Source organism: Notolepis coatsorum, assembly GCF_963971535.1.
Source record: "Notolepis coatsorum genome assembly, chromosome: 15".
Lineage (NCBI taxonomy): Eukaryota > Metazoa > Chordata > Actinopteri > Aulopiformes > Paralepididae > Notolepis > Notolepis coatsorum.
The window spans coordinates 16,602,013-16,746,191 of record NC_140179.1 but is presented as its reverse complement, the minus strand read 5'-3'; the positions used below and the strand labels follow the sequence as shown (position 1 = coordinate 16,746,191).

The window sequence follows — 144,179 nt, the reverse complement described above, 5'->3', positions numbered from 1 at the left end:
TTTTGTCTCAAGTGCCATGCTTTCTCCAAAAATCCTGCAAAACTGAAAATCTCCTCCACAAAAAACCAACTCAACATACAACTCTCAGACTGCCAGAACAAATCCGGATTTACAAATAGAATTTTCTCAAATAAAGCCCTCCTCAAATCGGTGTACAAAGGGCAGTGATAAACAAAATGATATTCATCCTCCACCACTCCCAGATCACATAGAACACACAACCGCTCCTCCTCAGGTTTACCTTGGAATCTACCCACTTCCACAGCCAGTGGCAGGGTGCCAGACCTCAACTGGGCACACAGAGACCTCCGTCCTCTCTTTAAGTTTAACATTACATAATGTTCAGTAAAATATTCATCTTTAATTTCAACATATTTTCTAAGTTTAGGTTTTTTCCATATCTCCACCTTCCACTTACCCTGATGGATTGTTGATCATTTTGTTTTAATTATGTGAACTTTACACTGCAGATTGTTCATAAAAATCAAATCTTCTAGTCCAAAACATGGCTCTCAACTGTGCTCCTTCTAGTTAAGTCAAGTAATTTTTTTATAAAGCATGTTTAAGAACGCAAGAGCCAACCAAAGTGCTGTACAGTCAAAGCATAAAATGTCATAATATAAAATACAAAAATGCACAGCAGGACAAGACAGTACATTCAGAGACAGTAGGCCAACACGCAGATAGGGAAGCACAAGGTACAGTATAGCACACAGCCTAGGGGACAGAGGAGCACAAGAGATACAAGGCGGGGGGCAGGGTAAAATTGCCTGGGAGTGTGAATTAGGGTGTGGGAGAATCAGGGTTTATTGAAGGCTAGGGAGTAAAAGTGGGTTTTTAGACGGGCCTTAAATGTCTCCAGCGAGGGAGCAATTTAGGTTTGCGCACATCCCGGTTTCAGTGGGTGCATGTGGGAATAGCCATAGATATATATCTATGGGCATAGCAAGAATGCAATAACAGATGAGGTACTCAAAAAACTGAGTGCCCTCCAACCTAACAAGGCCACTGGCCATGACAACATCCCCTCCAAATTCCTCAGAGACTCAGCAGCCGCCATCACCCCAGTCATCACACACATAATAAACCTCTCCATAAAACAGGGACACGTCCCCAAGGACTTCAAAATTGCGAAGAGTAACACCCCTGCACAAAAAAGGCAGTAAATTAGACCCTGGCAACTACCGCCCTGTTTCTATCCTTACCTCCATCTCGAAAGCCATGGAAACATTTGTATACGAACAGGTCGAAAAATACCTCGCGGAAAAAAATCTAATCTACGAATTCCAATCTGGCTTCAGAACATCCCACTCCACTGACACATGCCTTCTCTATTTAAACGACCACATCAAACAAGAGGTGGACGCGGGCAAATACTGCGGCATGGTCATGCTGGACCTACAAAAGGCCTTCGACACTGTCAATCACACCATTCTGATTGACAAGCTAAAAGCAATTGGTTTTGATAGTCTATCAGTGAGCTGGATGCAATCCTACCTGGAGGGGAGAGCAGATGGTGGAGGTAAACGGTACCCTATCCCCCCCCCCTCACAATGAGCTGTGGTGTTCCACAAAGCATACTAGGTCCGCTACTGTTCCTAATTTATGCAAATGACATGTCGTCAGCTTGTGACTGCAACTTGTTCCTGTTTGTGGACAACTCAGCCCTGCTGGTCTCTGACAAGAACAAGTTACAGGTTTAAAAAACCCTCAGCTCACAACTAGGAAAAATCTGCATATGGCTCGCCTCGCTGATAACAAACTATCATTACACATGGGCAAAACAGAGTCCATTCTCTTCGGTTCAAATAACAAACTCAGCAAGACCGACAGCTTCTCAGTTACAGTGGGTGACAATATTGTCACAAGGAAAGAAGATATTACCTAACTGGGTTCCATCCTCACTGGTAAACAAGAATACCCTGAAGACTCTGGCAGGAGCACTCATTCAAGGGTACTACGACTATGCTTTCACCTCATGGTACCAAAGCACCTGGCAGGAGCACTCATTCAGGGGTACTACGACTATGCTTGCACCTCATGGTACCAAAGCACCTCAAAGGCGCTAAAAACAAAATTACAAACATCTCAAAACAAACTGGTCAGACTACTGCTTGACCTTACTCCTAGAACCCATCTCACCCCTGCCCACTTTGACAACCTAGGATGGCTTAGAGTAGACGACAGAGTACAGCAACTTGCAATGGGCCTGGTCTACAAGATACACTACATGACCAAGGTGCCCATGTACATGTCAAAATACTTCCCAAAGGTCAGTGAATACCACAATCACAACACCAGAGGGAGCTCCACAAATCATGTTAAACCCAGATTCGGCTCAAACAAGGGACTAAACACGTTTCGCAATTATGCCACATCAATGTGGAACGCCCAACCCAAAGCTGTAAAGGAATGTGAATCACTACCCACTTTCAAAAACACTCTAAAAAAACACCTACGGGAGACTGCAATTTGAAACTGGCCCCTGTAAATGTCCTAACACAACCCCCCCCCCCCCAAACTACAGTAAATGACCAAGTATGGTCTTGTCAATATTCCAATGTACAGTTTTGCTTGCACAGTTGTACAGTGTCCCCCACCCACCCCTCCTGAGTCCTACCCAACCTCCTCCCCAACCAACTCCAATGTAGAGTCCCCCCCACCTACCCAACCTCCTCCAATGTAGTTTCTACATCAAATGTGGACTCTTTTCGTATCACAAACAGTACCGTATTTGCAAATCTGGTATGTCATAAATGTATAGATGTAGCAGTACTGTCTATCTGTATGTCATATATGTTATGACGAATTGAAAATGGGGGACCCTGATGTAAACAAGACGAAAGTCTTTCTCTGGTCTGCATCCCCTTAACAATTATATGTATTGAGCTGTACTGTACTGTTTAATATGTTGTACCACTGTATTTTTATTGGATTCTATTATATGTTGTACCACTGTATTGCACATCGTCGCGGGAAAGACCAGCCGCATTTCATTGTATACCTGTATGCCGTGACAATTAAAACTCTTGACTTGACCCATTCTGCAATCTGTTAAAATAAACTAATCAATCAATCGAGGTTATTCCCAGCAGAACTGTCGCAATTATTTCCCATGTTTACGGCAGACTGTCGCAAACAATAGCACGTTAGCAACCGAGCGCGGGGTAGATTAGAACAGAGCCAGCTACACCAATGTTTACAGCAGAGCTGTCCCAAGTAGCGTTATATGAAAATGATTGTAACAAACTTTTGTTCGAAACGTATCGTCTGTGTTGAAGAGTGTTGTGGTCGACTGATGTCTGTTGTCGCTCAGAGTAAACATGTAGCTGCAGCTAAACTAAACTCATGTGTTGTCAAGTTGTTATAAGGAACCCAGTCCAGTCTGCATCCCCTTAACAATTGTTTGTATTGAGCCGCATTGTATTGTACCCATTCTGCAATGTGTTAAATAACGTTTGCATCCATTCATTCTACTAGCATTAACGTTACCACATTATTACGTTAGCATGTAAGCTAACAAAATCGCCGATGCTAACTATACATAGCTACATGCTAATGTAGGCATTCTCCTACAACACCACGGCACTGTTTTCCTCTCTCCTACTCCCCTGGCCTGGGATAGCCTTTCCATCCACTTCTCGCTACAAAACCACCGACTCCGTTCTTCCACACTACCCTCGCTCGTCACATTTCCCAAATCCGACAAAAGTTGTTAGCTGAATTTATCCCAATCCACGTTATGAAAGTCAAACCCTCACCCATCCTCCATAAACCTCTACCAGACCGACTTAGGATGGGGAGATGATCGCTCCCCATGGTGCTACGGTCCATCAGATCCCATTCCCTACACCTGGCTCACTCAGCTGAAGTAAAGTCTAAGTTCGACAGACTCCCATTTCCAACCTGAAATCTCGTCGGTCATTCAGCGTCACAAGGAGAAATTGCATTGAAATATCATGTCCACGCCACTAGGGGGCGCGGCTGGCCGCTGTCCCACCCTCCTTCTTAATCTTCTCTGTGCAATGGGTGCCGATTGTCCCAATTCTTGTGTCATCTTCTCTGTGCCGATGGGTGCAGATTGTCCCAATTCTTGTGTCGAATGGAAACACAAGTCAGTCTACCTAAACCTAAAGATTACATTATAATCCACTGGTCCTAGTTTTAACCCTTTCACTGTGACAATACACAGAAGGTTAACCCTTTCACTGCCACACAACAGCAGGTTAACCCTTTCACTGCCACACTACAGGTAACTGTCGGTAGTGTGATAGTAAAGGGTTAACCTTCTGTAGTGTGGCAGTGAAAGGGTTAAGCATAAACACAACTCACTCTACCTAAAGATTACATTTCTAATCCACTGGTCCTGTAGTTTTAAACAGAAACACAAGTCAGACTACATAAGGAAATAGTCTACGAAGGAAGAAACATGTCTCTTTTTCTCTCTCTCTCTCTCTCTGTGTCTATATCTCGCTCTGTCTATCTCTGATTGAAAAGTTTATTAACAGATTGCAGAATGGGTACAGTACAGTACAGCTTGTTAAGGGGATGCAGACAAGAGAAAGACTCGTCTTGTTTACATCAGGGTCCCCCATTTTCAATTCATCAGGACATATATGACATACATGACATACAGATAGACAGTACTGCTACATCTATACATTTATGACATACCAGATTTGCAAATACAGTACTGTTTGTGATACAAAGTGTCCAGAAAAAGAGTGTATATACATTTGACGTAGAAACTGTACATTGGGGGAGGTTGGGTAGGTGGGGTGGGGGGGGGGCTGTACATTGGAGGTGGGGGGTTGAGTAGGGGGTGGGTGGGGGACACTGTACATTGGAATACTGACAAAGCCATGCTTGGTCATTTACTGTACAACTGGGTTAGGACATTTGTAGGGGCCAGTTTCGAATTGCAGTCTCCCGTAGGTGTTCTTTGAGAGTGTTTTTGAAAGTGGGTAGTGATTCACATTCCTTTATAGCTTTGGGTAGGGCGTTCCACATTGATGTGGCATAATTGCGAAACGTGTTTAGTCCCTTGTTTGAGCCGAATCTGGGTTTAACATGATTTGTGGAGCTCCCTCTGGTGTTGTGATCGTGGTGTTCACTGACCTTTGGGAAGTATTTTGACATACATGGGTACCTTGGTCGTGTAGTGTATCTTGTAGACCAGGCCCATTGCAAGTTGCTGTACTCTGTCATCTACTCTAAGTAAGTAAGTATTTATAAAGCACCTTTCATACATGTCATGTAGCTCAAAGTGCTGTCCTAGGTTGTCAAAGTGGGCAGGGGTGAGGTGGGTTCTAGGAGTCAGGTCAAGCAGTAGTCTGACTAGTTTGTTTTGAGATGTTTGTAATTAGGTTTTTAGTGCCTTTGAGGTGCTTTGGTACCATGAGGTGCAAGCATAGTCGTAGTACCCTTGAATGAGTGCTCCTGCCAGAGTCTATCTCTATATCTCTCTCTCCATCTCTATATCTCTCTCTCTGTCTATATCTGTCTATATCTCTCTCTTGCTTTAAGACCAGTGATATGATCTCGTCTAGCGGGGGAAGGGAAGTGACTCAGTGACCCTGCCGCCCTCCCAACGCGGTGGTGTAGAATGCAGCAGGGGAGGGGCTGTAAACTGAGGGGGGAGGGGGCGCAAGGATGACACGCAAATTCGTGAAGCGTTCCTTATTGTTACTGTATTTTATGAAATATTAATATGAACTCTGCCATGTTATTTGGTCATATGCGACTTACTACCCTCTAGTGGCGAGCTGTGGTAACTGCAGCGTCTCTGCTCTGGCTTCAGTGTTGAATATCTATCCGACACTACCCTCTAGTGGCGAGCTGTGGTAACTGCAGACTCTCTGCTCTGGCTTCAGTGTTGGACATCATCTATTCGACACTGCTTTTTTTGAATGAGTGAATTATAAATGTAATCTTTATGTAGACTGACTTGTTTCTGTTTAAAACTGTAGGACCAGTGAATTATAAATGTAATATTTAGGTAGACCGACTTGTGTTTCTGCTTGAAACTGTAGGACCAGTGAATTAGAAATGTAATCTTTAGGTAGACGGACTTGTTTCTGTTTAAAACTGTAGGATCAGTGAATTAGAAATGTAATCTTTAGGTAGACAGACTTGTTTCCGTTTAAAACTATAGGACCAGTGAATTAGAAATGTAATCTTTAGGTAGACGGACTTGTTTCCATTTAAAACTATTCTCCACTTGCACAAACGTGCGGGCGGCATATCCAGTTACTTCTACCATGCGTAGACTTCTTCCGGTCCCATCACAATACATAGACTTTAGCAACTTTCCTCCCATCAATTAAACAACTTTATCATCACTTTTCTTTTTTTATTACGTTTAAAAATTACATTTGTTTGCATTGTTAATCTGTTCACCATTCGTTTTTATCGTTAGTATCGTCAATGTGTTGACGTTTTACAAAAGGAAATGCATGTGGACTGTGGAGTTGTGGACAGGCTTCAGAGAGAGAGGTAATGAACCTTTTGTATTATTATTAGGGCTGTCAAAATGAATGGTTTAACTCTGGAGATTAATTTAAATGTATTAAAGCATTAAAATAAATTAATCTAGTAGATTAATCTATAAAGTGAAAAATCTTCAATTTTAGCGCCGCGGATATAAGAGAGGTCTAGCTGAGTCAATGTTGATGGTTTTGTTGAACATTTGTATTTCACAGGAGAGAAACTGTATTCAATGAAGACTATTAAAATAGTATTTTAATCTAAATATACTTTGTTGATTTTACATTAATTCCATGATTTTACTCAAGTAAATATCTGTTACAAGCTTCGGTCTTATGTAGAAAAATGCTATTTTTAATCTAGATTAATTACAGAAAATTGTGAGATTAATTAGTTATTTTCTTTTAATCTATTGACGGCACTATATTATAGAATGCAACAATCTATTTAATAAGCAAACGTGTGTTAGTACCGGTGGAGATAGATACCGGTGGTAATATCAGTGGAGATATAGATACCAGTGGTGATATCAGTGGTGATATAGATATCTGTGGTGATATCGGTACCAGCGGCGGCTCTCGAACTGGTTCCAATGATGATTCTGAAGCAGATTCTGGCTCCGGGTTCTAGACGTAGGGTTCTGGAAGGAGTCTGGGTTCTTCTGGTTGTAGTTCTGGTTCTTCAGGTTGTAGACGTAGGGTTCTGGAAGGAGTCTGGGTTCTTCTGGTTGTAGTTCTGGTTCTTCAGGTTGTAGACGTAGGGTTCTGGAAGGAGTCGGGGTTCTTCTGGTTGTAGTTCTGGTTCTTCAGGAGTCTCCTCCTCGACTGAAAGGAACAGCAGATTACAGATGAATGTGTGTTTGGGTCAAAAGGTAACGGAGGGACACGGCAACATTTCATCATCAGAAGGCTGTTCTTTAGTTGTTCTTGTTTCATTGAATCAGGATACATTAAGATGGGAGCCTCGTCGTTCCATTGTCACTGCACTGTGCAAACCTGTCCCACAGAGCATCCAGAACAGTCACATCAACAGAGAGGCAGGAGAATAAGGTCAAATCAACTAAAATAAAAACTGACCAGTCAATGGACTAGAAGGGGGCGGCCCCAGAGGAACATAGTAGCATCACTAACTGTACCCTTGATGAAGTCAATGGAGCGTAGAGCCCTCTCCTGGCTCTTGAAGTTAACCCTGTAGTGACTCATGTTCTCATAACCTGACGACGGGGTCGCCACCGGACAGGAGGTGGTCGCCTTCATCAACCTGGGGGGAGAGGAGGAGAGAGGAGTTAAGAGGGGCGAGGAAAAGGGAGAAGAGAAGAGGAGGAGGGTGAAGGGAGATGGAGGTGAAAACAAGAGGGGTGTTTTAACCTGACTGTTCCTGTGTAATATGGGTGTAACGGTACAGAAGTGATTCCCACTGCATGTTAATACTTTGGGGGACCCCCAAAGTATAATGGCTCCCCCCAAAGTATAATTTCTGTGTTGTTTTACTCAGTGAGCACTCATTTGCATTGGTGGAAATGAGTGCTCAGTGAGTAAAAAAAAAACATAAATTATACTTTGGGGGGAGGCACCCATAAATAACAAATTTGATATAGATCATGTTCTTTGTTGGTTTGTGGGGATGTTAATACACACTTGGTACGATGAGTGTATGAAAAAAGACTACAAAAAACGGCAGTGACTGCTCTCAGCTGTTTAACACGTAAAGACCTAGACACCATCACCAGTTGTAGGTTGTCTGAAGTGCAGTTTATTACTATGAAAATTCACTAGAATGCAGGATTTGAAAAAATGAAAGACATTTTTTTTCCATCCAAATCCTGCCTTCTAGTGAATTTTCATAGTAACACACTGCACTTCAGACAACCTACAACTGGTGATTTACGTGTTAAACAGCCGAGAGCAGTCACTGCCGTTTTCTGTGGTCTTCTTTCATACACACATCTTACCAAGTGTTAGCACCTAGGGGCTGAATTTAAAATTTCGTTGTACCATTCTTGTGACAATGACAATAAAGATCATTCATTCATCTGTACCATTGATAAATTTATGGCGTGGTATGAATCTCGGCCATCATGTACCAGGCCCGTCGGGCTTAAAAAGAAATCAGTGATTTGTTATTATGGTGACATTTATTTTGACAAAGTTGGGGGGGTGCACCGTTCCTGGAGGTACTGCAATACCAGGTCGATGCGTGGAGTGGACGGAGCAAGCCCCTTTTCCATCTCCCTGCTCCAAAAATCAATTTAATATATGGTCCCCGGGTAGGGGACGTATCAGATATTAAACTGATAAGAACAGATACTACACTTGATCTTAGCCAAAAGGCCGAGAAGCGATACCGACAAACTGTCGGGCAGAGCGGGGTCGTTCCCGGAAAGCTCACTCTGGGTCGTGGTTTATGCAGATACTATGTTTAATAATGTCTGTGTATAAAGTATGGTGCTCTCACTCAACATGCGTGTTGCGTCCGATAATATAATAACGGCATATTCACTTGCATAGAATGTAACGATGGATGGTAAGAACATTTGTAGTATTAGATTCTACTTCTCAACTCGCCCTCGTCACGTGGCAAGCCACCCTCCAATAGGATACGAGTAAACGCTCTAAACTAATTAATCTATAGAAGAAACATTGAACACGTTATTTTGATCACAATCATACAGGCTAAATGGAAATTAATAGCTATAACGGAATGGCCTTGCGACTGTCATTAATTTGTCTTTTTTTTTTAATCTATTTTCATGTATTGCTATGTTTTCGTCGAGCTCTGGTGGACAAACAAGCCAACTGACTGCCTTCTCTGTGCCAGTTTACTGCCCCCCCCCCCCCATGTTCATACTAGGAATCGGTTTAAGACGCTTATTTGTGTGTGACTTATTGGCCATTTCATGTACATAAAATAAACACTAACACGACAATGGGTTGTTGTATTTAACTATAAGTAACTGTTGAACACATTAAGTAAAGGCCATGCCCATGGAACTGTTCAGTAAACAGGAGTGCAGCAGAGCTCACTTGAAGAAGGTGTGAATGGCCGATGGCCGACTAGGCCTCTTCCTTTAAAAACATTCACCAGGACGTTCACCAGGACGTAACGGTGATGTTTCTACATGATCACAACTCGCCACTAGTACACTAAAGAAAACTGCATTATGTTAGATGAGTTATGAAATCCAAGTGTTTGTCAAAAGAGTTGTGACAACGAGCGTTTTAAGTGCTATAGCCAAATAACAGATAGAAGCAACAAGGTAAAAAAAAAGAAAATCCCATAATTAACTCTGAAGAACTCCGCGAAACGCTCGTTGTACAAGTATGAGGGCATTTTAATGGAATTTAACTTACCAAAACGGTGTCTTCGTGTTAACTAGCTAACCAAAACGTTTCTTCTTCGGGTTGTTGTTCGTCGTAAAAGTTATGATATTCCATCATTCCAATTATTACAGCAAAAGGAAACCAGTGTGCGACTTGAAAACACATGACGATACCGCTGAACTGTGTAGTGGATTAGTGTCCACTCCAGGTGACGAGACGAGAGGAGGCTCCATCAATTGAGTATGCAGATTGTAGTGAGCAGATGAACCAACCAGAGGCGTGGGGGGAGGAGAGGTGTTAACTGTTGTTTATCTGCACAGAGGAGATACAACTGGGAACGAGGTTAACCCTTTCACTGCCACACTTTTAAGAATCAAGAGGTTTATTTGTCACATACATACCAGGGGGCATACAGTGAAATGCGGGTGGTCATGCCCGCATTGCGTGTGCAAAAGACAATAATAAATCGTCCAGCTCGATATCATCTTGGTGCTTCCTAGACTCCGTTGTACGCTTAGGCACCTTTTCAACCTTCTTAAGTTTCGACATTTTGGTCGGTCGGTCGGTTCCTTCCTTCCGTTCCCTTTTCCTCTTGGAACACTAATGTGCGGGACTCCACACAGGAAAATTCCTTCGCAGTGTACCAGCCGTAAATCTACTTGCTGGCTTCTGGCTTCAGTTCATTGTTGAGTCCATCCTTTCGCAACTGACACAGAGAGAGAATCGTGGCTATATATAGAGACCCAAATGTTCTAGAAGGTTCGGTTATGACCATACAGTGCCATCACGAATGTTCCAGAACGTTCTATCATGTCATACGGTGGTTCTAGAATGTTCTATGTTCTAGAAAGTCTATTATTAGTATTTGCAAATCTGGTATGTCATAAATGTATAGATGTAGCAGTAGCCTACTGTCTATCTGTATGTCATATATGTTACGATGAATTTAAAATGGGGGACCCTGATGTAAACAAGACGAAAGTCTTTCTCTGGTCTGCATCCCCTTAACAATTGTATGTATTGAGCTGTACTGTACTGTACCCATTCTGCAATCTGTTAATAAAGTTTTCAATCAATCAACCAACATCACCACAAACGTTCCAGTGTTTTATGTTCCAGAAGTTCTATTATGACATCACCACACGCCGCTCTAGAAGGTTCTAGGTTCTAGAATGCCCTATTATGACAAATACGACGGTTCAATGACTTTATCTAAATCCAATCAATATTAAACATTCATGTAATACAATAACCAAAATATATATAGCTTTGGCTCTTACACAGATAAATCATAACATTCCCATACATCATATCCTTCTATTTGAAATAATAATAACCAAAACACTCATATGGCCTTTACAATAGGCATAGAATAAAATAAAATAGGTATGACAAGAGATATGCATGATAAAAAAAAAGACATGCTAAGTTCCTGAGAAACTGGTTCCTCCTATGTACACTACTATACAATATACAATTTACAATTTTAACTCTTAATGTGTCTAAACTATACTATACAGTACCTCCTTCCTTTAAAGTGACTTTGATTGAAACGTTTATTAACAGATTGCAGAATGGGTACAGTACGTACAGCTCAATACATACAATTGTTAAGGGGATGCAGACCAGAGAAAGACTTTCATCTTGTTTACATCAGGGTCCCCTATAATCTTTCCATTATTTAAAGTGACATTTTGTTTCAAGTGAATTGTTTTAGCCATTGCCGCATGAGTGTTGTGTGTGTGTGTGTGTGTGTGTGTGCTCATGTGTACTTGTGTTGTGAGTGGAGAATTCTATGGTGTAATTAGATCCCTTTTGCCATATTGCTAGAATGAGTCCACCTGTAGGAGTCAGTCTGGTGTATATGACCCTGGGTGCTTCTGGGTAGTGCAGAGAGCAGGCATGTCAGCGGTATCAAGACACCAAGTACTTTTACTCAAGTCCTGTACTTAAAATGTTGATGTATTTGTGCGTGCGTCTGTCCGTCTGTCTAACGTCAATGTTACTCACTGTGCCTTGTATCTCATTTTTTTTTTAAATATCTATTTTTACCTTATTTTTTTAGCACTCACTTGTATTTAAATTGTAAACAATCTTTGTTAAGTATTGTGTGAAGTAAGATTGTCATTGTATGGCAAACTGTCTGTTTACCTGTGCATATGACAATAAACAATCTTGAATCTTGAATCTGTAGCCCAAGGGCTACCCAACATTTTAATCCAGGGTTTATAGGCTGTTTTTCTGTGAAACCAGCCATACAGTACTGTACAAAGGTATTAGGGTGCCTGAAAAGATTTGGTTTAAAGCTGCAGTATTTACCTGGGCAGTAAATGTGTATTTGCTCAGAAAAACACTAGATAACATTAGAAGAATAAATACAAATCAACATTAATACAATAAAATGAAACATCCTGTATAATAATACAATAACAATGTTTTGTGAGAGGCTAGAAGAACACAGGTAGTCTGGTCATTTCATGTAGCCTACCGTTTCATTCCACATAGCCTACACATACAATTTTGCAGAGTACATTTGACTCAAACTGAGTAAATGTACTCTGCGAAATGTACTCTGTGTAGCTTCATTCGACGTAGCCTACTTTCATTGCCTACTTTCATTTCACATAGCCTACTTTCATTCCACATAGCATAGTTTCATTCCACATAGCCTACAGTTTCATTCCACATAGCCTACTTTCATTCCACATAGCATAGTTTCATTCCACATAGCCTACAGTTTCATTCCACATAGCCTAGTTTCATTCCATGTTCTGGACTGAGTGTAATAATAATAATAATACGACTATGCTTGCACCTCATGGTACCAAAGCACCTCAAAGGCGCTAAAAACAAAATTACAAACATCTCAAAACAAACTGGTCAGACTACTGCTTGACCTTACTCCTAGAACCCACCTCACCCCTGCCCACTTTGACAACCTAGGATGGCTTAGAGTAGACGACAGAGTACAGCAACTTGCAATGGGCCTGGTCTACAAGATACACTACACGACCAAGGTACCCATGTACATGTCAAAATACTTCCCAAAGGTCAGTGAATACCATGGTCACAACTAGAGTTGTTCCGATACCGATACTAGTAGGCCTGCCGCGATAAGCAATAAATCGATTAATTGCTGCGATAATTAAAATGAATGCAATGATTTTGACGGGCGCGATTAATTGCTATTTGCGCGTTTGTTTTAATGAGGCGGAACCAGTGCCGCTTGTCAGTCACTGTCCGTGTTGGGAGGCGGGTCGCTGACGTTACTAGAGTACAGCACGGGAGCCCCGTGGGGCAACGCCACAGCTTAACTACATTTCTCAATAGTGTGGCTCCGCCTCCTTTTAACCAAGTAGCATTATTTGTAGTGTAACGTTAGCTATTTTTAGACCCAAGTAGTTACTCGCTATTGCCCGGAGAAACTGGACTGCTAAATAAAGATGAAAGATAGAGCTTTGATTCTCATTCCATGCTAACAACATTAGCTAACAAACGAAATACAACGTATAGCATAGCTACAAGTACAACACAGAATAACGTTAATACAATTACATGCATCATTGTTTACAATGAACGGGTGGGGCTGGTCAAAGGACTGGACACGGGGACAAGTTAAACATGAATTAATTTATTATAACACTCCGGTAGTTTCGAGTCGTGCTGCAGTGCCTACGCACCACAGCTATTCTATTATATACTGCTTTGACGCTTCCTCCTCATCGTTGATTGCCTGTAGTAGCTGCTGCATCTAACGTTAGTAGCTAACGTTAAAACTAACCTAAAGTTAGTTGTTCACCAACAATCTCAACATTTGTTATTAGCTCAAAAACAACCGGACGAGACATGTTGTCGGCTCATATGTTCTGCTTAGGATAATCGCAACAATACTTCCGGTCCGGTCGGTGGGCTTCAAAATAAAAGTCTAAAACCGGAAAAGACGGAGCGGTGGGCTTCAAAATAAAAGTTTTGGGAAATAAATTTCTCAAAAAAAATTCTCTAACCGGTCGCAATAATATCGCTTATCGCGATATTTTCGGGGGCAATTAATCGCCCAGCTAAATGTGTTATCGTGGCAGGCCTAGATACTAGTATCGGAAATGCCGCCGATACTGCCTAAAATGCTAGTATCGGTATCGGCGAGTACACGTAAATTCTAGCCTCCGATCCCATGATGTAATTTATCTCCTGCCGAGTCCTGCGGAGAGTGAGGATTATAAAATGAACATGTTTTAAAGTGTGATGCTGTGTCATTTTAACAGCAGATACACTTTCTTAAATTCCATTGTCCCCGACAGTGCGGTGTGACGGGGAGCTCGGACGGGAATCGGGATGTGTTTGGCTGGTGTTATGATAGCATTAGCTGGAAAGATAGCTAGTTGGAACAACATCCGCTTTTAACGTTACATCAAATCAGATGATCGCCTGTCCTTTCTCCAGGACCTAACACTGTCCGTGACCGTCTATCAACAATAATGCACCCACGGTGAATTGTATTTAAGTTAAGTAGCTACGGACTAGCGTTAGTTGACTATTACTAACGTTATCTTAATGTCGATGCGGGAAGGCGAGCTAGGTCAGTTAGCTTAGCTTGATAACGTTACCGTGTCTAAAGTTGGTGCTATTCACATAATCCAGCAATAATGGCTGCAGACCTGCAAGCAAAGTACAGCAAGTGCCAAAGGATAAGAGTCTGAGGCGGAGTTTCAAAAGAGAATGTTGAATATTTATTTTGCATCAAAAACCACAACATGAACGTTCTATCTGCCACTAGTTTACAGACTGAATAGGGTATATCTGCAGAGCCACTGAGTAGCGAGTGCAACACCGTTTAATGTCCGTGTGGATCATTGGAGTAGGGTATATCTGCAGTGCTGCAGCCCATACTCATTGATTAATGATACTAATACAAATCTATACAATCACCTGTTGTTGAATAAATACCATACGTTCTAGTTATTACTAAAAAACAGTATAACAGTATCTGAAAAAAAAAAATATATATATATAATTTATATAATTTAAAAAATAAAAAATGTATGCACTGGTATCGGATAAATATCGGTATCGGCCGATACCCAAAGCTTAGGTATCGGAATCGGATCGGAAAGGGAAAAATGGTATCGGAACATCTCTAGTCACAACACCAGAGGGAGCTACACAAATCATGTTAAACCCAGATTCGGCTCAAACAAGGGACTACACACGTTTCGCAATTATGCCACATCAATGTGGAACGCCCTACCCAAAGCTGTAAAGAAATGTGAATCACTACCCACTTTCAAAAACACTCTCAAAGAACACCTACGGGAGACTGCAATTCAAAACTGGCCCCTGTAAATGTCCTAACACAACCCCCTCCAATGTACAGTAAATTACCAAGTATGGTCTTGTCAATATTCCAATGTACAGTTTTGCTTGTACAGTTGTATAGTGTCCCCCACCCACCCCTCCTACCCAACCCCCCCCCCCCCCCCCCCCCCACTGTACAGTCCCCGGCCCACCTACCCAACCTCCTCCAATGTACAGTTTCTACGTCAAATGTATATACTCTTTTTTTCTGGACTCTTTTCGTATCACAAACAGTACTGTATTTGCAAATCTGGTATGTCATAAATGTATAGATGTAGCAGTACTGTCTATCTGTATGTCATATGTTATGATGAATTGAAAATGGGGGACCCTGATGTAAACAAGACGAAAGTCTCTCTGGTCTGCATCCCCTTAACAATTGTATGTATTGAGCTGTACTGTACGCGTGTATCACTTCCGCAACGGATTTAGTCGGATTTCGGTTTCCGGGTTCGCCTGATTGGCCGCGACGGCCACGTGACACGCTGTGGCACGCCCCAGCGTTGGCGGACTTCACTGCCGCTTTCCCACTTGCGCCATCTTCTGAGTGCAGACGCGCTGCTGTTTAATCACTTTTCCCACTTCAATGACAGAGCTGCTGTTTAATGCTCACTTTTCCCACTTCAATGACAGAGCTGCTGTTTAATAATATTGTCGCGTTGTGGAAAGCAGGATGAGAGAGCGTAGATTTCTTCTTACCGTTACTGTTAGAGACTGTGCTAGACAAGATAAGTATGAAATAAATAGTATAGCATGTAAACATAGTATATTGTATGGTACAGTAACAGTCTCTGGAGCGCAACAGTAAGAAGCATTTGCACTGCAACTCGTACACCTTACTGTAAATTGTACCTCATCCCATTTCTGCTTTGCACTATAACGTATTGTATATTAGTACATTGCATAGTATATTGTATGGTAACTCAGTTACTTCTAGTCTGCATCGAACATTGTACATATGTCTATACTGAACAGCGTGACCTCTATTTTTACTTCTATTTTACATGCTATACTATTTTATTTCATTCTCGAAGTCAACTTCCTGTCTGTTGTTGCTACGCAACTGCAGCGTAGGGGGAAACTGCCCCGCCTGGTACATTGTGTACACTTCATTTAGTGGAGAAACGGATCTTAAAGCGGCAAATTAAAGACAATCAAGCAGAATTTTGTTCAGTCCTTCACAATGCCAAAGAGCTGCTGTGTTACGCGTTGTACTAATGACAAAAACAGAAATCCAAATCGCAAGTTTTATGGCATCACGGAGGAAAAAGTGGCTGGTGGCTAACGTTCGGCTAACTCGCTCTGGTGTTGTGGTCGTGGTAATCAGGGGGAGCTTCTTTGACCCATATCTCGCCTTAGAATCACCAGAAAGGCTTTCGAAATAGTGAAATGCCATGTTGGTCTCAATATTTTCAAAACAAATCGTATGAAAATGTTATGAAATGAACAAGAATGTGATAAAACATGTAATAAAAACAGAGCTCAACGCATGGATTTGATGGTAGGAATCCATATGGTCCCCCTATACCAAGATGGCGGTGGTCTCGTGACATCAGAGTGTCTTCGAGAATACTTATCTTGTCTAGCACAGTCTCTAACAGTAACAGTAAGAAGCATTTTGGATAAAAGTATTCTGTACTTCTGTATGACAACAATGTATGCCTTTCAAATGTTAAATGATAAATGATTAAATGATACACTGAAATCTACGCTCTCTCATGCTGCTTTCGCCAACGCGACAATATTATTAAACAGCAGCTCTGTCATTGAAGTGGGAAAAGTGAGCATTAAACAGCAGCTCTGTCATTGAAGTGGGAAAAGTGAGCATTAAACAGCAGCTCTGTCATTGAAGTGGGAAAAGTGATTAAACAGCAGCGCGTCTGCACTCAGAAGATGGCGCGACAATATTGCTCTGGCGCTGAAGTGGGAAAGCGGCAGTGAAGTCCGCCAACGCTGCCGCGTGGGGCGTGCCACGGCGTGTCACGGCCAATCAGGCGAACCCGGAAACCGAAATCCGACTAAATCCGTTGCGGAAGTGATACACGCGTACTGTACCCGAGCTGTGGTAACTGCAGACTCTCTGCTCTGGCTTCAGTGTTGGACAATCATCTATTCGACACTGCTTTTTTTGAATGAGTGAATTATAAATGTAATCTTTATGTAGACTGACTTGTTTCTGTTTAAAACTGTAGGACCAGTGAATTATAAATGTAATATTTAGGTAGACAGACTTGTGTTTCTGCTTGAAACTGTAGGACCAGTGAATTAGAAATGTAATCTTTAGGTAGACAGACTTGTTTCCGTTTAAAACTATAGGACCAGTGAATTAGAAATGTAATCTTTAGGTAGACGGACTTGTTTCCATTTAAAACTATTCTCCACTTGCACAAACGTGCGGGCGGCATATCCAGTTACTTCTACCATGCGTAGACTTCTTCCGGTCCCATCACAATACATAGACTTTAGCAACTTTCCTCCCGTCAATTAAACAACTTTATCGTCACTTTTCTTTTTTTATTACGTTTAAAAATTATATTTGTTTGTATTGTTAATCTGTTCACCATTCGTTTTTATCGTTAGTATCGTCAATGTGTTGACGTTTTACAAAAGGAAATGCATGTGGACTGTGGAGTTGTGGACAGGCTTCAGACAGAGAGGTAATGAAACTTTTGTATTATTATTAGGGCTGTCAAAATGAATGCTTTAACTCTGGAGATTAATTTAAATTTATTAAAGCATTAAAATAAATTAATCTAGTAGATTAATCTATAACGTGAAAAATCTTCAATCTTAGCGCCGCGGATATAAGAGAGGTCTAGCTGAGTCAATGTTGATGGTTTTGTTGAACATTTGTATTTCACAGGAGATAAACTGTATTCAAAGAAAGCTATTAAAATAGTATTTGAATCTAAATATACTTTGTTGATTTTACATTAATTCCATGATTTTACTCAAGTAAATATCAGTTACAAGCTTCGGTTTTATGTAGAAAAATGCTATTTTTAATCTAGATTAATTACAGAAAATTGTGAGATTAATTAGTTATTTTTTTTTAATCTATTGACGGCACTATATTATAGAATGCAACAATCTATTTAATAAGCAAACGTGTGTTAGTACCGGTGGAGATATAGATACCGGTGGTGATATCAGTGGTGATATAGATATCTGTGGTGATATAGATATCTGTGGTGATATAGATATCTGTGGTGATATCGGTGGAGATATAGATATCTGTGGTGATATCGGTACCAGCGGCGGCTCTCGAACTGGTTCCAATGATGATTCTGAAGCAGATTGTGGCTCTGGGTTCTAGACGTAGGGTTCTGGAAGGAGTCTGGGTTCTTCAGGTTGTAGACGTAGGGTTCTGGAGGGAGTCTGGGTTCTTCTGGTTGTAGTTCTGGTTCTTCAGGAGTCTCCTCATCGACTGAAAGGAACAGCAGATTACAGATGAATGTGTGTTTGGGTCAAAAGGTAACGGAGGGACACGGCAACATTTCATCTAACATTGTCATCAGAACGCTGTTCTTTAGTTGTTCTTGTTTCATTGAATCAGGATACATTAAGATGGGAGCCTCGTCGTTCCATTGTCACTGCACTGTGCAAACCTGTCCCACAGAGCATCGACAACAGTCACATCAACAGAGAGGCAGGAGAATAAGGTAAAATCAACTAAAATAAAAACTGACCAGTCAATGGACTAGAAGGGGGCGGCCCCAGAGGAACACAGCATCACTAACTGTACCCTTGATGAAGTCAATGGAGCGTAGAGCCCTCTCCTGGCTCTTGAAGTTAACCCTGTAGTGACTCATGTTCTCATAACCTGACGACGGGGTCGCAACCGGACAGGAGGTGGTCGCCTTCATCAACCTGGGGGGAGAGGAGGAGAGAGGAGTTAAGAGGGGCGAGGAAAAGGGAGAAAAAGAGAAGAGGAGGAGGGTGAAGGGAGATGGAGGTGAAAACAAGAGGGGTGTTTTAACCTGACTGTTCCTGTGTAATATGGGTGTAACGGTACAGAAGTGATTCCCACTGCATGTTAATACTTTGGGGGACCCCCAAAGTATAATTTCTGTGTTGTTTTACTCAGTGAGCACTCATTTGCATTGGTGGCAATGAGTGCTCAGTGAGTATAAAAAAAAAAAAAAAAAAAAAAAACATAAATTAAACTTTGGGGGGAGGCACCCATAAATAACAAATTTGATATAGATCATGTTCTTTGTTGGTTTGTGGGGATGTTAATACACACTTGGTACGATGTGTGTATGAAAGAAGACTACAAAAAACGGCAGCGACTGCTCTCGGCTGTTTAACACGTAAAGACCTAGACACCATCACCAGTTGTAGGTTGTCTGAAGTGCAGTTTATTACTATGAAAATTCACTAGAATGCAGGATTTGAAAAAATGAAAGAATTTTTTTTCCCGTCCAAATCCTGCCTTCTAGTGAATTTTCATAGTAACACACTGCACTTCAGACAACCTACAACTGGTGATGTCTAGGTATTTACGTGTTAAACAGCCGAGAGCAGTCACTGCCGTTTTCTGTAGTCTTCTTTCATACACACATCTTACCAAGTGTTAGCACCTAGGGGCTGAATTTAAAATTTCGTTGTACCATTCTTGTGACAATGACAATAAAGATCATTCATCTGTACTATTGATACATTTATGGCGTGGTATGAATCTCGGCCATCATGTACCAGGCCCGTCGGGCTTAAAAAGAAATCACAGTGATTTGTTATTATGGTGACATTTATTTTGACAAAGTTGGGGGGGTGCACCGTTCCTGGAGGTACTGCAATACCAGGTCGATGCGTGGAGTGGACGGAGCAAGCCCCTTTTCCATCTCCCTGCTCCAAAAATCAATTTAATATATGGTCCCCGGGTAGGGGACGTATCAGATATTAAACTGATAAGAACAGATACTACACTTGATCTTAGCCAAAAGGCCGAGAAGCGATACCGACAAACTGTCGGGCAGAGCGGGGTCGTTCCCGGAAAGCTCACTCTGGGTCGTGGTTTATGCAGAGACTATGTTTAATAATGTCTGTGTATAAAGTATGGTGCTCTCACTCAACATGCGTGTTGCGTCCGATAATATAATAATGGCATATTCACTTGCATAGAATGTAACGATGGATTGTAAGAACATTTGTATTAGATTCTACTCAACTCGCCCTCGTCACGTGGCAAGCCACCCTCCAATAGGATACGAGTAAACGCTCTAAACTAATTAATCTATACAAGAAACATTGAACACGTTATTTTGATCACAATCATACAGGCTAAATGGAAAATTAATAACTATAACGGAATGGCCTTGCGACTGTCATTAATTTGTCTTTTTTTAATCTATGTTCATTCCATTTTCATGTATTGCTATGTTTTCGTCGAGCTCTGGTGGACAAACAAGCCAACTGACTGCCTTCTCTGTGCCAGTTTACTGCCCCCCCCCCCCCATGTTCATACTAGGAATCGGTTTAAGACGCTTATGACTTATTGCCATTGGCCATTTCATGTACATAAAATAAACACTAACACGACAATGGGTTGTTGTATTAACTGTAAGTAACTGTTGAACACATTAAGTAAAGGCCATGCCCATGGAACTGTTCAGTAAACAGGAGTGCAGCAGAGCTCACTTGAAGAAGGTGTGAATGGCCGATGGCCGACTAGGCCTCTTCCTTTAAAAACATTCACCAGGACGTTCACCAGGACGTAACGGTGATGTTTCTACATGATCACAACTCGCCCCCAGTACACGAAAGAAAACTGCATTATGTTAGATGAGTTATGAAATCCAAGTGTTTGTCAAAAGAGTTGTGACAACGAGCGTTTTAAGTGCTATAGCCAAATAACAGATAGAAGCAACAAGGTAAAAAAATCCCATAATTAACTCTGAAGAACTGGTCCTCCGCGAAACGCTCGTTGTACAAGTATGAGGGCATTTTAATGGAATTTAACTTACCAAAACGGTGTCTTCGTGTTAACTAGCTAACCAAAACGTTTCTTCTTCGGGTTGTTGTTCGTCGTAAAAGTTATGATATTCCATAATTCCAATTATTACAGCAAAATGAAACCAGTGTGCGACTTGAAAACACATGACGATGCCGCTGAACTGTGTAGTGGGTTAGAGAGAGTGTGTCCAGGTGGAGACGAGAGGAGGCTCCATCAATTGAGTATGCAGATTGTAGTGAGCAGATGAACCAACCAGAGGCGTGGGGGGAGGAGAGGTGTTAACTGTTGTTTATCTGCACAGAGGAGATACAACTGGGAACGAGGTTAACCCTTTCACTGCCACACTTTTAAGAATCAAGAGGTTTATTTGTCACATACATACCAGGGGGCATACAGTGACATGCGGGTGGTCATGCCCGCATTGCGTGTGCAAAAGACAATAATAAATCGTCCAGCTCGATATCATCTTGGTGCTTCCTAGACTCCGTTGTACGCTTAGGCACCTTTTCAACCTTCTTAAGTTTCGACATTTTGGTCGGTCGGTCGGTTGCTTCCTTCCTTCCGTTCCCTTTTCCTCTTGGAACACTAATGTGCGGGACTCCACACAGGAAAATTCCTTCGTAGTGTACCAGCCGTAAATCTACTTGCTGGCTTCTGGCTTCAGTTCATTGTTGAGTCCATCCTTTCGCAACTGACACAGGGAGAGAATCGTGGCTATATATAGAGACCCAAATGTTCTAGAAGGTTCGGTTATGACATCATGCAGTGCCATCACGAATGTTCCAGAACGTTCTGTCATGTCATACGGTGGTTCTAGAATGTTCTATGTTCTAGAAAGTCTATTATTAGTATTTGCAAATCTGGTATGTCATAAATGTATAGATGTAGCAGTAGCCTACTGTCTATCTGTATGTCATGTATGTCATATTATGTTACGATGAATTGAAAATGGGGGACCCTGATGTAAACAAGACGAAAGTCTTTCTCTGGTCTGCATCCCCTTAACAATTGTATGTATTGAGCTGTACTGTACCCATTCTGCAATATGTTAATAAAGTTTTCAATCAATCAACCAACATCACCACAAACGTTCCAGTGTGTTTTATGTTCCAGAAGTTCTATTATGACATCACCACACGCCGCTCTAGAAGGTTCTAGGTTCCAGAATGCCCTATTATGACAAATACGACGGTTCAATGACTTTATCTAAATCCAATCAATATTAAACATTCATGTAATACAATAACCAAAATATATATAGCTTTGGCTCTTACACAGATAAATCATAACATTCCCATAAATCATATCCTTCTATTTGAAATAATAATAACCAAAACACTCATATGGCCTTTACAATAGGCATAGAATAAAATAAAATAGGTGTGACAAGATATGCATGATAAAAAAAAGACATGCTAAGTTCCTGAGAAACTGGTTCCTCCTATGTACACTACTATACAATATACAATTTTAACTCTTAATGTGTCTAAACTATACTATACAGTACCTCCTTCCTTTAAAGTGACTTTGATTGAAACGTTTATTAACAGATTGCAGAATGGGTACAGTACGTACAGCTCAATACATACAATTGTTAAGGGGATGCAGACCAGAGAAAGACTTTCGTCTTGTTTACATCAGGGTCCCCCATAATCTTTCCATTATTTAAAGTGACATTTTGTTTCAAGTGAATTGTTTTAGCCATTGCCGCATGAGTGGTGTGTGTGTGTGTGTGTGTGTGTGTGCGTGTGCTCATGTGTACTTGTGTTGTGAGTGGAGAATTCTATGGTGTAATTAGATCCCTTTTGCCATATTGCTAGAATGAGTCCACCTGTAGGAGTCAGTCTGGTGTATATGACCCTGGGTGCTTCTGGGTAGTGCAGAGAGCAGGCATGTCAGCGGTATCAAGACACCAAGTACTTTTACTCAAGTCCTGTACTTAAAATGTTGATGTATTTGTGCGTGCGTCTGTCCGTCTGTCTAACGTCAATGTTACTCACTGTGCCTTGTATCTCATACTTTTTTTTTTTTAAATATCTATTTTTACCTTATTTTTTTAGCACTCACTTGTATTTAAATTGTAAACAATCTTTGTTAAGTATTGTGTGATTTTGTGTGAAGTAAGATTGTCATTGTATGGCAAACTGTCTGTTTACCTGTGCATATGACAATAAACAATCTTGAATCTTGAATCTGTAGCCCAAGGGCTACCCAACATTTTAATCCAGGGTTTATAGGCTGTTTATCTGTGAAACCAGCCATACAGTACTGTACAAAGGTATTAGGGTGCCTGAAAATATTTGGTTTAAAGCTGCAGTATTTACCTGGGCAGTAAATGTGTATTTGCTCAGAAAAACACTAGAAGAATAAATACAAATCAACATTAATACAATAAAATGAAACATCCTGTATAATAATACAATAACAATGTTTTGTGAGAGGCTAGAAGAACACAGGTAGTCTGGTCATTTCATGTAGCCTACCGTTTCATTCCACATAGCTTAGTTTCATTCCACATAGCCTACACACATACAATTTTGCAGAGTACATTTGACTCAAACTGAGTAAATGTACTCTGCGAAATGTACTGTGTAGCTTCATTCGACATAGCCTACTTTCATTCCACATAGCCTACTTTCATTGCCTACTTTCATTTCACATAGCCTAGTTTCATTCCACATAGCCTACAGTTTCATTCCACATAGCCTACAGTTTCATTCCACATAGCCTACTCCACATAGCCTACTTTCATTCCACATAGCCTAGTTTCATTCCACATAGCCTACAGTTTCATTCCACATAGCCTAGTTTCATTCCATGTTCTGGACTCAGAGTGTAATAATAATAATAATAATAATAATAATAATAATACGACTATGCTTGCACCTCATGGTACCAAAGCACCTCAAAGGCACTAAAAAAAAATTACAAACATCTCAAAACAAACTGGTCAGACTACTGCTTGACCTTACTCCTAGAACCCACCTCACCCCTGCCCACGTTGACAACCTAGGATGGCTTAGAGTAGACGACAGAGTACAGCAACTTGCAATGGGCCTGGTCTACAAGATACACTACACGACCAAGGTACCCATGTACATGTCAAAATACTTCCCAAAGGTCAGTGAATACCATGGTCACAACACCAGAGGGAGCTCCACAAATCATGTTAAACCCAGATTCGGCTCAAACAAGGGACTAGACACGTTTCGCAATTATGCCACATCAATGTGGAACGCCCTACCCAAAGCTGTAAAGAAATGTGAATCACTACCCACTTTCAAAAACACTCTCAAAGAACACCTACGGGAGACTGCAATTCGAAACTGGCCCCTGTAAATGTCCTAACACAACCCCCTCCAATGTACAGTAAATTACCAAGTATGGTCTTGTCAATATTCCAATGTACAGTTTTGCTTGTACAGTTGTATAGTGTCCCCCACCCACCCCTCCTACCCAACCCCCCCCCCCCCCCCCCCACTCATACCCAACCCCCTCCAATGTACAGTTTCTACGTCAAATGTATATACTCTTTTTTTCTGGACTCTTTTCGTATCACAAACAGTACTGTATTTGCAAATCTGGTATGTCATAAATGTATAGATGTAGCAGTACTGTCTATCTGTATGTCATGTATGTCTGTTATGATGAATTGAAAATGGGGGACCCTGATGTAAACAAGACGAAAGTCTCTCTGGTCTGCATCCCCTTAACAATTGTATGTATTGAGTGTACTCATTCTGCAATCTGTTAATAAACTTTTCAATCAATCAATCAATTGGACACTTTATTTAACAGATTGCAGAATGGGTACAGTACAGCTCAATATACAAACAAACTTTCGTCTAGTTTACATCAGGGTCCCCCATTTTCAATTCATAGTGACGCCCGAATTCCCCCAAGATGGTCAATAAAGGTATATCTTACTTTAAAACTATGCAACGTTACTGCAGAGGCAGTGAGTTGAGCTTTTAAACGTCTGGCTGTTAGAAAATATACTTGAACCTCTTGCCTCAACTGTCTGCTGGTGAGACTGAGACGTTAATAATCGTCTCCGAAGAAGCTCCAGCTTTTCCATCCCTGCAGGCTGCATCTGATCAAAACACGACGACAGAACAGAACTTAGACTGAAGTGGACATGCATTTTATTTTACATTTAACGCTAGACTAGGGAACTAAAAACAAATGGTTTTGACCGAAAAAAATCCATGAAAACTAATAGTTGACAACAAGTAATAAAGAAAACAAATGCACATAAATACTTACTAGAGTTGCATGTCTTACGTTTTCAAAACATCCGCCAACGTATTTCCCCATGAAAACCGAACGTCCCAGACGGTTTGGTCCTCTAACGTTGGTTTATGTCTCTTTCCATGTCCAACTTGTATTCTTAATAATAAACAGCGCTGTGTAAAATACTCAAAAGGTACAGGTTATATTCCAGTATGCCATGGTGGTATTAATTTGTTCCTAACGCAGCCAGCAAGAGGATATTGTGCCGAATTGCACAAACAACAATTGACTATGGGGGAGGGGGGGGGGTTGTCCCAGGTGTCCTGATGCTGTGCAGTCCTGCGCATTGCAACACATGGAGGTGTTAAGTGGTGGACGTGGGGGGGGGAAGGCTTTAGCCAGGTCAAGACCAAGTTAGTTGGGTTGGTGTCCCACAGTCCCACTACATAACATGAGTCTTTCCTCTTAATCTTTGTATCTTCTCCGCCCTCCATATATGTGAATCTAAACCAGTCTTTCTAAAAGCAAATATCCTAATTACTAATTTACTTCCAATGGAATTTGTAATTATGGCCTACCGAGGGGGGGGGGAGGGGGCAGACAAACAGGCAGGTTTTTGATAATCTGAGTCTATATTACTACCTAGTACTACTATGCTAATATGTCTATACTTATGTCTATACTACTATGCACTCAAGTTCAACACTGTTTGATGAACAATCTTACTGACATTTAGCTGCCAGAGTTGTACCTTCCTGCTGACTTGTAATAATAATACCTTTTATTTGAAGGCGCCTTTCAGAGTGTAGCTCTCACCTCCATAGCCATGAAGTGCTTTGAGAAGCTAGTGAAGGGCTACATCTGTTCCTCCCTCCCCATCAACCTGGACCCCCTGCAATTTGCATACCGCCCCAACAGGTCCACGGAGGATGCCACGCCATAGCCCAATGATGTGCTGCACACAGCAGCATCACACCTGGACAAGAGGCAGGGGAACTATGTGAGAATGCTATTCATCGACTACAGCTCAGCATTCAATACCATAGTCTCCTCCAAACTCATAGCCAAGCTCAGGGACCTGGGCTTGAACTATGACCTCTGCCAGTGGGTCTTGGACTTCCTGACGGGCAGACCCCAGGTGGTGAGAGCAGGCAACTGCACCTCCTCATCCATCACCCTCAACATAGGGGCCCCACAGGGCTGTGTTCTGAGTCCCCTCCTCTACTCCCTGTACACACATGACTGTGTGGCTCAGCGGAACAACAACACAATCATCAAATTTGCTGACGACACAGTAGTGGTGGGCCTGATCTCTGCAAACGACGAGAGGGCCTACTTGGAAGAGGTCAAGGTCCTGGCGGGATGGTGCCAGGAGAACAGACTCTCCCTGAACATCAGCAAAACAAAGGAGATGATTGTGGACTTTAGGAGGTCGGGGGTCAGGGACTACAGCCCCCTCAGCATCGACGGGGCACCGGTTGAGAGAGTGAACAGTTTTAAGTACCTCGGAGTCCACATTTCCGAGGACTTGACATGGACCACACACATTGACAGTGTTGTGAAGAAGGCACGACAACGCCTCTACTTCCTCAGGCGCCTAAGGAAGTTCCAAGTCAGTCAGAAGACCCTTAAGAACTTCTACTCATGTACAATAGAGAGCATCTTGACTGGCAATATCACCTCCTGGTTTGGGAATAGCACCGCACAAGACCGTAGCAGACTACAGAGAGTGGCACATTCAGCCGAACGCACAATTGGAGGGGGGCTTCCCACCCTCCAGAACATTTACAACAAGCGGTGCAGGGGTAAGGCTAAGAGAATCATCAAGGACTCCAGCCTCTTTGAACTGCTGCGGTCAGGCAAGCGATACCGGAGTCTCATGGCGAGCACAGAAAGACTCAGAAGAAGCTTCTATCCCCAGGCCATCAGGCTGCTCAACAAACAATAAACACTATGCAACAACCATCAAATGCACACAGCACACACGCGCACACTCACTTTAAACAAACAACACACTGCAGCACCCACTCTCCACACTTTAGATCACCTAAACACACTTTATATTTATTGGTAAAGGATTTGCACTACAACTCGTACACCTTACTGTAAATTGTACCTAAATTGTACCTCATCCCATTTCTGCTTTGCACTATATAGTATTGTATATTAGTACATTGCATAGTATATTGTATGGTAACTCAGTTACTTCTATTCTGCATCGAACATTGTACATATGTCTATACTGAACACTGTGACTTCTATTTTTACTTCTATTACATGCTATACTATTTTATTTTATTTCATACTTATCTTGTCTAGCACAGTCTCTGGAGCGTAACAGTAAGAAGCATTTTGTATAAAAGTATTCTGTACTTCTGTATGACAACTATTAAAGAAACTTGAAACTTGAGAACACCCAAGGTCACCTAAAGGGCATAAAAACAAAACAAGACAGTCAAAGTTAAAAACAGTGATCTTGGCAAGTGAAGTTAAAAACAAAACAAACCGGAAGTATAAAACAGTGACACACAGGGTACAGTATGCTAGCCTGTTTTTTAACAATAATTTGTGATGCCATCACAAACACTGGCATTTAAAGGGTACAAATTAAAAAATTCCTGCACCAGAATGCAGGAAATTAAGTCTTCGTAACAAAAGAAAATCCTGGTGGGGGACTCCCAGACCACCTGCTTAAAAAGTGGCCTGACTGGGGCTATATTTTGCACTATATTTCCTGGCCTGAATGATTTCCCCAGTCCGGCCCTGGTTAAAACATGGGTAACAGAGCCACCCTAGAGTATAGGCAACAGAGCTCAGAGTTGGTACAGTATGGGTAACAGAGCCTAGAGTATAGGCAACAGAGCTCAGAGTTGGTACAGTATTGTGAGGGCTGGTGGAACTCTGCACGCTTCCCAACGAGGGGACGTGCCGAACAATCAGTTTCAGGCACCTGAGGGTGGTTGGCAATCAGCTCGTCGGGAGAGCTTATTGCCGACTGCCTTCCACACGTTGCCAGGTCGTCTTGTTGCTACCACATACTGTCGCGTCTCCAGTGCAAGACGTTGAGTTGCTCCCTATGCTTCCACGGGAGGATTCCTTGTCGCGTCTCATTATTTACAATTATGTCTTCCTACTCCTTTTCGAACATGTAAATTGAGTTAAGTATGTTTTGTTTATATTTTTCCATTTAATTTCTAGAGAGCAATGATTTGTTTTGATTTTATATTGTTTGTATTTACATGTTCTAAATAAAGATTTCAAATCAAATCACTCCAGCCCAGTAGAAATTGAAATGGCTACCCCTCGACAACAAGAGTTGTTCCACGAGTTCAGTGTGACCCTGCTATCTTTATATGTATGTATGTATATATATATATGTTCTCCCCACCATATGTATATATTTGTCCCACCCACCCACCCCCTCCTAATGTAGTCTCCTCCCCATATATTTTCTGTTAGGATCTCTGGGTAACAGTACTGTATATTTGCATATCGTATGTAACAGTACTATATACCTGTATGTTGTTTATGTCATAAATGTCTGGATGAATTGAAAATGGTGGACCCTGATGTAAACAAGACGAACGGAACGTCTTTCTCTGGTCTGCATCCCCTTAACAATTGTGTGTATTGAGCCGTACTGTATTGTACCCATTCTGCAATCTGTTAAATCGTTTTCATTCATTCATTTGGACCTTTTGATTTGACCCCCGACAGGATGCAGGTCGTATGTTGATTTACCTGCCATGTGTTACAGAAAGAGCTCTATTCCTTCAGCCTGATCTGGGAGAAGCAGCCCTCGAGATGAAGCAGCAGCTGGAGTCTAAATGTGATGCGTCTCTGACACACGGCAGCACCTCAGTCCTAGAAGACCTCCACTGGCTTCCTGTCTCCCACCGGATCAACTACACAATCCTGGCTCCCACCTGCATCCCAACTGACCTGCTGCCCCACAGATCCACCTCAGCCTCCCCTCCCTCCACCTCAGCCTGCCTGCCCTCCTCCACCTCAGCCTGCCCTCCCTCCACCTCAGCCTGCCCTCCCTCCACCTCAGCCTCCCCTCCCTCCACCTCAGCCTGCCCTCCCTCCACCTCAGCCTCCCCTCCCTCCCTCCACCTCAGCCTCCCCTCCCTCCCTCCACCTCAGCCTGCCCTCCCTCCACCTCAGCCTCCCCTCCCTCCCTCAGCCTCCCCTCCCTCCCTCCACATCAGCCTCCCCTCCACCTCAGCCTCCCCTCCCTCCCTCAGCCTGCCTGCCCTCCACCTCAGCCTGCCTGCCCTCCACCTCAGCCTGCCTGCCCTCCCTCCACCCCAGGGACAGAGCTCTTCTCCAGGGCAGCTCCCAGGCTCTGGAACTCCCAATCCTGTCTCTTCTTAGTGTTAGCCCCTCCCACCCACCATGCACATCAGGAGCCGGTAGGAGTGAAGTAAAGAGGATGAACCAGGAACCTTCTGATTACCAGACAGTTGTACAGTGAGGAAATCAAGGGTTTTCAGAACTAGGTTTATATACACAGAAGAATAAAAACACCTTTTACAAACAAAACTCTTTACAACAGCTGGTTTTCTGCTTTTAAGACATCCTCTTAAGTTAATCAGAAACACCTTTTTGCAACGGTTGACAATAAATATTTCAAATAAGAATTTACATTATGTTACAAAGGCGCAGTGAATACTGAAGTCGTCATTTTGTACAAATACATAGTTCACAAGACGCACAGGTCGCATGCCCAGATAGAGGGCCAACCGGCGACACATCCACGTCTTAAAAACAATCTTCAACGCTTCATGTGGTCCGTGAATAAATGCTGAGCCTGTTCAGATGATGATCATCTCCTGCATGAAGTCACTTTACATCATGTAGTCGTTCAGGTGAGGATTCAACATCAGGATGAACCACAAAGTGCTGGAAGGAACCAGATCTTACTGCACGTAAAATCCTACTTTAAAGAAACAACGCATACAATTTCCCTTAATGGCGCAACTCGCAGAGCGCAAGATAACAAACATGATGCAGACAAGCTGCTGCTTATAATACTGCAGCTGCCACATGTTTTTAGAGCTGGTTAAATGAAACTCAAAGAAAATATACATCCTCAGGTCACTGCTTTACATCGTGTGTGTGTATGCATCAAGGATGTGCTGCTGGGCTGCGGTACATACTGTATTATTATATTAGTACATACTGTAGCAGAGTGGCTTCAGGTGAGAGATGCACTTGGTGTGTTTTAAAAGTTGTCCATTCTGCCTTTTTGATGCCAAACTCTAATCCCAGAAATAAGACAAGTGGAAGCAAATAATTTAATTAAATTAATTTAAAATGTTAGGTTTCCCTGCGATGCGACCATGTCTCCTAAAGAACCAGGTTAAATGAGTTGAGCTGCGGCCTTAGTGATAAACTCCATTAGCTGCGTCTCGATGAGTTTCAATGGAGTTCATTACTAAACACTTGATTTGCCTTCCTTCTCCTAACAGCCAACATGGTTAGATTCCTCATTGAACCCACGGGGCACCACTTCAGAGTTGACGGCATTATGGTAGTTTGGAATACAACATTTTAAAGTTATTATTCTTACTGCTATTTAGCCTACTCCTACTAATGTACAAACGGCACACAAAACGCTAGAAGATTCCACACAGCCACGGTGGTGTTAGGTCCACGGGAGGAGTCTGCATGGCTGCAGTAATGAAAACCATGGCGAGACAGAACTAGAACAGGACGTGGCGCTGGACACTGAAGACCAGGACATGTCCTCGTATGGCTTATTGACCTTTGACCTACACTGTCCTACACAACGCATCGAGCTAGAAGGATGTGAATTCTAAAAAGAAACATCAGAATCATTTAGATAAAAAAAAAAAAGCCTGTATAAGACTGATTTGAAGTTGTAAGGTAAGTGATGGTTCCATATCTCCTGACCTAAAAACATTTGATATAGTTAAAAAGGAGCATATCCCCCACAGTCCCAGCCTTCTGCCTCATTGACTTGCCAAAAAAGATTCGACAGCCTTTTGCACGTCATACATTTGGTTGTTCGTGCTGTTTTGATGCAAATTCCTTACGATCTAGTCCCAGTAGCAAGTATATAAAAACATGTTATCAGAAATCTCCATGACGCTCTAAGGCCATCTGCAGAATTATACTGCGCTGTAGTGATTTGACGTCACTGGACAAATGCAAACAATATTGCAACAAATTCAAACTCTTCAATAGGATTAATTTGAGCAAGCCTCTTGACTGTTTTGGGATATGAATGTGCGTATAATAAATCGGTTATATTCTTCTGTGAAATGCCCCTTTAAAGAAAGTACGTTTTGTACAAAAAAAACAGTCCAAATCATAAGGATGGTTGTTTCTATGAAGTCTGTTCATACTCTTGATTCACTCCATGGGATAAATGGAAAGTAAAAGGATTACTATTGCTCTGACTTATTTAATATTACTGAATTACAGTAACACAATTCATTTTAAGAACTGTTAAAAGCCTATACTTATACAGGCTTAAATAAGTGTTTACTCCAAACTTTTTACCTGAGTGTTTTATTTGTAGCCATTGGACTAGGGTTCAATAAGATCTGTCCTTTACATAATTCTGGACATGACCTTCCATACCAGATACTAGTTTTGTTGATATGATTTATAAAAAGGGACAATCTGCTGTGAAAGCAGCTGGTCTGGATGGTGTTTGATAAAGATCTAGTTCTGGTCTGGATGGTGTTTGATAAAGATCTAGTTCTGGTCTGGATGGTGTTTGATAAAGATCTAGTTCTGGTCTGGATGGTGTTTGATAAAGAATAGTTCTGGTCTGGATGGTGTTTGATAAAGAATAGTTCTGGTCTGGATGGTGTTTGATAAAGAATAGTTCTGGTCTGGATGGTGTTTGATAAAGATCTAGTTCTGGTCTGGATGGCGTCTCCAACCCAAATAGCTTTCTTCTAAGATATGCTGACGACATCATCCTCTTCCCTCCACCTAGCATCACGTCCAGCACACACTGATCGAGCTGGTAATGAGATGCGCGAGAGAGAGCAGATGAAGTGGTGGTTTGAGAATGGAACCGGTTTGACGGTGATGAGGATGAGTGTGTTCTAGATGTCAGTGGCCTGGAGTGTGTTCTCTTCTTATACAGAAACAAAAAAGGTCACAGGTCCGGAGGTGATATAACCACCAGAAACATGGCGGTTACGTTCCACCTCTGGGGAGACAGATTCACTGCTGTTCCTTCAATGGAAAAAGATTTTGCAACAGCGATGAGTTTAAGGGGTCTAAACTGCATTTCACATTTTTGGCAAATGTACAGGCATTTTGATGACATCTCAAGAAAGCAGAAGACAAACGGACAAAAAGACAACAGACGAGAGCAAGAAGACAAGAGATCCCAGACAACAACAAGAGATAATGTATCTTGTTCAGATATGGCATCGTTTTTCTTTCTGTACATGAGGTTGTTTTGTATACGGCATCCGTTTTCTTGAAGTGTTTTTTCTATTTTTAAAGGGCATTTCACTGAGAAAGGAGGAGTTGAGTGAAACCAGACTTGGATCCATCCTGCTTCCAATGATGTGATTCTAAAACAAGGGTCAAGGTTCACTGTAATTATTGCACTTTTCCAAACAGGTTTTGGGAGAGGGGGGTGAAGGGGGGATGGCTTAGGGGCGTGGTCTTAATCTCCACAACCTTGTTCTTTCCAAGGTAGCAACAGAAGGTGGCGGGCGTGTTCGCTGACGTAGCTACCGAGGCCCCCGGCCTGGCTCCGGATGGGAGGAGCCTCTCCGTCTGCATCAGGGATGTGGGAGGGAGGGTTCTGTGACAGCCAGCTGCTGTGCCAGGTCGTTGAAACGAGCGATGTAATCCACGCTGCTCTCGCTCATCATGCACGCCAACTGAGTATCCATCTGCAAACACAAGAGACAGACAGGTAGAACACTGAGACAGGCAGGTAGAACACGGAGACAGACAGGTAGAACACTGAGACAGGCAGGTAGACCACTGAGACCTGGGTGGTAACGGTCACAGCACTGAGACCTGGGCTGGTAACGGTCACAGCACTGAGCCCTGCGGTGGTAACGGTCACAGCACTGAGACCTGGGCTGGTAACGGTCACAGCACTGAGCCCTGCGGTGGTAACGGTCACAGCACTGAGACCTGCGGAGGTAACGGTCACAGCACTGAGACCTCAGCTGGTAACGGTCACAGCACTGAGACCTCAGCTGGTAACGGTCACAGCACTGAGACCTCAGCTGGTAACGGTCACAGCACTGAGACCTCAGCTGGTAACGGTAGACCAACAGCTGAACCACCAGGGCTGTCCTTTCTCCATTAATTGATATTGAACTATTTACACTCTCCATTAACTCAATCAGCGCCGGATCCGATGATAGTCGGGTTATCTCGCCATGCGTTGAGCGCCAGGACCCCCGAAAATCTGAGTATAGTCGGGTTTTCATCGTCATTTCTTTTATTCGATATTTCCATTCATTACAGGCACACGGACTCAGGGTTAACATGGGGAATCATCCTGAGAATGCCAAAGTGCAATACCGGCCGCATCCACCCAGGTGGCAGTATCGAGCACCCTTTGAAACATTATATCTTGGCCTGTGCGTCGATCAAAAGTCTCCGGTCAGACTTTTATTTGTCGCGCAAGTGGACCGGTTGTCTCGATCGGATTGAGAAGCGTGAAATGCTTCATGATGCATTATGTGCGTGAAACATAATACCGATAATGTAGATTTGATTTAGAAATACTAGCGTGTACAGGCGAGAAATGGCACGTTTTTAGTGAAATGCACGTATTGCTGCATAGCATAGTTTTCTGGGATTAGACAGGATTACTCTAAAACTATACTCATATTCACCACGGTATAAAACAGGAATGTATGGATGAAAAAATTATTTCTTTAACACATATTGAACGATAGATAGTCGATGTCAAATGGGCCATAGTATTGTATCCATAGCTATATTATAGAATAGTTATAGCCCTGCAAACACCGCCACTTATTCCTATCTCTTATCTCTTAGACCTTGGCGTGGTAAATACAGATGATGCTCAACTGCATGGCGCAGATTGAGGTAATTAATATTGAACTCTTTACTTTCTTCATTAATTAATATTTAACTATTTACACTCTCCATTAATTAATATTTAACTATTTACCCTCTCCATTAATTGATATTTAACTATTTACCTACGTAGACGTACTCAGGAGAGATGCGGGAACAGAAAGCACCAACAAGCTAGCCAGATGCATGGAGGATCGGGATGACTGGAAGCACCGATGGAGGGCCCGTCCGAGGACGACCTAGATAGATAACTATTTACACTCTCCATTAATTAATTTTCTATTTTTTTTATCCACTTTTTCTCCAATTTTTCTACATTTTTTCTCCCATCCCAATTTCGTATCATCCAATTCAACCCTCCCCTGTCACGAACGCTGTTTCTTGCCTCCCACAAGCCGGCTGCAATGTGGACTAAGTCATACATAGCACAAGTCCCCTCCGGTACTTGAGGTAACAGCAGTCGCATCTTTTCACCTGCGCAGCTCGATCTCTCAGTGGCGAGGAGTAACGCGTGGGAGGCTCACGCTGCCCCCGACACTTCCTGATTCTACTGCGCAGGCGCACCAACCGACCTGTAGGAGTCGCTGTCCACAACGCCCGATCCCCACCCATCAGTTTCCCACCCCCTAATACGGCCAATGTGTATTAGTATGAACGACCAGCTAAACTGAAAGCAATGTGGAGCGCTGGGCTCGAACAGGCGAGCCCAGCGTCTCTGCATTCGTGGCGAGCGCCTTGCCCACTACGCCACGTAGCCGCCCAATTAATTAATTTTTTTTATCCACTTTTTCTCCCATTTTCTATATTTTCTCCCATCCCAATTTCGTATCATCCAATTCAACCCTCCCCTGTCACGAACGCTGTTTCTTGCCTCCCACAAGCCGGCTGCAATGTGGACTAAGTCATACATAGCACAAGTCCCCTCCGGTACTTGAGGTAACAGCAGTCGCATCTTTTCACCTGCGCAGCTCGATCTCTCAGTGGCGAGGAGTAACGCGTGGGAGGCTCACGCTGCCCCCGACACTTCCTGATTTTACTGCGCAGGCGCACCAACCGACCTGTAGGAGTCGCTGTCCACAACGCCCGATCCCCACCCATCAGTTTCCCACCCCCTAATAAGGCTAATGTGTATTAGTATGGACGGCCAGCTAAACTGAAAGCAATGTGGAGCGCTGGGCTCGAACAGGCAAGCCCAGCGTCTCCGTCATTTGTGGCGAGCGCCTTGCCCACTACGCCACGTAGCCGCCCCTCCATTAATTAATATTAAACTATTTATACTCTCAATTAATTAATATTAAATTGTTTACACTCTCCATTCATTGATAAACTTTTTTACTTTCTCCATTAATTAATATTGAACGCTTTACTTTCTCCATTAATTAATATTGAACTCTTAACTCTCAAATGGATCATGTATAACTGCTAATCTCATCTATGAAATCATCTTCTGTGATTTTATGTTATTTAACACATTTCTCTCGGTCTCTCTCACCTCTGCCACATCAGGCAGGCCGCGGGACTGGAAGGAGTCGTGGGAGTTGCAGTCCAGGAGGCTGGGGCCGAGCAGGGCGGTTCCGCTGGAGCGAGCCAGGATGGTCCGCTTGCACTTATCAGGAGACACCAGGCTGGCTGAGAGGCACAGAGAGAGGAAGAGTTCAAGGAATGGTATCTTTAGGGACAGCCGACATCCCTAGTCTATAGTCCCGTTTGGTTTGGGAGCATGAGAAAGGAACTGACATAGGAGGCAGCCCAGGCTGGAGTCGGAGGAGTCGTTTGGGTACCACTGGGGGTCGTGGCTGGGGGACGGGATCCAGCCGCACGACGGGCTGACGGGAGGGGAGGAGGGCAGCAGCTTGGAGGCCTCAATGCTCAGCTTGGCCGGGGACCGAGACGTCTCCTCACCTGGAGGACGAGACAAATAAACACCCCGTTAGGCTACAGTTCCACCTTCCTGTCTCATGGAGCATTTTATCAGTGTGATGGTGTTTAGTAAAGTAAGATGATAGTGTGATGGTGTTTAGTAAAGTAAGATAATAGTGTGATGGTGTTTAGTAAAGTAAGGTGATAGCGTGATGGTGTTTAGTAAAGTAAGCTGATAGTGTGATGGTGTTTAGTAAAGTAAGATGATAGTGTGATGGTGTTTAGTAAAGTAAGGTGATAGTGTGATGGTGTTTAGTAAAGTAAGATGATAGTGTGATGGTGTTTAGTAAAGTAAGGTGATAGTGTGATGGTGTTTAGTAAAGTAAGGTGATAGTGTGATGGTGTTTAGTAAAGTAAGATGATAGTGTGATGGTGTTTAGTAAAGTAAGATGATAGTGTGATGGTGTTTAGTAAAGTAAGATGATAGTGTGATGGTGTTTAGTAAAGTAAGGTGATAGTGTGATGGTGTTTAGTAAAGTAAGATGATAGTGTGATGGTGTTTAGTAAAGTAAGATGATAGTGTGATGGTGTTTAGTAAAGTAAGATGATAGTGTGATGTGATGGTGTTTAGTAAAGTAAGATGATAGTGTGATTGTGTTTAGTAAAGTAAACTGATAGTGTGATGGTGTTTAGTAAAGTAAGGTGATAGTGTGATGGTGTTTAGTAAAGTAAGATGATAGCGTGATGGTGTTTAGTAAAGTAAGATGATAGTGTGATGGTGTTTAGTAAAGTAAGATGATAGTGTGATGGTGTTTAGTAAAGTAAGGTGATAGTGTGATGGTGTTTAGTAAAGTAAGATGATAGTGTGATGGTGTTTAGTAAAGTAAGATGATAGTGTGATGGTGTTTAGTAAAGTAAGATGATAGTGTGATGTGATGGTGTTTAGTAAAGTAAACTGATAGTGTGATGGTGTTTAGTAAAGTAAACTGATAGTGTGATGGTGTTTAGTAAAGTAAGATCAGCTAAAGTTACAAGTTACACTGGTATGATCCTCTTAAGACCTCAACGGGTCATTAGCTGGTATAGAAAATACTGTGTGTGTGCGTGCGTGTGTGTGTGTGTGTGTGTGAGTGCGCATGTAAATACCCGCAATGTTGCATCTCTAACACACACACACAACCAAACATGAAGACCAACAGACAAGCAGATATACCGTAATTGCCGGACTATAAGCTGCACCTTTTTTCCCATGTTTTGAACCCGGCGGCTTATACAACGATGCGGCTAATCTATGGATTTTTACAGCGAAAGGCCACCAGGGGCGCTCTCGCAGGTGTCTAGTGGACACCTGCGGCTTATAGTCAGGTGCGGCTTGTATTATGTACACATTTATTTTTCGTTCTATATCTAGCTGGTGCGGCTTATATTCAGGTGCGGCTTATAGTCCAGCATTTACGGTACATGAATGTACTCCTTTACAGACGTGGATGGTGTCTGCAGCGCTCTGCACTGGATGCCATGCTCACGTCACGCACCATAGTGGGCAGAGTTGATGGCCAGCTCGATGATGGAGTCGCTGATGTGCGTCTGGGTCTCTCCGGGGGCCAGGCTCTCCTCCGGGGGCCCCGGCAGAGAGATGTCCAGCAGGGAGGCCACGCTGGGCGGGGGGGGCAGCAGCGAGGTCCTGGGGGGTGCAGGCAGCCCGTTCTGGAAGGACAAGTGGCGCTTTTATTTATTGTTGTTAACAATTCATATATTTGTTTATTTGTTTTGCATTTCTGTTTATATATTAATTATATGCAGGTAATTCAATTAATCATTGAATCTATGTAGTGCAATTTGCTTAATCTAACACCACTGTGTAGTAGCCAACCTTGGGCTACTGGGCTCAATGACTACCATACACTGGCACACATCACACTACACACTGACTACCATACACTGGCACCAGGCACACATCACACTACACACTGACTACCATACACTGGCACCAGGCACACATCACACTACACACTGACTACCATACACTGGCACCAGACACACATCACACTACACACTGACTACCATACACTGGCACCAGGCACACATCACACTACACACTGACTACCATACACTGGCACCAGACACACATCACACTACACACTGACTACCATACACTGGCACCAGGCACACATCACACTACACACTGACTACCATACACTGGCACCAGGCACACATCACACTACACACTGACTACCATACACTGGCACCAGGCACACATCACACTACACACTGACTACCATACACTGGCACCAGACACACATCACACTACACACTGACTACCATACACTGGCACCAGGCACACATCACACTACACACTGACTACCATACACTGGCACCAGGCACACATCACACTACACACTGACTACCATACACTGGCACCAGGCACACATCACACTACACACTGACTACCATACACTGGCACCAGGCACACATCACACTACACACTGACTACCATACACTGGCACCAGACACACATCACACTACACACTGACTACCATACACTGGCACCAGACACACATCACACTACACACTGACTACCATACACTGGCACCAGGCACACATCACACTACACACTGACTACCATACACTGGCACCAGACACACATCACACTACACACTGACTACCATACACTGGCACCAGACACACATCACACTACACACTGACTACCATACACTGGCACCAGACACACATCACACTACACACTGACTACCATACACTGGCACCAGACACACATCACACTACACAATGGCTGAACGGCTCAGGAGACAAGGATTGATATCAGCCAATTAAGGGGGGGAGGGATGATTAGGTGACCTTGGTGTCAGAGACCTGATTGGGAAGCTAATGTTACTTGTAGCAGATCCCTTCACTCTAGTGTTTTTGCTAGTAGCTAACTGAACTTGTACTATAGTGTGTGTGTGTGTGTGTGTGTGTGTGTGTGTGTGTGTGTGTGTGTGTGTGTGTGTGTGTGCTGACCTCTGGAACATTGTGCTGGAGGAGATGGCTCTCTGGGGGATCCAGGTCAGTGCTGCTCTCCAGGCTGGGGCCCTCCAGGTCTGGACACGGAGGCAGGACGGTGCCGCTCTCCAGGCTGGGGGGCTCCAGGTCTCGACGGGGGCTTTCTGGGATGATGCCTGCAGTTTTGGCTGCCAGGTCAATGGCACCTGAAATATATACAAAAATAAACGTTTCCTAAAAATAAAATAAAAACGCGTCATGATATTTAGAACTCGTCTTCTGTTATTCCTGTTCCTGTTCCGAACACTCCACTCGCCTTGGAGAATAGAAATTCCTCTTAAGTCCTAGCCATATTTTCAGAAGATTCACCTAAATACCTAAGTAAATGGAAGATTTCTCCACTTCTTACAAGGTCCATTTGCATGCTCTTGGTATCTAGGGACATCTATGGACCCCAGGGAATGTGTTCCCAGTGTCAGATATATTGTGTCTGTTACTATGCTTGAGTAAATTGTAATGAACCAAAGGAGAATATAAACAATTCAAAAATGTTCTTTCCTTTGACGGTAAAGAACACCATGCTAACAATGACCAAAAGCAAAAAGATGCCACTGAGCTCATTTAGCACCTTCTTGAGATCACACATAGTAAAAAGGTAAGCAGATGAACAAAGGGCAGATCATTTACAGGTTTGTTTGTAGATACAGTACTTTACTCTTCAGGGTCTTTACTCTTGGCTACATTTGAAAAAGAAACACAACATCACTTAATACGGACTGTATTGATCTATTTGTGCAACGTTACATAAATCGTCTGGCTTAATATTAGACGTTTGTGCCCACAACTGTATCATATTAATGTTTTAGTTCTGTGACAGGTGGGTAATGACAGGTGTGACAGTATATAGACCCAGAGAGTTACGTACTGGACAGCTGGCTGGTGGGGGCGGGGCCTGCCGACGTGCTGGAGGACCCTTTGGAGAGGAGTGAGCGGGAGGAGGGGGACAGGCGTGTCTGGATTGGCCGGAAGGAGCCGGTTCCTAAGAGAGGAAACAGGAAGTGAGAGGAGTGGTCCTCGGAAGAGGGGGTGTAGGGCCCTAGTGGAAAATTACCATATATTTGTACATAATTGTAATTCATTGTAATTATTAACTGTTATGATATTTGTGTCCTTTGTTAACTCGTCATCACTGTAAATGAGGGAAACCTCAGTGCTTTCACGAGTATAAATAAAGGTTTGAAATGAAAACATACTGAAAGTATATTTTTAGTATATTAATTGTGTTATGTACTTTTATGAGAGTATACTTGCAATGTATTTTTCGTACTTCCTATTTGCTTTTATGTATTAATTCAATCTGTACCAAACTGAAGTTGTTCTTTAGTGAACATATGACGTGTAGTATTTTGGTAAGGTAACCAAAAATACATCAAAAGTATCATTTCTATATATTTAAGCACATCTTAAATGTAGAATCTGTAATGCTGTCAAACAGCGACCTCTAGGTAAAAGAGCTCTCTCTGCCTGGTACTTTGTTTACATGTTTTGGTCTGATGTGTGGGTTGGAGGATGGGTTGCTACTGCTGGTCACACCTCACTCTGCCAAGAGGTCTGGAGACATTCACAGTATAAAATAAAGTCTTCAGAGAACCAAGCGGGGCTCTTTTGCCTAGAGGTTGTCGTTAGCCGGCATTACAGATTCTACCTTTAAGATTAAGTACAACTTTTAATCCACTAATTAATTTTACACAACTTTAACCTCTCTTAACTTGCAGCGGCCCGAAATCGTGGTGGTGGTGGATGTAGTTGTGGTGGTTGTAGTGGTGGTGGTGTACCTGCTGTACCTGTTGCAGACGAGTTGGACAGGATGGAGAAGGAGCAGACATGGTGAGGAGTGTCTCCGGTGGTCCGTGGCAGAAGAGTTCGCTAGAGACAGAAGAAACAAACTGTACTGAGAATGAATGATCCAACAAACACAACCTCATCAGAGATGGAAGCCCAGCTAGAAACTACATGTAAATTGTTATATGATACAATTTGTACAGTTTATTGGACATGTCCATAGTTCTGTGTTAATACATATTCTCTTACAGCCTTGACTAGTTAATATGGGTCAACTAGTATAACAGCTGAAGACACTAGGCGACAGTCTGACAGTGTTCTTATAACAACGGCCAATGTTTAGGAGATATGACATGTGGCTTTTTCTCCAGTTCTTGTGTGAAGACACAACAAAACCCTAGACCCATCTTTTGTTTTCATTTTCTCACTAGGGCATTTTTGTTTACCTTTCTTGTCAGATTTGTTATTAACACTTTGATCGCCGGGGTTAAATTCATAATTTACCATCCCTCGCCAGCCCTATTTAACATGGAGAAGTTCCCCTTCTTTGCAGGGCTATAACTTTTTAAATTGTATTGCTAAATTGACATTACTATGGCCCATTCAACGTCCTATATATATTGTTCAGGGTGTAGCAACGTTATACTTTTTCATTCACATATTCATACTAAAATAGGGTCTAAAGTATAAGTATGTTTTTATCGTTTTCTGCAGCTTTCTCCAGAACGTGATTTATAGCCCTAAATGCATTATATTGATGATCAAATACAGTTTGGTAGGAATCTGTGCGAGATAAAAAATGTCAACTGGACGTGCTTCTAGGAGTTACTACGTATGATCTGATGTTGACCGGATGGGCGGGGGTTCGTTTATAATTCCGTGGGCAACGTTAGATGATTCATCTAGTGTGGGTGATATGATCATTAGAGCAGTTAGTATCGAAGACGTTACAAAATAACGCTGAAACTCACCGTATCTTCCTCGCGCTGTTGGGAGATGAGCGTGGAACAGATTTTTTTTCTATTATGGGATGTGGAAATATCCGATCCATTTCCAGGTTGTATAATAGTATATACGTCCAAATCATGTTGTTTATCGAGTTATTTGCAACCGATCGACATCCATTGTGTCAAGATGGAGTCCTGCTAATGATAGCGAGTGCCGGACGAAATATGGGTGAGCACCACTTCATCCGCATCACTTCCTGTTTGGGCGAGCGGCCGATCGGCCACCAGATGGCGCTCTTGAACCGTTGAAGAATTGAGAGGGGCTCACCAGTACATATAATGTCTCCGGGGGAGAAATATGATTTCGATCACAGATTTTTGAAATATTGATATCAAAGACGCTGTCCAGCGTCTTCGGCAGAATAAGCATGGCGGGGAAAGACGCTGCACAGCATCTTCGGCGATTAAAGTGTTAATTTGTCATCTTATGTACATCATGTCAATTATGTATATATTGTAAGTCTGACCAAAGCTCGCTGTCACTTTCTGGTCAGACGCTTGTGTCTCTCTGATGATAAACTGATCATTTTCTTTCTATGGCCATGGAAAGAGCTAATAAACTATGTTATATTTTTATACAATTTGACTACAATTTCAATTTCTACAGCTTCACTGTTTGGCTCATTTAAAATATTCCACAACAATACAAACACAACCTCATCAGAGATGGACCCCTCTCTCACCTGCACCACCAGGCCTCCACCAAGCGGCTTCCTCAGTTGTCTGCTTCTCTGCTTTCTCTGTTTGGAAAAGAAGAGATCTGACTGCAGTACAAATTAAACTAGTAAGATATTTATATAGATATATTTAATCTCAGGGGTGTAAAGTACTTGAGTAATTGTACTTCGTTACAATACTTAAGTACTGTTTTGGGGGATTTGTACTTTGTACTCGAGTATTATTAGGATTGTATACTTTTACTCAATTACATTTCAGAGAAAAAAAAACATACTTTTTACTCCTTACATTTAAAATGCAGACCTACAAAGTACAAAGTACAAATCTCGCAGGTCCAACTATTTTAATTAGTATATTTGTTTCTCTGGCCGAACTAACGTTAACGTTATTAATCCTGCGGCCGCACTTTAAAACTGGGTGACAAGCTGAGCGGCAAAGTGGCGCAGTGGGCAAGGCGCTCGCCACTAGTGCAGGAGATGCTGGGTTCGAGCCCAGCTCTCGGCATTGCTACCAGCTTGGCTGGTCGTTCATACTAACACAATTGGCAGTGTTAGGGGTGGGAAAGCTGGTGGGTGGGTCCTGGTTGCCTGTTATTTTTCTACAACGGAGTTAGGCGATTTGCAAATCTGATTGGCCAGTGTCATTTCTGGTCATGTGACATGTACGCCCAATCGTGGGACCGCAAGTTTCTACACTGGTTAGGCTTAGGCGCTCGTTCGAAGTCGGTTAAGGTTAGAGTTTGTCTTAGAGCATGGCGATAGAACGCCTGCCCTGATTCCGACGGTTAAGCTTAGGCACTCTTTCGAAGTTGGTTAAGGTTAGAGTTTGTCTTAGAGCATGGCGATAGAACGCCAGGTGCTTTGCAGGCTGTTCGACGCGGAAATGGGCAAAGACACAGCTCGTCACGCTATTGGGCGCACATGTCACATGACCAGAAACGTCAGTGGCCAATCAGATTTGCAAATCGCCGAACTCTGTTGTAGAAAATATAGACGCGTCCTGGTTGTTGTAACCAGCGACTCCTACAGTTCGGTCGGGGCGCCTGCTCAGCGAGGAAAAGGATCTAAGGGGGGTAGTGTGATCCTTCCACACGTTACACCCTCTCAGTGAGAGTCCGCGCTGCCAGGTGAAAAGAAGCGGTTGATTGGCTACACATGTGTCGGAGGAAGCATGTGATAGCCTCCACTCTCCCAAACCGACCGTAGGGGGTAGGTGCGCAGCGACCAGGAAGGGGATTGGGAATTGGCATAACGACTAACATTGGGATGGGAGAAAAACGGAGGAAAAAGGAGGGGGAAAAAGATATAAAAAAAACAACTGGGTGACAAGCTACAGAAGATGGCCACAAACGATAGTACGAGTGATAAAGAGGACGAAACGGAACATTTCATTGCCCGTGAATAAAAAAAGGTTTTAACTTTTTTAGTACTGAACTACATTTAAAAGTAGAAACTTTTTGACTTTTACTCAAGTGTGTTTTTAGCCAGATACTCTGACTTTTACTTGAGTAAGATTTTGAGACGGTACCCATACTTTCACTTAAGTATAATTTCTGGGTACTTTTTACACCCCTGTATCTACAAGTACAAATTAAACTAGTAAGATATTTATATAGATATACTTCATCTACAAGTACAAATTAAACTAGTAAGATATTTATATAGATATACTTCATCTACAAGTACAAATTAAACTAGTAAGATACTTCATCTACAAGTACAAAGCAAACTACTACTGATATTTCATCCTCGTTTCAGAAAACAAATTCAATTGATTCAATTCCTTGCTGCTTTTGTTCATGTTCACATCCAACCAAAAATAGTTTTCTATTGTTATTCTATAGTCTACAAGGGGAATACAGTCCCCATCTCATTAACCTCTGCTAAGTGTTCTCTCTCTCCCTCTCCTCTGTGCTCCAAACTAATCACATCCACCATTATGAGTGAAAGGATGTCCATCATTTTATCAATCGTCACGTCTTTCGCCAGAAATCAGTGCATTCCATAGCTGGTAAAACCAGGAGGATTCTGAAGGTGCCTCTTACACTGATGGAGTCCAGCTGCTGCCGGAAGGCCAGCTCGGCCTCCTTGTTGGGGGAGAACATGCGGGAGTGCCGGGAGCTGTTGGGGGGCAGGGTGGTGGGCACCGCGAACACACCCTCAGAGTCAGGGCCCGGAGCCAGCAGAGAGCGGGGCAGGTTACGACCTGAAGAAGAGGAGGAGGAGGAGGAGGAAGGTTACAGGGTGGTGGGCACCGCGAACACACCCTCAGAGTCAGGGCCCGGAGCCAGCAGAGAGCGGGGCAGGTTACGACCTGAAGAAGAGGAGGAGGAGGAAGGTTACAGGGTGGTAGGCACCGCGAACACACCCTCAGAGTCAGGGCCCGGAGCCAGCAGAGAGCGGGGCAGGTTACGACCTGAAGAAGAGGAGGAGGAGGAGGAGGAAGGTTACAGGGTGGTGGGCACCGCAAACACACCCTCAGAGTCAGGGCCCGGAGCCAGCAGAGAGCGGGGCAGGTTACGACCTGAAGAAGAGGAGGAGGAGGAGGAAGGTTACAGGGTGGTGGGCACCGCGAACACACCCTCAGAGTCAGGGCCCGGAGCCAGCAGAGAGCGGGGCAGGTTACGACCTGAAGAAGAGGAGGAGGAGGAAGGTTACAGGGTGGTGGGCACCGCGAACACACCCTCAGAGTCAGGGCCCGGAGCCAGCAGAGAGCAGGGCAGGTTACGACCTGAAGAGGAGGAGGAGGCAGGTTACGACCTGAAGAAGAGGAGGAGGAGGAGGAAGGTTACGACCTGAAGAGGAGGAAGGTTACGACCTGAGGAGGAGGAGGAGGAAGAGGAGGAAGAGCAGGAGGAGAAGGAAGGTTACAACCTGAGGAAGAGGAGGAAGACTGGTCGTTTAGCATTTCATTAGGATCACCACTAGCCGTTACCATGGTGAGTGACAGCTAGCCTTCCCTGGGGTCCTCGATTAGGAAAAACAAAACAATACAAGAGTGATTAACATTTAACAACACAGAGGATTCAAAGATGAGGAAGAAAACCAAAAGGCTAAAGCTACACTGTACAGTTTGTATTTATTTATCTAGACATGACGCTGTGAGTGAGGCTCATTGAACAGTGTATTTATTATCTAGACATGACGCTGTGAGGCTCATTGAACAGTGTATTTATTAACTAAACATGATGCTGTGAGGCTCATTGAACAGTGTATTTATTAACTAAACATGATGCTGTGAGGCTCATTGAACAGTGTATTTATTATCTAGACATGATGCTGTGAGTGAGGCTCATTGAACAGTGTATTTATTAACTAAACATGACGCTGTGAGGCTCATTGAACAGTGTATTTATTAACTAAACATGATGCTGTGAGGCTCATTGAACAGTGTATTTATTATCTAGACATGATGCTGTGAGCGAGGCTCATTGAACAGTGTATTTATTATCTAAACATGATGCTGTGAGGCTCATTGAACAGTGTATTTATTATCTAGACATGATGCTGTGAGGCTCATTGAACAGTGTATTTATTATCTAAACATGACGCTGTGAGGCTCATTGAACAGTGTATTTATTATCTAAACATGATGCTGTGAGGCTCATTGAACAGTGTATTTATTATCTAGACATGACGCTGTGAGGCTCATTGAACAGTGTATTTATTATCTAAACATGATGCTGTGAGGCTCATTGAACAGTGTATTTATTATCTAGACATGACGCTGTGAGCGAGGCTCATTGAACAGTGTATTTATTATCTAAACATGATGCTGTGAGGCTCATTGAACAGTGTATTTATTATCTAGACATGACGCTGTGAGCGAGGCTCATTGAACAGTGTATTTATTTATCTAGACATGGATACATTGAACAGTGTATTTATTTATCTAAACATGGATACATTGAACAGTGTATTTATTTATCTAAACATGGATACATTGAACAGTGTATTTATTTATCTAAACATGGATACATTGAACAGTGTATTTATTTATCTAAACATGGATACATTGAACAGTGTATTTATTTATCTAAACATGGATACATTGAACAGTGTAGCAGCAGAGATGTTCCAGTTGTTCACAGAGAGGCTCAGCCTTCTAAGCAGCCAGAGAAGCTCACAGGCAGGACATGTAGTGGTTAGTCTACATCACAAGTGTCAAACTCAAGGCCAGTGGGCAGAACCCGGCCCCCAAACAGATTTTCAATTCATTTTGGCTGCTGCCTCACCTAGACACAATTCAACTGGCCTGTGGTAGAAATCAAGCGCACCTCATGCATCTGCATTGTGTTTTTACTGAATAAAATGCATCGACTCTGCTTCCGTGACGGTGAAGATGATGACGACATGTAGGCCTGTTTTACCCTCTATCTTGCCGGTAAAAGACTACACGCAACAGGGACCCTTACGTCACGGCTCACGATTTATGTTCATTGGTTGTTCAACATCACCGAATTGTTATTTTACCGATGAGAGGTATACAATCTAATGCTTCCTTTAGTTGCCCGTGGCACGGGACTCATCCCGCTGTAGCTTCTGTTCTATTAGAAAATATTGAAATGACAAGTTCACAAGAGAGAAAAGCAAGATGGAGGGTAAACAGGCCTATATGTTGTCAACTTGTCATCATCTTCACCATCACGGAATTGATCGTGCATAATGGATATCTTTTGGATATGAATCGTGCCAGCGGAGTTATCTGACTTGTGTTTCGTTTTTAAAGATCCACGGATTTAGGGTTGAAGTAATAACTTTCATATATTTTCTTGATAGCACATGCTCACATAATCGTATTGCCTAATTTCAGAATAGCCACCGCAAGCCAGAAACACTTCGAGGAAGCTCGAAACGGGCAACAGCATTACACACAACACCATTAAGAGAGAGAGAAAACACTGCTTTAACACTTTGAGTGCCACGCCGGGTTTTCCTTTTTACCCCCTTGATGCCACCATCCACTTCAATGTTAACGCCTAATCTATGTTTTAAATTATGGCTATGTGTCTAATCTGCCTGACGCTTATCAAAGACTATTTTCCAGTCAGTGCTGTCAAGGCAGATTGGTTTTTTATCGCTTCATTTCTGTTTTAGAGCATTTAGAAAAGCACCCGTTTTGAGATAAAAAACTGTTCATTCTGGACCATTCTATGAAAATCGTCTTTTACTGGAATATTCCACAACGTTGATATTCGTCTGCCTATTTATGAATCGTTTTCAAATAAACGCTAGATGATCAATATTATACGTGCACGCAAGCACATTCGGGCCGCGCACGGATAATCGCCGCGTTGATTTCCTCTTGGACTTTTACAGTGAAACCGAAAGAGCCCATTTCACAAAACAGCTTATAACTTCATCAAAATTAGTCTGATTATCCTAACACTGATAACATAGATTCCTTACCTGACATCAGATGGTATACAACTGGTATATTCCAATTCCTGATCACCATTCGAAAAAATCGATGTACAGTGCAGTACATGATTCCGCGGGTCTCAGAGGCTCCAGAATGAACTGTGATAACCCCGGCTGGATCAGTGGACTGGAAAATGTGGAGTACCGGATTTTTTTCCCCATCCATTTTCATTGAGTCCATTCCAAAATCCCTTATGTCATCTGGGAGACGATAGGGGCGCTTTTTTCCACATATGATCGCCGGCGGTGCTCGGGTATACTCAGGTAGGCTCGCGTGATGCAATATGATTTCAGATCGCTAAAAAAAAAATAAAGAATTCAGAGAAATCTCGTGAGTGGCTTTCAACCACATATTAATAAACCCGAGATATCTCGTGTGTGGCAGTTCAAGTGTTAAGGAAAACAGCTTCTCCCAGACTTTCGACAGGATTTTAAAGCAAAGGCTACGTGTCTTTTTGTTCTCCACCGACAAGATACAGCATTTGTTTTCTTGAAAAGTATAGATATTACTACGCTAACATATAATCACGCTGCTGTTGTATAATCACGCTGCTGTTATACAGCAACTTGGACAGCAGTTGAATGAGAACCTGCGAGGCGGCAGCTACGCGATTGGCGCAGAGAGAAACGTCACTGGCCAATCAGATTGCGGAACCCGAACGCGGAACTGCAAGTGTGTTGGTAAAAGACTAAAGTGTTTTGTTTGTCTAAGATTTTAAAAGGTTTAAACTTTACAGCACTGACAAAGTTGAATAAAGTGCTGTACAAGTCCCACAACATAATTTTTTTTTTTTTTTAATTTAATTAAAAAAATTATTATTAACACTTTGAGCGCCACGCCTGGTTTTCCTTTTTACCGGCTGAATGCCACCATCGGCGCCAATGTTAACGTTAATATCGCCTAATCTATGTTTTAAATTATGGCTATGTGTCTAATCTGCCCATCGCATTATCAAAGACTATTTTCCAGTCAGTGCTGTCAAGGCAGATTGTTTTTTTATCGCGTCGTTTCCATTTCAGAGCAGTTAGAAAAGCCCCCGTTTTGATATAAAAAACAGCTCATTCTGGAGCATTCTATGAAAATCGTCTTTTAGTGGAATATTCCACAACGTTGATATTCGTCTGCCTTTTTATGAATCGTTTTCAAATAAACGCTAGATGATCAATATTATACGTGCACGCAAGCACATTACGGCCGCGCACGGATAATCGCCTCGTTGATTTCCTCTCGGACTTTTACAGTGAAACCGAAAGAAGACATTTCACAAAACAGCCTATATCTTCATCAAACTTACTCTGATTATCCTAACACTGATAACATAGAGTCCTTACCTGACATCAGATGGTATCCAACTGGTATATTCCAATTCCTGATCACCATTCGAAAAAATCGATACGTGTATGGATCCAACGCGATACTGTAGAACTCCATGATCAGCGGGGATCTGAGGTTCCAGAATGAACTGTGGTAACCCCGGCTGGATCAGTGGACTGGAAAATGTGGAGTACTGGATTTTTTCCCCCATTCATTTTCATTGAGTCCATTCCAAAATCACTTATGTCATCTGGGAGACGACAGGGGGTGCTTTTTTCCACAGTGATCGCCGGCGCCGCTCGGCTATACTCGGGTAGGCTCGGGTGATGCAATAATTTTTCAGATCGCTAAAAAAAAAAAAAAAAAAATCCGAGAAATCTCGTGAGTGGCTTTCAACCACCTATAAAAAAACACGAGAAATCTCGTGAGTGGCACGGAAAGAGTTAAAAAAATGATTTTAATTTTTTTTTTTAATCTCGAAGCGAATTAAAATCTCTGCCCCGAAGCTTCGAATTCCAAAAAATAAAATCGAAGGTCAGCCCTACTACCAACTGTATTAATTGTGGAATATTACTATAATGAGCTGTATGTGTATGAACCAAGCATCACACTGTAAGGGCCCGCGTCCACCTAGCGCATATTTAGGACCGCACGCGTCTGTTTTCAATGTATTACAATGGGGAGGGAGCGCATGCGGCCCCATGCGGCCGCCTCTAGGAAGTGCGCTGCCGTCGGCTTCTTTTTTCAGCGCCTTTATGCGGCCGCACAAGCCAGAGAGTTGAAACTGGCTGAACTTTTCTAGAGCGGTGCGCCGAGCGCATATTCAAACAACCAATCACAGCCAGTCATCTACCACTCTGCTTGTAACCTGACACCGGAGCTGCCTGCCTGTCTGGCTGTCTCCACACAGACCATTGAGATCCGCGACAAAACTAATAATAATAACTACACGAATACACTACTAAAAAGCTAATAAAAAGCAAAGGGCGAACTGTGGTGTCAGGCAATAACTATATATATAATTAATATACAATAAAGTTATTCAAATATGCTATAATATGTGCAAAACCGCGGCATGGCTGTAGATTTCTTTCTGTCATCTACAAGATGCGCGTCAAGCCAGCTCTGCCGGCGCACTCCCAGCATGTTTCACGGAGAAATATGCGCTAGGTGGACGCGGGCCCTAATGTACCTGTACTTTATATGTGACAATAAACTACTACCACTACTATTGGTGATAAATGCTCATCTATTGGTGATAAATGATCATCTATTCTAAATGAGGAGAGAGAGAGACAGAGTGAGAGATAGACAGACAGCGAGAGCGAGAGCGAGAGAGAGAGAGAGAGAGAGATTAGTTACCTGAGGTCCCGGCTGCTGGCAGCAGTAGCTTGGCCCCTCTCAGGGAGGCTTGCTGCCGGCCACAGCTGGGGCTCCGAACCCCTGTGGTCAGACCCTTCCCTGGGGGGGTGAGCATCTGCGCCTGGTCCTCTGTGGGGGTCTTCAGAGGAGACGTGGCTGTGGAGCACAGCTCTGGGGCCTGGAGACAGAAACAACCAGTTAACTAACTAACTCTAACCCTGGAGACAGAAACAACCAGGCAACTAACTAACTCTAACCCTGGAGACAGAAACAACCAGTTAACTAACTCTAACCCTGGAGACAGAAACAACCTGTTAACTAACTCTAACCCTGGAGACAGAAACAACCAGTTAACTAACTCTAACCCTGGAGACAGAAACAGCCAGTTAACTAACTCTAACCCTGGAGACAGAAACAGCCAGTTAACTAACTCTAACCCTGGAGACAGAAACAGCCAGTTAACTAGCTCTAACCCTGGAGACAGAAACAGCCAGTTAACTAACTCTAACCCTGGAGACAGAAACAACCAGTTAACTAACTCTAACCCTGGAGACAGAAACAGCCAGTTAAACTAACTCTAACCCTGGAGACAGAAACAACCAGTTAACTAACTCTAACCCTGGAGACAGAAATAGCCAGTTAACTAACTCTAACCCTGGAGACAGAAACAGCCAGTTAACTAACTCTAACCCTGGAGACAGAAAAAGCCAGTTAACTAACTCTAACCCTGGAGACAGAAACAGCCAGTTAACTAACTCTAACCCTGGAGACAGAAACAGCCAGTTAACTAACTCTAACCCTGGTCCTCTGGGGCCTGGAGACAGAAACAAACCCTGCAGTTACCCTACAATGAGTCCTGGACGACTAGCTCTTAATAGGAACCGCTCTACGTCTCCAAGTCTAATCCCCCTTTCACACCAAAGCACTGCCCCTGTCCGTCCACTGCTGGTGGAACTGGGTCCACCTTGCGTCGACTGACCCCTGACCCCGAGACAGACAACCACCACACTGGAGCGCAGAGTCTGCCGGGTCGGTCCTACCTGGGTGGGCTGCTGTGTGTAAAAAGAGGTTCAAAGAACATGCCAACATTATGCCAACACTTAGGTTTGGGGTAGCACCTGAGGAAGCAGAAGCGAAACGCGTTGTGCAAAAAGAAAAAGAAAAAGAAAAAACCAGTCCTGAGGAGTGTGCGGTCCCTTCTTTCTTTTGAAGGTATTCTTCTTTTAGCTTTATACATATATATATATATATATATATATATATATATATATATTATTATTATTTTTGTAAGTGAAGATTGGTGAAAGTTAGGTTTGCACTTCAAATTCACCTTGGTTTGATTTTTTTGTGTCAAATTAAAACAAAGGTTATTTGAATGATTTCCTTGGCGTTTCTAGTTGAGAAAAAAATCGATTCAAATCGTAAATCGGATTGAAAAAAATAATAATCTGAGATTTTATTTTTAGGCCATATCGCCCAGCCCTAGTTCAGACCAGTCCCTACCAGAGGTTTGGGGTGTTAAGTTCAGTCCCTACCAGAGGCTTGAGGTGTTAAGTTCAGTCCCTACCAGAGGCTTGAGGTGTTAAGTTCAGTCCCTACCAGAGGTTTGGGGTGTTAAGTTCAGTCCCTACCAGAGGTTTGGGGTGTTAAGTTCAGTCCCTACCAGAGGTTTGGGGGGTTAAGTTCAGTCCCTACCAGAGGTTTGGGGGGTTAAGTTCAGTCCCTACCAGAGGTTTGAGGTGTCAAGTTCAGTCCCTACCAGAGTTTTGGGGTGTTAAGTTCAGTCCCTACCAGAGGTTTGGGGTGTTAAGTTCAGTCCCTACCAGAGGTTTGGGGGGTTAAGTTCAGTCCCTACCAGAGGTTTGAGGTGTCAAGTTCAGTCCCTACCAGAGTTTTGGGGTGTTAAGTTCAGTCCCTACCAGAGGTTTGGGGTGTTAAGGTCAGTCCCTACCAGAGGTTTGGGGTGTTAAGTTCAGTCCCTACCAGAGGTTTGGGGGGTTAAGTTCAGTCCCTACCAGAGGTTTGGGGTGTTAAGTTCAGTCCCTACCAGAGGTTTGGGGTGTTAAGTTCAGTCCCTACCAGAGGTTTGGGGTGTTAAGTTCAGTCCCTACCAGAGGTTTGGGGTGTTAAGGTCAGTCCCTACCAGAGGTTTGGGGTGTTAAGGTCAGTCCCTACCAGAGGTTTGGGGTTGGCCTCGGTGGCCACCAGGCGGAGCAGACAGCGCAGGACATGGTGCGTACTGGAGGGTGTGGCGTGGGGCGGGGCTTGTCCGTTCTCCTGGGTGGGGGGTGGGGCTTGTCCGTTGTCCTGGGGCGGGGGCGTGGGCTGCCACTCGTACTCCAGCTGCAGCTTGGTGGGCTTCCCCAGCATCAGGTAGAGCTCAGCCAGGGTGACGTTCTCCGCCCCGCGGGCGCTCCAGCCCTCCTCCCTGATCCGCTCTGCCGCTCTGTCCTTGGCCTCCGGCGAGGGGGCGCTGGCCTCCTCCGCTCCCCTCGCTGGAAGGCTGGTCTCTGGGGAGGAGGCGACGCCGACCTGCTCCGACGGTTCCCCCGCACCTCCGCCTGCCTCCACCCCTCTGGCCTCCACCCCTCTGGCCTCCACCCCTCTGGCCTCCGCCCCAGCACACGCTAGTCCCTCCTCTGGCAGCCTGGCCTCTGTCCTGGACACCTGGGCCTGCTGGGAGGAGGGGGGAGGCGGGGGGACAGGTGGAGCCTTGTTCTCCTCCACTCTCTCTGCGCCGTCCGGCGGGGGGTCTGGAGTGGGAGGCTCCGTTCTGCGAGTGTCACCCGAGGCGCCGCCGCGTCCGGCTTTAGCGGCGCCGCGGGGGGTGGGGACGGCGTGCAGCCCCCGGATCTGGGCGGGCGGCTCCTTGGAGCCCGGGCGGGCCTTGCCGCTCTCCAGCCAGTGCACGGTGCAGCAGGCCTTGGAGTGGACGACGCGGGCCACGCCCGGCAGCGCAGTCACCGTGCTGCTCTCTGCCGGGTAGAGGAACAGCTCCTCCTGCTGGCCGCGCGGCTGGCTGCCCTCCAGGGCCTCTCTCTCCTGAAGACTCTTCAGCTGAGGGGCGCGCCGTCAAGGACTCAAACACAACCTTCTACAACCTCTAGTGTCAAGGCCTCAAACACACAACCTTCTACAACCTCTAGTGTCAAGGCCTCAAACACACAACCTTCTACAACCTCTAGTGTCAAGGACTCAAACACAACCTTCTACAACCTCTAGTGTCAAGGCCTCAAACACACAACCTTCTACAACCTTCTACAACCTCTAGTGTCAAGGCCTCAAACACACAACCTTCTACAACCTTCTACAACCTCTAGTGTCAAGGCCTCAAACACACAACCTTCTACAACCTCTAGTGTCAAGGCCTCAAACACACAACCTTCTACAACCTTCTACAACCTCTAGTGTCAAGGCCTCAAACACACAACCTTCTACAACCTTCTACAACCTCTAGTGTCAAGGCCTCAAACACACAACCTTCTACAACCTTCTACAACCTCTAGTGTCAAGGCCTCAAACACACAACCTTCTACAACCTCTAGTGTCAAGGCCTCAAACACACAACCTTCTACAACCTTCTACAACCTCTAGTGTCAAGGCCTCAAACACACAACCTTCTACAACCTCTAGTGTCAAGGACTCAAACACACAACCTTAAAATCATGGTTGAGAGATGGTCAGATGTGTGACCATTTTAACTGAGGGGGTGATGTATTGTAATTATAGGTGGGCATAGATTACTTTTTTTAATCTAGATTAATCTATCTGCAATCCTGGATTTAATCTAGATTAATCTAGATTAAAATGGCTCAAAAAAAAAGATCTGCCGAAGGCATTCAAAATATGTGTGTTCTACCCAAATAATGACCAGAAGTAAGTCCTTACTTTTTCTTTCCTAGTTATGTTTCTCAGGCCAGGTCTCCCAGTCCTGCCATTGATTAAAGTGGTGGCGCTCTGCCCTCTCACGCACTTAAGCGTGGCGGTCAATGAGTTAAAGGATACGATGCGCTGGTCGTGGAAGGCCCACTTCTGCTGCAGGTACTCCATCAGGCTGGACACCTTCCTGTGCAGCTCCACCATCATCCTGTGGAGACAGAGTACCAGAGTCAAGCAGGTCTGTATCTTTCCAGACTAAAAGATATAGTATATGATGCGTTATTAAAACTTAAAAGTATATTTCTATTGTGTTCTATCGTCTGAGAATATACTTGCAGTGTATTTGTGTGCGTGCGTACGTGTACTAATTCAAAGCACGGGTTTAGTATGATAAGTCATTCATATTTGAAAATGGGCAAATTGATCCCACTCACTACTTTTTTTTTTTTATCCACTTTTTCTCCTCCTGTTTTTCTGTGTGTTTTTTTTCTCCCATCCCAATTTAGTCGTTATGTCAATTCCCCCCCTCCCCTTCCTGGTCATTGCTCGCATGTGCCCCCCACTGGTCATCTAGGGAGCCCTGAAGTCTATCAGATGCTTCCTCCGAGACATAGGAGACAGCCAGCAGCATCTTTTCACCTGCCAGCGCGGACTCTCATTGGCAACGTGTAACGTGTGGGAGGCTCACACTACCCTCGCCATCTCCCTCCCTCGCTGTACAGCACCTTCTTGAGATCACATGTACAAAAAAAATCTAAGGGCGTCTTCTCATTAGGAACGGGTGCTCCGCTCCATCCTCGCGACCCCCCCCCCCTCTGGTTTGTGTACACACTACAATCTCGTGTTTCGTTCTCAAGCACAATTGAGGAGAGCAACTCTCTATAGTCTATATTTCTGAATTAACCAAAACAGTTACACGGGACATTTTCGCTGTACCTCGGGAAGTAATGTACCAGCTAAACCTACACGATGGGTTAGATACAGGCGGGATTTTGGATACTTTTCCTACACTAAAAACATTATGGCCATGCCGCGCGCTAACCACATAGATTACAGATAGACAAAACATAACGAACAACGTAAAAGATAATATGCATATATACTTGATCGCTATAGTCCCGCTGAACACAACTAGTCACATTGATAAGCCGCGCGCTAAAACACAATGGATCACAGACGGATCAGACACTAAAAGTCATGAGAATATAGATGCTAAAACTTTACTTACCGATTGGCAGGCTAGTTGATGGACTAACGTCAGGCTGCGTTACTGGAAGTAGTAATAGTGCGATGGGTTGTGATTGAACAACGTCGGGCTCCCTTGTTTTGGATGGGCTAACCGGCCACATTACTGTGGGTAGTGATTAAACAACGGAGGGATCATTGGTTGGTTTTTGGCCGATTATGCTGTCCACTGCATCAAACCACGGAAATGTGTCCTTATCATCAGATGAGCTGCCTGATTTGCACACTGCATCCCGTACTTTAAGATATTGAAGCCTCATCTTCTTCACTTTTAGCTCGACATTGTTGACTGATCTGTTGTACCCATGCACGCACATTTTCTAATAACAGCATTATTAGACATGCCAATCCAACGAAAGACGTGCTGGTCGCGCTAGAGAAAAGCCAAATAGGATGTTGCGTTTGTCTTTTACGTGTTATTTGTTATTCTGAGATGATAATTCATCTGTATCTGGATAACCAATGAACGGATTTTGTCGAAGCAGGTAGCGTTATTTCAGGGAAATTGATATCTATAGACTGGTGTATTTTTCGTCCACGAAAAATGTAAGCTCTAATTATTATTATTATTGCTAGAGACTCTGGAGCAATAATCTCTCGAGTTCAATTTGGATTTAGTATCACCAGGCGTGCAGCAAGAACCGTGAATGAAATCTACTGTAAATACAGTCAGTTTATTCTTTTCGAGACAGGTCTGCCATTTTGGATCGGATTGCAACACAGATTGTTGCAAAACGTTCACAGAAGGTAGACACACTAACTGCGCTCCAATCTATGCCAATAACGTTCAGTTTTGTGATAGATAATCCCGAGAAATAAAATAAAATAAATTCATATACAAGTAATTTGCTTGCAGGAAACTGCCATTCGAAATTTCGAAAAGAGCTCCGTTTGCCCTCTCCTCATATGATTACAAAACTCTTAGCGACGCAAATTCAAAATGCCGGATATTCGCTAAATTATAAACACATTCCATAAACTAAAATCTCACTAATAACACTTTACCCTATTGGTAAACAAAAGTATTGTTGAAAATACACACTATGACTGCTGTTTTGACAGGATTATAGTCTTTACTCTTGGCTACATTTGAAAAAACCTGAGGCGGGGGTTGTGGGGGCTCACCTGAGGCGGGGGTTGTGGGGGCTCACCTGAGGCGGGGGTTGTGGGGGCTCACCTGAGGCGGGGGTTGTGGGGGCTCACCTGAGGCGGGGGTTGTGGGGGCTCACCTGAGGCGGGGGTTGTGGGGGTTCACCTGAGGCGGGGGTTGTGGGGGCTCACCTGAGGCGGGGGTTGTGGGCCAGACTCTGGACACGCGCCCAGGACTGGTTGCTGCGCGGCTGGAGCTCAACAGCCACCTTCAGGGGGAGACGGACTGGCTTCTGGTCCTCCTCCTCACTGCCTGCTCCTGGGAGAGAGAGAGACACAGACACTAAGGCTGAGACGATATGCCATTTGGAAGAATCGATAAATCGGGTCAAAATTATCGATAAAGATATTTTTATTAGTTTATTAAAAATAAAATAAAAATCCCCATTCAAAACTACCACAGTGATCCTTCTCATGTTATAGTCGGTGGTCTCTGGATGTGATGGAGGAGTGCACTGCATATTGAATGCACAGTGCAGAGTTGCAATTCAACTGCATTTACATGAAATGGGCATGTTTTAACTAAAACATGCCACAAGACCTAGTAATTTAGTATAGTATAAAGTAATTTTTATTTTATTTTTACGTGCAAGAAAATCGATAAGTGATGCCACTTATCGATTTCACGCAGTTATCGATAATCATCGATAAATCGTTAAGTGGTCTCAGCCTTAACAGACAGACACGCACACACTGAGTGAATGGATCAACACTCTGGGCAACATGGAAGAACAGAAATATCACCATAATCACATGTCTCATGTTCAACTGCTCTTCATCAGACTGGACTGCATGGTGACAGAGAGTATTAGGGCCTTGTGTAAAAACCACAGTTCAGAGTTCTAATGCATCACTCCTGGGTTTACTGTGGAACCCTTTGCTGTAGTCTAATGCATCACTCTTGGGTTTACTGTGGAACTGTGGAACCCTTTGCTGTAGTCTAATGCATCACTCCTGGGTTTACTGTGGAACTGTGGAACCCGTTGCTGTAGTCTAATGCATCACTCCTGGGTTTACTGTGGAACTGTGGAACCCGTTGCTGTAGTCTAATGCATCACTCCTGGGTTTACTGTGGAACCCGTTGCTGTAGTCTAATGCATCACTCCTGGGTTTACTGTGGAACCCTTTGCTGTAGTCTAATGCATCACTCCTGGGTTTACTGTGGAACTGTGGAACCCTTTGCTGTAGTCTAATACATCACTCCTGGGTTTACTGTGGAACCCTTTGCTGTAGTCTAATACATCACTCCTGGGTTTACTGTGGAACTGTGGAACCCTTTGCTGTAGTCTAATACATCACTCCTGGGTTTACTGTGGAACCCTTTGCTGTAGTCTAATACATCACTCCTGGGTTTACTTTGCTACTGTGTCGAACCCTGTAGTCTAATATATCACTCCTGAGGTGTGTATAATGGAGTGCTTTTGTAACTGGCCTTTGACTATTTCCATTTACTCATTCATTTAACACTAAGAATAAGGAATAATAAGTTCAGTTAACATTTACTGTCATACAACACTAATAATAAGAAATACTAAATTAAAGTTAACATTAGTCATTCATATCCCAAAGTGAGTGGACCTTTCCTTTTTTTCCAGACGAGGACCTTTCAGTTTGTCCAGACGAGGACCTTTCAGTTTGTCAAGACGAGGACCTTTCAGGTCGCCGTCACATATAGTTCGGTGGACTCGTGCGATTCGGGGGGGGGGGTGAAGTTGCAACATTGTTGCATTCTTCATTTGGTTCGGTTTGCTCTCACACTGCAACTTGTCAAGTGCACCAAACTTTCTGAACACTGTCACTCGATCGAAGAGGGCGCTCGTCTATTGGACATAGAGAGTGGAAATCCCTCCCCTTCAGGAGTGAAATCCGCGAAACACAGGGACAAACACCGGCGGCGCGTCACAGACTTTAATTTATTGCTGACGCAGTTTTTTTACTTTGATGTGACATTGATCGATTGTTCGATTGAAGCTTATTGCCATCATTCTCTCGCTAAACAACTTTGTTTTTGTGAGTGGCCACAAGCAACTGTGTAATTTGCTCTTCAGACCATATTTTAATCAGGGCTTTTACCTCCTCATTCGCCCACGAGACATTTTTCACGCGTGCTTCCAATTATCAGTGCGCGCCGCTAGGGATGGGTATCGTTAGGATTTTATCGATACTACTACTCTTATCGATACTGCTTAACGGTTCGGTACTTTATTGATACTCTTATCGGTTCTTTTAGATTATTATTATTTACTAAAACATTTATACATTTATTATTTGAACGGCTTAAGGCCATATCTGTACTTGATGTTTGTTTGTTGTGTTGCATATTTGAAATAAACTTCAATCAAATCAAATCAAACCCCCCCTCTTACAAACAAAAACCTGTGTTTAACCTAGCCATCTATAAAACATCATGCTAAAACTGTGAAACAAATGTCCTACTCCCCTAAAGAAAGAAATACATAGCACACATGACTCAGTTATCCAATAGTGCTGCTGCTTTTTATTTAGTTAAAATATTTTTGTTAATACGACTAAAAGACTACAATATGACGGCTTCCTGTCCTTGCGCTTCTGGTTTCCGGTGCTATACACAAAGATTTTTAACGTTACATTTTCAACAACAGATTGCTGCTAATTAAACACTTCATGGAAACGGAGTAACGTTAACGTTATATGTCGAGTTCATACGTGTAGTGTAGTATGAACTCGACATAACATTAACGTTACTCCGTTTCCAGTGTTGCTGCCACCGTTGCGTCGCAGATGGATGGTACACTGTTAGCTCCGTAGCTAATCCGCTCCTAGACTACCGATAGCAGTACCGATAACGTCGGAGCTTATCAATACTCAGTTTTTTTCTAATTTAGTACTGGTTCCCGTTTAGAACCGGGTTTCGAGGGGCATCCCTATGCGCCGCGTGTTTGTTTTGTTTCCTTCTACCCAAGATGCACAGTTTATCGGGTCAATTCCTATATTTAGAATAGAATAGAATAGAAATACTTTTATTATCCAGAGAGAAATTTGACACTGCAAATCGCTCAACATTAAACATTTAGACAGAACAGGTCACGAATAAGAATAACAAAACAAATCAAATTGCCTAAGATAAGAATAGAATAAAATAGAATAAAAATGGAATAAAATATACAGTAAATAAATACAGTAAAATATATACTGAAGTCTACAGTAGGTGTAATATTGCACAGAGTCCAGGAAGATGGTAACTGTCACTCTGTGCTCAGTGATGCAGTGAGGCACAGTGATGCATTCAGTTTGTCCAGACGAGACCTTTCAGTTTGTCCAGACCAAGCGGACCCTTCAGTTTGTCCAGACGGGACCTTTCAGTTTGTCCAGACGGGACCTTTCAGTTTGTCCAGACCAAGCGGACCTTTCAGTTTGTCCAGACCAAGAGGACCTTTCAGTTTGTCCAGACGAGGACCTTTCAGTTTGTCCAGAGAAGGACCTTTCAGTTTGTCCAGATGAGGACCTTTCAGTTTGTCCAGACCAAGAGGACCTTTCAGTTTGTCCAGAGGAGGACCTTTCAGTTTGTCCAGAGGAGGACCTTTCAGTTTGTCCAGACGGGACCTTTCAGTTTGTCCAGACGAGGACCTTTCAGTTTGTCCAGACGGGACCTTTCAGTTTGTCCAGACGAGGACCTTTCAGTTTGTCCAGACGAGGACCTTTCAGTTTGTCCAGACGGGACCTTTCAGTTTGTCCAGACGGGACCTTTCAGTTTGTCCAGACGAGGACCTTTCAGTTTGTCCAGACGAGGACCTTTCAGTTTGTCCAGACGAGGACCTTTCAGTTTGTCCAGACGAGGACCTTTCAGTTTGTCCAGACGAGGAAGTTTCAGTTTGTCCAGACAAGCTGCATTACATCATATCCTCCAGCAGCGTTTAAATCTGCTGTTTGGACTCATGACAGATTTAGATCCAGGAAGACCTGGCTTTTCCCAGGACCAGAGGAACCCGCTCTGGTTGGAGAGAGAGCAGTAGGTCAATGACAGCGGGACAGAATGTTGTCTCACTTCTTCCTCCTCGTCACTCTGCTCCCACAGCGTTGCCATGGAAACACCTCCCCTGCAGCCCACATGCTGCCTATGTTGCTGCCAAAGCCACGCCCCCACAGACCCTGACCAAAGCCCCGCCCACACAGACCCTGACCAAAGCCCCGCCGCCAGACCCTGAAAAAAGCCCCGCCCCCACAGACCCTGACCAAAGCCCCGCCCCCACAGACCCTGACCAAAGCCCCGCCCCCACAGACCCTGACCAAAGCCCCGACCCCACAGACCCTGACCAAAGCCCCGCCCCCACAGACCCTGACCAAAGCCACGCCCCCACAGACCCTGACCAAAGCCCCGCCCCCACAGACCCTGACCAAAGCCCCGCCCCCACAGACCATGACCAAAGCCCCGCCCCCACAGACCCTGACCAAAGCCCCGCCCCCACAGACCCTGACCAAAGCCCCGACCCCACAGACCCTGACCAAAAAGGAGATAGAGTCGGGGTGCTTCCCCAGAACGAAGTTTCTCAGATGCTCTCTCAAGAGTTTTGGATTGTGGATCGGCGACGGTGACATGAAGGGGAGTGGGAAGAATAAGAAGTCTTCAGTGGAGAAAGAGTCAGAGTCAGTGAAGGGATTGATCGGCGACGGTGACATGAAGGGGAGTGACAACAAGTGGGGGGACAGCGATAGGGGTGAGAATAGCCAGGGCAAAGGGAAGGAGTCGGGTGGTGACAGAATGGAGTATAGTGGGGAGGAGAGTGAGAAAGAAGGGTGGGAAAAGGTGGGGAAGAGGAGGGTAAGTGAGGGAAAGGGGAGTAAGAGGAAGAAACAGGCGGGGAGGAACGACAGCGATGGGGGCGAGAATAGCCAGGGCAAGGGTAAGGGGTCGGGTGGTGACGATATGGAGTAGGGGGGAGGAGAGTGGGGGAGAAGGGTGGACGAAGGAGGAGAAGAAGAGGGAGGTAAGTGAGGGGAAGGGGAGTAAGAGGAAGAAAGTGAGGGACGATAGCTCAAGTGGGTCAGAAGGCGAGGGTGGAGGAAATGATGTTGCAGAAGTGATTCATATAGTGGTTAGGCTTGAGGGGGAGAGGGGAGTGAGGAAAGTAGGTAGGCTCGAGTTGCCCAAACTCATTGACGAGCAATTAGGTGAGGTAAAGTATGCGAGAGTTTTGTGGGATGGGAATCTGGCCGTAGGGTGTGGTAGTGAGGAGCAGGTGGAGAGGGCTAGGAAGATGAGGAGCATTGGTGGGGTGGGTATAAGTAAGGTAGCGAGAGTAGGGGAGAAGAGGGAGGGGGGATGTAAGGGGGTGATAGCTGGGGTACCGGTCGAGGTTAGCGTAGAGCAGCTGGTGGAAGAGTTAAAGGAGGACGGGCGTAATGGCATAGTTAAGAGTGCAGAAAGGATGAAGGGGGGAGCAGATAGGATAGTGACGGAGACGGTAGTGATTAAGTTTGAGGGTGGGGTTGTTCCTAGTGAGGTGTTTGTAGGGCGTAGGATGTATAGGGTTAGGGAATTTGTTCAGAGTCCTCTTAGGTGTTATAGGTGCCAGGAGTTTGGCCATATAGCTATTACGTGTAGGAAGGGGCAGAGGTGTGCCATGTGTGGCGGGGAACATGAATATGGGAAGTGTGGAGAGGGAGTGCAGCTGAAGTGTTGTAGTTGTGGGGAGCATAGTGTAGCATTTAGGGGGTGTGAGGTGATGAAGAGGGAGGTCGCGGTTCAGAGAGTGAGAAGGGAGGGTAAGTTATCGTATGCTGAGGCGGCTAGCAGGGTAGGACAGGGAAGTCAAGATAGGGTGCAGGGGGTTGGAGAAGGGCACTTGGCAGAGAGGGTAGAGCAGGAGGATAGAGAGAGGGTAAGGGAGGAGAAATTAGGTATTGTGGCCTTCGTGGCAGGGGTAGTTACTGGTATGGCAGAGGCTAAGGGTAGAACAGAGATGGTGAAGATGATTGTTAGGATAGCGGTTCAACATTTGGGAATGGAAGGTCTGAAATGGGAGGAGGTGGTCAGGGAATTGGATGAGGGGGCTGTGAGGGACCAAGCAGTCCAGAATAAGATCGCAGGGGGCAAGGAGTGTCTCGCAGAGGGGGGCTCAGACAGGAAGTAGCAGCATTAGCTGCACTCCAATGGACAATGTAGGGGATGACGGATTCCAGTAGACTGCGGGAAAAGAAGAAGAAGAAGAGCTCATCAAAAGAACTGCGGAGGGCAGTAATACGCCACGATGCGTCTACACTGCCGGAAATTCAAAAGACGACGACCAAAGCCCCGCCCCCACAGACCCTGACCAAAGCCACGCCCCCACAGACCCTGACCAAAGCCCCGCCCCCACAGACCCTGACCAAAGCCCCGCCCCCACAACCCTGACACTCTCTGCTGCTGGGAAGTATGTTTCACACTCTGGATTGTTTACCGTGTGTGTGTGTGTGTTTACTGTGCGTGTTTACTGTGCGTGCGTGTGTGCGTGTTTACTGTACATGTGTTTACTGTACATGTGTGTTTACTGTACATGTGTGTGTTTACTGTACATGTGTGTGTTTACTGTATGCGTGTCAGGGGTCGCGTTAGGCCGGCAATTCCCTATCTTATAAATGGCCTTTTCCAGTGGTTTGCATTGTTTTCTAGCAATGTGAGGTTGTACCAACACTGACTAGATGTGAAATCTCTAGCCAGTCCCGTTTCATCAGTTCAGCTCAGACAAGAACCTCCCCCACTGAACCGAGCCATTCAAAATGTACTCGCTCGCTGACGTGAATAGGCGCTGATCTGCCACCGCCCGCCCACAATCAACTGTGATACGTCGAAAACGGAGCGAGTGGAAATAATGCGGAAGCGGTTTCGACAGCAGAGACCTTCAGCTGTTCAGGACTTCCTCAAAAGTATTCGACAGCGACCCTCTCCTATCGCTCGGTACCGGGCGGAAAGGGCTCGTCTCAATTTTATATGATAAAATATTTTGGATGAACCCAACTTGCTTAGACTCCCTAAAAGCCAAATGGGACGAAGATCTGGGAATTATCATTACAGATGAACAATGGGATCATATATTAGACCTTGTACACACTTCCTCTATATGTGCAAGACACAGTTTGCTGCAGTGTAGGATCCTGCATAGGGTTCACTACACCAATGAGAGGTTAGCAAAGATATACCCGGATAGAACGGATGCGTGTAATAGATGTAAACAATCTCCAGCCGATTATTAGGGATGGGTACCGAATTCGGTACTTTTGAGGTACCGAACCGAAACACGTCGGTACTACCGAGTATCGAATCAAGTGAGAAACCGATTTCATGTCAACGTTCACACGTACAATATATGCTTACCTAGGATTTGACTTGATTCAACAACAAAGCAGTCGGAGCAATGACAAGCCGAAAACTGTCGAAATTGTAGTTATTTGAAGTTTGGATTTTTTTTTACGACTGAGGTAGGTAAATTAAATTTCTTGATACTAAAGTACCGAAAAAAGGTACCGTTGGGTACCGGTATCGATTCACAGGTACCGGTTCAAATGTGAAAGGTACCCATCCCTACCGATTATATGCACATGTTTTGGACGTGCCCCAAACTCAGAGTTTTGGACTGCAATATTTGATACACTAAGTAGGGTCTTGGGCGTGACATTAGACCCTGATCCACTCACTGCCTTTTTCGGTATCCCGAATACCCCTACGATCGCATCTAGGGCTGCAAAACGAGTTGTGGCGTTCACTACCCTCCTCGCTAGGAGACTTATTCTCTTTAAATGGATACACCCTTCCCCACCTACTCACAACAGATGGATATATGAGATACTACATTGCGTTAAGCTTGAGCGAATCAGATTCTCCCTAAAGGGCTCCCTTGAAACATTCCATGTGACCTGGCAACCATTTCTGCAACACATCGATACCCTGACTATCAATGAAGAGACTTAGAAAGGATAGAGCTTTACACCTCTAACTGCACTTCCTTATCTTTTATTATTATTTTATTACTATTTTGTTTCGCTGGGGACTATAAACAGATCTGGGCTGACCGGAACCGGAAACACATGTAGCCTGTACTTCCTTTTTTTTATATTATTTTTTAAACATAACATCAAATTAGACACACAATCATTAACAGTAAACATCCAATGAAATCACCATTTGAATCATTATAAATGTAGTTTACGAGATATATACCTAATACTTGCTATCTAATACCCTACATACATATGCTCTTGCTCGCTCACCCCCCCCGGACCCCCACTTGGATAATCCATCCATTTTCATTTGTTTCTAACCAGGCACTACAATTCATATGCTAGCTTTTATTCTCTCCACCACTTCTAACCAGATTGCAATGTTGGTTTCACTGACACCTAAAATTCTTGCTGTAGAAATGTCTAGATAAATCACATCGAGATAGGCAAGAACCCATACCTTCCGGCACATTTTTTCCGGTTGAAACCATCGTGATGCTATCAGCTTTTTAGCAGCTGTGAGACCGGATAAAACTAGTCTCTTTAGCTGTATAGGGGCTGCAAACTGAAAAACATCATTCAACAGCAATACAGAGGGGTGTACAGGTATGTTCAGAAATAAGAATTCTGATAATTGCTGGGACACTTCTTTCCAGAATATCTTAACCGGTGGGCAATCCCAATACATGTGCATAAATGTACCCTCATCCCCATTTGTACATAAGGAACATCTGGAGTCTTGTTTAAGTCCCATTCTGTTCAATCTTATAGGAGTCAAGTATGTCCTATGAATATAATTAAGATTAATTTGTTGATGGTCCGGGTTACGTGACGCAATTCGAATGTTTGCCCAGACTTCTTGCCAATCAAAATCTATTTCCAAGTCTGGTATATCCCTCCTCCAGACTGAGTCTAGGGGGAGGATTCCATACGAGGATGTTAGTAAGTGATGATAAAAATCAGATACGAAGCCTCTCGATGTCTCTCTTTCATAGAAGAATTTGTGATATCTGTGGTGCTCAATTGGTATCCTTAATGGGACTCCATGAGCCTTCAAACAATCCAATAACTGTGCGTAAAAATAATATGTGGAACTGGTGAGGTTACATTTTTTATGTATATCTTGATAACTACAAAAACCCTGTTTGTTGAAAACATCTCCCAATGTGTGTATGCCCTGCTTTTCCCATTTGGGGTATCATATAGGTCGTTTTCCAATAAGGAGTGCATTGTTATTGAATAGGGGAGTATGACTATGCCATTTATGTTGGTTAGAATATTTTTTTTGTGTTTCACGCCATATCCGGATCACATGTGTATGACCTATGGCGAACACTCAACCCTACGACCCGAAAGTACTCTTGTCGATCACACATTTTCCAGAATAGATTATGTTTTTGCATCCCCTAGACTATTTGATGACTATGACGTGGAAATGGTACCCAATGCACTATCAGATCACTGTTATTTACTCCTAAAAGGATCATTTGGTATACTGTCATCCCGAGATGGCGATTTAACTCGATATTGCTGAAAAACAAGGAATTCATTACACAATTCAAAGAAGCTCGTTGTATTCCTGCTGGAGAATGCGCAATGGGTACAGGACCCCAGAATATTATGGATGTCGGTAAAGGGATTTATCAAGGATTTTACCGGGGTCTTTACCTCCAAAATACACAAGAATCGTCTTTACAATACAACTACTCGGTTCGATTGGAATCTCAAATTATTGTGTTAAAAAAAGAGATTAATGCCATTTTAAAACAACAATCTGAAGTTCAAATACGTAGCACAAGACAACAGTATTACTTTCATGGTTCTAAACCAAGTCACCTACTAGCTATGCAGATACGAGCCAACGCAAAATTTGCAGATATCCCTACTATTAAGGCACAGCAAGGACTTGTTACAGACCCTAAAAAAATCAACGAGACATTCTAAAAGTTTTACTCCAACTTGTACAAATCAAAACAAAATGGACATATATCTTAATCAAATTAACCTTCCTAAACTATCAGAGGATGACGCTAAACAGTTAGAAACACCCATCACACTAGATGAACTTAGGGAGGCCATATCTGAAATGTAAAGTGGTAAGGCTCCTGGAAGGGACGGTATCCCACCAGAAATGTACCTCTCATGCTGGGATGTAATTGGACCCGATATTACTTGATTTTATACTCAATTAAGGAGGGGAATTTCCATAAGATCGACAATATTGCACTCATAACAGTCCTCCTTAAAAAAGACAAAGACCCCACCGATTGCGGTAGTTATAGACCCTTGAGCCTCCTCGGAACCGATATCAAGCTGTATTCCAAGGTATTAGCCATCAGACTTCAAAAGCATATGACGTCTTTAGTTCATCCTGATCAGACTGGCTTCATAAGAGGCCGCTTGATCACGGATAATATAAGACGGTTATTACATGTGCTAGATGCCAGCAAGGATGACACCCCACCTATAGCGATGTTGTCCCTGGATGCGATGAAAGCCTTTGATAGGTTGGAATGGTCTTATTTATGGGCAGTACTAGAAAGGATGGGATTAGGAAAAGGATTCATTGATATGATTAAAGTATTATACAAAGACCCATCGGCCATGATTACAACAGGTATAATCACCTCCGAAATCTTTCCGGTATCACGCTCTTCCAGACAGGGTTGCCCTCTTAGTCCCGGACTATTCGCTTTATCATTAGAGCCTTTAGCACAATATATAAGACAATCCCAATCCATAGAACCAATCGCAATTAAGGGCACACAACATCATATTAGTTTATATGCGGACAACGTAATATTGTTCATGCAAAACCCTAACACCTCAATGCCTCATCTTCTCAAGTTGATTGATGACTTTGGTAATCTATCGGGATTTAGGATAAATTGGCCAAAGTCGGCCTACCTTCCACTTAATGCCCCTGCAAAGAATATACTCCTTCCAGAAAAATACCAATGGTTAAACACTTCAGATGTTTAGGAGTTGAGGTATTCCCTACTATAAGCCAAACGGTGAAGTACAATTACATAAAATTCCAAGATAAGATCAAATACGACTTTGACAGGTGGTCCAAACTTAAAAACTCAGTACAGGCACGAGTATCAATAGTTAAGATGGATGTTTTACCTAGAATCAACTTCATTAGCTCAATGTTACCGTTACCCCCTCCTGATGGTTACTGGAAAAAATTACACTCCACCGCATATACATTTATTTGGAATAACAAACCTCCATGAATAAAAAGATCCACCACACAGAGAAACAAAGCAGACGGAGGTTTGGCATTTCCAGACTTTTACCACTATTTTAAAGCGTACTCTTTAAGACCACTGACAACCTGGTTTGATTCCCAAGCATCTGTATCCTGGAGAAACTTAGAAGAAAATATAGTAGCACCACATAGACTGCAGGACATAGTATACACCATATTATCAATTAAGCAATGCGAATAGAAATTTGGCCCCCTTATTACACATGTGAGCCTGTACTTCCTGTACTTCCATTTAGACACTTTAGGAGGCATATCTTGTCCAGCCTATACACACAGAGAAGACAGAATGGGTGGGAGGGATTCGGGGGGGGGGGGGGCTCTCTCTCTCTCCCCCTCTCCTGTATCTGCTAGTGCAGGTGGGTGACTGTCAATCAAAGCGCACTGCGAGTATGGGCGGAGCCCAGCCAAAAACAGCTTGGAGTCTGGAAGGGCAGAAAGTGGTGCACCAAAAGTACTTGAGTAAAAATACACAACAATGAATTTAATTGAAAAAAATACTTACAGATGTGTTCCATAGAGTCACAGGAATTGTGTAAAATTGCCCAAATAGTGAAAAATAAAGCAAAATATGGGACCTTTAACATATTTAGTCTCAATATCACAGCTTCAAATGGTCTGTCGCTCGGCCCTCAGCGGAGCTTGCAGTAACGCAGCGTCTAGACTAGCAGGTGTGAATATGCTGCACCTGCCGTGGAGCGCGTCACAGATCACTTCAAGGCCCTGCACTGATCAATAGCACAAACGCGACGCTATTCCAATGATGACAGCTCTCCGGGGCTACGGAGGGTTAACATTTCAAACAGCCGGTGAAGTTTTGATCCGAGAATTTTACGGACATTTATCCCGACTGGGCGAAGGTGGCCTGTGTCATTCCCGTTTCAACTGTGCCAGCAGAGCGGGGATTCTCGCTACAAAGCCGGATCAAAACCGCACTCGGAAGCCGCTATAATCAGCATTAATTTATAATCAGCATTTTCTTTTCTTCAATAGCCTACACTGTTCTGGTCCGATTTCCCCGAAAGCATTGTTCGTTAACGTTAGGTTCAATTGTCACTTGTCGTAAAGAAATGTTAAAATCGTTATACTGAAGAGCAATGTGTTATAATAAACTAATGATGACAGCTTCTTTTGTTGAGAAAACATTACGCATGCAGTCACGCTCACCAAATGCGCAATTTTAATGTAGCCTAATCCATCCGCTTGTGCAAGGCGAAGCTGTAGGCTAATAGGCCTTTTTTTTTTTTTTTTTTTTTTTACTTTGACCAGTCAGCTGGTTCTTTTTGCGTTTATCGCTTTTTCTCTGGTCAAGTATGACCGACAGAAACAGGTTGAATGGGGGTACAGATGGGGGGAAAGACACTCTGAGAAAGTACGGCTTGTCCGGGAGTCGAACTCGCTACCCCAGATCCGTGACGCGCACGGTTGTCCCCGACGCCGAAATAGCGTTCGAGGTACGCGGTGAGCTACTGGAGCTCCCCTGGCCCATTTATTTTTTATATTATTTCTATATATTATTTTCAAATCGTTTTCAGTCCAAAATAAAATACTACACTGTAACATATGTTAGGCTTCAGATTCAGATTCAGATTCCTTTATTGAGCCATTTGTGTAAAACACATTGGTAATTGTTGCAGCAATACAGTGTATGCATTTTCTTTTATTTTTTCACAGTAAACAACACCAACACAGACAAGAAACGAAACAGTGCAGTGGGGGATTAATCAATAAAATACATATATATAAAGTGAAAGTGCAGAGTTCCAGTACGGACTAGTGCAGTGCAGTCAGTGTCATTGTGCCAGTGTCACTTGGGGGCATTGATCAGCCTGGCGGCTGAGGGGAAGAAGCTCAGTCTGTGTCGAGCTTTCACAGCCTTTGGGATCCTCAGCCTTCTCCCAGAGGGGAGCAGGGTGAAGAGGCTGTGACCGGGGTGGGATGGGTCGGCCATGATCTTCCTCGCCCTCTTCAGCGCCCTGGAGTCGTGCAGGGACCTGAGGGAGGGCAGGGGACAGCCGATCACCCTCTCCGCGGAGCAAATCACCCGCTGCAGCTTGGCGAGATCTTTTGCCGCTGCAGCGGGGAACCAGGAGATGATGGAGTGGGTGAGGATGGACTCAATGATGGCCGTGTAGAATTGGGCCATCATGGTCCTCGGCAGTTTGTATTTCTTCAACTGCCTGAGGAAGAACATCCTCCCCTGGGCCTTCTTGAGCAGGCCCGTGATGTTGAGCTCCCATTTCAAGTCCCGGGAGATGGTCATGCCGAGGAATCGGCATGACTCCACGGAGGTCACCTGAGTGCCTCCCAGTATGATGGGAGGGGGCAGGGCTGCTTTCTTCCTGAAGTCCACTACCATCTCCACTGTCTTTTGAGCATTGAGCTCCAGGTTGTTGCAGCTGCACCAACTCTGCAGCCTCTCGATCTCCCTCCTATAGGCCGACTCATCCCCCCTGGAGATGAGACCCACCAGGGTGGTGTCGTCAGCGAATTTCAGGAGTTTGACCGAGGGGTGTAGAGAGGCACAGCTGTTGGTGTACAGGGAGAACAGTAGTGGGGATAGAACGCAGCCCTGCGGGGAACCGGTGCTGGTGGACCTAGAGCTGGAAATGCTCTTCCCCAGCCTCACCCGCTGAGACCTGTTGGACAGGAAGTCCGTAATCCATCTGCGAGTGGAGGCCGGCACTTGCAGCAGGGATAGCTGGTGCTCCAGGATGGGTGGAAGGATGGTGTTAAAGGCCGAGCTGAAGTCCACATACAATATCCTGACATAGTTGCCCGCGTAGTCCAGATGTTCCAGCGTGTAGTGCAGAGCCATGTTCACAGCATCCTCTGTGGATCGGTTGGCTCTGTATGCGAACTGCAGCGGGTCCAGCACAGGATCTGTAATGAGCTTCAGGTGGGCCAGGACAAAGCGCTCCAGGACCTTCATGACCACAGAGGTCAGGGCGACAGGTCTGTAGTCATTAAGGCCCGTGACCTTGGCCTTCTTGGGGACGGGGATGATGGTTGAGGCCTTGAAGCATGCTGGGACGTGACACAGCTCCAGCGATGCATTAAAAATGGTGGTAAACACCGGTGCGAGCTGGTCAGCACAGTGCTTCAGGGCAGAGGGGGAGACAGAGTCCGGGCCGGCCGCCTTCCGGGGATTCTGACTAGAAAACAGCCGTTTCACCTCTCTCACACTGACAGAGAGAGGGGGGGGGGTGTGGGGGGGCCAACTGGGGTGGGGGGATGGAGGTTGTGACCGAGTGGGTGAAGGAAGAGGGCGGGGGGAATCTCTTTCTTAAACCTACAGTAAAATGTGTTTAGCTCGTTTGCCAGGGGGAGGTTATCAGGCGCCTGCATCATTAAATGCACCTGCCTGTCGTTCAAGCATTGAAAATAGATATGATTTTTTTTTATAATATGTCCAACAAAACTGTAATAATTCCAGACATTCTGGCCGGCAGTTTAAAATCCTAGCGCGACCCCTGGTGTGTGTTTACTGTATGTGTGTGTGTGTTTACTGTATGTGTGTGTACTGTATGTATGTGTGTTTACTGTATGTGTGTGTACTGTATGTATGTGTGTTTACTGTATGTGTGTGTACTGTATGTATGTGTGTTTACTGTATGTGTGTGTGTTTACTGTATGTGTGCGTGTTTACTGTATGTGTGTGTACTGTATGTATGTGTGTTTCTGTATGTGTGTGTACTGTATGTATGTGTGTTTACTGTATGTGTGTGTGTGTGTTTACTGTATGTGTGCATGTTTACTGTATGTGTGTGTTTACTGTACGTGTGTGTACTGTATGTGTGTGTGTGTTTACTGTATGTGTGTGTGTTTACTGTATGTGTATGTGTTTACTGTATGTGTGTGTGTTTACTGTATGTGTGTGTACTGTATGTGTACTGTATGTGTGTGTGTTTACTGTATGTGTGTGTGTGTTTACTGTATGTGTGTGCGTGTGCGTGTACTGTATGTGTGTGTGTTTACTGTATGTGTGTGTGTGTGTGTGTTTACTGTATGTGTGTGTGTGTTTACTGTATGTGTGTGTGTGTGTGTGTGTTTACTGTATGTGTGTGTGTGTGTTTACTGTGTGTGTGTGTTTACTGTATGTGTGTGTTTACTGAATGTGTGTTTTCTGTATGTGTGTGTGTGTGTTTACTGTATGTGTGTTTTCTGTATGTGTGTGTACGTGTATGTGTGTGCGTGTGTATGTTTACTGTATGTGTGTGTGTTTACTGTATGTGTGTGTTTACTGTATGTATGTGTGTGTTTACTGTATGTGTGTGTGTGTGTTTACTGTATGTGTGTGTTTACTGTGTGTGTTTGTTTACTGTATGTGTATGTGTTTACTGTATGTATGTGTGTGTTTACTGTATGTGTGTGTATTTACTGTGTGTGTGTGTGTGTGTTTACTGTATGTATGTGTGTGTTTACTGTATGTGTGTGTATTTACTGTGTGTGTGTGTGTGTGTGTGTGTGTGTGTTTACTGTATGTATGTGTGTGTTTACTGCATGTGTGTGTGTGTGTGTGTGTGTGTGTGTGTGTGTGTGTGTGTTTTCTCACCATCTGGGTCACAGAGGTTCTTCAGTGCACGGCACATGGGGGCTTTGATGCGCAGGTTTCTTCCTTTGGAGCGCACAGTGGTGGCGCTGGTTAGAGAGAGACCAGACCAGAGGTTAGAGAGACCAGACCAGAGGTTAGAGAGACACCAGACCAGAGGTTAGAGAGAGACCAGACCAGAGGTTAGAGAGACACCAGACCAGAGGACTCGCACAACACAACTTACTCACCAATGATGTTGTTGGTCTATGTTTTATAATATATGATGTAGGGATGGGAATCGAGAACCGGTTCCTAATTGTCAGATTCCTTGGAATCGCATGCCTCCGTGACTATCGATTCCTCTTATCGGTGCCATGTTTTTCAGACAGTTGCACGTTGTAAAACAATGACTAAACGCCGTAGAGAACTCATGCTGTATGTTTCAGTTTGTTTGGGACCGGAGCCATGGCGGGCAGAAAGAAACGTTCAAAAGCGTGGCTGCATTTCACAAAAGTTGTAATATTTGCAAAATGTCAATTTCATCCAAGGGGGGAAATACTAGCAATATGCTGAAGCATTTGTCAACACAGCATGACCTTAAAGTGCAGGAATGTCATGATGTTCTACGGGGGAGTGCTGCATCTCCTCAAGCCTCCGTTACCGAAGGTAAAAATCCAATGTTATTATAATAAGTTAACGTTAGCGCCACGCATGCAGCCATAGCAGACGATTTGATTCCTTCACTAGGAAAACCTAAATGAAAAACTAATGCTTTCACTGTATAAATATTCTCCCATTTCATCCATTTTAGATGATGACAATCAGACTGAGGCTGCAGCTAGTGATAGTGATTCTCGCGCACCTCAGGAAAATCTTTTCACGCTAGCACAGCGGGGTAAAATTACCCAGGAAAAGGTGAACGAGTGTCACCGAGCAGTCACTAAATTTGTTTGGAGACTGAGGCGGTGTGTTGAGTGAGAACTCTTGAGCGTTTATTCAGCATGAGAAAACACAACAACACTCCATCACGTTAGTAGATAAAACTGTCTACCTGCCGACAGGAAGGCAACACTATAGCTGTGAATTTGTTTGTTTTGTTTTATTTTGTATTCGTATTTTTTGTTGTACATTTGTATTGTATTTGTTTTGTCCAGGACCCCAGGAAGACTAGAGGCTCTTTCATGTTTCTCTAATGGGGATCCTTTAATAAACATAAACACTCTATAACGTCCGTGTGGAACCAATATTCCCAACAACAGTTCCGTAGGTGGTCTAATCACCACAGGTGAAAGGTTTGCATTTCGGTAGGTGAATTGCTTTCCTGGATGTTACTTATGTGTCAGTTATGTTTTTACTTTTAACCTTTATTTATACAGGTAGGTTATTGATAACGAATTCTCTTTTGCAATAACCTGTTCAATGTAACTACAGTTCAATAGATTAAATTAGTTTAAGAGAATCTCAAATACATTATTTTATTTAAAGGGGAACTATTTAGCTATTTCTTTCACTATTTGGGCAATTTTACACTATTCCTGTGAGTCTATAGAACACATCTGTACGTTTTTTTTTCAATACAATTCATTGTTTTGTATTTTTAATCAAGTACTTCGGTGCACCACTTTCTCCCCTTCAAAAGGGCAAGCAGTTTTTGGCTGGGCTCCGCCCATACTCACAATGCGCTTTGAGTGACAGTCACCCACCTGCACTGGCAGATACCTTTGGGGAGAGAGATGGAGAGGGAGAGAGAGAGAGGTAGAGACAGATAGAGAGAGGGAGAGAGATAGAGAGACAGACAGAGAGACGAGAGCGCGACACGCGTGTGTATGTGTGCTCGAGTCGCGAGGAGAGATCGCTCCGAGAATCGCAGCGTATGAACCTCTCTCTCTCTCCCTCTCGCTCCCCTTTAGGGAAGTGCAAGTGTCTGACAGGGAAACCGCTTCCACATTATTTCCACTCGCTCCGTTTTGGTCATAACTTCAATGTTACACTAACTTCCTCGAATGGTTGATTGTGGGCGGTGGCTGCAACCACAGAGGGGGCTGAGATATGCAAATCAGCATTACTACGTAGGCTAGCGAGGAAATTCTGAATGGCTTAGTTCACTGGGGGAGGATCTGGTATCAACTGAACTGGAGGAATGGGACAGAATGAGAATTTCACATCTAGTCAGTGTTGGTACAACCCCACATTGCTAGAAAACAATGCTAACCACTGGAAAAGGCCATTTATAAGATAGTTCCCCTTTAAGTGTGTAATTTACATTTAGTCATTTAGCTGACGCTTTTATCCAAAGCGACTTACAAGTTCTGTACGACAAGTCATCAGGAAGGGCACAACTCTATCAGCTGAGTAACAATGTTCATAAAGTGTAGTAGTTAAAATCTTTTTACAGTTTTTGTATTTTTCTGACATGGGGGCTCAACAATAAATGACAATCAGAAATGTCAAGTTGCATGTTGTTATTCTAACCAGCTTAGTTCTGTTGCATTTTCAATTTAAATTATAAATTTAACAAGTTAGCAGGAATCAATAAGGGAATCGATAAAGAATTGGATCGATAAGCAGAATATATAATGGAATCGGTATTGATAAAATCGTATCAATTCCGACCCTTACTATCATGTGTGTCATTGAAAATGAAGGTCCCCATAATTTAGTTTTTATTTAATAGCAAACGTGATATAATCACTCAAACGAGCGAGCTAGCTGGCTGCTGTCATTGCTAACAGCTAACGCCAGCGGACCAGGGGAACACAAAGCATTCATTCCCAAAGTTTCATCACTGATACTTTATATGTGTGAACTTAGGGAAACAACATGGCAAACGTATAAAACGTCTCTTTCTTCATCCGTCTTTTCTGTTCTCCCAGCTACACTACAGTGTAGGTGCCGGTAAAAACAAGGGAAGGGACATTTATTTTTCTTCGAGACCAAACGATATTCACATAAAATCTTTTTATATATATTTTTTTAAAGATTTCTTTTTTAGCGTTTATCGCTTTTTTGCTACTGGGCAGTCCAGTAGAGAGAGAGGAGGAACGGGAGACAGAGTGGGGGGAAGACATTCGGCAAATAACGACGGGTCCGGGAATCCAACCCGGGTCGGCCGTGCCGCGACTCAGCGCGTTATGTGGTTCGCCACTTGGGTGCCATCTTTTTATAATTTAACGACAATATTCGAAAATCGATGCCCATCCCTACTGTGGTCTGAGGTGATGATGTCATAGTGATGCCATGGGGATGTCATGGTAGACTGCGGACCGAGATCTGAGATGATGATGATGTCATAATGATGTCATGGTAGACTGTGGACAGAGGTCTATGACTCACTCTTGTCTTCTTCCTCTTTACTTACCCCTGCTGGATGAGTTCGTTGAGCTTCGAGACATTCTTATCATCCATTACTGTCAGATGAGAGAGAGAGAGAGAGAGAGATAGGAAGAGAGAGAGAGAGGGAGAAAGTTTGTATAGGTTATAACTTGAAAACATCTGCTTTTGTATATTTATAACCTGAAAACATCTGCTTTTGTATATTTATAACCTGAAAACATCTGTATATTTATATTTATAACCTGAAGACATCTGCTTTTGTATATTTATAACCTGAAAATATCTGCTTTTGTATATTTATAACCTGAAAACATCTTTATATGTATATTTATAACCTGAAAAGATCTGCTTTTGTATATTTATAACCTGAAAACATCTGTATATGTATAACCTGAAAACATCTGCTTTTGTATATTTATAACCTGAAAACATCTGTATATGTATATTTATAACCTGAAAACATCTGTATATGTATAACCTAAAAACATCTGTATATGTATATATATAACCTGAAAACATCTGCTTTGGTATATTTATAACATGAAAACATCTGTATATGTATATTTATAACCTGAAAACATCTGTATATGTATATGTATAACCTGAAAACATCTGTATATGTATAACCTGAAAACATCTGTATATGTATAACCTGAAAAGATCTGTATATGTATATTTATAACCTGAAAACATCTGTATATTTATAACCTGAAAACATCTGTATATGTATATTTATACCCTGAAAACATCTGTATATTTATAACCTGAAAACATCTGTATATGTATAACCTGAAAACATCTGTATATTTATATGTATAACCTGAAAACATCTGTATATGTATATTTATAACTTGAAAATATCTGTATATGTATAACCTGAAAACATCTGTATATGTATATTTATAACCTGAAAACATCTGTATATGTATATTTATAACCTGAAAACATCTGTATATTTATAACCTGAAAACATCTGTATATGTATATTTATAACCTGAAAACATCTGTATATGTATATTTATAACCTGAAAACATCTGCTTTTGTATATTTATAACCTGAAAACATCTGTATATTTATAACGTGAAAACATCTGTATATGTATATTTATAACCTGAAAACATCTGTATAGGTATATTTATCACCTGAAAACATCTGTATATGTATAACCTGAAAACATCTATATTTATAACCTGAAAACATCTGTATATGTATATTTATAACCTGAAAACATCTGTATATTTATATAACCTACGTTAGAGGTTATGTATATGTATATTTATAACCTGAAAACATCTGCTTTTGTATATTTATAACATGAAAACATCTGTATATGTATATTTATAACCTGAAAACATCTGTATATGTATAACCTGAAAACATCTGTATATGTATATTTATAACCTGAAAACATCTGTATATGTATAACCTGAAAACATCTGTATATGTATAACCTTAAAACATCTGTATATGTATATTTATAACCTGAAAACATCTGCTTTTGTATATTTATAACCTGAAAACTTCTGTATATGTATATTTATAACCTGAAAACATCTGTATATGTATAACCTGAAAACATCTGTATATGTATATTTATAACCTGAAAACATCTGTATATGTATAACCTGTATATGTATATTTATAACCTGAAAACATCTGTATATGTATATGTATAACCTGAAAACATCTGTATATGTATATATATAACCTGAAAACATCTGTATATGTATAACCTGAAAACATCTGTATATGTATAACCTGAAAACATCTGTATATGTATATTTATAACCTGAAAACATCTGTATATGTATAACCTGAAAACATCTGTATATGTATATCGTGAAAACATCTGTATATGTATATTTATAACCTGAAAACATCTGTATATGTATATTTATAACCTGAAAACATCTGTATATGTATAACCTGAAAACATCTGTATATGTATATCCTGAAAACATCTGTATATGTATATTTATAACCTGAAAACATCTGTATATGTATATATATAACCTGAAAACATCTGTATATGTATATTTATAACCTGAAAACATCTGTATATGTATAACCTGAAAACATCTGTATATGTATATCCTGAAAACATCTGTATATGTATATTTATAACCTGAAAACATCTGTATATGTATATATATAACCTGAAAACATCTGTATATGTATATTTATAACCTGAAAACATCTGTATATGTATATAATATAACCTGAAAACATCTGTATATTTATATTTATAACCTGAGCTCTACTTACAGCCTCCCACTTTCTTCCGCAGCTCTGCGTAGCAGATGAGTCCATACAGCTCCTGGGACGACTTCTTCAGCACCCGGGAGAAAACTGAGGACCAGAGGAACATCATGAGAACACTGAGGACCAGAGGAACATGATGAGAACACTGAGGACCAGAGGAACATGATGAGAACACTGAGGACCAGAGGAACATAATGAGAACACTGAGGACCAGAGGAACATGATGAGAACACTGAGGACCAGAGGAACATGATGAGAACACTGAGGACCAGAGGAACATGATGAGAACACTGAGGACCAGAGGAACATGATGAGAACACTGAGGAACATCATGAGAACACTGAGGACCAGAGGAACATGATGAGAACACTGAGGACCAGAGGAACATGATGAGAACACTGAGGACCAGAGGAACATGATGAGAACACTGAGGACCAGAGGAACATGATGAGAACACTGAGGACCAGAGAAACATCATGAGAACACTGAGGACCAGAGGAACATCATGAGAACACTGAGGAACATCATGAGAACACTGAGGACCAGAGGAACATCATGAGAACACTGAGGAACATCATGAGAACACTGAGGACCAGAGGAACATCATGAGAACACTGAGGACCATCATGAGAACACTGAGGACCATCATGAGAACACTGAGGACCATCATGAGAACACTGAGGACCATCATGAGAACACTGAGGACCATCATGAGAACACTGAGGACCATTATGAGGGTTAGGGTAACATCATGGCCTCCTCTACACCCTCAGAGCGGCTCTTCTTCACAGCCGGGGACACAGTGAGGCCTCCTCTACACCCTCAGAGCGGCTCTTCTTCACAGCCGGGGACACAGTGAGGCCTCCTCTACACCCTCAGAGCGGCTCTTCTTCACAGCCGGGGACACAGTGAGGCCTCCTCTACACCCTCAGAGCGGCTCTTCTCCACAGCCGGGGACACAGTGAGGCCTCCTCTACACCCTCAGAGCGGCTCTTCTCCACAGCCGGGGACACAGTGAGGCCTCCTCTACACCCTCAGAGCGGCTCTTCTCCACAGCCGGGGACACAGTGAGGCCTCCTCTACACCCTCAGAGCGGCTCTTCTCCACAGCCGGGGACACAGTGAGGCCTCCTCTACACCCTCAGAGCGGCTCTTCTTCACAGCCGGGGACACAGTGAGGCCTCCTCTACACCCTCAGAGCGGCTCTTCTTCACAGCCGGGGACACAGTGAGGCCTCCTCTACACCCTCAGAGCGGCTCTTCTCCACAGCCGGGGACACAGTGAGGCCTCCTCTACACCCTCAGAGCGGCTCTTCTTCACAGCCGGGGACACAGTGAGGCCTCCTCTACACCCTCAGAGCGGCTCTTCTTCACAGCCGGGGACACAGTGAGGCCTCCTCTACACCCTCAGAGCGGCTCTTCTCCACAGCCGGGGACACAGTGAGTGTGGAGCGCGCTCGGCTCTTACCAGAGAGAGTGGACATGTCATTCTTTCTGAAAAATAACTGCTAGAATACTCAATCAGCAGCAGAGTAGTTTATTGCTGCTAGATTATTTTGTTTGTTTGTTTAATCAGTTGTAAAAATACTTTCATGTATTTGTTATTTAAATATATAGATGTGTATTTTTTTTTTATCAGCAGAATGGTTCATTGCTGCTAGTGTGGTTTGTTTACCCTTGTTTTATACTTGTTATTTTGTAAAATACAATACCTTTATTAATTTTTTTATTTAAATATATAGATGTGTACCTTTTTAGTTAATTTGTAAAACATATTTTTTTAAATAAACATAAAATGTATTTAAAGATATGCGTGTTGTGTTAACTAGTGTATATTTATATATGTTGTTCTAAATAAATAATAATAACTTTATTTGTATAGCACCTGGCTTTCATACACGGGACTGCAGTTCAAAGTGCTTTACATCAGTAAGATGTAAATAATAATAAAGTAATAATAATACATTATTTATTTATTAAATATTAAGTTTGGACACATCTTTTTACTACTGAGGTAGGTCGATTACATTTTTAGAGACTAAAGTACCGAAAAAAGGTACCGTTGGGTACCGGTTCAAATGTGAAAGGTACCCATCCCTACTGATGACGTCACAAGTTCGAGTCTTACTTCTCTGGTTTCTGGCCGGAGAGTAGCTCATGTTCACACACATTGATGGGACGTTCCGTGGAGAGTTGTTCATTGGGAGCTCACCGTTGGCGAAGTGGATGTGTTTGGAGATCTTGTGCCACGTCCGGTAGTAGAAGTGCCGCACCTGCTCCTTGTTCTTCACCATGTTGACCGGCTTGCCCCTCTTCTTGTACTTCATAGCAATGTTGTTCTGGATGGCCTCGAAGTCCTTCCCATGCTGCACACAGGAGAGACAGAGCGAGGAGAGACAGAGGATGAGACAGGAGAGACGGAGAGACAGAGAGACAGGAGAGACAGAGAGACAGGAGAGACAGGAGAGACAGAGAGACAGAGAGACAGGAGAGACAGAGGATGAGACAGGAGAGACGGAGAGACAGAGAGACAGGAGAGACAGAGAGACAGGAGAGACAGGAGAGACAGGAGAGACAGAGAGACAGAGAGACAGAGAGACAGGAGAGACAGAGGATTAGACAGGAGAGACAGAGAGACAGGAGAGACAGAGGATGAGACAGGAGAGACGGAGAGACAGAGAGACAGAGAGACAGGAGAGACAGAGGATGAGACAGGAGAGACAGAGAGACAGAGAGACAGGAGAGACAGAGAGACAGGAGAGACAGGAGAGACAGAGAGACAGAGAGACAGGAGAGACAGAGGATTAGACAGGAGAGACAGAGAGACAGGAGAGACAGAGAGACAGGAGAGACAGAGGATTAGACAGGAGAGACGGAGAGACAGGAGAGACAGAGAGACAGGAGAGACAGGAGAGACAGGAGAGACAGTAGATACAAGAGAGACAGAGACAGGAGAGACAGGAGAGACAGAAGAGACAGGAGAGACAGAGACAGGAGAGACAGGAGAGACAGGAGAGACAGAGACAGGAGAGAGAGACAGGAGAGACAGAGAGACAGAGAGACAGGAGAGACAGAGAGACAGGAGAGACAGAGGGTAAGACAGGGGAGACAGAGAGACAGGAGAGGTAGAGGATGAGACAGGGGAGACAGAGAGACAGGAGAGACAGAGAGACATGAGAGACAGAGACAGAGAGACAGGAGAGACAGAGGATGAGACAGGAGAGACAGAGACAGGAGAGACAGGAGAGGTAGAGGATGAGACAGGAGAGACAGAGAGACAGGAGAGAGAGAGACAGAGACAGGAGAGACAGAGGATGAGACAGGAGAGACAGGAGACAGAGGATGAGACAGGAGAGACAGGAGAGGTAGAGACAGGAGAGACAGGAGACAGGAGAGGTAGAGACAGGAGACAGAGGATGAGACAGGAGAGACCAAGACAGAGAGACAAGAGACAGAGAAACAGGAGAGACAGGAGACAGAGAGACAGAGGATGAGACAAGAGAGACAGAGAGACAGGAGAGACAGGAGAGGTAGAGAGACAGGGAGACAAGAGAGACAGGAGACAGAGAGACAGGATACAGAGAGACAGGAGAGACAGAGAGACAGGAGAGACAGAGGATGAGCCAGGAGAGACAGAGAGAGGAGAGACAGAGAGAGACAGAGACAGGAAAGACAGAGAGACAGGAGAGACAGAGAGAGGAGAGACAGAGAGAGACAGAGACAGGAAAGACAGAGAGACAGGAGAGACAGAGACAGAGAGACAGGAGAGACAGAGAGACAGAGAGACAGGAGAGACAGAGAGAGACAGCGAGACAGGAGAGACAGAGAGACAGGAGAGGTAGAGAGACAGAAGAGACAGGAGAGACAGGAGAGACAGAGACAGGAGAGACAGAGACAGGAGAGACAGAGAGACAGGAGAGACAGGAGACAGAGACAGGAGAGGTAGAGAGACAGGAGAGACAGAGAGACAGGAGACAGAGGATGAGACAAGAGAGACAGAGAGACAGGAGGGGTGGAGAGACAGGAAGACAGGAGACAGAGAGACAGGAGAGGTAGAGAGACAGGAGAGACAGAGAGACAGGAGACAGAGGATGAGACAGGAGAGACAGAGACAGGGAGACAGGAGAGACAGAGACAGGAGAGGTAGAGAGACAGGAGAGACAGAGGATGAGACAGGAGAGACAGGAGAGACAGAGGATGAGACAGGAGAGACAGAGACAGGAGAGAGAGAGACAGGAGAGGTAGAGAGACAGGAGAGAGGAGCAGCGAGAGGACATCACAAATTTGATTCAGGCCTACATGGCTCTGTTTGGTGATGTTCCCTCCTGTACTTCTGTATTGGCCCATGATATTAATGTTAACAATGCTGTGCCTATCAAGCAACATGCATACCGTGTTAACATCACCAAGAGGGCCATGATGCAACAGGAGGTTGACTATTTGTTAAAACATGGTTTAGCCAAGCCAAGTTGCAGTCCCTGGAGTTCACCTTGCTTGTTAGCTCCCAAATCGGATGGAACTCCTGGATTTTGTACTGATTTCCGAAAGGTAAATGCTGTCACCGTGCCTGATTCCTTCCCACTGCCCCGCATGGAAGATTGTATTGACAACCTTGGATCTGCCACCTATGTTAGCAAACTAGATTTGTTAAAGGGTTACTGGCAGGTCCCTTTGACCCCCCCTGCCTCGGAAATCTCGGCGTTTGTTACTCCTGTCGACTTGTTCTATTTTGCTGTCTACTCGGTCTATGTTGCTGTGGACTCGTTTTATGTTGCTGTCGACTCAGTCTCTCTTGCCGTCAACTCGTTCTGTCATTGTTGACCCGAGTGGTTGTTGTACCAACTGCTAGTTTTTTTTATAGCTCTTTGTTTTGAAGTACATGTTATCTCAGAGATGTTATCTCGTTGTTAAAAAAAAAACATGTTTAGTTGGTGTTAAGTGTCAAACATGTTTTTGTCTTATGTATGGGGGTGTTACATCCCAATGTATATATTCCCCAGTGTGTGTCTCCATGTGTGTGTTCTCCATTTTGTTTCCTCCCTCCAGCCATTGTTCCCTTCACCATTGGTCCCTGCCAGGCCTGCCCTTCCATTATAGCAACACAGCACCGATTGGTGGATGGTTTTCCAGACTCCAACACTCAATCAACACCACCCAATCATGGATCACCCCACACCTGTTAAAACATGGCTTCTCACTTCAGTCTTTCTCTCTCTCTGGCATGAGGCTAGGCCTAGTGTGATTTTGCAACCTGTAACTTTGACAATATTGCATTTCGTTTATTGGCCTTTGGTGCTTAGTGGAAATTTCCTTGTGTGTGTATGGCCACAGAGAGAGCATTGTTAGTTATAGTTTGTTTTTGTATATATTCTGCCTTTGTTTTATGTAATCATTAATGTGTTTTTCTCTCTTTCTCAGGAAGCACAGATGGGGTGAGCTGCCATTTCCTTTGGATATTGTTTTCTCCTGTTTTGGTTAGGTAAGAGTAGTTTAGGTAATGTAATTTCTTTTACCATAGATTAGATTGGGTTTATTTCGAGTATAGTGGTGTTTGTTTGTTGTTTTGGCCTGGGCTCACCCTTGAGCTACATGTGCTTCCTTTGCATCTTCCAATAAATATCATTGTTGTTTACAAACGTGGTCCATCTTTTCTGTCAACCAACTGTTATGTTACAGCCCTTTACCCTTAGACTCACAGGGGTCGTAACACAGAGGATGAGACAGGAGAGACAGAGGATGAGACAGGAGAGACAGGAGACAGGAGAGGTAGAGGATGGGACAGGAGAGTGTTTGTGCTGCCAGCTAACTATTCCGCTCTAGTGCTTAGACCTCTACACTACCCAGCCACACCTAGTGCTTAGACCTCTACACTACCCAGCCACACCTCGTGCTTAGACCTCTACACTACCCAGCCACACCTAGTGCTTAGACCTCTACACTACCCAGCCTCTCCTAGTGCTTAGACCTCTACACTACCCAGCCGCTCTAGTGCTTAGACCTCTACACTACCCAGCCACACCTAGGGCGGGATCCACAAAGAATGGATTGCACGATGCTAATTGCACCCTTAAAATGGGGGACCTTGATGTAAACAAGACGAAAGTCTTTCTCTGGTCTGCATCCCCTTAACATTTGTGTGTATTGAGCCGTACTGTATTGTACCCATTCTGCAATCTGTTAATAAAGTGTTCAATCAATCAATGACCTGCGCAATCAGTGTTGGCTAAACTGCTAAAGCATGCTGCTCCGGGCTCCAGTACCTCGTAGAGTCCCTCGAAGAAGCTGTTCTTGTCCTCTGCGCTCCACGACTCCCACTGGCGCCGGGCCCTCTTCTGGCTCCCCGCCTGCTCCTCACCGGAGCCCTGGCCCCTGGACGACTTGGAGACACCCCCGGAGGCCCCGGCCATGGAGCCAGACTGACCCGCAGGCCCCTGGGAGGAGCCATTCTCTGGCCCTGGGGACACAAGCAGAGAGAGGTTAGGGCTGGTGGTAGGATGTATTTTAATCAGACTAGAAGAGCCATTCTCTGGCCCTGGGGACACAAGCAGAGAGAGGTTAGGGCTGGTGGTAGGATGTATTTTAATCAGACTAGAACAGTGTTTCCCAACCGGGGGTATGCGATTGCGTACCCCTAGTGGTACGTGGGTGGTCCCCAGGGGGTACATGAAGGAAATTGTTATACCGCGCAACGTTCAGCTTCCTGCCGGACTGTCAGGTGTTACACCGAGCATCATCATTGTAGTGGCACGTGGGTTTTCTTGCTAGCTAGCAAAATACCAAGCCTCTTTCAAAATGTCTGTTAACATTATGGATCAATGGCTGAGTGGAGCTGGTTCATCCAGCAACAACAGCACAGGTGATGCTGCTGAATCAGGAGAACCCATTCAGAAGAAAAATAAAACGGAGAAGGTGAAGAATGGTAAGTTTGGTGAACATTATGTGCTCTCTGGATTTACTGTCACAACTACAGAGCCACCGCAGCCAATGTGTTTCCTCTGTGGCGACGTGCTTTCGAATAATAGCATGAAACTAGGGCTGACCTTCTAAGTTTTTTTTGGCAATCGAAGCTTCGGGGCCGAGCTTCGATTTTAATTAGAAGCTTCAAAAAAAGAATATATATATATATAGAATTATAATATTTTTTTTTAAATTATTATTATTTTTTATCTTATGTTGTGGGACTTGTACAGCACTTTGGTAAACGTTGTTGTTTTTAAATGTGCTCTATAAATAAAGTGGATTGGATTAATTAATTAAGTAGCCCCTTTCGACAAGGTTTCACTCGGCTGCACTGCCTGGGTGCAGTGGGGCTGCTCTCACAGCCAACGACATGACATTACATAATTATGTTGCAACCTTCGTCTATCAAGCAAACAATTATATTATATTTAATTTATAATTTATAATTATATCAGACAATGCACATACAAAAGCAGATGATTACAATTAAATTAGCCAACTTGGTAACACATTAGTCATAGCAGCATAGGCATAGCCTTATTAATGTTTTGTGTGGCGTCGCCGTCGTGTACAACGATACTTACGTTTTTTAGGTGATTTGACAAAGTTGTTGTAGAGTTATGATATGCCATTTTCTTCTGGTATATCTGGCACTCGGCTTTTTGGGCATTGTCTTTGCATATTTTAAAGTGTAACCACACGTCTGATGACTTCTTCGTCGACATGTCTGCTGCACATGTCCTTGTTGTTTTCAACACAGATAATCTCCACGTGCTTGTTGTAGAGAGGTGGAGTCGAGGCGCCGCTTACTTTCGTTTCATTGGAATGGAGGCGGGAAGGCGCCACTTACTTTTGTTTCATTGGAATGGAGGCGCAAGATTTGAGGCAATTTAATTTTTTTATGTTAAACTTCGATTTTTTTTTAATGTTCGAAGCTTGTGCCATCGAACGAAGCTTCGAAGTATTTAAGACAGCCCTACATGAAACCATCCCATTTACATATTTTTATATTCAGATCTAATTCTATTGCCTATATTTATGTCGTTCTGCTATTACCCTGCCCATACCTCCCCTCCCCCATGCTGCTATGACACCCACATTTACCCAAGGGGATCAATAAAGGCATATCTCATCCGATTGTATCATATCGCATCGTATCGCATCGTATCTCATCTTACCTTACCTTAGTTTTGTAGCAGTCTTCAGTGCTTTGTTAATTTAATGTTACAATGGGAATGAGGTGATGACCTCAGAACTAAAGCATTACTTCAATAAACTGCCAACCTGTGTGACCATGTGACTTTATCCAGGTCATCCACACACACACACATACACAACCGGTCTGCCACAATATATAGACTATTAATTATATATCCTGGGGATCACCACGATTGATTGTGTAGTAGGGGGTACTTTAGGTTGGCTTCAAATGCTTTGGGGGTACAGTACTCAAAAAAGTTGGGAACCACTGGACTAGAAGAGCCATTCTCTGGCTCTGGCAGAGGGAGCTTAGTGCTGGATTTGCGAGAGCATGCAGCTGCAGAGCCACAGAACCCACAGAGCTGTGCCCGCACAGTGCAATACTCCAATTCAGCCATTGGCAATTCAGCTGTTGGGTGGGGGGCGCTGCTGAGCGGTCCCCAGACCGGACCTAAAAACACTGCTGCTCTGCGGCTCTGCAGCTGCATGCTCTCGCAAATCCAGCATGAAGCTCCCGCTGACACATCGTTGTCATTATTAGACCTGCTTGGTGAAGCAACGATGAAACAAATGTAATGATTGTTTCATTCATCGCATAGGCTATTTCATTTTAGCCTATTTTAATACAATTCAAATAATCAAATTGTGCTTAGAGGGAATAATTTTCACCGGACATTATGACCAGCACCAAGTCGTTGGGAGGTGGAGATAGTAAGTAAGTAAGTAAGTATTTATAAAGCACCTTTCATACATGTCATGTAAATAGTCATCACGCAAACTAGGGCTGGGCGATAAAACGATAACGATAACTATTGCGATAAATTATTTCCTCGAAATAAACATGAAACGTGGTCGCAAAGTTTCGATATATCGATTTTCCAAGCTTGGATATGAGCACACGCACTAACAACCAATCAGTGAAGGAGATGGCTGAGAGCGAAAGAGACCCGCGCTGCACCTCTGGGTAGAGAGGTAGTAAACAAGGCTGGCTAGGATAATTAGCTTGCACGGCGCTATTTTATAGTTTATGTGCCGAGTTGGTGTGTGGCGTGAATTCTGATGCCACGGTTATAGTAGTGTGGGGTATACGGTGGACGTCGTTGCAATGTATTGGGGCGGAACAGAGTATTTTAGGGATATTTAGTACATTGGAAACATGGCTGGCTAGGATAATTAGCTTGCACGGCGCTATTTTATAGTTTGGCTGGCTAGGATAATTAGCGTGCACGGCGCTATTTTATAGTTTACGTGCCGAGTTGGTGTGTGGCGTGAATTCTTATGCCACGGTTATAGTAGTGTGTGGTATACGGTGGACGTCGTTGCAATGTATTGGGGCGGAACAGAGTATTTTAGGTATATTTAGTACATTGGAAACATGGCTGGCTAGGATAATTAGCTTGCACGGCGCTATTTTATAGTTTGGCTGGCTAGGATAATTAGCTTGCACAGCGCTATTTTATAGTTTACGTGCCGAGTTGGTGTGTGGCGTGAATTCTGATGCCACGGTTATAGTAGTGTGTGGTATACGGTGGACGTCGTTGCAATGTATTGGGGCGGAACAGAGTATTTTAGGGATATTTAGTACATTGTCATGGGATACACTGCTTGCTCTGGCTAACTGCTAACGTGCGCGGACTGATGACATCAACTCGAGACAATCGCAGCAGCAAAACAAGTCTATTAATAGCCCGTCCATCCGCGCCGGGCATAAGAAGTTAATTAAACTTGACAGACATTATATCGACGATAATTATCGATATCGAGTTATATGAAAATAATTTTATCGCAATAACGTTTTTGGCCATATCGCCCAGCCCTAACGCAAAACCACGATAATGTTGCCGTCTCTCTCTGCCAAATTTCTCAGTTCTTCGCTTGATATAATTAATACAAATGTTTAGGGATGCACCGAATATTCAGCCGCCGATAATTATCGGCCGAAAATGGTCAAAAAGGCTCTTTCGGCTTTCCACCGAAAGGGTTTTAGCACCGAAAATATATCACCGAATGTCAAAGAACAGGGACGTTCGTAACCTACCTAACGTGTTGTTGTGATGACGTAATCAAAACGTGGCTTCAGTCATTACATGCGCAACGTGAGCTCTTCAGTCCTGCGTTCTGCAGCCTGTGATAACTCCTCTTGGGACTCGGGAGTCGCGCTGTTTCTATGTAAACTCTGCACGCAACGTGTCCAATAAATGCGTCTTTAACATGCTTTATATCCTCACCATTACTATATGCCTGTCGCGGTTAAAAACCTTTTTAATTAACGTTAGCGTTAAGCTAGCTAACAAGGCTTCCGGTCCTCTTTCTCTCGTCTCTCTTAAAGCTACGTCATCCCCTGCTAATAGTCACGGGAGATGTAGTAAATACAACAGTCCTTCCATGTAGGCTAGAATGCCGTGAATTATGACAGTAGTTCAAGTTTCTTTATTAGTTGTCATACAAAAATATAGAGTACTTTTATATAAAATGCTTACTGTAGCCACTACAGTAACATCATTAAGTCTGCTATAAGCTATTCTCCCTCTCATGTGTGCAGATCTTTATGCAGTTTTAAAGCACATTGGCTTTGTTCTGAATGCACTTTGTTGTAGTTATCCTACAGAGAAAAGAAAATGCACTTGACTTTAATGCACATTTTGTTGTATGCAAAGAGAAAATGTTTAAATTGTACAATCTTTCAGCAGTCAGTCTGGAATTAATGTATGCATTCAAAAGTGCTGAATAAATGTTTTATGGACCCATAATAGTGATTATTAATATTATTTAAGTTAAGTTTTGCCATAATCATGTCTTTTGTCATAATCAGGTAGCTGAAAAAAATAATTATACATTATATATATATTTCTATTAATCATTTTCGGCCTTTCGGTTTTCGGCCAACTGTTTCCTATTTTCGGTATCGGTTTCGGCCAAGAATTTCCCATTCGGTGCATCCCTACAAATGTTCAATATAACGGAATTCGTTAGCTCATAAACATGTGATTATAACAGACTGCTGTTTATTAATGTCGGGCAGACTGCCTACCGACACCTCAAGTCGGCAGCAGCACGAAGTCTCGAGGGACTTATTTTATTTGGAATATATTAATGACTGTATATACGCAAAAGTAGCCTAGTTTTAAATTAAAATATTATAAATGCCTTGAGGATGTCATTATTTATATAGGCCTATCAATTGTTTCGTGACTGTGACGCAGCCAACACAGTGTGATTTAATTCAAGGTGGATCGCTGTTGTCGTTTGAACAACTTCAGATTTCATGGGAACTACCAATCCCCCAAATCAAGAATGTTTAAGATTAATGAAATAAGATTGATTATTTGAAATATGGCCTGTGTAGACTAAACTATGCACAGAATTATGTCAGTCTACAAGGTCCGGATTCTACATGGTCCGGCAATGTAGACCTTGTAGACTCCACTACAGACCAATTATCGGCCCCACCCAATGGCCCCATGCACACACACACACACACACCGAAGTAAAAAATAAAAATAAAAAAAAAATTGAAAAAAAAAATTGAAAAAAAAAATATATATATATATATATATATATATTTTTTTTTAAACTTCGATTTTTTTTTTTAATGTTCAAAGCTTGTGCCATCGAACGAAGCTTCGAAGCTTCGAAGTATTTAAGACAGCCCTAGCTGTCACAGTCATATATATATATTAGTAAAGATAAAGTTTGAATGACTTACTGAACTGGTGTTTTAATCTCACACCACACTGCTTGTTTGTTATTTCAGCACCAGGCGCTGTCCACCAACTTTTTTCATGTTGAGCAAGCGCTACATTGCACCTCACTGCTTACCCATTATTCACTCTCAACATGGATAAAACAAAGTATAATAAGCATTCTTTAGGTGGTGGTCGTTTCTCTATTTGGACATTATAGCTAACATATAGCCTAGCCTAGTTGGTCTGATATATAATTTAAAAAAAAAATTAAATTAAAAACTTTTTTTTATTATTATTTTTTTAATATTCTGAGGGGCCAGATATTATTGCTGGTGGGCCAATTTCAGCCCGCGGGCCGCCTATTGCCGACCTGTGGTCTACATGGTGAGTCTACATGGTGAGGTGAGTCTACATGGTGAGTCTACATGGTGAGTCTACATGGTGGTGAGTCTACATGGTAAGTCTACATGGTGGTGAGTCTACATGGTGGTGAGTCTACATGGTGAGGTGAGTCTACATGGTGGTGAGTCTACATGGTGGTGAGTCTACATGGTCTACACCTCAGCCTCTTTCTGTCCCTCTCTCTATGTTCAATGATTTAAAGTAGCAAAACGTTACACTATAAAAACAAACTGGATAGTTGATGATAAAACATTTAACTTCATTAGCTGAAATGTTCAAAAAACATTAAGTCTGCTATAAGCCATTCTCACTTTCTGTGAACTTAGTTTTTTTAAGTTTAAAGCTCAATATATCTAGACTAGAGCCATATGAAATCCGATTTTTTTCCAAATTCCATTTAATTTTTTTCCAAATTCCGTTTTTTCCGTTTTAATATTTCAGAATTCTGTATTTTGCTTTGTACGCTCATTTTACCATCAGAAATAGTGTCTAATAAGTGGGAATGAATAAATGTCCACAATTTAATAAGATATAACAGTCCATTTAATAGGGCCGTCTTAAATACTTTGAAGCTTCGTTCGATGGGCATGGGATTCGAATATGAAAATAAAATTTGATTATTTAAAAAAAAAAATATATATATATATATATTTTTGCAAAATCAACTGCCTCTCTTTGTTAACACTTTGACTGCCTAAAAACGATTTACAACGTCTTTGCTGGCGATGCTAAAGTTGCCGGGGGACGCTGTAAGTCGTCTTTATATCAATATTTCAAAAATCTGCGATCTGATCCATAATGTACCTCCGCTGGCCTGAGAACCACCAGCAGGACCCACTGAGCTCTCTGGCGGTTCAGGAGCGCCATCTGGTGGCCGATCGCGCAACCGCTTAACAGGAAGCACAGTGGAGGTTGTGATATATGTCCGTATTGCTTCCGGCCACTCGGGATAGGTTCCGGCACTCTAGCTCGTCACACTACATAACGATCGATTGCCAATAACTCGATAAACAACATGATTTGGACGTATATACCATTATACAAGCTGGAGATGGACCGGGTAATAATATATCCCATAATGATAAAATTTCTACTCGACGATGATCGCCCAACGGCGCGCGGACACTGGGGTGAGTTTCAGCGTGTAACGTTACCGTCTTCGATAATAACTGATATTATCAACATTTGACCCACATTAGATGATTGGTATAACGCTGCCCACGGAATTATAAACGCCCCCTCGCCCATCCGGTCAACATCAGATGACGTGTAGTAACTTCTAGAAGTACGTCTAGTTGGAATTTTTTATATCGCGCGGATTGCCATCAAACTGTATTTCATCATCAATATAATGCATTTGGGGCTATATATCACGTTCTGGAGAAAGCTGCAGAAAGAGATGAAAACATACTTATACATTAGACCATACTTTACTATGAATATGTGAATGAAAAAGTTTAACGTTGCTACACAATGAACAATACATATAGGACTTTGAATGGGCCCTAATAATGGCAATGTAGCAATAGAATTTAAAAAGTTATAGCCCTGCAAAGAAGGGGACTTTCTCCATAGACAAATAGCGCTGGCAATCTATGGTATATCATTAATTTAACCCATGGCAGCCAAAGTGTTAACTACAACAAGCAATGCTGTTTGTTATTTAAGATGAGGTCGGACTCGGCACTGACAGATTTGTGTTCATTGTGCTGCTTTTATAAAGCCTCAAATGACTGCTTACAATATTTCATGAAAGCAAAGTGTTTTGTTTGTCTAAGATTTTAAAAGGTTTAAACTTTACAGCACTGACAAAGTTGAACAAAGTGCTGTACAAGTCCCACAACATAAAAAAAAAAGTAAAAAAAAAAAAAAAAATCAATTTCGCGATTCCGTCCGCGATTCCGTGATCGCGGATTCCATATGGCTCTAAATATATCAAAATGTGGCACTTTACAGTGAACAGGAGGTATATTTGTATAATAAACACAATATTGTTTTTCATTGAAATGTCTAGAAGAGCTAAAAAAAATTCAAATGATATTTCCGTTGCCTTTTTTGAGTTGATCTAAATGTTACCGATTGTGTTAAATGGGCATATGATATCGTCTCATATCGATCGCAGGCACCTGAATCGTATCGTATCGTGGCAGACTTTGTGATATCAGCAAATATCGTATCGTTGTCCAAAGAATCTATATCATATCGTGATGAAACTGGTGATTCCCAACCCTAGTAGAGTCCATACATCCAACACCAAATCCCATAATTCCTTCTGGCTGTGTGACGTCAACTTGTCAGCATGAAAATGACAGCACCAGGATAGCTTGGCACAATAGCTTAACAGACATTGTCGCTTTCTTTTGGGATTTGGCACAAACCAATTTATTATTTACAAAAATATACAATAAGGACTATGGTCATACGATGCCTGGTCATACGGCATTATTCAATATACACAACTATATTAAAACAACTACTAGCCACATCGTTACTAGAGAAACTATTTTAACAAGTTGACAGTTTTGTTTTGTATTGAGCCATACTGTATTGTACCCATTCTGCATTCTGTTAATAAAGTTTTCAATCAATCAATCAATCAATTAAATCAAATTAAACCTGTAGCTACATCAGGTACAAACAATGGTAAATGGCTGCTTTTTTATATAGCACTTGCTATATATATATAGCAGATTGCCAGACGACTGCTCTACCTCCCAAGCCACTGTCGCCCCACTGGAGCACCACTTAGTGACCAAACATGGCACTGCAACTAAATAACACAAATACAATAGGCACATTTGTGACCATTACAAATATAACACGTTTTATACTTGTGCTACAAGATTTTGGCCTGTGCTACAAAACTTATCAACCTCTGTAGCACCACTGCTATGTGCAAAAAAGGTTTACGTACAGCCCTGGAGGTCTACATGGCACGACACCCACAGAAGCAGCTCTGTTCCCATGGTGAGGTCTACATGGCACAGAAGCAGCTCTGTTCCCATGGTGAGGTCTACATGGCACGACACCCACAGAAGCAGCTCTGTTCCCATGGTGAGGTCTACATGGCACGACACCCACAGAAGCAGCTCTGTTCCCATGGTGAGGTCTACATGGCACGACACCCACAGAAGCAGCTCTGTTCCCATGGTGAGGTCTACATGGCACGACACCCACAGAAGCAGCTCTGTTCCCATGGTGAGGTCTACATGGCACGACACCCACAGAAGCAGCTCTGTTCCCATGGTGAGGTCTACATGGCACAGAAGCAGCTCTGTTCCCATGGTGAGGTCTACATGGCACAGAAGCAGCTCTGTTCCCATGGTGAGGTCTACATGGCACGAAAGTGTGTCCCATCTTTTGGTTTCAATCACCTGAAAGTGAAAAGCTAGCACCGTTTATATAAAAACAATACGCTTGCCTCTCCTGTGTCCTGCTGTCTGTGTCCATTCAACATCCAGGACCTGTGTCTCTCTCTCTCTCTCCTCCCGGGATAAGTGAAGGACATGTGTCTCTCTCTCTCTCCTCCCGGGATAAGTGAAGGACCTGTGTCTCTCTCTCTCTCCTCCCGGGATAAGTGAAGGACCTGTGTCTCTCTCTCTCTCTCCTCCTGGGATAAGTGAAGGACCTGTGTGTCTCTCTCTCTCCTCCCGGGATAAGTGAAGGACCTGTGTGTCTCTCTCTCTCCTCCCGGGATAAGTGAAGGACCTGTGTCTCTCTCTCTCTCCTCCCGGGATAAGTGAAGGACCTGTGTCTCTCTCTCTCTCCTCCCGGGATAAGTGAAGGACCTGTGTCTCTCTCTCTCTCCTCCCGGGATAAGTGAAGGACCTGTGTGTCTCTCTCTCTCTCCTCCTGGGATAAGTGAAGGACCTGTGTGTCTCTCTCTCCTCCCGGGATAAGTGAAGGCCTGGCCTGTGTCTCTCTCTCTCTCTCTCCTCCCGGGATAAGTGAAGGACCTGTGACTCTCTCTCCTCCCGGGATAAGTGAAGGACCTGTGTCTCTCTCTCTCTCCTCCCGGGATAAGTGAAGGTCTCTCTCTCTCTCTCTCTCTCTCTTCCCAGGATAAGTGATGGCCTGGCCTGTGTGTGTGTGTGTCTCTCTCTCTCTCTCTCTCTCCTCCCGGGATAAGTGAAGGCCTGGCCTGTGTCTCTCTCTCTCTCTCTATCTCCTCCCGGGATAAGTGAAGGACGACAGGGTTGAAACTTAGACAAGAAGAAGTGTCCAGTAATCCACTCACTCAGCAGCACGCTGTGTGGCTTAGATGGGAAATATAGTGTACTTACAGTTTGCAAACATAACAACAAGCGCAAAAATGTGTTGTCACTTATATAGAGAGGATATAAATATATATATATATTCGTATTTATTGCGAGCTTGGGGAGAAACACACTCCACTTGTGCTGCCTACCTTTAGACTGTCCGTTGATGGCTGAGTCTCCTATGGAATCCTTCCGGATGCGTTTGCTCGGAGGTCGGACGCTGGAGCGGAGAAAGTGATGCTGGTCGCAGCTCGGAGGAGGAGGAGGAGCGGGGGTCTGGTCCTGGTCCTGGTCCTGGGAGGGGAGGGGGAGGAGGACTGTCTCTGGATGAAGAAGAGTCTCCTCCGCTCCTCCGTCTCTCTTTGTGCTCCGCTCCTCGTCCTCCTCCTCGGCGTCACAACAATTCTTCCGCCCGGCGTCGACACCGCCGCTCCCGTCACGGGAGTGGAGCGTCATCCTGCCGGCAGAAAGACACGGGGAGAGAGAGGTTCATCATAAACAATAACAATAATAACAACCAGAGCGCGCGGCTGAACAGCATCAACTTGTAGAAGACGACGCTCCAACAACATGGCCGCCGCTGTTTGTGTCAGAGCCCCGGCGATCCGCGTCCCTCCCGAGCCGAACATAGCGCTCTGTCGCCGGGTCTGTCTTCACGTTACAACCGGTCACACAGCCGACACACCGACCGGCGCGTCGAAACGGGTGTCGTTGAGTTACATTTCATTTTATTTCGGTTCAATTCAGAGGAATAAATAAATATTCAAAGTGCAGCGCGTCGGTTAGAGAGCCTCGACCTCTAAACTCAGTGTTAGTGTTCGGGGGGAGAATCATAGTAACAACGTTACCCGCTGCCGGGGTCCGGGGTCCTCTTCCTCTTCACCATGAGTCTATAATAATCAATAATCAATCCAATCGAGCATAATAATGATGATAAGAAGAAGAAGAAGCAGCAACGGTTAACTGCTCTCCCCGCGCGCTGCTGCCTCGACTGTGAAGCTCAACTCAGCGCGCAGTTCAGCTGATTCTGTTCGACCAACATATAATAACTATAACCCTCTCAACGAGACGTTATCATCAAAACTACTCAATATCATTATTCATGTCGTAAAAAAAACTATGTTATTACTACAACTCTGTCGCGGTGAACGCATTCGAATTAAACTGCCAAATCAGAGTTTCTGCATCATTACAGTCCTGCTGCTGCGTGTTGTGGACTTTGCTTCTCACTACGTCACCAGCATCACCGACTGCTGCAAGGAATATTGTTTTCATAAACAAGTTATTCTTCATTACAACCTGTACCATTTCAAGGCAGTGTAACATACTGTCTTGATGATGTCATGTATGTCATACATGTCACTATGAATTGAAAATGGGGGACCCTGATGTAAACAAGACGAAAGTTTTTCTATGGTCTGCATCTCCTTAACAATTGTGTGTATTGAGCTGTACTGTATTGTACCCATTCTGCAATCTGTTAAAACAAAGTGCAATCAATCATACATGATTGATAACCTGTAACAGCGATATTACTTAATATATCTTCGCTGAGGGGTTCATGAATAAAGAACAATGCCTGGAGTAAAGTGAATGTGTATCTCCTCATGTTCTGTTGCATTTAGTAAACCGTAAACACACGTTTAAATGCATCTATAATCAAATCAACACATATCGTAACACTTCATACAAGAGCCTATCATATGCAAACAAATGATAGATACAGGCATTCACGTAACTTATACAATACATGTCAACAAACAGACATATAGACAAGATTTAAATGATTTAATCAGAGACAAGAACTGCCCTTGGCTTCTGTTTCTCTCTCTCTCTCTCTCCCTCCCTGGTCACACACAGCCGACGAGACAATAATGTAATATGTTACATCCATCAACAACAGTTTGATGACATCTAGCTGCTAAACTTGCGTCTCCACCAACGGCCACTCATATAGCTAGATAACAGTCAATATGTGCATTATTAAAGCGTAATCTGAGAAATTATTCAAACATTCGTCTTTGATATATATATTATATATTATATTATATATATTTATTTAAACCCCAGTAATGGATTCAATCCCATCAATCAATGCTGCGAGTAAAAGCCAGCTCCACAGAGCCTTGCAGAACAGTCGAGAGCGGCTAGCTAACCGCTAGCTGGTAAACAATAAGCAAAGACACTGTGTATAAAGATAATCAACTTCTTGATGAACAGCATTCGGGGTTTGTGAGCGCAACGATTAAAGCGAAGTCCACACTACGTTACCTTGGGTGCAGATAGTAGTAATATTCCCCTCGTGAAACATACCAAACTTCACTAGCTAGCTTAGCTCTGGGCTGCCGACAGACAGGAGTCGGACGCTGTGCGGAAGTGACGCAGAGCACCTCTCCACGCCCCGCCCACTGCAACTTAAAAACAAACCTCACGATTGGTCAGAAATAAGTGGATCGACAGAAACTCAATCCAATCGTCGCTAAAGGTGGGATTAAAGAGGCAACCAATTGTGTGTCACCCTTTTGTGCTTTGTAAAATGTGTTATCCTCCGTTTGATTGATTGATTGATTGATTGAAATTTGTATTAACAGATTACAGAATGGGTACAAATAGGGCTGGACTGGGACCAAAAAATCGGCCCTCGCATTTTTGGCCCAGACTGGCCCACCATAATCGGTCGGACACCACCCACCAGTACACCATCCTTGGGGTCCCCTTAAATATGCGTACCTTTGATTGATTGATTGATTGATTGAAAACTTTATTAACAGATTGCAGAATGGGTACAATACAGTACAGCTCAATACACACAATTGTTAAGGGGATGGCCGGGATGCAGACCAGAGAAAGACTTTCGTCTTGTTTACATCAGGGTCCCCCATTTTCAATTCATCGTGACATTTATGACATACATGACATACAGATAGACAGTACTGCTACATCTATACATTTATGACATACCAGATTTACAAATACAGTACTGTTTGTGATACAAAAATAGTCTAAAAAAGAGAGTATATACATTTGACGAAGAAACTGTACATTGGAGGAGGTTGGTAGGTAGGAGGTTTGTATGTGGGGTGGGCGGGGGGAACTGTACATTGGAGGTGTATCCTTTATCTCACAGAGGAGATAAACCTGGGAACTGACGATGTCACTGCGATGTGCTGCTGTTGTGCTTTGATAATTATACACAAAACATCACATACGATTATCACAGAAGCCACAGAAAAATATCACTTCTGACAAGAACAAGTTACAGGTTGAAAAAGCCCTCAGCTCGGAACTCGGCAGAATCTGCACCTGGCTCACTGATAACAAACTATCATTATACATGGGTAAAACAGAGTCCATTCTCTTCGGTTCAAATAACAAACTCAGCAAGACCGACGGCTTCTCAGTTACAGTGGGTGACAATATTGTCACAAGGAAAGATGGAATTACCTACCTAGGTTCCATCCTAGAGGCAAATCTTTCCTGTGACAAAATGGCATCCAATGTAATAAATAAAAGTCAACCAACAAACTAGATTCTTGTACCGGATCTCCTCTCTGGTAAACAAGAATACCCTGAAGACTCTGGCAGGAGCATTCATTCAAGGGTACTACGACTATGCTTTCACCTCATTGTACCAAAGCACCTCAAAGGCGCTAAAAACAAGATTACAAACATCACAAAACAAACTGGTCAGACTACTACTTGACCTTACTCCTAGAACCCACCTCACCCCTGCCCACTTTGACTACCTAGGATGGCTTAGAGTAGATGACAGAGTACAGCAACTTGCAATGGGCCTGGTCTACAAGATACACACACCACTAGGGTACCCATGTACATGTCAAAATACTTCCCAAAGGTCAGTGAATACCACAACCACAACACCGGAGGGAGTTCCACAAATCATGTGCAACCCAGATTCGGCACAAACAAGGGACTAAACACATTTTGCAATTATGCCACAACAATGTGGAACGTCCTACCCACAGCCGTAAAAAGATGTGAATCCCTACCCACATTCAAAATCGCTCTTAAAGAGCATACGGGAGGCTGCAGTTCTAAACTGGCCACCGTAAATGTCCAAACCCAACCCCCTCCAATGTACAACCCCCCCCCACCCAACCACCTCCAATGTACAGTTTCTTCCCCCTCAAATGTATATACTCTCTTTTTAGAAAAATTGTTTTACTCATAAACAGTACTGTATTTGTAGATCTGGTATGTCATAAATGTCTAGATGTAGCAGTACTGTCTATCTGTATGTCATGTATGTCATTTATGTTATGATGAATTGAAAATGGGGGACCCTGATGTAAACAAGACAAAAGTCTTTCTCTGGTTTGCATCCCCTTAACAATTGTGTGTATTGAGCTGTACTGTATTGTACCCATTCTGCAATCTGTTAATAACATTTTCAATCAATCAATCAATCAATCAATCAATCAATCAACAATTTATGCACAATTGTTAACTTTCTTATTTTATTTGCATGATTTCATATCCAAAACACTACATCTCCTACTTCAACTCCATCTTTAAAGTTGTTTCTAATTGAAATTGAATGTTATTTTGAGTCTCTTAAATTTGTAACAAACAAATCATGTTTGTCTGAAGAAGTCTGTCACCAAAATGTTTTGTTTTGTTTCTTGTTATATGAACTAGTATGACTTTTACAATAACACATGCAGTGTTGTGTGTGAATGTTAGGGTTCCCACGCTTGCCTTGAAAACATTTTCCATGCTACCTCCTCATTTTCCAGGTACCATATTAAGTGATGATCTATAGGCCCCTGAAGCTTTCCGCCCCCCTCCGCACCCCCCTCCCCTCACACACACAACCCCCTAGGACACCTGACTACTTACTTGATTTAAAAGATGTGCCAGTCAAGTCTACATTGTAAATTCTTAGAGATTATGTCTTATTGATAATATCAATGCATGAAATAATGCAACAAGCTGTAGATCAGTGGTCCCCAAACTACGGCCCGCGGGCCTGATCCGGCCCGCCTCCACATTTGGCCCGGCCCCCTAGAGCCCCGGAGCTTTAAAAAAAAAAAATAAATAAAAAATAAAGATTTTTTTTGTTTAAGATGGCAGCATCCCCATTGTCGTGCTGAATGTTTGTTAGTGTTTGATATTTTTTGGGGGGTTTTAGTACTTTTAAACATCCATTTTTAGTAAGTAGTAGTTTTCATTTTATCCTATACATTTTTCATTCACCGATTTGTGGACTTTTTTTTAGTGTCCTGAAAGGCGCCTTATAAATAAAATGTATTATTATTATTATTATTATTATTATTATTATTATTATTATTATTATTATTATTATTATTATTATTATTATTATTATTATTATTATTATTATTATTATTATTATTATTATTATTATTATTATTATTATTATTATTATTATTATTATTATTATTATTATTATTATTATTATTATTATTATTATTATTATTATTATTATTATTATTATTATTATTATTATTATTATTATTATTATTATTATTATTATTATTATTATTATTATTATTATTATTATTATTATTATTATTATTATTATTATTATTATCATCATCCAGGAGGGAAAGACACTTTGGATAGTAGGGACTGCATCTCTGCCTGTCCTGGCCAGAAAACACTTTGCAACTGTGATCTCCTCTGGCAGTAGTTGGATATTGTAATGTGTGGCGAGGGGTTGCAGCAATTCCACTGAGAGAAACTGGTCTGAGGCTGGATAACATGCATGCCTGTATGCCTCTCATAAGTTGTTCTCCAACTCATGAGAACCTGCTCTCAAGCTCTTGCAGCATTCTGTCGAGGACTGGATAGAACAGTCTCTGTCTCAGCTGATCTCCTGAGCTGAGGTCTGAGCTTGTGCCACAAGATGACTCAACTACATACTCATCCATCCTTTTCTGCTTCCTCCTTTGGCTGGTAGTATGTTCCTCAATCCCAAGGCCATTACATATGGCCTTTGTCCTGTCATACATGTCCACTGCCATCTCTGAAGTGCGATAACCTTTGAGTGTGTCCTGCACTGTGCTTTTAAATAGTACAGAGCTAGAGCTAGGTGGTCTGTAGGTACTGTATATTATTTCATAAATAGTGTTATTTATTTCATTAATATTGTTATTATTTATTTCCTGACTCTTTTTTTTTTCTGTGAAGAAGATCCCGGAAAGGGTTATTAATATTTGGTTATGTGTGGCTTTCTGGAAAACAATAAATGTTTACGTTTAGGCACACCTGCAATCGTCACACTTTTTCTGTTACAAACTGACCCCGGCCCCCACCAGAGAAGGGAAAAGTTATGTGGCCCTCACAGGAAAAAGTTTGGGGACCCCTGCTGTAGATGAACAACAATTTATTGAACTGGAACTTTGAGACACATGAGCACTGGGATTGATATAATGTTCTCTCTTCCACTCCTCTCCTATCTCATCCTGTCCTCTTCTCTCCACACCTCCCCTCTCGTGTCTGCTCCTGTCTTCTCTTCCTACTCTTCTCAACTCCTCTCCACTCTTCTCCCTTTTCCTCCGTCGGCGTCCTCTACTCTCTTATCCTCCTCTTCTTCTCCTCTTTCATCTTCGCCCCTCTTCTCTTCCTCCTCCCTCTTTCCTTCTGTGCCTTCCTGGCTCCTCCCCCTCTCCACTCCTCTTCCTCCTCTCTACAGTCTGAAGATCTGAATGGTCATGATCAATGATTTTTCAAAAATGTCTCACCCCAAATGTTCCTATTATTAGTATCATTTATTTAACGGGAAAATAAATGAAAAATCACAAAATAGTTAAAAGTAGAACAAGACTAAACTGGCCATGTCAACTAGTATAGAAGTAATGTCACAGCCTAATGTGAAAATGTATTGGTAGTTAGCTAGCACCCCTAAATGTGGTGAATAACACCGTTTTAGGAAAAGTCAATGAGTGAAATAGTACATATGGGGATCAAACATAGTTCTAGTATTTTAAAAGCAAGGTCAAAATTACCTCAACAATTCTAGTGTAAGCTGCTAGCTAGCAATATTGCACTGCTTAAAGTCCATATCACCAGGTTGCCGGCTGCATCAATTCCAACATCAATATACCAGATATGATGCCAAGAGCATGCTCTACAACATGGGATCATCCATTTCTATCTACACTAAAAGCTGTTCACATGTAAAGGGTTTTTATAAACTCATCTTAATTATGTGCTCAATAGTTTCATTTGATTACTATTTTACACATCATCCAATAACATTTTCCAGGACAACTGTTTCAATTTCCATGTAAGTGTTCACTTTTGCTCAGTTTCCATGACTTTTCCATATCTGGAAAATGAAAAAATAAATTCCATGTTTTCCATGTTTTCCAGGTACCGTGGGAACCATGAGTTTATCCTGTTAATTTCGAGACATTCAATCACCTTTTTTGTATCTCTCCTCCACTATATTGTATATAGTATTAAAATTACCTATAGAATGTGCACTGTCTGTGTTGTTTGTGATGTGCTGTGTTTTTGTGAATGATTTTAATTAATTGTCGGGTGTTGTCAATAAAGTTGTATTATTCTATAATTATATGCAAGTAAAGTAAAACGACTGACTCATGTGTCAGACAGGGCGTGTCCGAGACTCCACCCATTACATGATTGACGCGTTGTCAAGAGCCAAATGAGACGAATTAACCAATGGGATCAGGGCATTACTTGACTGATTAGTTTTTAACCAGTCACGTTGCTCTGCGTCAGAATGAAGGCGGGCTCAGACGGTTGCCTGGCTGGACACGCGCAGCAGGTTCGAGCTGGAGTGTTGCTGTCTGTCTGCCCGACGCTACTTCTTATAACAAGTTGTTGACGGCGCCGAACAACACAACCATGACTTCCACTAACATGTTCCAAGGACTGGAGAGTAATTCAAAGCCAAGTTCAAGGTAAATAATATCTTGCGCGGGCAACTTAATCAGGTTATGAACACTGCTAACATTGCAATATGTTCAGTTTAGGAGCAGTCGCCCGGGCTCTCAGCTAATCATGTTTTAGCTAACGTTGGCTAACGTTACTAGCTTTTTAACGTTAGCTCTCTTGTTTTGATGCTACGTCTTCTGTTATATTCGGCAACACCACCGTTCCGCGTCCACTGCAACCGTTTAGCATACACTGTTCTGGCTTGTCTTCTTGTGTGTGACGTTAGTTTATCAACTTGTACTTGTCTCGTCTGAGCGAGGAAAGTTGATTTCAGCAGAGTCACAGCTCTGCTCGCCTCCTCACTGCGCCCCCCGCGGCCAGGGACGGCAGGTACAAGCTGCTAAACCGTTTCATAGTAAAGAAATTAACAGTTAAAATGGGTTGCTCACCAGTGACCTACCCCTCTTTTGTTCCACGAGTATTTAATGTTTGGCCATAGAAGAAAATGAAACTCTTTCAAAGGGCAACATACATGGGTAATACTTTTTTTTAAATATTTCCTGATAAAGATGCAGGTGCCAGGGGCAACACCTTGGGCACTGTTTCAGACTTAAAAATAAAAATAAAAAAGCAGAGGAAACATGACTGTGCATAAAATTTCCCTTCAAGCATCTCATGCAGTGCATTTCAACGATGTCATCTAATTGCATTCTCTTAACACTTTGGCTGCCATGAAACGTCATTGCCGGCCATGCTCAAGTTGCCGGAGGACGCTGTACAGCGTCCTTATATCAATATTTCAAAAATCTGCGATCGGATTCATATGTCCCCTCCGCTGGCCTGAGATCCACCAGCAGGACCCACTGAGCTCTCTGGCGGTTCAGGAGCGCCATCTGGTGGCCGATCGGCGCAATCGCTTAACAGGATGTGCCATAGAGGTTGTGCTAGACGTCCGTATTACTTCCGGGCACTCGCTATAGGTCCCGGGACTCTGGCTCGTCACGCTACACAGTGATCGATTGCCAATAACTCGATAAACAACATGATTTGGACGTATATACCATTATACAAGCTGGAGATGGACCGGGTAAATTTACATCCCATAATGATAGAATTTCTACTCTACGATGATCGCCCAACGGCGCGCGGACACTGGGGTGAGTTTTAGCGTGTAACGTTACCGTCTTCGATACTAACTGCTATTATCAACATTTGACCCACATTAGATGATTGGTATAACGCTGCCCACGGAATTATAAACGCCCCCTAGCCCATCCGGTCAACATCAGATGACGTGTAGTAACTTCTAGAAGTACGTCTAGTTGGAATTTTTTATATCGCGCTGATTGCCATAAAACTATTGCATCATCAATATAATGCATTTGGGGCTATAGATCACGTTCTGTAGAAAGCTGCAGAAAGAGATGAAAACATACTTATACATTAGACCATACTTTACTATGAATATGTGAATGAAAAAGTTTAACGTTGCTACACAATGAACAATACATATAGGACTTTGAATGGGCCCTAATAATGGCAATGGAGCAATAGAATTTAAAAAGTTATAGCCATGCAAAGAAGGGGTACTTCTCCATAGACAAATAGAGCCGGCAACCTATGGTATATCATGAATTTAACCCAAGGCAACCAAAGTGTTAACTTTGAGAGCTTGTTGTAACTCAGAACTAAAAGGGGTCACAGAGGGATGGAGGACGGAGGAAGTTCCGAACGGAAGCCTCGCTCCTCTGTAAACCTTTGGAATGGACCCGTGGTCTGGCTGGCGTGACGTTACTAGTATAATTTCATGTGTTCCTTTTTGTGTTGAGAAACTTTGCACTGTGCCACATCCTCAGGATTCTATACAGTCCAATGGGTCAAGTGTTTCAGCCTTCAATTACTATGATGCATGTTCCTTCTCCAAAACAGGACGCTTGCAGTATAATGATTATGTCTTCTTCATATGTTCTGAGGAAATGGTTGCAAACCGTACGGTACATATCAAACATTATAATTCGTTTTTCATATGCTTCATATGCTTTGTGACATCGAAGTTACCATGTTACATGTAGCAGCATACAACATCACAAAGACGCATCTGATTATGCTGTGAGTTACTATTTTGGACATGCATCATCATTTTTGGTTGCCTCATTGCATGGAGGGGAGAGGAGGGGAGAGGCAGCTGTGGGGATGTTTTGAATAACAATGATGAGGGAACAAAAACGGTTAACAGAAGGACTGCATCACTTCACTTGTGTCGCTTATCTTAAAATGTCTATATAAATGCTTCTGAAGGGGTAAAACACTGGTATGGCAGCTATTACTGTACTCTTGTATTACTAGGACATATTTCACATAGTACAGAGGTATTTTAAGAACATTTATTGTGCAAAACTGCAATAGAAAAATGCAAAACCTTTTCTCAAGTTACTTCCATCTCTAAAAAACACTTTTTTCATGAAATACAATCAAATCAAGCGGCACAAAGTGAAAATAAAAACCACTGCAGGACAGGAGGTTTCTTTCCTTCAAACAACTCAAACACAATAAAACTCCAACATGTAACTTTAGTGTACATGTTTGACAACGTAGAGCGTGATGTAATAGGTTTGAGGTTTGAGCGTCCTAAGTTGCAACACACAGAGTTGGAAACGAGAGCAGCCCGATGGATAGAGCGATATAAGAAAGAAACGAATAGCCAATAAATGTGAAGTTATCTTTGAACCTCTTGTCAATATAAGTTTGGCATCCAACCAGAGTGCAAATGTAACATTAATATACAATTAACAAGGTGGTTAAACTGGGTTCAAAATATACAAATTAGTACCACTGAGTGCTGATCAGATGACTGTACAGACAGTGGGGGTGACACTAGTGGCTCAGGACGTAGAGTGGTTTTCTGGTAGGTTCCCGGTTCGATTCCCACTCCTCCCGACAGCGTGTCGAAGTGTCCTTGAGCAAGACACTTAACCCTTCCTTAACTGCTCCCGATGAGCAGGTTGGCACCTTGCATGCCCACAGCCCGGGTGAATACTCTGTTCTGATTGGCCATCAGCTGGTGGCCTGGCTGGGTGAATACTCTGTTCCGATTGGCCGGCTGTGTGTGAATGGGTCAATGTGAGGCATAAGATGTAAAGCGCTTTGGATAAAAGATGTATCGATGCAGTCCATTTACATTCAAATCATGGCACAATGAAGTATGACGTATTATTAGTGATGCACCGATGTGAAAATTGTGGCAGATACCGATAACAGATATTAACCCTTTCTCTGCCACGCTTATATCCATCCTTATACCGTCCTCTGCCAGCTCTATTTGTCTATGGACATGTTCCCCTTCTTTGCAGGGCTATAACTTTTTAAATTGTATTGCTAAATTGACATTACTATGGCCTAACAAAATTAATAGTTGGTTTCAGGTTGGTTGTCAGTTTGGCCATGGGTAGGTAGGGAATTTATTTTATTTTTTATTTTATTCTTTCCCACGGCGACTATGGATAGGGAATTTCTTTATTTAATTAAAATGTTCACAACAACATGGATGCATGTACTCTGCCAGCATGTTTAATATCCATAATACTAAATGTTTGACTAAGATTTCTATGAAACTTTATTCTAAATTTTTATTTTTTTTTTTATTTTTTTTTTGTATATAATTCTTTTTTAAAAACTCATAAAATATATTGGGTCGCACCTAAATCGGCAGGGTCGGTCGGCAACCTGAAACCAACTATTAATTTTGTTAGGCCTATGGCCCATTCAACGTCAAGTATCTATCGTTTAGGATGTAGCAACGTTTTACTTTTTCATTCACATATTCATACTAAAATACGGTCTAAAGTATAAATATGTTATCGTTTTCTGCAGCATTCTGCAGAACGTGAGTTATAGCCCTAAATACATATATTAGATCATCAAATGTAGTTTGATACTGATTGACGTCAGATAAAAGATTTCAATTGTACAAGGTCCTACACGTCATGCCTCATCATCTGCTGGTGACCGGAGGGGGGGGGGGGGTTATAAGTCCGTGGCTGACGTTAAATAATTTATTTAGTATGGGTGATGTTGATCGGAGCAGTGTGTATGCATAATAATAATCAAACACGCTGAAACTCACCGCAGCTTCCTCGTAGCGTTGGGCGATCAGCGTGGAGCAGAAAGTTCGCTATTATGGGATGTTGATATATGCGATCCATTTCCAGGTTGTATAATACTATATACGTCCAAATCATGTTTTTTATCGAGTTATTGGCAACGGATCGCTATCCAGTGTATCAAGCTGGAGTCCCGCTAGCGCTAGCGAGTGGCCGGACGAAATATGGGTAAGCACCACTTCCGGCGCGTCACTTCCGGTTTTGGCAATTCGCCGATCGGCCACCAGATGGCGGTCTTGAACCGTTCGAGAGTTGAGAGGAGATCAACAGCAAGTCTCAAGTCTCCGTGGGTGAAATATGATTGCCATGACAGATTTTTGAAATATTGATCTCAAAGACGCTGTACGACGTCATTGGCAGATTACGCATGGCGAGGAATGACGTCTAAAGTCGTCCTTGCCGATTAAAGGGTTAATATTCAGGGTTCGTACGGGTGCTGGAAATCCTTGAAAATGCTTGTATTTCAATGTGCTGTTTTCAAGGTTTTAAATGTGCTTGAATTGTGTATAAAGTGCTGGAAAGTTATTGAAATTGTAATTGCATTTTATACTTTAATAATAAATCGCTATCTGACTGAATAGTTTGGTTTTTAGACAAAGAAATAAAATAAGTCGGAGCGACTCGCGAGCCTATTTTGCGTTCGCCTTTCATGCAAAATGAAATGTGGCTCGGCCCCACCCCGTAGTGTTTTTACCTGTGCCATGAGAACAGCGTGCATGTGTGTGTGGCCAAAATGCCGGGAGGCTGCCGTTTTAATGAGCTCTGGCTCGGAGATATCAAATATAATTCAGAGGAGAACATCCTCGAGTAGCCGTGTGCAAAATATGCAGAAAGGACTTGAAGGTTTTTACCATGGGGATTGGGGGAGTCTGCACGTTCGAGCCACGTTGAAAGGTGAGCCACTGAGCCATGGGTGTTATTAACGTGTCTCGGCCTGGCTCGCCAGGTAACTAAGTTCGAGACTACAAGTGCTCCACAGTCCACACCTGTCTCTAGGCCTGCCACGATAACACATTTTGCTGGGCGATTAATTGCCCCCGAAAATATCGCGATAAGCGATATTATTGCGACCGGTTAGAGAATTTTTTTTTTGAAATTTATTTCCCCAAACTTTTATTTTGAAGCCCACCGCTCCGTCTTTTCCGGTGTTTAGACTTTTATTTTGAAGCCCACCGACCGGACCGGAAGTATTTTGTGATTATCCTAAGCAGAAACTATGAGCCGACAACTTGGGCTAATGATATGATGTTTTTGAGCTAATGATAAAACAAATTGTTGGTGAACAACTAACTTTAGGTTAGTTTTAACGTTAGCTACTAACGTTAGATGCAGCTACTACAGGCAATCAACGATGAGGAGGAAGCGTCAAAGCAGTATATAATATAATAGCTGTGGTGCGTAAGCACTGCAGCACGACTCGAAACTACCGGAGTGTTATAATAAATGAATTCATGTTTAACTTGTCCCCGTGTCCAGTCCTTTGACTAGCCCCACCCGTTAATTGTAAACAATGATGCATGTAATTGTATTAACGTTATTCTGTGTTGTACTTGTAGCTATGCTATACGTTGTATTTCGTTTGTAGCTAATGTTGTTAGCATTGAATGAGCATCAACGAACGCTAGATCTTTAATCTTTATTTAGCAGTCCAGTTTCTCCGGGCAGTAGCGAGTAACTACTTGGGTCTAAAAATAGCTAACGTTACACTACAAATAATGCTACTTGGTTAAAAGGAGCAACACTATTGAGAAATGTCTATGTGGCGTTGCCCCACGGAGCTCCCGTGCTGTACTCTAGTAACGTCAGCGGCCCGCCTCCCAACACGGACAGTGACTGAGGGGCACTGGTTCCGCCTCATTAAAACAAACGCGCAAATAGCAATTAATCGCGCCCGTCAAAATCATTGCATTCATTTTAATTATCGCAGCAATTAATCGATTTATTGCTTATCGCGGCAGGCCTACCTGTCTCCGTAAATGTTTGTTATAAAAATACCACTTCAATAATCGAAATAGTCAAGTAACAGGCAAAATACACTAATGGAATTACAAACTCGTGTTTACCGGACTCTGTTTTTCACCGCAGTGTTGTAGCATGTAACGTTAGGCAAATCAACGTTAGCTAATTTCCTTTCATGTATTTCAAAACACGAAAACTTGTTGTGTATTGAAATGGTATTTTATTTTTATAACGGAACATTTACGGAGACTGGTGTGGAACTGGTGTGGAGCAGTTGTAGTCTGGAACGCAGTAACGTCTACCTGTATGTCGTGTATGTCATAAATGTTATGATGAATTGAAAATGGCGGACCCTGATGTAAACAAGACGAAAGTATTTCTCTGGTCTGCATCCCCTTAACAATTGTGTGTATTGAGCCATAGTGTATTGTACCCATTCTGCAATCTGTTAATAACGTTTTCAATCAAACGTGACGAGCCAGGCCAATTTTAGCATGTTTATTTATGGAATATGCAATCTAACAGCTAACGTGACCTTTACAGTTAATTACATGGATAATAATGTTAAGGTAGTTGGTTCATTCCAGGCCATCATTAGGCTCAGTCTAAAATTCATAGGCAGTAGCCTATAAATGAAAATGAAATATACATTTATAATATCATAATGATCCATTTAGATTAGATGTCAACATTAAACAATAAATACTCTTAAAGTTAAGTGCAACCAGTGAGATTAAATTAATAAAACACTTTGTTTTATTTATAACATGCTGCTCCTTTTTATTTAGGGAAGAAGCATCAAATTCTGATGAAAGCACGTCTAAATCCAGGTCCTGCATTAGTGGATTATTTCCAGCAGACAAGCAATGCAGCACAGCTACATCCACATCAACAACCAGCAGTGTAGTGAGAGCCAGAGCAGCCAGTGGAGGAGCTTGCAGTGGAGTTGCCCCTCTACCATCCCCAGGCTCATCCAAGAACCAGTCAACCAGCAACACCACAGGCACCATTAAATCATTTGTTACCTCTAATCCAACACTTCAAGCTGAAATATGCTGGGCAACAAAAGCTGTAACCAGCCACTATTCCTACCATTCATGTAATGACATGGGGGCCATGTTTCAAACAATGTTTCCTGACAGTGAGATAGCAAAGCAATTTACTTGTGGGGAGAATAAAGTGGCATACCTCACCACATTTGGGATAGCTCCTCATTTCTCTTCCCTGAAAACTTTATTAACAGATTGCAGAATGGGTACAATACAGTACGGCTCAATACACACAATTATTAAGGGGATGCAGACCAGAGCAATACTTTCGTCTTGTTTACATCAGGGTCCCCCATGTTCAATTCATCATGACATTTATGACACACGACATACTGCATAACACATCGGCTCAGCTATATATCAGTTATATATGATGCCAAGTCTACATAATTTTGGTTGTTTAGCACAATAACATCTGATTTAATGTGATGGAAGAAGTGAAATAATCATTTTGAGTAAATATTTAATTTACCACAGCCGCATAAGATGCTGGAAAATCTTAAATGCACCTTGAAAATGCTTGAAAAGTGCTTGCATTTTGCCTTGGAAAAGGTGTACAAACCCTGAATATTGCTGTTCTGGCCGATACAGATATTTACCGATGTCGATATCTCTGTATAGAAAACACTTTTATGATAATCAAATAAAGAGCTATTTTCCAAAACTCATATTTTTTTTACTTTTGTAACTTATTTTCAGAAATGACTGATATTTTGAAACTATTTAAGGCCAAAACATGTAAAGATTTTATTTATTTTTTTAATATCGGCCCTATCTTGATATCGGACCGATACCGATGTGTAAAAAAATTGCCATATCGGCCGATATTATATCGTGCATCGCTACGTATTATATAACACCATTTCATAACTGTATTGAAGGCCAGAGTCCTACTGCCTACAGTGAAGTGCACATACGGTGTATATCCTTCATGTTCTACATTAATTCTACCTACCTTCTAGGGCTGTCTTAAATACTTCGAAGCTTCGTTCGATGGCATGAGCTTCGGGAAAAAAAAGAAAATCGAAGTGTAAATTTTTCTTATGAAACTACTGTATATTTGTATGTCTCTAAATGTTTTGATGAATTGAAAATGGAGGACCCTTATCTAAAAAAGCCGAAAGTCTTTTTCTGGTCTTCATCCTCCAGTCCACTGAGCTGTACTGTATTGTACCCATTCTGCAATCTGTTAATAAAGTTTTCAATCAGACAAATGTATAGAAAAGCTTTTATTATAACTAAAGCAATTAATCTGCGTGATAATTAAAATGAATGCAATGATTTTGACGCGTGCGATTAATTGCTATTTGCGCGTTTGTTTTAATGAGTCGGAACCAGTGCCCCTTGTCAGTCACTCTCCGTGTGGGGGGCCGCTGGCCTAATACTACAGAGTACAGCACGGGAGCTCCGTGGGGCAGTAGCAACACCACATAGCTTAACTACATTTCTCAATAGTGTTACTCCTCTTAACACTATGTGGACCGTCCACGTATATATACGTGTTTCGATTTCATGCGCTGTGGACCAGAGCCACGAGTTGTTATTGTTTTATTCCATATTTATAACGCTATTAACGTCCGCGATCGAGATGCATGACCTACCCACATATTTGATTTTCGAAACATGCAATACCGGCCAGATCCGCTTAGGGGCGCCATCGCTCCACTGCAGTATCATTGAGGGCATTTGAAAAAAGAAAATCTTTTCACTGTATGTGGGCGTTTCATATGAGCCTCGGTTCCAAACGAAGACCCTCCATCTTTGATCACGTTACCGATCGCATATTTCAGCCTGGAATAATGGGATTTATGATTAGCCAATGGACATATCGATCTACCAGATTCAGATGACTAATGACTAAATGCTGCCGGCGATCACATGGCCTGACGGTAGGATACTATTCCCCTAAATTACAGCTGGATTGGACATTCACCGACATTGGCTACCTGAACGCACACTGTATTGCTAATCAATAATACTAATCGGCGTTCCCCGCCGCCCCCATTTCATCCATAGATGCTCTGTAATAGTCCGGATGCTACGCAGTTTGTTTTATTTCATTCGTGTATATATATACAGCAGAAATGGCGTTTGATATAAACGGCGCCAACGTTTAGCCTATTATCTAGCTTCCTGGAAAAAAGACGAGACGAAAAGCGCGATAAACCTTATATTCACGACGCTATAAAATGACAACCAACCGATGGATTTTTATTTTCTTTAAGCCATTATGAAGGCACGGTTTATGCACTTAAGTGACTGAGAATGGACAGATAGCAATAATATAAATTATATATATAGCTCTTAGAAAGTACATCGCCGCAAGACTGGTCGCCAAAGTGTTAACCAAGTAGCGATCTTTGTAATGTAGCTATTTTTAGACCCAAGTAGTTACTCGCTACTGCCCGGAGAAACTGGACTGCTAAATAAAGATTAAAGATCTAGCGTTGATGCTATCAACATTAGCTAAATAGCTAACAAACTAAATAAAACGTATAGCATAGCTACAACACAGAATAACGTTAATTCAATTACATGCATCATTGTTTACAATGAACGGGTGGGGCTAGTCAAAGGACTGGACACGGGGACAAGTTAAACATGAATTAATTTATTATAACAGGTAGTTTACTAGTTTCGAGTCGTGCCTACGCACCACAGGGCTATTCTATACGGCTTTGACACTTCCTCCTCATCGTTGATTGCCTGTAGTAGCTGCATCTAACGTTAGTAGCTAACGTTAAAACTAACCTAAAGTTAGTTGTTCACCAACAATCTCAACATTTGTTTTATCATTAGCTCAAAAACACGGAACCGGACGAGACAAGTTGTCCGCTCAATACGTTCTGCTAGATAATAACAACAATACTTCCGCTCCGGACCGGTGGGTGGGTTTCAAAATAAAAGTCTAAAACACCGGAAAAGACGTTTATTTTGTACAGCGTTTTCCTCCACGAGTACTCTAGTACATCATGTGATCAATCGATCTGGATTATTTTTGCCCATCCCTAGTTTATCCTGTGCTGAAGTCTCCATTCCAATAGAGATAGTATATATTTTGGTGTTTATTTGATTATTGTTTCACTGCCTTTTTATTTATTACGTTTCCACAGTTTTTTCCTCATACTTTATTAACATTTTGTACATGGTACCGCAAGGTACATTAATAATACATGTACATGTTAAAAGGATGACACAAAAAGCCAGACAGAGGGCATGTTTCCAGTTTCAGTTTGTTTTATTTTTTTTTGTCCACTTTTTCTCCCATTTTCTATATCTTTTTTTTCTCCCATCCCAATTTCGTATCATCCAATTCAACCCTCCCCTGTCACGGACGCTGTTTCTTGCCTCCCACAAGCCGGCTGCAATGTGGACTAAGTCATACATAGCACAAGTCCCCTCCGGTACTTGAGGTTACAGCAGTCGCATCTTTTCACCTGCGCAGCTCGATCTCTCAGTGGCGAGGAGTAACGCGTGGGAGGCTCACGCTGCCCCCGACACTTCCTGATTCTACTGCGCAGGCGCACCAACCGACCTGTAGGAGTCGCTGTCCACAATGCCCGATCCCCACCCATCAGTTTCCCACCCCCTAATACGGCCAATGTGTATTAGTACGGACGACCAGCTAAACTGAAAGCAAATGTGGAGCGCTGGGCTCGAACTGACAAGCCCAGCGTTTCCAGCATTTCATCGCGAGCGCCTTGCCCACTACGCCACGTAGCCGCCCCCAGTTTCAGTTTGTTTTATAATAAACAATCAAACTGAGCATTTTTTTATTTAGGATATTTCAAATGTCTTCCAATGTTAAAGGTTTATTGCACTTTGAAATGGTTTCCTTGCATTATTATGCTATTATATTAGTAAAAAAAATTAACAGGTTAATTGAAAACTTTTGGGAAATACATTTCTCAAAAAAAATAATCTCTCAAAACCGCAATAATATCGCTTATCGCAATATTTTCTGGGACAATTAATCGCCCAGCAAAATGTGTTATCGTGACGGGCCTAATTATAACCATATAACAAAAAATTATATTTATGAAAATGTTTTAGCCCTATGCTTGACTATTATTTTAGGCATGGCAACAAATACAATAATAATAATAAAATTAATAAATAAATAGGCTACACATCTCTCTTTTGTGTTACAAATTGTGCTCACCGATATGAACATAGGTCTCTTTACTTACTAAAAAAAAGGAAATATGTTTATGGTATTAATTCCACCATGCCATGTGTGTTTTTTATTTTATAATGCTCATGAGTCATGAGCATTATAAAAGTCTGAGTCATACAATACTCACTGGCTTTCATAACAGACTAACTTGTCTTGCTCAAGACTTGTTTATTAGTTTTAATAAGAGAGCACTATCTCTCTCAACCAAAGCAATGCAGGTAGACGGCAACAGAATTTTGATTGACAGTCGATTCTGCCAATTACGTCACACTGCTTGCACCCGCCTCTGCTGTTCTTACCACCAATCGGCAATCGCTTATTCGTTTTTTACTTCCGGGAAGTCCGCCATTGATTTGAGAGATCAACAACGAAGCTAATAACGCTAGCTCCCCACAGCCCACGAGTAGACTACCAGCGCTCCGCAGGAGTACTAAACGAGGCATAATGATTTTACTGCAACGAATGTTATAATAAAAGCTTTTCTATACATTTGTCTGATTGAAAACTTTAACAGATTGCAGAATGGGTACATTCTGTACGGGCTCTATGAGCAAAGGAAGGAAGTGAGAGATATGAATGAGTAATGCTTGCTATTAGGGATGCCCCGATCACGTTTTTTGCCACCGATACCGATCACCGATCGTCTTGAGCCATATCGGGCGATACCGATCCGATACCGATCGTTTTTGGTTTTATATATAATTATTAGGGCTGCAACTAATTACTATTTTGCTAGTCGACTAATCGAAAAACAATTATATATAAAAAAAAAAATATATATATATATATATAATTTTCTTTTTCACTACCTCTTTGTGAAAGTGGCTTCTCAGCTCTGGTCCAGCTGAAGACGGAGCAGAGGAACAGATTGGACAGATGGGAGAAAAATAGAAAAATGGGAGGAAAAGTAGATGCATCTTTTTTTTATTCGAATGTTGATTTAGAATTCGAATGTCAACATTATGATCGAAGCTTCGAAGCATTCGGTACAGCCCTATTGCTAACAACAAATGTATCTATCTAGCAGAGGGGAGGGCGAGTACTTACTGTGCCTGAGAGTTGAAGAGCCTGCTGAGGGGGATGCGTTCAAGAACAGCTAATCAAAATTGAGCTGCAGCTTCTATCAAATTAGTTTAACGCAATAGTATTTCCCATGGTCTTATTAGTTGCAGAAACATTTTAAGCGTGTAGTTGTTTAAACACTACATCCCTAGCCTTTATGTGCAGTTTTAACATAGCACTTTTCTCAAAACGCTCTTGACAGAGAAACTCTGATGGCTAAATCCCAGATTCCCAGTTAATTTCTACAATAATAATTTGTCCATCTTTAAATCCATTTGTCATGTCAGGACTGTCATCTAATATATAATTGTATTAGGGGTTTGCCATCGTATCGTTCCAGTATCATTATCAAGATATTTTAGCCTGGTATCATATCGAAGTCATAACTTTGGTTTCAAGTTCTTTATTTGTCAAATGCACCACAATACAGGGGGCATTTCAGGTAATGCCATTCTTGTATATATACAGTAGTTTCATAAAAAAAAATATATATTACAAAAGAAATATATTAAAAAAAATCAAATTAAAATTAAATTTTTTTGCCACAAATATCGGTATTGGCCGATTGTGTTAGTTGAACAATCGGTATTGGTGGCAAATTTTCATATCTGTGCATCCCTAGTTGTATTATTATAAATTTGTCATAGCAGAGGACCTAATTCGTTTGAGATACCATAAGTTACCTAGAAAACATTTTGATGAGTGAGACTGACGATCATAATCTAGAACTAAGTTATGCCATATTGTAGGCTGTTTAACAAAAATAAAATAGATTTCTGTTGTCTTTATACAGTATGTATGAACTAGGGCTGCAACTAATGACTATTTTGGTAGTCGACTAATCTGTCTTATTTTTTCGAATCGATTTTTATTTTTATTTTTTTTTGCACTACCTATCTTTGTGAAAGTGGCTTCTCAGCTCTGGTCCAGCTGAAGACCGAGCAGAGGAACAGATTGGACATTGAGCATGACCTCAGAGTTGCTTTGAGACTCTTGTCAGGACCAAACAAGAGTAATTCACGCCTTCATATCCTCACGCTTAGACTACTGTAACTCCCTGTACCTGGGGCTAAATAAATCCACCATAGCCCGTCTACAACTCCCCCAAAACGCTGCTGCTAGACTGCTCACAGGTACCCGGAAGAGAGCTCGCATCACCCCTGTACTTGCCTCCCTCCACTGGCTCCCAGTGCGCTTTAGAATAGACTTCAAGGTCCTCTTAATGGTTTATAAAGCCCTAAATGGTAAAGCTCCTGCTTACCTAGCAGACCTCCTCACCCCCTATACCAACGCCAGGGCCCTCAGATCGGCTGATAAGGGTCTCCTAACCACTCGTAGGTCTAACTTCAAGTCTAGGGGGGGACATGCTTTTGCGGTTGCAGCCCCTGACCTCTGGAACAGCATCCCCATGTCCATCAAATCTGCCCCCTCCATCAAGTCTTTTAAATCAAAACTCAAAACCCACCTATATCGCCTGGCCTTCCCTGACTCACTTTGACTCCTGCCGTACTTGTTGACGTGTTGTTCTGTTTTTCCGTTGATTTTATTTAATTTTTCTGTTTATTTTATACTTTTCTGTGTACTTAGCTTAGCTATGTGAAGCACTTTGGTTGACAAGCGTCATGTTTAAACGTGCTATACAAATACATTTGATTGATTGATTGAAACAACATCCCCAGTTATCCCATTAGTTCCCCCAAACTTACTGTCTGTCTGTTATGTTAAGCTAAGAAGTCTTCAGCTGGCTGGACCAGAGCTGAGAAGCCACAGATGGGTAGTGCAAAAAAAAATTATAATCTTTTTTTTCTTTTTTTTAATGACTAATCGACGCAACAATTCCTCGTCGATGATTTTTTATAATCGACGTCGTCGACTAATCGTTGCAGCCCTACCCTAGTATGAACCATTAATGGGCAATTGTCAAATCTCTCTGTATAAATCACGTTTGTGACTAAGCCATAGAGATGCAGTGTTTACTAGCTTTCAGCACTGCAGTTTAGGCTATTATTAGGCATTTCAATTTATTTTCTCTTGCGAATAGCATTGTGGACATTTTCTAATGCTCGTATAAGGAACTCTAGTCACGGGGGCCGGCATGGCTCGTCCGGCCAGCGTTGGCATCGACGGCATGACCGCAGCGCTGACAGGAGCCACTCACTGCGGCACGCCACGCCGGCCACCACAACCATCGACAATCGCAGTGAGGATCTCCGTCGACCGGCGCCGGCTGGCTAGCTCCGGCTAGAACCATAGCTCGCCAGCTATACAGGCCAACGCTAGCAGAGTTCGCCCCGTGCAAAATGTGCTGGCCGGCCAGCGCTGGTCAACAAAGATCCTCACCGCGACTGCCGATGGTTATTGTTACGAAGGATCAGATTAAACCGAATATATATATTTATTTATTGATATATATTGAATAGTATTTGTATATCGTTTGATATCCCTTGTATATTCCTTGTACATATACACGGAATATCCCTTTAGTCCAGCCCATAATAGTTCATTCTCCTATTGGACAGCGGTCCACCGGCGCCAGGGACCGGCCCCCGGAGCCAAGTTCAAAGTCACCGACACGACATGTCTGTACTTGCCCGGCCCTGCCCAGGGATACGGCGACAGAAATGAGAGTGGCACTATTTGTGCACCGTGCGTATAAATACGGCGCAGGTGAATGTAGAAGACCCTTAGCCCCTTACCTCCGTACCCTTCGTGCACTTAGCATGTTACCGATAAGTTGAAGCCTCACCCACGATACAACGTGCGGTGAAGTATGGCCTGTTTGGCCTCAGAATAGGGCATCGAGACCGCGTGCGAATTAATAACTGAATTGTCAGAGTTTGGCACTATACCGTCGAGTGCGACATATTTCTATTGAGTCTTTAATAGTCTATTTGTGTATAGTGTATCGTGCGGTTAGAATTCTATAGTGACCAGCATCTCCAACGCTTTCTCGTATTAGCTAGAGTTCTTATCCAGGCTGGGCCGACCGCATGGCGCCTTCACCCGAGGAGACCTAGGCGAGAACCGTATGGACATGTACACTGGATTAATCTACCCGACGACTACATAGCCTTTGCGGCTGGAATATATTTGCTTTGGTCCTATGATTTATGGAGCGGATAATCGCCGACGCCTGCACGTGTTGGATTTACCCCGAGAGGAGTCAAGTCGAGTCGGCGCTCAGAGAGCCTGAGGCCGCCTAGCTTTCTTCACTGTAGAGCTACAGTCTACAAGAGAACCAAGCTGTATTCGTCTGTGGATCAAGAGACTACTGCACCGGCTTCTGTACCTGAAGTCTCCCTAGTCATCGTTGACCAGACGTCCTACTACCGACAGATCTTCTACCCCCCTTGCTGGCTTACAACCAGTGGGAACCCTTTCCAGTATCTCCCGCTATCACTAGTGCACCATAGATATAATTCCCTAAGATTCAGGTTGTATAATTACCTCCTGCGTAACCAGAGAATGGACATTCGTTATTGATTTGCCTACGCATACTCCTTTGCCTTACAAGTGCATTCAAAGAATAATGTAAAGTATCCTATGTACCTTTTGCTCCATTAAATACTTGATTAATACCTTTGACTGGAACCGATTTCATTGTGGGAAGTGTTCATCATATTCATATATCGTGTACTGTATGGCCAGTAATTAAAGTACATAAAGCGGTAGTGGTTTAATGATACCATACTTATCAATACAGTCAGGGAATTGTACCCCTCAGTTACAGTTATGATAACTAACTAGTCGCGGTGAGGATCTTTGTTGATTGACGTTGGCTGGCTAGCACACCGCGCATGGAGCGAAATTGTTTGCTTTCTATAAAATAAAATTTGATCTACTTTTTCTCCCATTTTCTATTTTTCTCCCATCCCAATTTCGTATTGTCCAATTCTACCCTCCCCTGTCTCGAACGCTGTTAGGCCATGCCTCCCACAAGCCGGCTGCAATGTGGACGAAGCCTTACATCACGTGTCCCCTCCGGTACTCGAGGAAGCAGCCGTCTCATCTTTTCACCTGCACAGCGCGATCTCTTAGCGTCGGGGGTCTGTGTGGGAGGGCACGCCGCCCCCGTCGCTTCCTGATTCTGCTGCGCAGGCGCACCAACCGACCTGTAGGAGTCGCTGTCCACAACGTCCGATCCCCACCCATCAGCTTCCCACCCCCTAATACTGCCAATTGTATTAGTATGAACGACCAGCCAAGCTGATAGCAATGCGGAGAGCTGGGCTCGAACCCAGCGTCTCCTGCATTGGTGGTGAGCGCCTTTCCCACTGCACCACCTAGCTGCCCTGCTTTCTATAATTTAAAATACAGTTTGAAACCGTCTGTAGTACACAGTAGGCTATGTGTGCTAGCAGAGCTAGTCTCCAGTCGTGAGTCACGGTGCATGACATGTCACAGTGCATTGGTGGTTTGTCCACCAAAAGATAGAAAAGAAACTAGCAGAGCCAGAACTGTTCAACTCCCCTGGAGCCACAGCTAGAGCTGCCGCGGTATTGATGTTTTCCTTACCGCACACATTTGCAAAATATTTCCTACCGCCGCAGTTATTACCGCACACACACACAAAAAAAAAAAAGTTTGAATGCATTTTTTTTGTAGTCTACTCTTTATAGCATATAGCCTGCCTCTAGTCTAAATGTCTATCTTTAGAGGATGATTTTGCAGCATGAATATTGTTTGGGATTCGGCATGCACGCATTCGTTATTAAAAGTGAAACACGGATTCGAAGTCTCCCCTCGGTGTCGCGAGCAGGGGTGGTAGCGGCGCGCCCGCCGGTTACCCCCCCGACCCTTTCTTCTTCTTCTTATTATAACGTTACTACTTATGATTACAAAGGCATTCGATTTGTGGCATTAACGTTAGTATAGTTACACGTTCGTATTTACCGGACCATAGCAAGGCAAGCGTTACTCAATTAATATCTAAGTTCCTTTCTTTGCTCAGAGCGTGCCGAGTTGTACCCATTCTGCGGTCTGTTAATAAAGTTTTCAATCAGACAAGTGTATAGAACGAAGGGCTTTTATTATAACATTTCGTTGCAGTAAAATCATTATGCCTCGTTCCCTGAGGAGCGACGGCGTCGGTAATCCACTCCGGTCTCCGGTGGGAGCTAACGTACTATTAGCCGTGTTGTGATGGCTGAGATTCAGGAAGTAAAAGCACTGCAAGATGCTCCAAGCATGTGACGCGTATCTCTTCTGACCAATCAGTGGTCTGCAGTGTTTCATGTGACTTTTCTGGTACCCAATAGGGTCGCTTGGAATCTCGACAGAGAAGTAGGGTATATCTGCAGAGCCGCAAGCCCAACGAGAGCGTAATAATAATAATAATATAATAAAAAACAGCGGTGATGCCGGTATTCAGCCCAACGCTGCGGTGGGCATGATGTAACAGCGATACCGTGGTAATACCGATACCGCGGCAGCTCTAGCCACAGCCACTTTTTTGGTACTTTCGCTTTTAAACCAGCTGCAGCCTGAGAACGGGAGTGTGAGGGGCTGTAACACTAAAGATGGCGGCAACGACAAAGAATTGCTGCAAAATAAACATTTGTTGTTTAAATAATCATTAAACATTTTTATTTGATTTAATACTAATACAAATATTGATTATCGATATCGAACAATATGAAAAATTGTATCGTGATAAAATGTTTTGCCATATCACCCAGCCCTAAATGTGAAATGTGTGAGTGAATGGGTGAAATGTGAGGAACAACTTGTAAAGCGCTTTGGATAAAAGCTGTTTATATAAATGCACCTTTATATTTCTTATTGACTTGGGGACCATGAGAAGTCTGGCTGGCAGGGATGGGTACCGAATTCGGTACTTTTGAGGTACCGAACCGAACACGTTGGTACTACTGAGTACAGATTTTTTTTTTTCTCTCTCCATGTCAACGTTCACACGCACAATATATACTTACCTAGGATTTGACTTGATTCAACAACAAAGCAGTCGGAGCAATGGCAAGCCGAAAACGGTCGAAATTGTAGTTATTTGAAGTTTTTATTTTTTTTTTTTTTTACGACTGAGGTAGGTAAATTACATTTCTTGAGACTAAAGTACCGAAAAAAGGTACCGTTGGGTACCGGTATCGATTCACAGGTACCGGTACCGTATCGGTTCAAATGTGAAAGGTACCCATCCCTACTGGCTGGCGATCCTCTTACCGGTTGGGGAGTGGATGAATACTGAACGGTGATTCATCTCGAGTTGAACTATGTGTGCATTAAACAGTTTTAACACACACCTGCCGGCCAATCGGAACAGAGTATTCTCACCCAGGCCACCTGCCGGCCAATCGGAACAGAGTATTCACACTGGCCGTGGGATAGTAGAGTGTAATCTTTGTCTTATTAACCCTTTCACTGCCACACGACAGCCGGTTACCCCTTTACCATCACACAACCGACGGCAATGCTCCATCATTAGCGCCGGTATTGTACAGTAACTCCTGGCTTCAGTGCTTAATGTAATGTTCCTCCTCCTCAGAGTGCTGCGGCCCCCTGGAGGAACCTCCAGTAACCTGTTTGGCAGCTTTGAGGAGGACGCCGCCCCCCCCAGGAGAACCCACAAGACAGCCACCAGCATCTTCACCCCAGCCGAGGATACCCAGGGAGGTCCTAAGCGCTCTAATCCCCCAGGTGAGAGCCAGCGTCTGTCTGAGCAAACGGGAAGAGCAGGGTCTGGCCCCGCCTCCCCTCCCAGGGTCTGGCCCCGCCTCTCCTCCCAGGGTCTGGCCCCGCCTCCCCTCCCAGGGTCTGGCCCCGCCGCGTCTCTACAATTCGTAGCCGCATTTCTGCAGACCCCTCTCTGATTGGTTGAACTCCATTTTTGCAGACCCCTCCCATTTCTGCAGACCCCTCTCTGATTGGTTGAGCGAAGCCCCTCTCTGATTGGCCCCCCGCATGAGCCGAGACAAGCTCCTCTAGCCAGGAGTCGAAACTCCGTTAACTCCAGAGAGAGAGGCTGAACGCAATTTATACGCATGGAAGTATTGATTACGCCATAACGAATCATTAAAAGATATATACCGTTAACTGGAATATGTTGTGTGTGCCTTTACACATGTTGGATAGGATTATGTAATTGGTTTGTATAGCGTCGCGTATAACGTTATTTCGCGTGACTTCACGGTTTATTCACATTTCACAATTCATCGTCTTGTTTACATCAGGGTCCCCCATGTTCAATTCATGATAACATATATGACATACAGGTAGACAGATGGACAGTACTGCTACATCTAGACATTTATGACATACCAGATTTTGAACTTGTGGTAGGCCTAGACATTTTCAATTCATCGTCTTGTTTACATCAGGGTCCCCCATGTTCAATTCATGATAACATATGACATACAGGTAGACAGATAGACAGTACTGCTACATCTAGACATTTATGACATACCAGATTTACAAATACAGTACTGTTTGTGATACAAAAAGAGTCCAGAAAAGAAAGGCTATACATTTGACGTAGAAACTGTACATTGGAGGAGGTTGGGTGGGTGGGGGGGACTATACATTGCTTCTTCTAAGTGTCTATGCTTTTTTTTGTCAGTATTTACTGGCTTTCAAAAAAATAACATCTTGTTGCTTGTGTGTTGAAGGACTTTTACCGAAGGGTTACACATATCATGTCTGCACGTACAGACGTGCGGTGAACCCATCCTGGACCTGCGTTGACCATACCTCTTTTGAGGCCACTGTGCGAATTACTCACCAGTCTGAGGAGGAGATCCTGGTGTGGGCAAGGTCGATGCAGGTCACCTGGAGAGTGGCCCATACATATATGTCATATATGTTATCATGAATTGAACATGGGGGACCCTGATGTAAACAAGACGATGAATTGAAAATGTCTAGGCCTACCACAAGTTCAAAATCTGGTATGTCATAAATGTCTAGATGTAGCAGTACTGTCCATCTGTCTACCTGTATGTCATATATGTTATCATGAATTGAACATGGGGGACCCTGATGTAAACAAGACGATGAATTGAAAATGTCTAGGCCTACCACAAGTTCAAAATCTGGTATGTCATAAATGTCTAGATGTAGCAGTACTGTCCATCTGTCTACCTGTATGTCATATATGTTATCATGAATTGAACATGGGGGACCCTGATGTAAACAAGACGATGAATTGAAAATGTCTAGGCCTACCACAAGTTCAAAATCTGGTATGTCATAAATGTCTAAATGTAGCAGTACTGTCCATCTGTCTACCTGTATGTCATATATGTTATCATGAATTGAACATGGGGGACCCTGATGTAAACAAGATGATGAATTGAAAATGTCTAGGCTAATAAACAACTTGTGACAAATAACTCTTGACTTGACTTGACCACCAGCCTCTCTCTCTTAAGGCATTAACTGGGTTAATTAATCTAAATGTTATATTGTAACTGTCTAGTTATTGATTGATTGAATTGATTGAAAACTTTATTAACAGATTGCAGAATGGGTATACAGTACACAGTACAGCTCAATACATACAATTGTTAAGGGAATGCAGACCCCAGAGAAAGACTTTCGTCTTGTTTACATCAGGGTCCCCCATTTTCAATTAATCGTAACATATGACATACAGATAGACAACTGGGTTAATCTAAATGTTACATTGTACAGTAAGTGGGGAGTGTAAACAAGTTGACCGCTGGCTGTGTTGTGAAATGTGAATAAACCGTGAAGTCACGCGAAATAACGTTATACGCGACGCTATACAAACCAATTACATAATCCTATCCAACATGTGTAAAGGCACACACAACATATTCCAGTTAACGGTATATTTTTTTAATGATTCGTTATGGCGTAATCAATACTTCCATGCGTATAAATTGCGTTCAGCCTCTCTCTCTGGAGTTAACGGAGTTTCGACTCCTGGCTAGAGGAGCTTGTCTCGGCTCATGCGGGGGGCCAATCAGAGAGGGGCTTCGCTCAACCAATCAGAGAGGGGTCTGCAGAAATGGGAGGGGTCTGCAAAAATAGAGTTCAACCAATCAGAGAGGGGTCTGCAGAAATGCGGCTACGAATTGTAGAGACGCGGCCCCGCCTCTCCTCCCAGGGTCTGGCCCCGCCTCTCCTCCCAGGGTCTGCCTCTCCTCCCAGGGTCTGGCCTCTCCTCCTTGGGTCTGGCCCCGCCTCTCCTCCTTGGGTCTGGCCCCGCCTCTCCTTGGGTCTGGCCCCGCCTCTCCTCCCTCACTGCACCATGCACCAGTTTCCTCCACAGCCACTTGTATCAGAGGGGCCAGTGGAAGGTTGGCTTGGGGGCTGCTGATAACGACCCACAGGAGCTGGTGTTCAGTGTCTCGGGTTGTCGGGGACAGAGCGCACGGCAATGCTTCTTCAATAGTATTGAGTAGGGATGCCCCGATCTATCGGCCAGCGATCGGTATCGGCCGATATTCACTAAAATAGCTGGATCAGGTATCGAAGAGGAAAAAAAGCTATTTTTTTATATAATAATAATACATACATTTATATCTGTTAATTTGTTACATTTAGTTTCACTAAGTTAGGAAAGTAATGTTTTAAGTCAAGCCTGATGTTGCCTTGCACAAAAGAATGATCCCAGTCTCTTCCACACAGTGAGGCATACAGTTTATTAATTGAACAATGGGTATTTACATTTAGTAATTTAGCTGACTCTTATCCAAAGCGACTTACAAGTTCTGTACGACAAGTCATCAGGAAGGGCACAAATCTCATCAGCTGAGTAACCATGTTGGTGCTACAATGTAGGTTAGTATATTAGGACAGTTGGGGTTAGATTATTATTATTATATATATATTTTTTTTCAGATAATGGTATGGGTATCTGATCGGTACTCGGTATCGGCCGATACCCAAAGCCAGGTAGGTATCGGGACTGAAAAAGTCGGATCTGCGCGTCCCTTAATTCTAAAATTAGATTAGATCATTTTTCTTAGACCTACACTACAGTATAATACTGCCAGCTGCTATAACAAAAATGATCTGTATTGGCCAATATGGCTCATAGAAGATCAGTGATTGGTATCTGTGGCAAAAAACGTGATCGGGGCATCCCTAGTACTGTAATGGGTGGCACACAGGGGGCGCCGGTGAACCCTCGTGCCTCCAATAGTACTGAGCTGGGTGGCCCACAGGGGGCGCCGGTGAACCCTCGTGCCTCCAATAGTACTGAGCTGGGTGGCCCACAGGGGGCGCCGGTGAACCCTCGTGCCTCCAATAGTACTGAGCTGGGTGGCCCACAGGGGGCGCCGGTGAACCCTCGTGCCTCCAATAGTACTGAGCTGGGTGGCCCCTCGTGCCTCCAATGGTACTGAGAGGCAGCTGGGTGGAAGAAGGGGAGACGTTCATTGTGACAGTATTGGAATTGCCTGAACTGTACATATTTCCAACCTAGCAATGCAGATTAGCTCATAATATCAATCCCTCCCCTCTTAAAAAGTCTCTTTTGGTCACTCTTCCAAAACTTCTCAAGACCTAGTCAGGTTTGTGCTGCAGCGAGTATTAGGGATGGGCGTGAGTAAATCGATTACTCGTAGCTATGAGAAATCTATCTTAAATTATAAATTTTTATGAAAAAAAATTAATATTTTTTTACATATTTGTTTCACATGTCAGATTATAACTGTTTGTTGGTTTCCTTAACACTTTGAGTGCCAGCAGTGGGCGCCAGAAACAGCGCTTGAGTGCCAGCGATGTAGTCAATGGGAGGGCGATCATATTTGCGAATGCATAAACTATATCTTAAATTATGCCTGTGTCTAATACGCCCGTCGCTTATCAATGACTTGTTTGCAGTCAACATTGTCGATAGAATTGTTTTTTAATCGTTACATTTCCGTTTTATACCTTTTTGAAACTTCCAAAAAAAAGATTCTGCAGGACACACGTTGTCATTTTTCGGCCTATTTATTAATCTTTTTTCAAATAAACACTAGATTATCGATAGTATATGTGTACTTATGCACACTAGAGAAGCGGGCTGAAAAATCAATTATCTTATTTCCTGATCAGCACACACACTCTCAGCCACACACACACGCATATGGGACACGCTGAGATATAGGTGAAACGCTTATCCCAAGACTGGTAAAATAGATTCCTTACCTCAGATCAGATGTTTTCCAAAAAGATTATTCCAAATATCGCGTTTATTGATCCAACGCTGGGTACTGGAAACGCATAATCCACACTGTTCTGAGGGTGGGCAATGACTGGGATCGTCTCCGGTTACATGCCTGAGTAAAATGTGGATTCCGGACTTTCTTTTTTCCCCCATCCATTTCATTCAGTCCAATCCAATGGGTGCAATACCATCCGGAGAGACGATAGGGGGCGGTATTTTCCCTGTTCGAGCTCAGATAGATCCCCACTGGTAACGTGAGGCTAGATTGATGAAAAATTAATGGAAATCGGTAATAAAAAAAATAACGATTAAATAACGAGATTTCGCGTTCTTGGCACTCAACGCATGGTATGAACTAACGAGATTTCTCGTGGCTGGCACTCAGTGTTAAAACATACGTGAATGAACAAAATTAAGTTCGTTTGAATTTTTTTTCCTTTTCGAGTAATACACGATCACTCGAGTATAGCATGCAATCATCCATCTGGATTTTTCTTTAAAATGCCCATCCCTAGCGAGTATACTGTATTCCAGTGTTTTCCACACGATTTTGTGAGATTGTGGTGGGTGAACCTCGGACCCTGAACTTTTTTTTAAAGTTAAATGCATCAATCGGGTGCACTTTGAGAGCAAAATAAAGAGGCTAGATCTATGAACTTTGTGCTCAAAACACAAAATCGACTAGAGCAGTGCTTCCCAATCCTCTCCTCGAAGCACCCCAGCCGTTCAATGTGACTCAACTTAACTAGCCCTTTATTAGTTGAATCAGGTGTGCTGGTGGTGGAATTTAACAAATACATGGAACGGCTGGGGTCGGGGAACAAAATAAGTACCCGCCAACCGTGGGCAGATTTAAGGCGAGTAACAATGAGAGGTCTGCCCGCCATCTGGCGTGTAACAAAATAGTTCATATCTTATTTTGAAAATCCTATGCCGGGTCTCATTTCCGCCCCAAGCGCAGCTCCAGTCATAATGTCTATGGCTCCGGCAGCTATTAACGTTCGGTTAATATCGATACTCTTATTTTGAAAAACCCTGTGGCAACTCGACGAGTCATATCCGCCCAGTCCGTGCTGTCTGCATTAAGCAGAGGAGCAGGGCTACACAGTAGTGCGCCTATTTTGCTACCCGAAATAAGTCTGGTGTTTTTTTTTTCTCACAACGGGTCAAATGCATCTAACATGCTTTGCATCGTCGCCATTCCTTTATGCCCACATCGCCCGGAAATTAACGTTACGTTAGCGTAAGCTAACAAGCTAATCCTGATCAGAGGCAGCAGAAAGGCCTGTATACTTTCCGTAGCCGCATTTCTGGCAGACGCTCTCTGATTGGCCGACGTCAGTTTCTACACTGGTTAAGCTTAGGCAATCTTCGAAGTTGGTTAAGGTTAGGCAAGTTCTTTCGACGGTTAAGCTTAGGCACTCTTTCGAGGGTTTGGTTAAGGTTAGAGTTTGTCTTAGAGCATGGCGATAGAACACCAGGTAGTTTGCAGGCTGTTTGACGTGGAAATGGGCAAAGACACAGCTCGTCACGCTATTGGGCGCACATGTCGCATGACCAGAAACGTCTGCCAGAAATGCGGCTACGGAAAGTATAGACGCAGCAGAAAGTGTGGACTGGGGAAATGGGGGGGGGGGGGGGGGGAGCAGTCTCCCTTTCTCTGTGTGTGTGCGTGCATTTGGAAAGACGATGTAGTCAGGACTCAGGACAGGAGTATATTATAGTAAACTGAGGATTACTGAGGATGGACAGATAATGTTGATATTCAAATATAAAAAAGGTTCGAGAGGAGTGGAAGTTTGAAGACCGACTAGACTACAATATGATGCGGGGGTGGTGAGTTGAAACGGTGTGTGTGTCCCGACCCCACTTCTATGTTTCAATAAATTATTTGCATTTAAAACTATTAACGCTGACTAGGGATGCCCCGATCGATTGGCCACCGATCGTTATCGGCCGATAATCAGTATAAATATGCGATCGGCGAATTCCGATAATGAGTCATATTCACCGATCAAGCGGAGATCTCACTCGCTGTCTGTCTCAGACACACAGGACCTGCAAACTGCCGCTGCTCCCTAGCCCCGCCCGCCCGCACCCGTGTACAGTTTGTAAACACGGAGGACTGAGAGGCGGCTCCTCTGCTCGAGTCTATAGTGCATTCGACCTGAGCTAACGTTAGCTACCTAGCTATCGTTACTGTTTAAACAAAATTACCCAGTCAACTATTCACTTTTATTAGGCATTGTCTAACGGTATTTAGCCGGCTAGCTACTGATAGCTCCTGATATCAACAAATGCTCCAGCAAGCAAGTCTAGTAGTCTATGTTGATACCTCCGTTAGCTTGCGTTAGCTTGCATTAGCTGACGCAAGTTCACTGTTCAAAACGAAATGTCCCATTGAACTAAAGTTCTGTCTTAACGTCATCTAGCCGGCTAGCAGTAGCTACAGATAGCTCCTGATATCAATGTCTTATAACATTGATTCAATGCGTATTCGAGCTGAGGGCTTGCTGAATGTGATATGACCAAAGCACATTAACGTTACCAATAGGGTCCAGCTGCAGCACAGGAGAATCCTTTTTGGAGCTGGAGGCTACTAGAGTACACACAGACAGTGGAGCTGTTTGCAGATGGCGAGCATTTTGACTTGTTGCGTGGTGGCGATGTCTCGCAGATAATGCAAGTACAAGTCTAATTATATAATATATATATTTTATAAAAAATAAAAAGTATATATATATCGGTATCGGCCGATATGGCTCATAGACTATCGGTGATCGGTATCGGTGGCAAAAAACTTGATCGTGGCATCCCTAGTGTTGTTGATGCTCTTGGTTTGGTGTTGTTGCTGCTCTTGGTTTGGTGTTGTTGATGCAGGCTCTTGGTTTAGTGTTGTTGATGCAGGCTCTTGGTTTGGTGTTGTTGCTGCTCTTGGTTTGGTGTTGTTGCTGCTCTTGGTTTGGTGTTGTTGATGCAGGCTCTTGGTTTGGTGTTGTTGATGCAGGCGGGAAAAGCAGTGGAATATTTGGGGAATCGGCCGCTACAGTCCAGCAGAAGAGACCAGTGCCTCCAGGGGGACCAAGCAGCAACATCTTCGGAGCGGTGGAGAGTGTCCCTGCTGCTCCCAGCCTGGTCCAGAACCACCCCAACAAGCCAAAGGTAGGCCCTGCCCCAAGCCTAGTCCACCCCAACAAGCCAAAGGTGGGCCCTGCCCCAAGCCTGGTCCATCCCAACAAGCCAAAGGTAGCCCCTGCCCCAAGCCTGGTCCACCCCAACAAGCCTAGTCCACCCCATCAAGCCTAGTAAAATGTGGATTCCGGAGTTTTTTTTTCTCATCCATTTTCATTGAGTTCAATCCAAAAGGGTGCATTACCATCTGGGAGACGATAGGGGGCGCTTTTTCCCCACATCTGAGCGCCTGGCGGGGCAGGCTTACGAACGGTAGACTCGGTTGATGAAATATGAATTCAGATCGCTAATAAAAAAAATAAAACGAGAATTCTCTTGATGGGCATTCAACCCGCGGGCTGATAACCCGAGATATCTTGTGATGGGCATTCAAAGTGTTAACAAGCCAAAGGTAGGCCCTGCCCCAAGCCTAGTCCACCCCAACAAGCCTAGTCCACCTTAACAAGCCAAAGGTAGGCCCTGCCCCAAGCCTAGTCCACCTTAACAAGCCAAAGGTAGGCCCTGCCCCAAGCCTGGTCCACCTTAACAAGCCTAGTCCACCCCAACAAGCCTAGTCTACTTTAACAAGCCAAAGGTAGGCCCTGCCCCAAGCATAGTCCACCCCAACAAGCCTAGTCCACCTTAACGAGCCTAGTTCACCTCAACAAGCCTAGTCCACCTTAACAAGCCTAGTTCACCTCAACAAGCCTAGTCTACTTTAACAAGCCAAAGGTAGGCCCTGCCCCAAGCCTAGTCCACCCCAACAAGCCTAGTCCACCCCAACAAGCCTAGTCCACCCCAACAAGCCTAGTCCACCTTAACGAGCCTAGTTCACCTCAACAAGCCTAGTCCACCCCAACAATCCTAGTCTACCTTAACAAGCCAAAGGTAGGCCCTGCCCCAAGCCTGCACCGTTAGCCTAGCTTAGCGTCATTCACTGGAAGTAGGTGTGCCAGTGTAGCCTAGTTCCCAACAGTCACGAAATACACTCCAAATACAACTCTAAAACTTTCCTGTAAACATGTTGTGACCTGTGTATTTACCACATAAAAAAATTATTGGGACATTTTAGTTTTCTAAGCAGATATATACTCAGAATCTTTTTTTTCAAACCACTGCTGCCAAAGCGGAAAAAAACAAAACGGGGCTTTTGATGTGATTTTATTAAATTTCTCGTTGTGGTAAATACACTGCTACAGGCTACACTGGCACACTTACTTCCAGTGCATGGCGCTAAGCTAGGCTAACGGTGCAGCTGTTCCCTAAGCCTAATGCATGCACAGAAGAAAAGGGTGTCTGCTTGTCTAACTCCAGGGTAGATGGCAAATAAGCTCATTTCCCCAAAATTGTACGTGTTCCTTTAAGCTAGGCTAGTGGTCTGTATCCACTTCCATTCATTTGTGCTAGGCTAGGGCTGGAAAATTCGTATCACAATAATCGTCTGGGTTATTTTTCCAGTATTTATTATATATAATATACGTATATCATTATCTGTTCACAAATGTGAAATCACAAGACTAATAATAATTAAATTGCTATTCAATGCATTGAACTCTATAATGATAGTCTGATTATTAAACCAAAACTGTTATTGTCCCCTAAGATATTGACAGATTATTAGAATAATATTGAACACATTTGAGTTGATGTGTTTATCATTCATTTAGATCACAGAAATCACTATTATAACTTCATCACAATGTACCACGTACGACCAGTATGATAAATGATTATATTGAATTATTGCCCCACACTGGGAAAAAGGCATTTTCCATGAACTGGAATAAATGAGGACATAATCATCCATTATCTGAATAAATGAATGAATCTCCTAATTTATTTATTCCAGTTCATGGATGATTTAAGTCCTCATTTATTTCAGTTAATGTATATTTAACTCGTTTATTCTGAGTGTGTTTTGATCTTTGTTTTCCATTTTGTTTCCAGGACAACATGAGTATGAGTGCTCCTGGCCCTGAGCCAGCAGGTGAGTGTCAGTCACCAGGAGCTGCCACCAGGGGTTAGTTCAACTTAGTTGGTGTCTTTTGTGTGCTACCTTAAAGAGGACATGGTATGGAAAAAACACTTGCCTACCTAATGTACTAATGTAATGACCATACCTAGTGTACCGTCTAGTTTGTATTTGGTAAAAAGGTGAATGTGATATATCGCAAGAGCGTACCACTACTCTAATCTCTTAAGCCCTATTTTCTGAAAAATATTTAACTACTGTAGACACCGGGAGATATGATATTGTGTAGACCTACTGTAGACTGAGAGATATGATATTGTGTAGACAGGAGATATGATATTGTGTAGACCTACTGTAGACTGAGAGATATGATATTGTGTAGACCTACTGTAGCTCTGTGTTCCTAAATTGGAAATCTAGCCGTCATCATCCTGATGTTATATTAAGTGGAAGTCCAGTAGGTGGTGGTAATGCAACAAGTACTAGATGCCAACTGCCATTAAATTAGATGGAAGAAGAAGCTCAGATGCGACAATCTGTGTCTCTCTCTCTCCCTCTCTCAGTCCTTCCTCAGCCCAAGGTGAGTCAAGTGGAGGTGAAGAAGGAGGTGAAGGAGAGCGTTTCTCCTCCTGCCACGCCAGCCAAGGAGGAGCCCGCCCCTGTCCCAGCCACGCCAGAGCCCGCCCCCTCCACCCCCACCACCACCCCCACCCCCTCCTCCACCACCACCACCACCTCCTTCACCCCTGTTCCTCAGCCTTCGGAAAAGGACCACGAGCCTCGCCTGGGTCCCAAGCCCCGGTCCCACAACAAGGTCCTGAACCCCCCAGGAGGGAAGTCCAGCGTGGTGTTCTACTGAGCCCTCAGAACCTCTCCCTCGCTCCCCCGACCTGTCTGTCTCTGTCTCTCTCTCCCTCCTCCTCTCTCTCTCTCCCTCCTCCCCTGACCCGGCTCTCTCTCCCTCCTCCCCTCTCTCTCCCTCCTCTCTCTCACTCTTCCCCTGACCTGTCTCTCCCCCTCCTCTCCTGACCTCTCTCCCTCCTGACCTCTCTCTCCCTCTCCTCCCTCTCATCTCCCCCTCTCCTGACCCATCTCTCCCTCTCTCCCCCTCCTCTCCTGACCTCTCTCTCCCTCTCCTCCTGACCTCTCTCTCCCCCTCCTCTCCTCCCTCTCATCTCCCCCTCCCCTGACCTGTATCGCTCTCACTCTTCCCCTGACCTGTCTCTCCCTCTCTCTCCCCCTCCTCTCCTGACCTCTCTCTCCCTCCTCTCCTCTCCTGACCTCTCTCTCCCTCTCCTCTCCTCCCTTTCCTGACCTGTATCTCCCCCTCCTCTCCTCTCTGTTTCTTACTCTTCCTGCATCTCATTCCAGCTTGTCTCTTCCCTGATCTGTGTGACGAACCACAATTCAGGTTTTTTGTTTTAGTATTTTTTTGTTGTTGCTTCTGACACTAAATTCTTGGCTTGTTTGTCCTCGATCCTTCTTGCACTTTTTGACCCCCTTGTCTGATGGTGGTAGATTCCTGACCCTCAACAATCAGTCAGTCAGTAAATGGTCAGTAGCTTCCCTCACGGGTCTTTCTTATCACGACGTCCTTCACGACAGTCCTGATTGTTTCCTTATTTTAACTTCATTTGAAATGTTCCAACTTCATTTGAAATGTTCCAACTTCATTTGAAATGTTCCTTGTTGGCAAGAAGGAGTGATTTCACTTTCTTGTCAAAAGTTCGAGTTATAATAGTTATAAAAAAGAATAATACTTGTTCAGTTTTCTTAAGTAATCCTGATTCTCTTGTTAATATATTTTGACTTATTTTGATCCGCCACAGATGCTTCTGTCTTAGGCAAAGTTTCGACCGCAACCAAAGAGTCCCCCAGACAGCTGTTGAATGACTATTGATTGCTTCGTGAAACCAGTCGTGTTTTGATATCACAATGTATCCTCGTACCAAAGCCACAGACTGAGTACTATCACCCTATCACTAGACATAATGGATGTCATCTGGCCAATCTCTCTCTCCTCCATAATGGTGTTTCTATCTATTGTCTCTTTCTTTCACTTTCTCCTGCAAACCTTCTTGAGTTTAAATCATCTTCTATCAGAGCAAAAGTCTGTTTTTAAGGAGAAAAGCCAAAATATTACTAGAATACAAAGAGCTACAGTGCTGTTGCCCCCCCTACCCAGCCCCTAAGTTTTCCATCTCCTCAAAAGAAATTCCATTTGGATGCTATGCCACGGGGCACATGATGGATGTTTAGTGCGGGTGTCCTGCTCTGTGGCGGTTGCTTGCCGTCATGGAGGATGTGTCCTCTCACTCGGGGCGTCATGGAGGACGTGTCCTCTCACTCGGGGGGCTTGCCTTTTGTTATGTTTTAAATTAAAACAGCCCAGGGACCAAGCGGAGCCTCTGAAACCTCTCACCCTCGATCACTCCTGGTGCTAGTGCCCCCCTCCCCTCTCCAGAGTGTTGCCCCCCTCTCCCCTGGCAGGCAATGACCATAACAGAAGGAGACGATTAAAGAAAAGTAAAAATAGACAACCTGTGTATTGCAATAAAACTGTTATTTTGAAAATTGGAGTTTGTCTTTTCTTTCACTATGCCATCAGTCACAGATCACTCCGTTCTCATCACTGTAATGGAGATGAAGCCATGATTCAGTAACCAGGTGAGTGAAACCTCAAGAGATGACCGTGTTTTAATTTGAAGACACGATCAGAGAGGATGGTTTGAAGCGTTGTCCTACCCAACCATGAAACCACTACAGTGGCTTTAAAGGACCTCGCCAACATTACAGGGAATGTGCTTACGGTCTTCTCCAGAGTCGGACGAGAAGATGGATACCAGTCTCCTCTCTGTGTGTTAAGTAGAAAGCTATCCGGCTGCAAGATAGCCTAGTTTAGCACAAATTAATGAAAGCGGATGCGGACCGCTAGTCTAGATTAAAACTCCGGGAGGTGTTTTTGTTTAACAGCCAGGCTAGTGGTACATATCTGCTTCCAATAATTTGTGCTAAGCTAGGCTAGCTTTCTACTGAAGGAGGTCTTGAAGGTAAACCTGGAAGCAAGTAGCTTTATACTAAAGTTTCAGGTAGTCTGTTCCATAAAATTGCTGCAGAATATAAAAAGGTACATTTTCCCATTAAAGATTTAAATTTGAAGGGTACAATGTTGGTGGAGTAGCCGTCATGGTTAACGGTGTCAAATGCTTCTTGGAGGTCCAACATGACCGTTCCTTATTCAGTATTTACCAGAGTCTACTTCCTTCCTGATATGATCAGTTTGGAAAAGCAGGCAGGTGTCAGTTCAATGTGATTTTCTTTTACTAAAACCAGACTGAAATTTGAACAGGAGCTCATGGGATGTGAGATAACTGTCAATTTGTTCGAAAATTACTCGTTCCATTATTTTAGATATGGAAGAGAATTGAGACGGGCAATCATTTCCGGTTTCCAGTTTACTTGGTAGTAGTAGTAGTTTTATTCAGTCATCACACAATACAATATGCACAATCATTCAACAATCTTTGATTTGACTGAAAAGGTACAGACTGAAGCATAATGCTTATACATGCCTGTCCTATATTCTTAACCAAATTAAGCCTCAAACAGTATTCTAAAAGAAAACGATCTTAAAAAAAATAGCTATACAAACTATTTTCTTACAAACCAAAAGTGAATTACTCATTCTTAACTATCAGCATTGTTCCACAAGTTAACGCCAACAATAGAAATACACCTCCTTTTAATCCCTTTCTTAGCTTTTTGAACAGTAAATTTACAAATGTCTCAAATCATATTTTCTTTCATGTATTGAAAAAAACCTTTGCACACCGTCCGGGAGGCGTCTATATTTTCTACAACGGAGTTCGGTGATTTGCGAATCTGATTGGCCACTGACGTTTCTGGTCATGTGACATGTGCGCCCAATAGCGTGACGAGCTGCGTCTTTGCCCATTTCCGCGTCGAACAGCCTGCAAAGCACCTGGCGTTCTATCGCCGAACCCTAACCTTAACCAACTTCGAAAGAGTGCCTAAGCTTAACCGTCGGAATCAGGGCAGGCGTTCTATCGCCATGCTCTAAGACAAACTCTAACCTTAACCGACTTCGAACGAGCGCCTAAGCCTAACCAGTGTAGAAACTTGCGGTCCCACGATTGGGCGTACGCGCCACATGACCAGAAATGACACTGGCCAATCAGATTTGCAAATCGCCGAACTCCGTTGTAGAAAAATAACAGGCGTCCGGCAGTAACTTTGCTTTAGCTCTGTACATTATTTTCATAATTTTATAATAAACCAAATCATTAAATTTCATAACATGTGACTTCATAAACGGTGGATTTGTGTGGTCATAGTAACCAGCCTTATGAAGGCTCTGAATGGCCAGCTTTTGCAGTAAGACTATCGCATTTAAGTTTTTAAATGTCGACCCCCATACTTCCACACAGTAAGATATGTAAGGAAGTATAAGTGAGCAGTAAATTATGTGCAAGGCTTTATACTTTTAATATATCCTTACATTTATACAGGATTGCTACTGACTTAGATATTTTCCCTTGGTAACATGTTTCCATGTTCATTTCTGATCAATAACTACCCCTAGAAAATTTTATCTCAAACGTTCAATTTTTACATCACATATTTAACTATATTCCCCTCTATTTCTTTTCGATTACCAAAAACCATAATTTTAGCTTTCTTAATATGGAGAGACAATTTATTAAAACCAAGTTTTGAGAATTTCCAGCTCTCTTTCAATATCAAACAGAAGTTCCTTTTAAATTACTTCCTGAGCAATATAAATTTGTTTTGTTATAGTCTGCAAAAATAACTAACTTTTAACAGTTCAGCAACATTGCAAATATCATTAATATAAAGTATAAAACGTTTTGGACTTATCACAGATCCCTGGGGTACTCCACAGGTGACCTTCCTAAATACTGACACTCATTAATTTGCACACACTGCTGTCTGTTTTCCAAGTAGCTCTTCAGCCAAGAGTTCGTATCCCATACTTCTCCAATTTTCTCACCAATATGCTGTGATCAAAAGCCTTCTGCAGGTCAATATAATTACCAATGGAACACTTGTCATTTTCAACTGCCTTTTTATTTCTTCTACCATCTCCATCATTGCATATGTAGTCATTCTATTTTCCCTAAACCCATACTGGTGTTCACTCAGTATTTTGTATTTGCCAATGAATTAACTTTATTGAACAGATTGCAGAATGGGTACAATACAGTACGGCTCAATACACACAATTGTTAAGGGGATGCAGACCAGAGAAAGACATTTGTCTTGTTTACATGAAAAGATCCAGTTTCACAAATAAGTTCTCTAATATTTTAGAAAATTGAGGAAGTAGAGACATCGGTCTATAATTGTCCATTTGATGCTTATCTCCATTTTTAAATATTGGAATTACCTTTGCTGATTTCATATTATTAGGAAAAACACCTCTTTGAAAAGATAGATTGCATATAGGTCAAAGGTTTTACAATAGAATCAATTACTTATTTATTTTTTTTTATCCACTTTTTCTCCCATTTTCTATATTTTTCTCCCATCCCAATTTCGTATCATCCAATTCAACCCTCCCCTGTCACGAACGCTGTTTCTTGCCTCCCACAAGCCGGCTGCAATGTGGACTAAGTCATACATAGCACAAGTCCCCTCCGGTACTTGAGGTAACAGCAGTCGCATCTTTTCACCTGCGCAGCTCGATCTCTCAGTGGCGAGGAGTAACGCGTGGGAGGCTCACGCTGCCCCCGACACTTCCTGATTCTACTGCGCAGGCGCACCAACCGACCTGTAGGAGTCGCTGTCCACAACGCCCGATCCCCACCCATCAGTTTCCCACCCCCTAATACGGCCAATGTGTATTAGTATGAACGACCAGCTAAACTGAAAGCAATGTGGAGCGTTGTGCTCGAACAGGCGAGCCCAGCGTCTCCGCATTCGTGGCGAGCGCCTTGCCCACTACGCCACGTAGCCGCCCATAATCAATTACTTCTTTAATAATTACCATGTCAATGGAGTTTATATCAGTTGATGTTTTGTTTTTGAATTTACTTACAATTTCAATTATATCAATTTAATTTACCCCACAAAGGAACATAACTGATATTACCATTAATCAGATTATTAAACATGTATTTTTTATCCTCAGGATACAATTTTGCTGGCCAAAGTAATTCCAACACCCACAAAGTAGTCCTTGAAATCTTCAACGATTTTTGTTTTACATTCTCCACTTTAGCATCAGAGCTATTTAGAAAATAACTCGGAAATTCTGATCTATAACCTCTATTCCGAATAATATGATTGGCTTTCCTTTATATTTATCCTTCACCCAGCACTTTTTATTATCCACTTTTTCTCCTCTTTCAATTTTTCTCCCATCCCAATTTAGCCGTGCCAATTCTCCCCTCCCCTGTCTTGAACGTTGCTCGCATGTGCCCCCCACTGGCCGGTTGTAGGGAGGATAGAAGCCCATCGCATGTCCCCTCCAGTACACGAGGAGGCAGCCTGTCACATCTTTTCACCTGTCAGCGCGGACTCTCATTGGCGAGGTGTAATGTGTGGGAGGCTCACACTACCCCCGCCATTTTCCTGTCTGCTGTGCAGGCGCCCTGACCGACCTGTAGGAGTCGCTGTCCACAATGTCCAGATTACCACCCATCGACTTACCCCCACTAACTCTGCTAATTGAGTCAGTATGATGGCCGGCCCAAGCCGGAGGCAACGCCGACAGCCGGAGTCGATACCGGTGTCTCGTGTGTTGGTGACGAGCGCAATGTCTGCTGCGCCACCCAGCCGCCCTCACCCAGCTCTTTCTAATAGGACAGTGTTTGTTGTATAGTTCTGTGAACGTCAACAAAAATGCATCATCAGCCTGATTTGGATCGTGAACATACACTTCATCCCAGCTGTAGTTTGTAAGGTCCATCTTTAAGGCCTCCATTCTTTCAAGAAGGTTACATCAACTGAACATTTGACCTTTAAATGATGTAAGATCATAAATATAGGAAGATGATCACTGATATGTTGCTTGGCCATGAACATTCGTGAAGATGTTATCAATAAGTGTGGCACTATCTTTAGTTATCCTACTGGGTTAAAGATGTTATCAATAAGTGTGGCACTATAGTTATCCTGCTGGGTTAAAGATGTTATCAATAAGTATGGCACTATCTTTAGTTATCCTACTGGGTTTGTTTATTAGGGCCCAGAGACCAAAACTAAACATGGCATTACAGAAGTCCGTTGTTAGTTTATGTTCATTCCATTTTAACAAATCAATATTAAAGTCACTACAAACAAAAACAAAAAATTTCTTATCACATACTTTCAAAAATATATCACACCTATGGTATTCATAAATTGATCAATGCAAGAACCAGGCATTCTATATGCAACTCAAGAATATACTCTTAACCCTTTCACTGCCACACGACATAAGGTTAACCCTTTACTATCACACAACCGACGGCAATGCTCCATCATTAGCATCATTAGCGCCGCATCCAAGTTATGAATGAATGTGTTTGATTGATTGATTGAAAATTGTATTACCAGATTGCAGAATGGGTATAATACAGTACAGCTCAATACACACAATTGTTAAGGGGATGCAGACCAGAGAAAGACTTTCGTCTAGTTCAGGGGTTCCCAAAGTCGGGGTCGCGACCCACAGGAGGGTCGCGAGCCGCCGCGGAGGGGTCGCCAGATGATTAAAAAAATATATATAATTTGCAGTCAGGCCACTGAACTTAGAAGCAGGCCAGGACAGTGTTTTTTATGGATCCTAGTTGATGATAAACTCAGTTGGAAAAAATACATTGATCATGTTTGTAAAATAGCAATGAAGTCAGTAGGTGTGTTCATTGATAAATAGAAGTTGTTTTTTAATCCTGTATTATAGTCTTATCTTTCCTTACATATCTTATTGTAACATAATATGGGCTAGCACTCATTCATCTCATCTTCAAAAAATTATTTTACTTCAAAAAAGATTTGTTAGACTGGCAACCCTCTCCGATCGATTTGAACCATCTGCTCCTCTTTTCAAGAAACTAAACATTCTGACTGTCTGAGGTTAATTCTTTACAGATATGTATATTTGTGTACAAATGCATTCATGATCACAATCTACCAAATGGTTTTAATCGTTTTTTTTCTTTTAATTCAGATGTTCATTCATATGCTACACGTCAGTCCAGGGACCTGCATATACCTTATTGTGGTACTTCACTTAGGCAGTTCTCAGTGAGGTATAGAGGGTCCAATCTTTGGAATGCAGCTGATCCTATGCTGAGGAAATCTCCATCTCTGCTTATTTTTAAAGCAAACTACAAAAAAATTCTCATCCAAAAGTAGTAGATAGATAATAGGTCATACATGTAGGTATGCATTTGGTTATGTGGGTGGCTAGGTTTGTAGGCAGGTGGGTGGGTTGTTATATATTATTATGTACACAGTATATGCATGTATGTACTGTGTGTATGTATGTATGTTTGTATTAACACAAATCTTTTTAATGTATTCTGGTATTTTATAATATGCATATTTTTGTATGTTTGATTTTATAAAACAGGGGAAGTTCTTGATAAGCCTCTAGGCTTCTAACTTCTCCTTCACAATCGTATTCTTATCTTATTATGTATTGTTTTTACTTTTGTTTAACTGTGTTAATAAACAAACAAACAAACAAACTCACACAAGTTGGAGAACTATCTCTCTCTCGCTCGCTCTCACACACACACACACACAAAAGGAGCCGCATGTGATTGGTGGAGGTGGGACCCTTACAAAAAACTGTTGTTGCTAATCATTGACACATGCTAGCCTGTAATAATCCCCCCCAGAAAAATCTACTTTGCATTTGATATATTGCAAATATATGCCATCACACACACTGGCATTTAAAGGGTTAGAATTATAAAATTAATATGTGGTGTTATGATCAGGGCTGAAGTTGAATAAAAGATTGTATTATTTTCAATCTGACATTACAAAAAAACTGAAAATCCATCAAAATCAGTGTTGTTGCTAAATCATACGCTTGCCTGTTTTTTAACAATAATTTGTGATGCCATCACAAACACTGGCATTTAAAGGGTACAAATAAAAAAATGCCTGCACCAGAATGCAGGAAATTAAGTCTTTGTAACAAGAAATGTCCTGGTGGGGGACCCCCAGACCCCCTGCTTAAAAAGTGGCCTGACTGGGGCTATATTTCGCACTATATTTCCTGGCCTGAATGATTTCCCCAGTTCGGCCCTGGTTAAAAGCCTCCAATGCTTATTAGTGTGTGTGCGTTTGAACGTGTGCATGTTTCAACCATACATTTCCATTTTTTTACCTCCTATAATAGTGGGGGTCGCGGCTCTCTGACCCCGTTATTTTTGGGTCGCGGCCTGAAAAGTTTGGGAACCCCTGGTCTAGTTTACATCAGGGTCCCCCATTTTTACTTCATCATGTGTGGATGAGAGCCTTGACATTAAGTGGTTGTGTAGCTATGCGTAGTTCGGGAGTAGGTGCGGAAAAGTGACTATAGCTCAGCCGAGAAAGTGCAGATTGACTTGGGATTTGTCTCTCCGTGTTCAGGAGTGTCAGGCGTATAAAAGTGTATTGGATCATGTCTCCCGCACCCCCACAGCCGTAGCTACAACCACTTAATGTCAAGGCTCTCATCCACATTCATTCATTTTTTTTTTTTTTTTTTTTTGACAATTCATCATTGTTACATGAAAATATGTTTGCACCAGATTTAGCAGAAGCTAATTTCCATCTGTGGTCTATCCAGCTGCTAACTGTATTTGAGTGAGTTAAGTCTTGGTGTTATGGTAGACTCAGACCTAAGCTTTAAATCACAATCAACAAATTGACAAAAACTTAATTCTTCCACCTTAGAAACATAGCTAAAGTACGGCCATTTATAAATCAAAAGGACGCTGAAAACCAGATCCATGCCTTTATCTCAAGCCAACTCGACTACTGTAATGCACTCCTTACCGGCCTCCCGAAAAAATACGATGATAACTATTTTATTGCAATGCACTATTGCATTATTTTATTCTATTTTACTAACTATTTTATTGCACTGCACTATTTTACTTTGTATCAGTGAATCATAGACGCCTGGCCATAAGAGCATTCGGAGCATCTCTGCTCTCCCACTATTGAACTTGGGGGAGCAAAGGTATGCTCTTGCTCCACCACTTTTTGATCATATGAAAAATATGATATATCCCCCCCCAATATTTAAATCTAACCATCACTACGTTATGGTTAACTGAGTTTTATAGTGAAAAGAGCAGCTTTATTGGTCAAGATTGAAGGCTCTATATTGCAGGAAATTGCACGTACAGGTTCATTAAATTAAAAATAAAAACTGCCGTGGAGGGGGTCGTGCCGGACCCCTCCAAACCACCCCTTGCCTGCCCCCAAAAAAAATAAAAAATAAAAAAAAAAATGAATGAAAAGAAAAAGAAAAAAGGGCACCTATCTGGGCTAAGCCCCGGATCTCCTACAATCCTAAATCCGCCCCTGGCGCACATGTCAGTGGCCAATCAGAGAGCGTCAGTCAGTGGCCAATCAGAGAGCGTCTCCGCAAAATGCGGCTACGAAAAAAATAACGCCTATAGACTCATAGATATATATAGAACACTAGATAGCTTAAGGCTGAGTCACCAGCGTCACTGAACCGCCGCCATCTTGGGAGAGTCAGCCTTGAGTGAGAGTGAGTGAGCTGCACAGACAAAAATACTCATAACTCGCTGAAATATTGACGGATTTACAAACGGGTTGGTTTGCTATAAACATCAAAGATGTAGTTATGATACTGCATACTTATAAAAAAAAAAATTAAGATGTTTTTTTTTACAAACCGCTTGAATCATAGCCACGTTAATAATGCTTGCAATAAACCAAACCGTTTGTAAATCCGTCAATATTTCAGCGAGTTATGATTATTTTTGTCTGTGCAGCTCACTCACTCTCACTCAAGGCTGACTCTCCCAAGATGGCGGCAGTTCAGTGACGTCGCTCTCCATTGGCCGGCAGCGCGGGCAAGCTATCTAGTGTTCTATATATATCTATGTATAGACTCATATCTATGTATAGACCGCGTTATTTCTTTCCGTAGCCGCATTTCTCGGAGACGCTCTCTGATTGGCCACTGACATGTTTGCCCAATCGCGTGACGAGCTGTGTCTTTGCCCATTTCCGCGTCGAACAGCCTGCAAACTACCTGGCGTTCTACTATCGCCATGCTCTAAGACAAACTCTAACCTTAACCAACTTCGAAAGAGTGCCTAAGCTTAACCAGTGTAGAAACAGGCGTCGGCCAATCAGAGAGCGTCTCCGAGAAATGCGGCTACGGAAAAAAATAACGCGTATAGACATAGATATCTATGCGTATAGTGTTCTATAGATATCTATGTATAGACCACTGCACTTCCGCGTTACATTGAAATCGGGGAGGAGATAGCGGGGGAGCAAATGAATGAATGTGGATGAGACAGACCGTGGCCCATATTTCATGTATAATTTGGGATCCTTTTCCTTGTTGACCAGCAGAGGGGGCTGTTTGTGTGAGAGTCGACGCCTTAGAATAGAATAGAATAGAATAGAATAGAAGTACTTTATTAATCCCGAGGGAAATTCAGCACCACAGGTCGCTCACAATAAACATTTAGGTAGTAAAAAAATAAAATAAGAATACACAGTCAAAGATATACATTCCAAATCATGTCTACGTTCTAAAAGGACCTGTCGTTCTTTTTTTCCATAATCTTTTACCATTACCATCTCTCCACACACAAGCACACATGAACACACACACACACACACACACACACACACACACACATGAACACACACACATACATACACACACACACACACACACACACACATGAACACAGACACTCACACACACACACAATCACACGTGAACACACACACACATATGAACACACACACACAGACACACACACCACACATTCTGCACTCTCACACACAAACACACTACAGGTCACTTTAGGAAAAAGCAAAGGTCACTTTAAAAAACATAAATGTATGTTTTTGTATAGTATAATTACATATAGCATAACTATATATTGTATAGTAGTGTATATAGGACTCATTACCTTTCATTCGTAAGCTTAGCATTGTATAGTATTTTATCTTAGTACCTTTTATCATGTCTATCTATTCTATTTTATTCTATTATTATTTGTATTTTTTTGCACAATCAAGGCAGGCATGGCCACCTTTATTTCACTACATGTCTAGTGTATGTACAGTATGTGACTAATAAATCTCTTGAATCTTGAATTATTACTGAATAATGTAAGTTATTTTCTGCCGATTCACCACTGCCATTGGCTTCCATTGTATCCGAAAATGCACCAAGTAAACCTGTTGTGAAGGGCCAGATTAAACCGAATATATATATTTATTTATATATATATATTTAATTGTATTTGTATATTCTCTAATATTCCTTGATATCCCTTGTATATTCCTTGTACAATATGCATTGAATATCCATTCTAGCCTACTGAA

General features: G+C 42.9%; 2 protein-coding genes across 3 annotated transcripts; one reads left to right on the top strand and one right to left on the bottom strand.

The window, feature by feature from the left end:
• Nucleotides 1-29,868: 29,868 nt before the first annotated feature.
• Nucleotides 29,869-96,011, bottom strand: cramp1 (cramped chromatin regulator homolog 1). The gene is made up of 20 exons (XM_084330199.1): nucleotides 95,878-96,011; nucleotides 95,179-95,486; nucleotides 84,783-84,976; nucleotides 80,735-80,888; nucleotides 78,528-78,611; nucleotides 76,287-76,335; nucleotides 72,950-73,035; nucleotides 57,303-57,429; nucleotides 54,903-54,984; nucleotides 53,073-53,954; nucleotides 50,898-51,075; nucleotides 44,845-45,005; nucleotides 42,806-42,862; nucleotides 41,118-41,199; nucleotides 40,199-40,312; nucleotides 39,292-39,479; nucleotides 37,809-37,980; nucleotides 36,151-36,315; nucleotides 35,906-36,042; nucleotides 29,869-33,242 (listed from the first exon to the last, which is right to left on the bottom strand). Exons 1-20 carry the CDS (start codon nucleotides 95,913-95,915, stop codon nucleotides 33,129-33,131), a joined length of 3,372 nt encoding a protein of 1,123 aa, XP_084186325.1. The 5' UTR covers nucleotides 95,916-96,011; the 3' UTR covers nucleotides 29,869-33,128.
• Nucleotides 96,012-102,811: 6,800 nt separating this feature from the next.
• On the top strand, nucleotides 102,812-134,177 carry jpt2 (Jupiter microtubule associated homolog 2). Of its 2 annotated transcripts, none has more exons than XM_084330867.1 (5): nucleotides 102,812-102,942; nucleotides 121,826-121,977; nucleotides 129,468-129,622; nucleotides 131,579-131,618; nucleotides 132,167-134,177. In XM_084330867.1, the coding sequence occupies exons 1-5, from the start codon at nucleotides 102,887-102,889 to the stop codon at nucleotides 132,460-132,462; spliced, it is 699 nt and encodes a 232-aa protein (XP_084186993.1). In that variant the 5' UTR covers nucleotides 102,812-102,886; the 3' UTR covers nucleotides 132,463-134,177. The 2 variants fall into 2 exon arrangements, with proteins under 2 accessions (XP_084186993.1, XP_084186992.1); XM_084330866.1 differs by having other exon boundaries at nucleotides 131,579-131,651.
• Nucleotides 134,178-144,179: the final 10,002 nt, after the last annotated feature.

Excerpts from the sequence above, each read along its gene's own strand:
- cramp1 (XM_084330199.1), bottom strand. The coding sequence starts at position 95,915 with ATGGTGAAGAGGAAGAGGACCCCGGACCCCGGCAGCGG. Across the intron at positions 45,006-50,897 it reads GCCAGCAGCCGGGACCTCAG|GTCGTAACCTGCCCCGCTCT; the intron begins GTAACTAATCTC and ends CCTCTTCTTCAG. Across the intron at positions 39,480-40,198 it reads CCCCACCAGCCAGCTGTCCA|GTGCCATTGACCTGGCAGCC; the intron begins GTACGTAACTCT and ends TATATATTTCAG.
- jpt2 (XM_084330866.1), top strand. The coding sequence starts at position 102,887 with ATGACTTCCACTAACATGTTCCAAGGACTGGAGAGTAATTCAAAGCCA. Across the intron at positions 102,943-121,825 it reads AATTCAAAGCCAAGTTCAAG|AGTGCTGCGGCCCCCTGGAG; the intron begins GTAAATAATATC and ends CCTCCTCCTCAG. Across the intron at positions 131,652-132,166 it reads ACCAGGAGCTGCCACCAGGG|TCCTTCCTCAGCCCAAGGTG; the intron begins GTTAGTTCAACT and ends TCCCTCTCTCAG.